General features: G+C 46.2%; 1 long non-coding RNA gene across 1 annotated transcript; it reads left to right on the forward strand.

Annotated features, from left to right (window-relative positions):
* Nucleotides 1-13,692: 13,692 nt before the first annotated feature.
* LOC125929558 (uncharacterized) lies at nt 13,693-90,626 on the forward strand. Its single transcript, XR_007459903.1, has 5 exons — nt 13,693-14,709; nt 77,382-77,447; nt 78,634-78,765; nt 85,099-85,171; nt 86,918-90,626. It is a non-coding gene; the product is annotated as an uncharacterized LOC125929558 (long non-coding RNA).
* Nucleotides 90,627-105,374: the final 14,748 nt, after the last annotated feature.

The following is a 105,374-nucleotide window of genomic DNA, read 5'->3' on the forward strand; positions in this document are numbered from 1 at the left end:
GCATGAACGGGGGAGGGGCAGAGAGAGAGGGAGACACAGAATCGGAAGCAGGCTCCAGGCTCTGAGCCATCAGCCCAGAGCCCGACACGGGGCTCGAACTCACGGACCGTGAGATCGTGACCTGAGCTGAAGTCGGACGCTTAACCGACTGAGCCACCCAGGCGCCCCAAGTCATGTTTTTAGGAGGGAATCCCAGAAAACACTGTTAAGTGTTTCAAGGTAACAAGGTAGGGAAGCCAATGTCACTTACCACCTGGGTGACTGGTCCTGCTGGGGACTCGGAGAGCAGGATGTGCCTTCAGAGTCATTGCATCTGAGAGGCAGGGAAGGTGGGGAGTTGAGCCACCAAGTTCTAGTTCAGCACTGGTCAAGGGCTGCTTCCAGAGCCACTGATGCTCTGGCACTCCTGGGTTGCCTTGCGTGGGAACCAAGCATGTTCTCCAAACAGGGAGAAAGTTACCAGGCAGAAGGTCGCAGGTGTTTGCAGCTGGTGGCACTGGCTGGAGGGGTGGGTGCTGACAGGTTGCTGGCAAGGCAGTGACAATATCTGCTGTGGGACATTGGTTGGACAGGGGTGATGGTGCTAAAATCCTACAGCATATAAAGGAGACCCTCACAAGGAAGCATCATCCCACCCTGAATAGACATCCCTCTGGGAAACATGATAAATGAAAATGGATATTTCCTTTCTCCTTTGGATTCCGGCAAGAAAGAACCGTTTCTGTTTGTTTCATTTTATAAAAACAATAACTGTTATTTTTTTCCTGGTTATTAAGGGCATAGTTGCTCCGTGTAGAAAATGCAAAGTACAAGAAGAAAATCCCTGAAACACATACAACTTACTGCATCTCATTTTTACTCCCTTTATAGGCAGTAGAAGTCATGGCTAGAAAAAAACGGAGTTGAAAGGCAGTCTTGGGTTCAAACCAAAGTCCAAAACTTACTAGCTGTGTGGCCTCGAACAAGCTAGTTAATGTCTCTAAGCCTTAGTTTCCCCAACTGAAAAATGGGGATAATGATATAAGGTTGTTTTGAGAATTAAACAAGATAGTTTAGAGAGTATTTGGTTTATAAGTAAGCACTCATCAAATAGGGTATCTCCTTTTAGAAATGAGAATAATATCAGCTCTTTATGAATTAAAATTCTTCATATTCTCTTCCCGTGTTTTGTGTTTTGTTTTGTTTAGAATTATTTCATTAGTCTGTTCTTAAGACTTAAAACTTTTCACAAACATTATTTTATTTTTAAAGTTTTTATTTTATTTTTATTTTATTTTTTATTTTTTAAAATTTACATCCAAATTAGTTAGCATATAGTGAAACAATGATTTCAGGAGTAGATTCCTTAATGCCCCTTACCCATTTAGCCCATCCCCCCTCCCACAACCCCTCCAGGAACCCTCAGTTTGTTCTCCATATTTATGAGTCTCTTCTGTTTTGTCCCCCTCCCTGTTTTTATATTATTTTTGTTTCCCTTCCCTTCTGTTCATCTGTTTTGTCTCTTTAAGCCCTCATATGAGTGAAATCATATGATTTTTGTCTTTCTCTAATTTCACTTAGCATAATACCCTCCAGTTCCACCCACATAGTTGCAAATGGCAAGATTTCATTCTTTTTGATTGCCGGGTAATACTCCATTGTATATATATATATACACCACATCTTCTTTATCCATTCATCCATCAATGGACATTTGGGCTCTTTCCATACTTTGGCTATTGTTGATGTGCTGCTATAAACATGGGGGTGCATGTGTCCCTTCTAAACAGCACACCTGTATCCCTTATATAAATGCCTAGTAGTGCAATTGCTGGGTCGTAAGGTAGTTCTATTTTTAGTTTTTTGAGGAACCTCCATACTGTTTTCCAGAGTGGCTGCACCAGCTTGCATTCCCACCAATGATGCAAAAGAGATCCTCTTTCTCCGCATCCGCACCAACATCTGTTGTTGCCTGCGTTGCTAATGTTAGCCATTCTGACAGGTATAAGGTGGTATCTCATTGTGGCTTTGATTTGTATTTCCCTGATGATGAGTGATGTTGAGCATTTTTTCATGTGTTGGTTGGCCATATGGATTTCTTTGGAGAAGTATCTATTCATGTCTTGTGTCCGTTTCTTCACTGGATTATTTGTTTTGGGGTGTTGAGTTTAATAAGTTCTTTATAGATTTTGGATACTAACCCTTTATCTGATATGTCATCTGCAAATATCTTCTCCCATTCTGTCGGTTGCCTTTTAGTTTTGCTGATTGTTTCCTTCGCTGTGCAGAAGCTTTTTATTTTGATGAGGTCCCCATAGTTCATTTTTGCTTTTGTTTCCCTTGCCTCCGGAGATGTGTTGAGTAAGAAGTTGCTGTGGCCAAGATCAAAGCAGTTTTTGCCTGCTTTCTCCTTGAGGATTTTGATGGCTTCCTGTCTTACATTGAGGTCTTTCATCCACTTTGAGTTTATTTTTGTGTATGGTATAAGAAAGTGGTCCAGGTTCATTCTTCTGCATGTCGCTGTCCAGTTTTCCCAGCACCACTTGCTGAAGAGACTGTCTTTATTCCACTGGATATTCTTTCCTGCTTTGTCAAAGGTTAGTTACCCATACTTTGTAGGTCCACTTCTGGGTTGTCTGTTCTTGTGCCAGTACCTTACTGTCTTGATGATTACAGCTTTGTAGTATAGCTTGAAGTCTGGGATTGTGATGCCTCCAGCTTTGGTTTTGTTTTTCAAGATCGCTTTGGGGATTGGGGGTCTTTTCTGGTTCCATACACATTGTAGGATTATTTGTTCTAGCTCTGTGAAGAATGCTGGTGTTACTTTGATAAGGATTGCATTGAATGTGTAGATTGCTTTGGGTAGTATCAACATTTTAACAATATTTGTTCTTCCTCTCCAGGAGCATGGAATCTTTTTCCATTTTTTTTTTTTTGGTGTCTTCTTCAATTTCTTTCATAAGATTTCTATAGTTTTCAGTGTATAGATTTTTCACCTCTTTGGTTAGATTTATTCCTAAGTATTTTATGGTTTTTTTGCAACTGTAAATGGGATCAATTCCTTGATTTCTCTCTTTCGCTTTATTGTTGGTGTATAGGAATGCAACCAATTTTTGTGTGTTGATTTTATATACTGCAACTTTGCTGAATTCATGAATCAATTTTAGCAGTTTTTTGGTGAAATATTTTGGGTTTTCCATATAGAGTATCATGTCATCTGTGAAGAATGAAAGTTTGACCTCCTCCTGGCCAATTTGGATGCCTTTTATTTCTTTGTGTTGTCTGATTGCAGAGGCTAACACTTCCAATACTATGTTGAATAACAGTGGCAAGAGTGGACATCTCTTTCTTGTTCCTGACCTTAGGGGGAAAGCTGTCAGTTTTTCCCCATTGAGGATGATATTAGTGTTGGGTCATTCATATACAGCTTTTATGATCTTGAGGTATGCTCTTTCTATCCCTGCTTTCTTGAAGGTTTTTATCAAGAAAGGATGCTGTGTTTTGTCAAATGCTTTCTCTGCATCTATTGAGAGGTACATGTGGTTCTTGTCCTTTCTTTTATTGATGTGTTGAATCACAACGATTGTTTTGCAGATATTGAACCAGTCCTGCCTCCCAGGTATAAATCCCACTTGGTCGTGGTGAATAATTTTTTCAATGTATTGTTGGATCCAGTTGGCTAATATCTTGTTGAGGATTTTTGCATCCATGTTCATCAAGGAAATTGGTCTATAGTTCTCCTTTTTAGTGGGGTCTCTGTCTGGTTTTGGAATCAAGGTAATGCTGGCTTCATAGAAAGAGTTTGGAAGTTTTCCTTCCATTTCTATTTTTTGGAACACCTTCAAGAGAATAGGTGTTAACTCTTCCTTAAGTGTTTGGTAGAATTCCCCTGGAAAGCCATTTGGCCCTGGACTCTTGTTTTTGGGGAGATTTTTGATTACTAATTCGATTTCCTTACTGGTTATGGGTCGGTTCAAATTTTCTATTTCTTCCTGTTTCAGTTTTGGTAGTGTATTTGTTTCTAGGAATTTGTCCATTTCTTCCAGATTGCCCATTTTATTGGCATATAATTGCTCATAATATTCTCCTATTATTGTTTTTATTTCTGTTGTGTTGGTTGTGATCTCTCCTCCTTCATTCTTGATTTTACTTATTTGGGTCCTTTCCTTTTTCTTCTTGATCAAACTGGCTAGTGGTTTATCAATTTTGTTAATTCTTTCAAAGAACCGGCTTCTGGTTTCATTGATCTGTTCTAGTGTTTTTTTGGTTTCGATAGCATTAATTTCTGCTCTAATCTTTATTATTTCCTGTCTTTTGCTTGTTTTGGGTTTTATTTGCTGTTCTTTTTCCAGCTCCTTAAGGCCTAAGCTTAGGTTGTGTATCTGAGATCTTTCTTCCTTCTTTAGGAAGGCCTGGATTGCTATATACTTTCTTCTTATGGCCATCTTTGCTGCATCCCAGAGATTTTGGGTTATGGTGGTATCATTTTCATTGACTTCCATATACTTTTTAATTTCCTCCTTAAGTGCTTCATTAGCCCATTCATTCTTTAGTAGGATGTTCTTCAGTCTCCAAGTATTTGTTACCTTTCCAAATTTTTTTTTGTGGTTGATTTCGAGTTTCATAGCATTGTGGTCTGAAAATATGCACAGTGTGATCTCGATCTTTTTATACTTACTTAGGGTTGATTTGTGTCCCAGTATATGATCTATTCTGGAGAACGTTCCATGTGCACTGGAAAAGAATGTATATTCTGCTGCTTTAGGATGAAATGTTCTGAATGTATCTGTTAAGTCCATCTGGTCCAGTGTGTCATTCAAAGCCATTGTTTCCTTGTTGATTTTTTGATTGGATGATCTGTCCATTGCTGTGAGTGGGGTATTGAAGTCTCCTACTATTATGGTATTACTATCGATCAGTTTCTTTATGTTTGTGATTAACTGATTTATATATTTGGGTGCTGCCACATTTGGTGCATAAATGTTTACAATTGTTAGGTCTTCTTGGTGGATAGACCCCTTGATTATGATATAATGCCCTTCTGCATCTCTTGATACAATCTTTATTTAAAAAAAATTTTTTTAACGTTTATTTATTTTTGAGATAGAGAGAGACAGAGCATGAACGGGGGAGGGTCAGAGAGAGGGAGACACAGAATCTGAAACAGGCTCTAGGCTCTGAGCTGTCAGCACAGAGCCCGATGCGGGGCTCGAACTCACGGACCGCGAGATCATGACCTGAGCTAAAGTCAGACGCTCAACCGACTGAGCCACCCAGGCGCCCCACAATCTTTATTTTAAAGTCTACATAGCCTGATATAAGTATGGCTACTCCAGCTTTCTTTTGTTGACCATTAGCATGATAGATGGTTCTCCATCCCCTTATTTTCAATCTGAAGGTGTCTTTAGGTTTAAAGTGGTTTTCTTGTAAACAGCATATAGATGGATCTTGTTTTCTTATCCATTCTGTTACCTTATGTCTTTTGATTGGAGCATTTGGTCCATTGATGTTTAGAGTGAATACTGAAAGATATGAATTTATTGCCATTATGATGCTTGTAGAGTTGGAGTTTCTGGTGGTGTTCTTTGGTCCTTTCTGATCTTTGTTGCTTTTAGTATTTATTTGTTTATATATATATTTTTTCATCTTTTCTACCCTCAGAGAGTCCCCCTTAAAATTTTTTGCAGGGCTGGTTTAGTGGTCACAAATTCCTTTAATATTTGTTTGTCTGGGAAACTTTTTATCTCTCCTTCTATTTTGAATGACAGCCTTGCTGGATAAAGAATTTGTGATGGCATATTTTTCTGATTCAGCACACTGAATATATACTGCCACTCCTTTCTGGCCTGCCAAGTTCTGTGGATAGGTCTGCTGCAAACCTGATCTGTCTTCCCTTGTATGTTAGGGACTTTTTTTCCCTTGCTGCTTTCATGATTCTCTCCTTGCCTGAGTATTTTGTGCATTTGACTATGATATGCCTTGTTGATGGTCGGTTTTTGTTGAATCTAATGGGGGTCCTCTGTGCTTCCTGGATTTTGGTGTCCATGTCTTTCCCCAGGTAAGAAAGTTTTCTGCATGATTTGCTCAATAACCCTTCTACCCCTATTTCTCTCTCTTCCTCTTCTGGGACCCCTATGATTCTCATGTCGTTCCTTTTTAATGAGTCACTGATTTCTCTGATTCTTAAATCGTGCTCTTTTGCATTAATCTCCGTCTTTTTTTCTGCTTCATTATTCTCTAAGTTTGTCCTCTGTATCGCTTATTCTCTGTTCTGACTCACCCGTCCTTGCCGCCGTGGCATCCATCTGTGATTGCAGCTCAGTTAAAGCATTTTTAATTTCATTCTGGCTATTTTTTACTTCTTTTATCTCTGCAGAAAGGGATTCTAATCTATTTTCGAGTCCAGCTAGTATTCTTATTATCATGATTGTAAATTCTGTTTCAGACATCTTGCTTGTATCTGTGTTGGTTAAATCCCTGGCTGTTGTTTCTTTGTGCTCTTTCTTTTGGGGTGAATTCCTTCATTCTGTCATTTTGAAGGGAGAAAAGGAATTAATGAGGTAGAAAAATTGAAATTAAAAACATTAAAATTTAAAAAATATTAAAATTAAAAATTAAACACACACACAAATCGAATAGATGATGTTAGATCATAGGTGTGTTTTGGTCTGGGTGTTGAAAGTGGTTTGACAGATTAGAGAAAATGAAAGGGGGAGAAAAAAAATGAAATCATTTGAGAATTTGAAAAAATGAATACACTGAAGTAGACTAAAATGATATGATGGGGTTAAAATAGAACTTGAAAAAATATACACAAAAGTAAAGAATATAGTAGAAAAAATTAAAGAAAAATATTTTTAATAAAAATTAAAAATAAGTATGAATTTCTTCTTTTTCTGTATTCAAGAAAAAAGAAAAGAAATGAAAAAGAAAAATATTAAAAAAAAGAAAAAAAGAAATCATTTAAAATTTGAAAAAGTGAATACACTGTAGTAGACTAAAATAAAATGATGGAAGTAAAATGGAATTTGAAAAAATTTACATAAAAGCAAAAAATATAGTTAAAAAATTAAGGAAAAAGTATTTTTTAATAGAAAGTGAAAGTAGAAATGAAGTTTTTCTATTTCTGCATTCAAGAAGAAGAAAAGAAACGAAAAACACAGGCAAGGGAACAGCATGTACAAAGTCCTGACGCAGGGGGAAGGACAGAGTGGCCCAGGCTCTGAAATGACAGCAGCCACGTGACCCGGGGCTGGTGTCCCTTCACATCGCTGGTTCTCAAACCCTCATTAGTAAAAGGGCAGAATCAGACTAGTTCGTGTCTGGGTCCCTTCCAAGAAAGGGGGTCGGCTTAAACGTTAAGCAGGTTCATATGAGCTGTCATATCGTTACCTTATCCTCTGGGTGTCTGGGAGTCCCCTTGGTCACCAGCTGCTGGATTGGAGCCCCATAAGGGCAGCTCTGTACTGATTCTAGAGGCACAGTCAAGTTTACCCCTGAGCCCGGCCCGGGATTGGTTCTGTTGCTGCGCTTCATCCAGTCTGCTGAGGGTCTCGTTGTGGGTATGACCTGCACGATTACATGATGGATTTTGCAAAATTCTGTTAGGATTATTTCCCATCCTTGCTCAGAGCCAGATGTTTGACCAAAGGTAGAGAGGGCTGAAAGGAAAATCTCTGAAACAGGCCTCTGAAAGCAGCACGGGCTTGCAGGCTAGATGGGCCTGCTCTCCCAATGTCCTCGGCTGCTTGTACCTTCCAGGCATACACTAGGCCTTAACTGTGGAGTGGATGGTGTTTGTTAGACACCATTTCCTTAGCGGCTTCGTTCTACACATACTTCTCTTTAAGAGGTCATAATGAAACGCAATGTAGGATTAATATTTTGCTTTTTATCCACTCAATATTAATTCGTAAATTTGTCTTCACACTGCTGAGAAACTCTTAAATGTCATTTGAGATGTTCAAGATCCCACTGGGTCATGTGTGGAACTGCTGAGTCACTATATCGTACACCTGAAACTAATGAAACACTATGTTAACTGTACTGGAATTAAAATTAAAAACTTAAAAAAAAAATGTTCAAGATCTGAAACGTTAAGACGTTCAAGTCTAAACTACCAAAGAGTTGAGGTCAGCTCCAGTGTCAGCTCGGTGTGGATGAACACGTCCCCTGTCGCCCACAGCCCGTGAGGAAGGGGTGGGTGTTTTCTCTCACCTTCCTCTCAGATGTGTGGCTAAGACTCTCAGGTTAATGTGGGGAGAGGTGCCAGGCACCTGCCAAGGCCCCGAGAAAGCCTGCCGTCCACGGGCACATCGTGCTGGGGTGTCCGAGGATCAGGAGATGGCGGTCAGAACGGAGAGTACCTGAGTCTCCACCATCCCGTGCCCCACACTTCCTCATGGGGTCTGCCCTGTCTCCGCTCTCCTTGGACCGTTTTTGCTCTCTCATGCCCTCTCCCCTTTTGGCCCCAGCCGCGCGGCCTTCTTACCAGCCAGTGCTTTTCGCTGGGCCTCCGCTGAAACCCCTGAGAGGAGCCAGCTGGTGGGCCCGGCATCTCCTTTCCCTCAGGTGACCATCTGTGGTCCCAGCGGCCAGCGGGTGGGGTTGGGTACTTCGCTGTTGTCCCCTGAACACGGTGCACATGGGGGCTTGCAGAGAGCAGATGGGCCTGACGCCCATCTGGGACCACGTGGCTTCCAGCTGGTGACCCAGCACCCCACTCACCTTGTTGCCCTCCCCACCGGGCGGGCCTTTCTGCTGGGCTGTCAGGGGCCTGATCTGGGCACGCTGTCTTGTTTACGGCAGCCCCTTCCTCTCTGGGCTGGGGGCTGGGGGCTGGCTGCTCCTGGGGCACTGTCGTGTGCTGTCCTCCGTGCTGGGGTGGGGTTTTGCAAAACCCACCACTCCTTCTCCCTCTGTGGGTTTCAGTGTGTCCAGGGAATGCAGCCTCTGGGCGGCCTCTGGCATCCTCGTGGGAAGGCCTCCCCACTGGCAGCTTTCCCCCTGTCCCACCTCTGCCTGTCCGCTTTCCAGACCCGGAGGCTTCATCTTGTCACTATCGGGGGACCCCGCGCTCCAGCTTATCTCCATTATCCTCATCAAACATGCGTGTGTGAGCTGTCAGCCAACTTTTTAGTTTACTGTGGTGACAAAGCTGCCAGGAGTCGCCGGAGCCTGTGACAGCCTCAGGGACAGACGCGCCCTGGGTAGAAGTTGCATAGGAAGACAGATTATGCTCGGGCTGCAGAAGATCTGAGAGTCAGAATCGGGGTTGATCTGCTGCCCGATTGGAAGGCCAGGTGGCATCGAGTCCCTCTTGGCCTGACCCCCGTTTCCCTGGGAGGTGTGTGGGCCCGTGGTGCCGGGACTCACCTGTCAGGGAGGCCTTTCCCTGGCCTGAGGCCTTTCCCTGGCCTGCTCTGAGTGTATGCTGTCAGCATTGCTGCCCCAGACTCTTTTGCTTCTGCTCACTTCTGACTGTTCTCCCTTCCGATTGCCACCCTTCTACTTGAGCAAGGTTAACATACTCTCATTCTGGCTGGGGAGCCATTTTGTGTCTTTAATGACAGCTTTGGACGCAGATGGTTCTACCCTTAGGAGACCTTTCCATCATCTTTGAAAGTGTTGGTGTTTGTAGTGTCACTGCCCTTGGGGGCATTCAGAGGAAGACGGAGGGAGGCACGTGGAGGAGGAGGAGGAGTGTTTTTGGTGGCTAAATCTGGAGAGGGAGAAGGTGGCAGAGAAGGGGACTCTGGACAGAGAAGTATTGTCCTTCTGATTCTTGGACGAGGAGACTCCGTGGCTTAGGGGGCTGTGCTTTGGAGCTGGGGTTAGAGGCTCAGAGAAGGAAGACACCAGGCAGGTCACATGGGACCAGGATGTGGGATTAGATGCAGTCATTGCTCTGAGCGTGTCTCTTACCTGCAACACAGTAAAGCACATTTACCATTTCTTTGAAGCTGCAAGGGAGAAGTCCCAGAGTCCTTTCAACTGAGAATACTAAACAGAGGTGAACGAAACACCCATTTCTACCCATTGCACACATGAAAATGTTACTGCTGCTTTCATTGAGGGTCCTGGGGTTAGTGTTGGGTCTTAGCAACTTCAGAGTCAGTTTCTTCCTTCCTTCCTTCCTTTCTTAAGTTTATTTATTTATGAGAGGGGGGGCACACAGGTGGGGGAGAGGCAGAGAGAGAGAGAGAGAGAGAATCCCAAGCAGGCTCTGTATTGTCAGTGCAGAGCCCGACGTGGGGCTTGAACTCATGAACTGTGAGATCATGATCTGAACCGAAATCAAGAGTCAGACGCTTAACTGACTGAGCCACCCAGGCACACCTCCCCCCCGCCCCTTGCCCAGGGTGTGTTTCTGAGGGCTTGTTTTTTCATTTGAAACCTTGGGTCCTCAAACCTTCATTTACCCGGTTCTTCAACTTCTTGTCCTGCATTGGGTCTTGGGGGTTGCTTGTTGAGGTCGAGGCTCTGTTGTAGCGCCGCTTTGATCTGAGATGGTTGATCTGGGAAATTGGCTTCCAGAGGGTAGTGTTAGTGTTGGGAATGTCAGGACCCTGTGGTGCCCCCGGACGTGCACTGTGTGTGGTCCCCATACCACTCATGATGGTCGTGTGCCGCTCAGGGGTCATGATTTTCTTTATGCAACCAGTGGGTTTCCCGCTCTGTACCAGCACTGTGCTGGGCTCTGGGGGGATCCGGAGGTGAGCCCTCCCCACCCCCAGAGTTTTGCATGCAAGGAGGGGACAAGGGACATCAACAGCTCTCCCTGCTTCTATCTGGGCCCCCACCCTGGCATTCTTCTTATAGCAACTGGAGTGATGTCTTAGAATATAAATCAGATTGCATCATTCCCCTGCTCCAAACCCTTCTAGTGCACTGAGGATAAAATCAAGAACCTTCACTGTGGCCATCGAGGCCCCACCTTGCCCCACAGCCTGATCCCCTCCTGACGCCCCAGCCACCCCAGCCAGCTTCTACTTCCTTGAACTGAGCCCACAGCCATCTCTCTCCTTCCACCTCCTGCAGCCTGTGTGCATCCTTCAGGTGGCAGCCCAAGTGTCACGTACAGAGGGCTCTTCCACCCCTTCCCAGGCAAGCTGGGCCTCCTGTTCACACTGCCATAAACCTCGTGTGTCCCCATGCCCTGATCTCAGCTTGGAACTCTGTATTTGTGTAATTACATGGTGATCCCCATCCCCCTGCTAGTCTTTGAGGTCCTTGAGGGCCGGCCGTGTCTGCCCTGGTTCCAGTGTGACACTGACCCTGACGAGAGCCAGGCCCACAGTACGGACTCAGGAAGCCTGTGCTGAGTGGGTGAGCAGTGGGTGGACCACATACGTGGGGGTGGGGCATGCCAACAGGAGTGGACACCTGTCAGTTGGAAAAATGATATCCAGGTGGGGACACGATATAGACAAAGGAATAGGGCAGGGAGTTCAAGGACGCATAGAGAGAGAGGCATGTAGCCCACATCAGCTGTGTGAGAGATCACAAAGAGGGAAAGGGCTTAGCTCTGGCTCTGGACAGAGTGAGGTTCAGACACTCACACGTCAGCTTGTGATCTTGGATAGGTCATTGAACTCCTCCAGGGCCATCTCCATATCTGTAAAATTAAGATAATAGTAGTGTGTGTCTCCAAGGGCACCTTGAGGGCGATTGAGGCAGCCTGAGTGGCTATGCTCATGCTCCTGTGCTGTGGTGGGAAATCGCTGGGCTGAGTAGGCATGGTGTCTGGAATGCTGGAGGGTGATGTGGGCCTTTACTCCAACCATGGATTTCCACTGTGTATGTTGGAGTCCCCATTTTTGGTTCGGAGGGGGCGGGGAATCTGATAGCTTTGAGTGGGTTGGACTAGCAGGGGTGAGGCAGAACCGTGGGGGTCCTGCAGGAGACCCCTGGAAGGTATTGAGCCTCAGCACTAGGATGGCAGTGGAGATGACTGTGGACAAGGAGTGGGTGATAATGAGGTGGAACTGGCAGGTCTGGGGCTCCCCAAGCTCCATGATGGAGGGAGGAGGGTGCCTCACTCTAAGGGGAGATGGCCCAGTGGAGAGGGTGACAGAAGGGAGCAGTTTTGACATCACAATCAGTTGGTAGGCCCTGCAGGGTGGCCCGGTAGAGCTTTCAGGCAGGCAGCTAGCACCGTGGGACAAGGGTGCTGGATTGAGGTCTCGGCCAGAGGTGCATGCTTGGGACTTGTCCTCTTTACACAGTTGGGGGCTGGGGTCAAAACCCTGTTGGATTTGCCAAGGGGGACGGAGGCCTCTGAGCTGCAGTCCAGAGGCACTGTCACAAAGGAAGCAGAAAAGATGAAGGTGGGGGGTGGGGGATGATGATGGCCTTGGCGATGGTGGTGGGAACCTGTGGTAGGCAGGCTGGGCTGTAGGGTGACATTTCCCCTTCAAACTTCTTTTAAAAAAGCAGGAGCGAGTGGAATAGCTTGATGGGGATGGCAGGGTAGAAGAAAAGGTGACAAAACGTTTTCTCATTAGGATTACCCAAGTGCAACCCCTGTAAGAACTGGGGAAATCTCCAGCAGGATGAAACTCTGGCCAAAATAGGAAGAAAGACAGGGAGGAGGCTGTGTAGCTTAGAGCAATGAGATGTGCTCCCTTCCGCCTCTGCCCCGTCCCCACATCCACGCCTGGTTCTACCGTGGGTGTCGACAAGCCAGAAATTTCTCCACTGGGCAAGTGTCAACCACGGTTGACTCCGACCTTAATGTCACCATCCAGCCCAAGGGGCCCTGGATTTGCACTTTTTTTCTGAAAAGAGACTTGAACAGCAGCAAATACATTTATGAAAGTCTTTAGTGCCTCTGGAGATTATTTGTGGCCTCGCTTGTTCTGAATGCCTTTCCCCCACACCACTCTGTGTAGGGAGGTGGCGTTTTAGAAGGCAACAGGGCCTGGATTTTGATGCAGACACTGTCAGTGATGGGACTGTGCTGCCCCTTTGTGTCTGTCATAAGCCACTACAGTGAGAGCAGTTTTGTCTAACAGAAAGCTGATTATTATTCCCTGATCCTGAGGCTGGCTCTGAATATGGACTTCACGCATAATTCCAGACGGCTCAAGGTCAAAAAGGTTAAGTGGGAGGTTGGGGCCTCGTATCAGTGACTGGTGCCAAATCTGAGATTCTGGCCAAAAGAACAAAAGAAGTAGCAGATTAAAATCCCGCGTGCAGGCCAGGAAACATTTGTAAGTCGACTGATGTAGAGAGGAGCCAGTGTCCGCAACATGTCCTTGCCGCATGGAGAAAATGAAATGAAAACAGACTGCTGACTTTCTTGCTGCCACTGCTCTCTGTGCACAGATGACCCCCTTGGAAGCCTGGAGAACAGGACAGGACTGGAGGACCACATTCTCCTGGAGCCTGGGCTCGGGTACAGGTTAGTATTCAGAAACCAAATTGCCTTTGGGATTGAGTTGTCCTGTTCGCAGCTGTGCCTTTTATTCTTTTTTGAAGGTAGGAGTGCACCTGCCAGGATTCAAGGTCAAGGCCTTATTTCACATTAATGTTCAGGTTTAGAATGGGAAATTGCCAAGGGCGTCAGAGTGTGAGGAACAGTGTTTTACCAAACTTCATTTGTGTACCTCCTTTACTTTTTATGATTTAGGGGCCATATCTGGGTACCTCTTCTAACATCATTTACTGGATTTTAACATTTGGTCACAATATTACACAAGTTTAACATTATGTAATACTTGAGCCACTTAGCTCTCACGTGTTTGAGAAGTGCTTCGACCAGAATAGAGTAGTAAGCACCGTGTCAGTTTTCTGATGTTCAAATAAAAGTATCTCAAAGGGAAACGGAGTTGCTCAAAGTCATTGGATGTTTGGTAGCAGAACTCGGATGGACACTAAAGTCTCCCTAATGCCACCATGATCCTTGTGGTTCTTAGAGTTGTTTCTTTTTCTCTCTTCACGGTTATAATTTAGTGCAAACTTGAGAGTAGGGGTAGATCACATCTGCATTGTCAACCTCAGCCCCAGGGTGGGAGTCACTGATCACCTCAAACCATGCTTGGTTTTACTGTCTCTCCCTAAGTCAACGGAGCTCTTCTCTGTGACAGTGACACCACCTGTCAGTTCCTGTACAGTTAGTACATTGTCAGGATGGGTGTCACCAGGTCCATATAGGTGCAGAGTCCTTTTTGCTGTTTATTAAAAAAAAAATTAATGTTTTATTTGTTTTTGAGAGAAAGAGAGAGACAGAGTATGAGCATAGGAGGGCAGAGAGAGGGTGGGAGGACACAGAATCTGAAGTAGGCTCCAGGCTCCAAGCTGTCAGCACAGAGCCCGACATGGGTCTTGAACCCACAAACTATGAGATCATGACCTGAACTGAAGTTGGACATATAACTGACTGAGCCACCCAGGCGCCCCTACTGTTTGTTTTAGAAGAATACTGACTATTGATTTTGGGGACACAAATCAGCGTCAGCAAGTAAGCAGATTTGCAAATAGGGAGTCCGTGAATGAAGAAGGCTGACTGCGGTTTTGAAGGGCTGCCTCCTGTGCCTTCTGGTGGTTGTACCTGAAAACACTGAGTACCTGCTAGTTCTTGGAAGGGTGAGGTTGTATATTTTGAGTGGCTGAGTATAACTTCCTTCTGTTTGCTTTTTCCCAGTGTGTAAGCTGGTCCTCCTGGCCAGGGAGACCTCCTGAGCAGCATGCTACCTTCCTCCTCGGTGCCAGAGTTGATGACAATTAGTAAGTTGCTGAGTCTCCTCCGCCAATGCCAGGTGACTCTCGGACCTGCACATCAGTGGGGTACCGTTGTGCTTGCTCCTGTGTGAGTGTGGACTTTGTGAGATGTGGGGTGAAGTCAGGTGTGTGTGTCCGTGGTCTGAATGTGCTGTGCAGTTCTAAGCTTCCTGAGCTGTGGTTAATGATGTGATGTTTGGGCGTGTGCACACTCTAAAGGACATGCTTCAGAGCTGGAGCGGCACTGAGTTTTGAGGGGTTTGGGGATTTGCCCCCTGTACGATTGTCAACCACAGAGGAACTGTGCTAATTGGGTAGCTCTGGAGGAGTCATATTTGTAAATAGGAAAGAGCATATCTCTTAAGTATGAAGGTTGTTAAAGATCAGGTTCAAACAGTTTCGAACCTTAGCCCTGGGAAGAACGTATTAGAGATACAACAAGATTAGGTTTGTGTGGCTTTATATAGTAAAGAGTAAGCCAACCGTACCTTAAGGAGATAGAAATTCATCTCTCTTTCCAGAAGTAGGCAGGCTGGGGCTGGTATGTGCCTCCATGTTCGTCAGAGACCAGAACTCCCTCCATCTTGTCTCATAGTCCAAAATGGCTATTTTAGCTCCAGCCATCCCCGTCTCATCCCAGGTAGCAGAAAGGAAGAGGGAGCAAAGGAGAGAATTCCTCCATTTCCATAGGTAGGATTCAACTTTTTCCTCTAGCCACTGACTGAAATTTACATTTCCTTCCATTATGAAAGTACCAGCAAACCATAGAAACCATAGTCATGTTAGCAGAATGGGTGACTTTATCGCCGATAGAAGTCATAGGCCCTGTGAGAGCTGCAACGTGAAAAAAAAAAATCTCAGAATATTGTTTCTGCTGGAAAATAGGGTGGTTTTTTTAATGTGATGATAAAGAATTCTATGTATTTATTATATCACTTTTATTTTTTACATTTTGATAATCCTATTTCAGTATAATCTGTTCCTTTGAAGTCTTGTGTGTTTTATTTTATGTATTTTAAAATCTTTTTCTGAGAAGAGGTCCATGGGCTTCACCAGACTGCAGAACGGGTCCATGGTACGAAAAAGGTGATGCCCGCTCCCAGCTGTAAGGACCCTTCCTAGAAGTGCACACAGTATCCCATTGGCATGGCCAACATCAGTCCCATGGCCTCCTCTGCTGCTATGGAGACAGTGCTCCCCACCCCTCCCATTAGGGTTTTCATTGCTTAGGGAGGCAATGCCCACCCTCCTGCCCCCATTAGGGTTTTCATTGCTAAGGAAGGAAGAGCGGGGTCTGGGAGACGTCCAGCACTGCCAAGTCAGGGATGAAGAAGGAAATGAGCAAACTCTCTAAGGTTGGTTGGTGGGAATGACCAGTCTTACTCTGTTCAGTGAAAATGTGCAGTTCATTATGGCACTTCTCAGGCTTGAGTTCAGCTGGGCAGATATTTATAGATCTATACATGTGGGGCACATGGGCTGGGAGAAGAGTAAAGTCTCTGGCTTTCAAATTTCAGTTATTTATTTACCACTATACTAGTATTTACCCTGTAATTTTTTTTTCAACGTTTTTTATTTATTTTTGGGACAGAGAGAGACAGAGCATGAACAGGGGAGGGGCAGAGAGAGAGGGAGACAGAATCGGAAACAGGCTCCAGGCTCCGAGCCATCAGCCCAGAGCCTGACGCGGGGCTCGAACTCACGGACCGCGAGATCGTGACCTGGCTGAAGTCGGACGCTTAACCGACTGCACCACCCAGGCGCCCCCCTGTAATTTTTTTTTAATTGGGTGCACTTAGGAAAAGATGAGTGCCTTTATTTAAAAAGGGAAATTTCTGGGGCGCCTGGGTGGCTCAGTCAGTTAAGTGTCTGACTTCGGCTCAGGTCATGATCTCTCAGTTCTTGCAGGTTTGAGCCCCTCATCAGGCTCTGTGCTGACAGCTCAGAGCCTGGAGCCTGCTTCGGAGTCTGTGTCTCCCTCTCTCTGCCCCTACCCCCCTTGTGCTCTGTCTCTCTCTGTCTATTAATTTTAAATAAATATAAATATTAAAAAAAATAATACCAATAATAATACCATATAATAACCATGATTATAGTAAATGGAGAGTCACTATTAGTTGACTTAAATAGCAATGAACTGAAAATAAAGACAGCAGAAAGGAACCAATGTTAAGTTGGCCTGCATGTCATTGCCTGTCCCAGCTTCTGTTTGAGACCCCCTCCCATTGTTAAAAAGAGAGGTGAGTGAGTGAGCAGCAGAAGGAGAGTGTTGGGAATATCCTAGTGCTAAACTCAGATCTTTTTCCTGGAAGTAACCAGAAGGATTGAGAAGGGACAGAAGGCGCTTTCTCTGAGTCTCCGTGACCTCATGCCTTGTCTTTCTGCATCTGCAGTGCTCTCTGTTTGTATGGCTCACACCTCAAGTAGAGGGATGAGACTTCACTCTGGCCCTGAGGCGTGTCCATTCCAAAGAGTGTACATTTGCTTTGCAAAGAACAGTGACCTCGAGATCACGGACACAAATACCAGGCTTCATAGGCCCCTTGCTGTGGGCACTTTATTGGGGTGCAGGCATCTCCATGCACCCCAGCAGCTATTCAGCACTGTGCTTCCAAGGGGGTTTCCTGTTTCCCGGGATGAAGTCCCTCCATCACGGCTGACCCCAGGCTGCGTTGCCGGCTGGCCTGTGGGTCTCCCTCAGCCACTTTGTGCTAGAGGAAGTAGCTGGCCCTGCGTGTGCACTGGGACTACGGTCGTCCATATGAACACACTGGAGTTGCACCGATGACTGAGATTTAGGCTGTTTTCTTTGTTTTTACTCATACGGTTTTCCAGAAATGTAAATTGAGTTTACTATTTGGGATCTTTGGCAAGTAGGGACTTACCCAGAGTTTATAACTCGAATCTTGGAGGAGATATGTCACCATACCCGCATCTGGACCCTTGGTACTTTGTGGGGGGTGAACGTGTGCTTCCTGGGGCAGGGGGTGGGGGCTCTGTTTGCTGAGGTGGCGGCAAATTTCAATGAGCCTTCTGGATGCAGCACTGGGTTGCCTGTGTGTGTTCCAGATGAGAGATTGGGATTCTTGGAAATATTGGATGGAAGGTGGGTTTGCCTTACGTCCACCTCATCCTGCCTCTGGCATTGTGTCATCGTAGAAAAATGAGAAGCGCAAGCCTGTCCAGGTGTTCAGGGTGTCAGCTAGGTGCCAGCCGGGGTGGTCCTAACAAAGCACCACAGGCTGGGCAGCCTGAAAACAAACTTCTCTCTTGCAGTTCAAGAGGCTGGGAGTCCAGGTGACTGTGATAGCTCCTGGCGAGCCCACTGTCCTTGCCTTGCAGATAGACTTTTCCATCTGCCTATGCATCCCTGGTGTCTCTTCCTCTGCTGATATGGACGCCAGTCCTGCTGAATTAGGGCCCCACCCTTAGGACCCCATTTAACCTTAATTACCTCCTTAAAGGCCCTACCTCCAAATATAGTCCCATTGAAAGTTAGGGCTTCACATATGAATTCTGGCTGGGGGTGGGGGTGGGGGAACACCTGCAGTCCTGGGGAGTCCCCAGAATGGTGTCCCAGGAGCTGTCCAACTCCAGATCAAAGATTGCATCCCAGCATGTGAAGCACACATGACTCCACTCAGGGGAGATGCCTGACCCCCGAAAACCCTGAAGAGCCTGGCCGAGGGGCCCCAGCTCCACTCTGTGAAGCAGGGAGCGTTTCCCTCACATCCTGCCAAGTGGCTTCCCCGCTTCTTTTCCTGGTCAGTATAGGTGGCTGTCTGGACACGGTGACGGAACTGGAGTACTTAATCCTCGGTCAGGCCCCCTGCCAAGCAGCCTTCCCCTCTTCGATGCCTCTGAAATGGCAGAGGGTTTTGTCCTGGGCTTTTTGGCCTTTTGGCTTGTTGCTATTAAGTGCCCAAGAGAGGATGCTGTGTCCAGGCCCACGTTACTGCCCTTTCTGCAGGCCCTTTGGCACTTAAGAGCACACATAGGCTTCTTAGGAGGAATTAATTATTTAGTGAAGTAGTAAACGCAGTCTGGAGCGCACCAAAACACCCGCAGTTCTGTCTAGGCATTTCCATTTCTGCAGCTACGTTTGTGTTTGTTTGCGTTTGGGGCGCGCAGGGCTGCACAGGGTGGGAACCGCTGCCTGCCTGTTGCTTCGGTGGGCGACGTGCTGTCCTCGCCAGGAGGTCACGCTCTGAAACCAGGCTGCCTCGTTCCCCAGGCTCTCCTGGGTGGTCTCAAACCTCTTGGGGTCTGTCATCCAAACCCAGGGATGCCACGAACACCCATCATTTGCTAAGAGTATCTGGGTCAGAGCTGACAGTCGGTAAATAGCAGCTGTTATCACTGAGCCTATTTGTATTCTGTTTTCTTAACATTATTCCCTGGGCCTTTGCCCCCCTCTTCATCTCCCTGATTATCCTGCTGAATGGCTGTAATATTCTGGTTTACTGGATTGTTTGGGTGGGAGGAGTGCACCAGCCAGGTATTTTTGTTTGTTGTTTTTGCACTGAGTTTCTTCACTCATTTAAACATTTTTTTTAATGTTTATTTTACTTTTGAGAGAGTTACAGAGTGCTAGCAGGGGAGGGTCGGAGAGAGAGGGAGACACAGGATCTCAAGCAGGCTCCAGATTCCAAGCTGTCAGCACAGAGCCCGACGTGGGGCTCAAACCCACGAACCGTGAGATCATGACCTGAGCCGAAGTCGGATGCCTAGGCCACTGAGCCACCTAGGCGCCCTGAGTTTCTTCACTCATTGTTAGGAAACAATGAGAAGTACCAGGCTTGTAGTAAATGATTTTTTTCTGCTTATGTGTTCCTTTGTGGTAAGTTTCTTTGTGGGATGTGTCATGAGTGGGCCACAGGTGAGTCCCCTACTTATGGGCTTGTTACCAGTAGTCATTTTGTGTCCTCAGTTACCACACTGCCAGTAGGTGACAGCTGGTAACAGCCGCCGGTTTCTTGACGCTTCACTGGCCGTACTTGGGAATAGTTTAATGCATCTGCTACTTTAAGAGCTGGAAAAATGGGACTTTGAGGTTGGGTGGCTGTGCATTCCTCGGAGGGGCAGCCCCTCTCCATGCTTTTGTATGACATTTGTAACCCCCCACCTCACTTTTTGTTTCTATCCTTTGTTTTGGGGTCTCTGGTCCTCCCATTGGCTGTTCTGCCTGATTTGGAGAAGAAATGGGGAAGGGCCACAGAGCACTGTTTGCTGTTCATGGCATTGGCCGTGTGTGTGGCTCAGGGAGGAGGCCAAAGAACATGCTGACAGCCCCCACCTCCCCGTGCTAACCTTGGCTTGTAAGTCAGTGAGCAAGGAGCCAAAAGCCTGCCCCGAGGAATTGCCAGCCAGAGGGAAGATGGACAGTGGCGACATTAACAGACACGTGAACTTGGCTTGCAAATCTCCAAGTGCTGGAAAGGGGCCTGTTTTAGGGTGTGTTATTAAGAGAAATTGGTCTCAGGTGACGGCAGAGCTGAGGCCTTCAGGGTGAGGGGACTGTGGAGCTTTGCTGGCGGGTGGTGATGTTGGAAGTTTGGCTGGGTAGCGGGGAGAGGGGAGGCCCGAGCCAAGGATGCTGGAGACAGCCCTCAGTTTGATTTTTATCTCAAGAGCAGTGGGAAGCCGGTGGAGGGTCTTAAGCAGAGTGATGTGACTGTTCCTGCTTGCTCTTGACAACGGCAGGTTGGAAAGCTTGTCTGCTACATAAGGCATCCTCAGTAGTACGCCCTCCAGTCCTCCCTGTAAGTCCCTGATGGCCCTTTCTTGCTTGGTGGCTCATGAAGGGCCTCCCCTGTGCCTCGCAGGGCGGGGACTCCTGAGTTGACGTCCATGTCCCCACTCTTTCAAGCTGCCAGAAATCCACAGTTGGTGCCCTAAGTGCTGTGCACTGACACTCATAACACAGTGGTGTGCTAAGTGCTGCCAGAGAGCTGTTGGGGGGGTGCGACCCAGAGCCACCCTCCTGGGGTCTGGCCCCCGCTCCAGTGCTTCCTTGGCTAGGCTTCCCTTTCTCTTTCTTTTTTCTCCCCCCAGACTCTCTGGGGCCCACTTTCTCACGTGTAAAATGAAGACACTTACACTGGCTTCTTAGGGCCATTCTGAGAGTTAAATGCACTGACATAGGATGGCAGGAAACCCGAGTGCTGAACCAGGCATTACATGGGATGAGCACCCTGTCGAATGCTTGTGAGCCTCCACACATGGTGAGTGTTGCCGTTCTGGGTTCCCGAGTCTGGTCATCACCTGGCAGGGCTTGGGGACCGGGTCGAGACAGAGGACAGTGAGAGAATCACCATGAGTGTCCAGCATCATCTCATGATGTTTGGGAGGCATCTCTGGAGGGATGTCAGTTCTTTCTAGAATTATTTCTGGAGACCCTCTGTGGGGGTCAGTTGGGAGCCCATTTATTAGCCCCAACGGTTCAAGCTCTGAACCTTAGTTAGAGCCCAAACCTCTAGAGTTGTGAGCCTAGTCCCTGCCAGTTCCCTCCTAGTTCTTTCCAGGTGACCTCAGCCACTCTGGCTTCAGATAGCAGATCCATTCCTGAGTTCAGACTGTTCTCTGGGACAACTTCCTTTGAGGAGTGCCTGGGAAAGGTTCATAGTATGCTGTCTCCTCCCTTGTTTTGCCTCCTGTGACCCAGACTTTATTTACATTATTGCCTAATTGTCACAGCATCCCTGCAGGCAGGCCTCTTGGCCTCTGTTCGTAGTTGAAGCAATAGGCCGAGAAATGCCGCTGGAGGCCTGAGTGCCAGGATGTGGTGGGGCCGGGATTTCCTCTCTCCCTCCTTGCTGCTCCTGGAATCCCACGGCTTCTGGAATGCTCCGCCCTCAGAGGAAAGCATTTGGTCTGCTGAGATGTTCCCCCTCAAAGAGGCTTCCCTCCCCGACCACTCGTCTGGAAGAGCTTTTCCTGCACCACCCGTGCTGTTCTTTCAGTCCGCTGATTCCAGGTTTTCGAAACCTTCCCGATCTGAAACCTGAATATACTGTTCATTGGCTTTGCATGTCTCCATGGGGATGTGAGCTCCTTGAAGGCAGACACTTTGCCTGCTCACTCACAGCCCGCATCCCAATGCCTAAAATCCTGCCTGACAGGGCGTTGTGGCTCAGGAGACCTTAGTGGAGTGGATGAAGGAATGGACTGGTGTTTATCTGGGTTCTAACAAGCCTGAAAACTTTTGAAAGAGTTCTGCAGGAATGACCAGAAAGCCAGTTCCCTGTCACTCCTGCATCTCTAGCTTGGTCTTGCAGCATGAGCCCAGGACTGTGAGTTACACATGGGGGCGAGTGATACCCCCTGCCCCCATCAGGGAGGAGACAGCCGGTGGTATAGAGGGAGCACTACCTTGAGAATCAGGAAACCTTGGTTCTGATACTGACTCTGATAGTAGTGGGTCCCTTGATCTCTCTGTGCCTCAGTTTTCCCAGCTTTGACATGGAGGAGACTGCACTCAAAGATTCCTTGTCTTTCTCACCATCTTATTCTGGGAAGGGAGTCATGATCCTGCATTCTTCTTTGCCGCCATGAAAGCCAAGTTGTGGAAGTCTGGATGTTTCTAGTATCTTGTCTGGTTGGGCTTGTTGCTCTGCGGTCAAAGGTAGGCCTTGTCATTCTCCCCGTGCCGACTGTCTCCTTTGCAAATGTGCTGACCATCGAGCTGACTTTGCATGACCTTTGGCTAGGTACGCTAGCAAGCACAAACACACTGACATTGATATTTGGCCCATAGCTTTTTCTACTCTAGGCCAGGTATTGGCCAATGATGGAGGTATGGCCATTTGGAAAGAGGCAGGGTGATATTTGTGTGAGTGCCCGGATGCCTGTGGACTGCTTTGAAAAGACACTGTCCTACAGAATTGGTAGAAGGTGAATTAACCTTTGTGAGAAGCAAATGTCACCTTCAGGTTTTAATTCTGAGTGACCAGCAGCCCCTTTTACATGGTCACTACCAAGTTTCTATCACCAGTGCTGCTGGAAGCTTAGACATATAAATCCGTTCTGTACTTTACGCATCCTTTATTTATTTATTTATTTTTTAAAATTTTTTTTAATGTTTATTTATTTTTGAGACAGAGAGAGACAGAGCATGAACAGGGGAGGGTCAGAGAGAGGGAGATACAGAATCTGAAACAGGCTCCAGGCTCTGAGCTGTCAGCACAGAGCCCGACGCAGGGCTCGAACGCACGGACCGTGAGATCATGACCTGAGCCGAAGTCGGCCACTTAACTGACTGAGCCACCCAGGCGCCCCGCATCCTTTATTTTTATAGTGTTCCAGTGTGGGTGGTTGCAGACGAATTGAGTTGAGAAGGCAGCCTTTTGGGGTGGAAAGAACACTGGGGCCAAGCTGACCACAGTGCTGCTGTTGAAGAGCTGTGTGACCTTGGGCAAATGCTTTACCCTCTCTGAACTAGTTTCCCAATCCCCCAAAAGAAGTGAAATACCACCTGCTTATAGGATTCTGAATAAGCTGTATGAAACATGTAGCATGGAGTCTGGAGTATATTATGTCTGATGTTTCACCGGAAGCCTGTGGATAGTTTCACAGACTGCAGAAGCCCTTGCCACTGTGTGCAAAATTGTATTTGTGGATTTGTGCTCATAAGTGGATTCTTCCTGGGGAGAATTCCTTTGCTTTCATTATTCTCCTTCAAAGGGTTCCGGACCTTGGAAGAAAGTAAGAAACATGTAGGTGCTCAGTGTGTGGTAATTGCACATGGTATCCACAGCAGCCCTAGTGGGTGTGGTGGTGTTACCCTTGCTGTCGTAATTCTGCTCTGATGTTACAACGGGGTAGGCTGGCTGTGTTCTTACCCACATCCCTGCACGGAGTAGCAGTGGGAGCTTGGGCAAGTTGTCTAGACTGTCTATGCCTTAGTATTCTCACTGTAAACTGGGGCTATTAGAAGTACTTGTCGAATAGGGTTGTGAGGATTAATTAATACATACATGAAAAATACTGAAGATGCTTTATGTAAATTATATCTTGGTAGGAAAAATTGGGAAAACATATTTGGAAGAGTGCCTGTTATATTAACTGTTCAATAACTGGTAGATCTATTATTAACATCCTCAAAGGGTACATTCCTGGCTAATCATCCTGAGGGTAGGTAGGATCTGGGCCTTCTTGTTGAGCTGCAAATGGAGAGGCCTGATTTCCTGTTTTACTGAAATCATCCCTGCAGCGCAGGCCCCTAAAGTTCCCTTTATGCGGCTTTTACTCCTGAATCTTCCTTCTTAGTTAAGAGGAGATTAACATATGTGCTCTGAGAGGCTGGGGGCCGTGAGAAAGGAAGTGATTGTCAGGACGGTGGTTCTCAAGTGGGGTACTTTCGTCCCCAGAGGACATTGGGCAATATCTGGAAACATTTTGGGGCATCACACTGGGGTGGGGCTGCTATTGGCATCGAGTGCATAGAGGCCAGGATGCTGCTAGTTTCCTCCTGTGCCCAGGATGGCCCCACAGCAGAGAGTTGTCCAGCCCGGGACAGCAGCAGTCTGGACAGCCTGAAACCCCAAGGCAGGAAAGGAAGGCAGTGGGGCCGTTTTCCAGGATCCGGGTTTTGTTGTAGACCTTTTTCTTTTTTTAACCACTTGCCTCCTGCATGGCCCAGGGAATGAAACTTAGGAGAAAGATAGATTCCAAATGAACCCAAATGAAATGATGGTTCCCAGAAAGTGTTTGTTCTTGGGCGTGACCTTGGGAGCCATTGAGTTCCATCATTGCAGTGAAGGTGATTTAGGGAGGGCTGTAGATGCATAAGAATAAACACGTGTGGAATGTGCTGGAATAGATAGCTGGATCTGATAGCTGTGGAGACATATACATTCAGAACGTGGTGCTCCCTGACTTACTGAAAATTCCTTCAGTTGGCACTTATTGGTATTCATGTCCTCCTTACATTCCTTCACTTCGCCTGTAAAAATGAGTTTCTACTCCTGAATTAATTTCTTTGAATATACGATGATTTGGGAGCTGGAAGTTGAAAGAAAGTGGCTCAGCCTTGATTCCCACTGATTGCAGGAAGGGCAGCCCTGTGGCCACCAGGGGGCACTCTGGCCCTTTCTCTGCCTTGCTTAGCAAAGCTTCCCTTCTGCACCTGTGGGTTGTTGCTGTCTCAATTTTGGATGCCAGGTGCTTGTGCCCTTTTTTAACTGTGAGGTGGGGGTGGTGATGGCGGTGGGAGCAGCGGTCTTTTCTAGTGGAAAAACATCAGGCATGTGCAGAACGTTGCGTTTGCCGTTAACGTGACTATGGTTGTATGTTGCCGGTGGCTTTCTGAGGAGATGTAGGTGTCTGGTCCTGTTTTGAAAAGGAATTAATACAGCTAGTTAGAAAATAGTTCTCCTTTGGCATTGCTTTTCACGAGGTATAATTAATTTTCCGTGGAGCGTTACTCGGCATTGGAATCCTAACTGTTGCCTTTTTTCTTTTTTGGGAGGGTGGGGACTGATAGGTTGTAGAGAGAAGTAAGCCTAGATAATCCACTCCATTGTTTCCTTTTGATGTCTCCTCACTTTTGATAGTGAGCCAAGGGCAGAGGGCGAAAAACACATCCTTGGTAGTCAGTAGGCCTTGTTGAGCTGGTCCTTTTCTGTCCCAGCTATTACTGGACCGGGTTCTCAGTGCTAGTGAGTGAAAGGGCGGGCCTACGCCGGCCGACTCCATCTTGTTCTGTGTTCTCCACCTTGAGTGACTATGTCCCCGACATGACCCCTTTTCCGGGAAAATCACAGAAACCTCAGACTGCGCCTCCTCCCCTTGAGTAACCTCCCGCTCACCCGTTCAAACTTTCTGATCAAAACACGCCCAGCGACCTGCGTAACAGGACTCCGACCCTTCCCCAACCAATCGGCTGAGGCCACGACCCTTCCCCAGCCAATCGGCTGAGGCCACAGCCATTACCTCACCAACTGCCCCTAGACCCCTATAAAACCTTTGTGCTTTTGAAACTCGCTCTATCTCCCTGGTATCTCACCTCTGCGTCGGTGCAGGTAGGGGATTGAGCTCGAGCTAGCTCGAATAAAGGTTCTTTTGCTTTTGCATCGGACTCGGCTCCCTAGTGGTCTTTGGGGATCACGAATTCTGGGCATAACAGTGAGGAGGTCTAGGCTTGTCGCCTGGCAACTCATTTCCAAACATTCTGCAGCTCCAAGAGTGCTGTAGTAATGATTCAGAGGAGGCGGCAAGGCCTGACAAGCTGATTGCTTGGCTGAGCGTTTGATGATTCAGTTTCAGCCAGGGAGGGCGGGCCCACCGGCCACTGGGCTGGTTGCACTCTGAGCCCCTTGCCCCCTCCCTTAAGCACAAGGAGTGAATCTGGTTGGTACAGCCTACACAAGTTGGGGGAGTTTCTTTAAAGAGGAAACTTCCCACTGAATGTTATCTACTAGACCTTCAGTCATTGTCTTGGTACTTAGAATGTTCCAGATGGAATTTAGACATGCTCCACTTCTTTATTGATGTGTATATGTACTGAGCATCTCTCACATGCTGGGCACTGCTCTAGGTGCTGGGGAGTCAAAGGTGAAGGAGGTTCAGCTCTGCCACTCAGAAGCTCTGTGCCTCAGTTTCCCCATCATTAAAATGCAGCATCCTCTGTCTGTCATGGTGAGGACTAAATAAGTTAGTCTAAAGCGCTTATGCCAGTGTGGTCAGCATCTGTGAGTTCTTGTTATATGGACCCTGCCCACAAGAAGTTGAGAATTTCTTGGAAGAATTCATGGTGAGAAACCCCAGAAATAAATGAAGAAGGGTTGCATGGGGCAAGGAAAGCAATGGGGTCATGCGGGGTGATGGATTCTTTGTTGCCTGTGGGCACCAAGTGACCGGCACAGTGACCTTCCCTCACCCCCACCTTGAGTGGGCTTCCCCTCCCCCCACTGGAGGGGGAAATCCTAATCAGAGTTTCAGGTCAAATAGTCTAGATCCCCTCCTCACCTAGAAACAGAGAGGCCTCCGGCCCCATGTGGGGGGCCACCTGGAACTGACCTGCATGACTGTTTCCCTGCTGCTACCTCAGGATGGGGGCTGCTGTCCAGGCGGACAGTAGGGAAGGGCTCAGGGGTGGGTGCAGGGGGTTGAGGGCACTCCAGGGGGAGGGCAGCCGTGTGTAAAGTCTCCTGAATTGTCCACCATGCCCCGTACCCCCCCCCTCCCCCCGGGTCTGGAGGGCTCTTCCTGCCGTCAGGACCTCGGTCCTCCTGCCATGTGCACTCACCCTTCGAAGCACTCCCATAAGGGTGGGGCCGCTGTTACTACATTTTACAGAGAGGGGCAGTGACTTGGCTGTAGCTGGCCTGTCCCCCCGGGCATTTCCAGGAGTCTCTCTTTCAGGGTGACCTCTTGCTTTAGGCTGGGGTCACTTCCCCATGAAGCTCTCCCTTGACCGTCGTAACCGCGGCTGCCGTGAACTACCATCACCTCCCCAGGTCTCAGTAGCATGTCTGTGCTCGTGGTTCTTTTGAGCCAAACGTGATTTACCCCCTTTTGGGATTTCATCCTGCTAGTCTCAGATCCGTTGTGTTCCTGCCAGCTCCCTTAGCAACCCACACTCCTAATTTGCTCATGGGTGGGGGTTCATTGGCCCCTCAGCCAGGAATAATTTTTGGTCAGGAGCTTTCCAGTCGGCTCCGGGTGGGGCCTGGCAGCAGTTTATGTAATGTAACTGTTTGTTGCAATGCAGAGCTGACCCAAAGCAGGCTTCCTGCTCAGCAGGCTTCCTGCTCAGGGGATAAGGCACTGGTCATGCTTATTCCAAAGGTCCGCTCTGCTGGAAATGTGCCACCAGAAGAGCGGGGGCAGCTCATATCCCAGGGGCAGTTACCAGGTTTGACTTAGGGGTGGAGGTAGGCTGCTGGGCCGGGCATCCCATGGAAGTGGTGAGTCCCCAGAGCAGTGAGGCTGGAGAATGCCCCAAGTGTACCTGGGGACTGCCATCCTACAAAGGGGCGAGTGGCACCCCCCCGCTGTGAGAGGGCCTGATCGGTAATGGCTGGGGTGCCGGGGGTTCTGGCACAGTTATTCCTTTTCCTCCACCTCTTCCCCCCTCCTCTGAGGGATCTTAAATATTAACTTTAAAGACAACTATTTTTTAAGTTTTATTTATTTGTTTTGAGAGGGAGAGAGAGAGAGAGAGAGCAAGAGAGGGAGCATGTGCAAGCACGGGAGGGGAAGAGAGAGGGGGGAGAGAGAATTCCAAGCAGTCTTTACATGGTCAGGGTGGAGCCCAATGTGGGGCTTGAACCCAGGAACCCCGAGATCATGACCTGAGCCGAAATCAAGAGTCAGCTGCTTAGCCCAGTGAGCCACCCGGGTGCCCCAAAAGACAACTATTGTGATTTGTATGTGAATACATTTGCATGGAAGAAACTCCAAAGATACTAACAGGACACAGTAAAGGGTTTGCCTTCCCCCTTGTCCCAGCCTCCCCGCCCCCCATGCCAAGAATCTAACCTTTGTGGCATTCAGCATCTGGAAGAGCACAGCTGCTGGACTGGACAGACAGGGCTGGCACTAGCCTTTGACCCTCGCCCTCTATCAGGGTGTCAGGTTGTTCTGAGCAGCACCAAGCTGCCTCAGACATCCGCACCCCATTAGCTTCCCGGTGCTCATGAGACTTTCCCTGCTGGTCCTTCTGCTGGGAGCACTCCCCACCGCCTCTGCCTCCTGCCTTGTGGCCTGGAGAGCGCTTGTTCATTTGTAAGACTCAGGTTAGGTGTCACCTCTTCTAGACACAGAAACACACATCACAATGGTAGCCTTGTTATCGGTAAAGCTGCCTGGAAAAGAGCTGTAAGCTGGGAGCACGCAGACTTGCAAAAATGTCAACCCTGTGTTCACTAGTCAGGTGGAGACCCCGCTGGGGTCGGTCCTGAGTGTCCGCCACGGGTGGGTGAGCAGCCACTGTGTGGTAGGGTCCCTCCCTAGGGAAAGAAAACAAAAAAGAAAAAAACCTCAAGGCAACCTGGTGATACACGTATGTGACAACATCCCTCATGACCTTGTAACATGAGACTACTTAATCAGACTGCATGTTTGTGTGCTAACATAAACGGGAGACAAAGAAGTAAAAACCATATCAAAAACTATGCCACGTGGCATTCGTGGCTCAGTTCTTTGGGTAAGAACCCAAGTGAGCGGTGCCAGCAGGAATAAAGTTGCTTCCTGGAAAGAAATGCCTCGGGGTCACGACTCTCTTAGCGAGAATCCTGCCAAGATTCATTCAGAATGCCCTTCTGATGAGCCTTTTTTTTTTTTTTAATATTTATTCATTTTTGAGAGACAGGGCATGAGCAGAGAGGGGTAGAGAGAAGAGACACAGAATCCGAAGCAGGCTCCAGGTTCTGAGCTGTCAGCACAGAGCCTGACATGGGGCTCGAACTCACAAACTGTGAGATCATGACCTGAGCCGAAGTCGGACGCTTTACTGACTGAGCCACCCAGGTGCCTCTGATGAGGGGACTTTTGCATAGAGGTCTGTTACAGTGAGGAAGGGAGCTATGAGTATATCGGAGGAAGATTGTTCCTAGCAGAGGGATAGCCAGTGCAAAGGACCTGGGCTGAGAGGGTGCCGAGTGGGGTGTAGGAAGAAGGAGCCAGGGGCAGTGGGAGAGGAGAGCAGAGAGGGTGGGCATGCCTTGAGGTGTCTGTATGGGATGGGAAACCAATGGGGACTCTGGAGCAGGGGAGAGACACAGACCTATGTTTAGGAAGACCACTCTGGTCACCTGTGGAGAGTTGACAATGGGTGGACTGGGGGTGCAAAGGAGAGCAGCTGGTAGAGATGAGGGTCAGGGTTGAGGCACCAGAGCCAGCTACTGGAGGTGGCTCTCGGGCTCTCTGCTTAAGAGGATGATTTTGGGGGCACCTGGGTGGCTCAGTCAGTTAAGGGTCCAACTCCTGCTCAGGTCATGATCTCACAGCTGGTGAGTTCAAGCCTGTGTCAGGCTCTGTGCTGACAGCTCGGAGTCTGGAGCCTGCTTCAGATTCCGTGTCTCCCTCTCCCTCTACCCTTCCCCCACTCACGCTCTGTCCCTCTGTGTCTCTCAAAAATAAATGTTAGGAAAAAAAAAAAGAGGATGACCCGTGGGCTCTTTTGAAATTCGGATGATCAGTGCCATTTCTGCCTTAGGTTGAAAGCCTGGGCCAGCCCCAGCCCACCTCTGCACCGGTGTAGTCTTGTCCCTTCCAGAGCTGAGAGTGTGCCTCTTAATCTTTGAGCTGTTCCTTCTGCAGCTCAGTCCTCTTCTTTGACGCCATTTCTTGAACCAGCACTTTTTAGAAAAGATCAATTAGCTTCCTGCTGGAAAGAGCAGGCATTGTTTCCTGATCTGAGCTCCCTACTGGGCTGAAGGAAGCAGCCAATTCTGTTCTTTTTTCTCAAGGCTACTGTTATTGTTGTTGTTTTGCCTCATTCAAATCCAGTTGCCCTGAGATAGCTTTTTTTTTTTTTAAGTTTATTTATTTTGAGAGAGAGTGTGGGTATGAAAGTGGGGGAGGGGCAGAGAGAAAGGGAGAATCCCAAGCAGGCTTCATGGCACCAGCTCAGAGGCTGACACGGGCTTGAACTCACAAACCAGTGAGATCATGCCCTGAGCCAAAATGAGGAGTCGGATGCTTAACCACAGAGCCACCAAGGTAGTTCCCCACTTCCCGCCGAGATAGCTTTCTGCCTCAAGTTGCCTTCCTGAGCCTTCATTTTCCCTTCAGTTGCCTTCCTCCTTCCAACAACTGCCGTTTATCGACCCCCTAATTAATTTTAATCATTTTATATTGGCAACCTTAGTCACAGCTGCCCTTGATAGTAATGAAAAAGGAAAGTGTCTTCTGAACGTGTCTTTGTTTCCATTTATCATCCCTCCATGGCGTTCTTGTAAATTGTTTGTTTATCCCTAGAGGCCTGTGTGATTAGGGCTCTTCTGAAATTCATTGATAAAAAGATGAACTATACTTGAAAAAAAACAATAACCTCTACTCACTTCAGTTTGCTGGAATTGGAAACCTACGCCTAAGGCTTTCTCAGTTATGACGCAGCAAAAAAATCAGAATTCGTCTCCTCGAACTGTGGCCATGACTTGGTCTCAGGCCATCTGACGGTTATGTGCCTTGTTTGAAAAATCAAGGTACAGTTCGATGCTTGTGGGCACTTGGATGCCAGAAGAATCTCTTCAAGGGAAACCAGATGCAGAGATTCCCCCTTGCTAGAGGTCTCTGGGGCCAGTTCTTTCTAAAAAGTTCTTGCCATCTACGTTTACCTGGTGGTGTGGCTCCATCCACGATTGCTCCAGGGTTAGCTTTGGGTTGAGGCCATCATGTGGTGAGCTATAATCGAAGTGTTCTTTATAGCACACGAATTAGTTGAGGCACTGATCCCACGAATACTGGAAATCTGCATTTTTTGTGCCCGTCTTTGTTAAAATTAGTTGCTGACCCTTGTCTTTATTGCTGTGTATTGTATTTAGAGAATTCTCTGCCTTCCATAGATAGGTCCAAAAGACAAAGCATGCTGAGGGAAAGGAACTGGAAAGAGACCTGGCTTCTTTTGCACCTGGATGTCTGCCAGGAATGTCTGTGTGGTTCCACCCCGCACATGGGAGGAGTTGGCTCTGAACTCAGGCTCACTTGCATCTGATCAATGCTTCTTTTTGCCAGTTCCCTGGCTTATCGCTGCAGGAGGGCGGTTGAGGTTTGCTTTGGGAGTTTCTAGGAAGTCAGCCTCGCTCCCCAGAGTGTTGGGACAACACAATGGGCAGGTGTTCACAGGTAAGGCCACAGCTAACTCACATACAAAGCTGGACTGCTGTAAGAATTTGATTTCAAAAGAGCATTTTGGGGGAAAAATCCACCCATATCTTTAATGCAATTCGAACCTTTAGTCTATATTAGAATTTTTTTCTTTTCTGAGTAGGACCCATAACTTAGAGCAGATTTATTTTTCTGCAGGTAACATGTGAGCCATGGAAAACTCAAACTGGTGCCAACGGCTATCTGTGGGGATTCCTGTCCTTCTCCCCTCTCCTCCCACAAGCCCTCAGATTCACCAGTATGGTCCTGTGACACAGAAGAGTCACAGTCCCTGACTGAAGTGGGGAGAGCACTCTGGAGAGGAGAGTTTTGTAGAGTTATCTTTTCTGTGGATATGAAGTTCAGGTAATTGAGCTGAGAAGTTGGGGTCAAGGGACCCCAACCATATTTAATAGAGAGCTCCACAGTGGGCATGCCGCCTGGTCTAGCGTAGGAGGAGACACAGAGTGATTGCTTTCCGGAGGTGGCCCTCCTCCACCATCCATCTTCACTAAAACGGCTCCTCTAGAAAGACTGGCACCTTGTGAGTAATGAGTAATTGTTGGTCGAATGAGCACAGCGGAATCAAGACCATCAGCAGGTGTCCATGTGCTGACTGCTCACTGTGTGCCAGGCCTCTGCTTGGCCTTGACCATCACCCTCGCGCATCCTCACCCTGACTCGGAAGAAATGTGTTCTTTCGTCTATTTTACCAGTGAACAATCCGCGGCCTGGAGAGATGAAAGAGCTTGTTCGCGGTGATAGCGTTTGGTACTGAGAACCTATGGAAACTTCTGCTATGGGCATTTTTTTAAGGACAAGAATTGATTGACAGCCCTGGGATGAGGTGTAGAATTGTGTTAGAAATTGCTAGAAAAAGACAGGAAAAAGGGAAATGTTGGGGTGCACCATAGAGATTATCCTACTGATATGTCAATTGCTATTTGATTTCCCAAAGAGGATAATTACAACATTCTAGCCGAGGTAGTAGGTGGGCTTGGCATCGGGAGGCCAGGATCTTCTTGGACCATCCGTAGGATGCGAGAAGCCCTCTTGGTGGCAGGAAGACTTGACTTTTCCTAACCTTGCCTAACACTCTTTGAGAAGCACTGATGGAAATGAGGAAGGGGTCCAGGTGAGGCTCGGAGAGAATGCCACCTGGCTCTTGGGGCTGGGATGCCAGTGCTGATGCCCTCTTCGAGGGAGATGCCATGACAAGCCACAGGGAGACTTGGTTAGTGGCTTCCATAAGAAGAGAGGACTGGGCTGGACCTGACCACGTGGCCAAAGCTGCCCACCGGTTGCCTCACAGGCCCTGGCGTCTAGAGCCCACGCTCTGCTGTCAGGATGTCCCGTCAGCCTCCTCTCTAAGATCTGTGGCTCAAGCCCCTTAATGACAGGCTGGCGGCCTAGGAAGCAGACGATTAATACGAGGTGGTGTTTTCTCTAGGGGCCCAGGTACTCCTAGAAAGACCACTGCACACTCATCCTCTTTATGAGATGGTGACTTCTCTGGCAGATGGGCACCTCTGCCCCTCCTGCCCTAGCTCACTGCCCCCTCAGAACCCTGCAGTGGTGTTTTCCTGCACTTGGGCAACATCCAAATTCTGCCATGCTCTATATACAACCCTGACTTTTCTCTCATATGCTGTGCCTGTCACTCTCGGCCACACTGACCTTCAGGCAGCTCCTCAACACACAGAGTTCATTCTTGCCTAGGGGCCTTGAACCTGGCCCTTCCTTCTGCCTGGATGCCCCTCCTCCTTCCACCCAGCTATCACCTTTCAGTTTATTACCTTGTTTCTCTCAGGCTGGCCTGCCTGATCCCTCACAGAATTCTCTCCTTGATTTTTCCCTTCCCAGCCTCTCTGTTTGTGGTGATTTTCTTCTGTGCCTGCAGGTCTGAGGCTCCAAGAGCCTGCCCCCACCGCCCTCCCACCCCCCCACCCCCCCACTGGTGCCACGGGTGGCACATAGCAGGGGCTTGGGAACGACTGATGAATGAATAAATCAATGGTCCCAGGATGGGCTGGTGCTGGACCAGGCGGGTGGTGTCTTGGGTTGCCCAGGGCGGACAGCAGTGAGAGTTTGGAGCTGCCTGGCCCTCAAGGAGCTGCCCTTTTTGGAGCAGGTGCTTATGATATTATCCTTGGAGGAGGGGCAGGGCCAGGGGGTGGAGGCCACCGTACCCTTTGGGAGGCTGTGAACACAGTGGCTTCTTCTGCCCGGCTCCCTTCTCCTCCATGGTTTTAGGAACCATTGGCCAGTGCTTGGGAGAAGCCTGGATTTGGGCTCAGGGTGCAGCTCACTTCTGTGTGGCGCTCACCCTGCGACCTTGGGCCGGCCCCAGGGTCCAGGTGGGTGCGTAGGGGCCGCCTCCCCCGCCCCAGGGTGCGGCACAGCTGGGGTCAGTGGGCGGGCTATCTCGTGCCCTTGTGCCTGTGGGCTGTTCACAGCACCTGGTCCCTTCCTTGCATGTTCTTAAGCCGGGAGGACCCCGGGCTTCTGGCTTACAGTGTGGGTGCTCCGTCGGCTTCTCTGGTGCGTGTCCCCCCACTCCTATGTGGGGTGGCTTGGTGACTCCTGCAGGACACTCCCTGCTGGAGTCCCCGTGAGTGATCAGTGGGGCTCAGCATTTGTAACTCACACAGAGAACGCCCAAACCACGGGTTCCCACAAAGGGGGTCATTCCAACCCCGGAGGAAATAGGTAAAGGCGGTGGTGTTCTTCACGCTGTCTCCTTGCTGGCCTCTGCACCATCTGAGAGTAGGGTGGCCTTCTTTCAGGTGTTGGAAATGGGGATTTAGCATGAATGAAGGCAGAGCGTTCTCTGGGGCTGCTTTTTGTCTTGGGTACATGATCCCCTATTGAGTCTGGGGGGCTGTTTCTGCCAGGATGGGGTTCTCTGCCTGTTGATGCAGTGCTTTCCCCTTTCTCGTCTCTACTCCCGGGAAAGGGAGCCAACAGATTTGGCTGCACCAAGGGGAGGTGCTGGTCTCTTCTTGCTTCCTTTGAGGGATTTGATGTGGTGCTGAATCGCCCCAACAGGGTGGGGGTTGGGGGCGGTGGGTGGAGGCAGGAGTAGGAGGTGGGAGGGTAATGTCCTTTTAGCTCCTACTGCCACCTGGTGTTTTCCAGTAATCTCCTTTATTCCCCATAACTGCTGCAGGAGGGGGAATGTTGTTCTTGCTATCTTACGGATGAGGAAATGGGTTCAGCGAGGTTAACTCACTTGCCCAAGGTAGAACAGCTGGTAACTGACCTAAGCTCCTCGGACCATCCAGCAGGAGTGTTTGTTTTTGGCTGTGTTGCGCTGCCTCCCAGGGAAATCGGTAACTACTGAGAACCTACTGTGTGTGAGAGATGGTCACATTCTATCAAGGATTTCCTCTCCCTTAGTCCCCAAGGCCAGCCTGCGGTGGCCCAAGTGGTGCGGTCCCCGTTGGCAACTGAAAGGCTCAGAGAGAACAATTAACTCGGTTCTGATCTGGATTTGGTCTCAGGGTGGGGCTGATCCCAGAGACGGCTTCAGAGGCTAAGAGGGCCTGTGTCCTTGCTGAGTTCTAGGTGGGCCAGCTGGGGGTGCTGGGTGGAGCTGGGAAGTCAGGGAGGGGTGCTGTCAGCTGCAGGCACTTGAGAGCCCCCTCATGGTGGTGTAAGTAAGCTTATTTTCTTCCTGTACCAGATGGTTGGGAGGTGAGTGGTTGATGGCATAGTTCAGCCTCTCAGTGCTACTCAGGGCTCACATTTCTTCTGCCCCATCTTCTTTATTTTTTATTTAAAACATGTTCATTTTTGAGAGAGGGAGCGTGAATGGGAGTGAGCCTGAGTGGGGAAGGGGCACAGAGAGGGAGACAGAGGATCCCAAGCAGGCTGCTCACTGACAGCACAGAGTCCGATGCGGGGCTTGAATTCACGAACCATGAGATGATCATGACCTGAGCCGAAGTGGGATGCTTAACTGACTGAGCCACTCAGATTCCCTTCTTCATTATTTTTACTGAAGTGTAATTAACAGAGTGTAATATTAGTTTCAGGTATATAATATCCAACAACTCCATTTCTCAGTGCTCATTAAGATAATTGTACTTTTACGCCCCTTTATCTGTTTACCCACTTAACCTTTGGCAACCACCAGCTCTTTGTATTTGAGAGTCTGTTTCTGTCTCTTTGTCTTTTATTTCTTAAGTTCCACGTGCAAATTGGTGCAGCCACTGTGGAGAACCACATGGGGGATCCTCTAAAAATGAAAAATAGAAATACCGTGTGCTCTGGTAATTCCACTACTGGGTGTTTACCTAGGGAAGATAAAAACACTCACTGGAAAAGATCTACGCACCCGCCCCGAATGTTGATTGCAGTGTTTCTTAAAACAGCCAAGCTACCAAAGTTGCCCCAAACTTCTTAAGTTGTTACTTTTCATCCTCCTGTTCACTGCCTCCTGTTTGCAAGCTGGCTGCTGCTGTTGAGACTACCAGACCCCTTTTCAAGCTGGAAGCCAGGGAGAAAGCGTAGCCCCTGCTGTTTCTTCCTGGGAAAATAAAAGCCCTCACACCAGTCCCTCTAGTAGACGTCCTTTTGTAACTTGGTGACCAGAACTGAGCCACATGGTCCCCTCCAGATACACGGAAAACTGTCAGGCACTGTGCTAGGCTGGACATTCAGAGAGGGTAGGCTTCTCTCTGTTCCTACAGATCTCCCCCTCAAGCAGGGGAGGTTGTTAAAGTTGAGGTCCTCCAGCTGCCCCAAGGTGGAGAATTGGCTTCATCTTGTCGAGTCCAGAAGGCTTCCTCCGGGACAGGGTGTATAAGCCAAGTTTTAAAGGTGAAATAGAAGTGAAAGGCATTCAATTCAAGTCACTAATTATTTTCAGCATCCAGTTGCTTTCTTCCTCCAATCTGGCTGGTTCTGCCCATCCTACTCTGAGCTCTGGAGTCTCCATTCCCTGCCCCGGGGGCAGCTTGACCTGTAACTCCCATCTCTTTCCTGTGTTCTGCCTGATGTTCGAGACGAGCCCTTCAGCCGAGTCATCGGTGCACTGAGAGAGCAGCTGCCTGGCACGCAGCCACGGAAAACCCTGCAACTCAGGGACACTGTGGTGCACTAGGTGTCAGGAGTGTCCGAAGATTGCCACTGTTTGTTGGCCTCTTGTGTTCTGAATGTCTCTTGTCCCTCTGCCTTTTGGGGCCTTCCTCGCCTTAACTGTAAGGCTTGGGAGCGTTATTCTGCTTCCCTTCCCCGCTGTCCGTGACTGAGGAGGCGGCTTGTGGGGTGACACTTAGCCAGACATTAGCATCCCATCTTTAATCCACAGAGTGCCTCCTGTCCTCTCTCCTGTCAGATCACCTCTAACTTTGGAGGTGGATTGTAGGTGCCATCATGCCCACTTCAGAGTCGGGAAACTGAGACTCCAGCTAGGTGACACGCCCGTGGTGGCACAGGAAATCTGTAGTAGAGCCGGGACCGGAGCTGGGCCCATCCTGGCGACATGGAGCTCGTGTGCTGGGTAGCAGACCTTGAAGTGTCCAAACATAGAGCAGGACAGCAGAGGGCTGCAGACTCAGTCTGGTGTGACGTTGGCCTGTGTCCTCTCAGGAGTTGTGCGCTTCTAATTAATTGCAGATTATGTGTGTGGATCTGTTCGAGAATTGGCCATACACAGCCTGAGGGCGGAAGGAAGCTGTGCGGCTGCTGTCTTAATTATTTATGGGTATTTCACATGCAGTTGTTCTTCCCTGCCATCAGTTAACCCCACCACTGCGCTGAGTGTGAGGCCAGTTGCAGCCGATGTTGGTGTTGGAGCCCTTGGGGCGGTGGCTGACTGGGCACTCCCGACAGGTCCAGGTCATGTTTACGCTGCTCACATTTCGTGGTCCCGCTGAATGTAGCCGGTGGGTAGGAGCAGCTGACGGGGCTGCGGATGGTCTGTGTTTGCCTGCAGGAGGCTGAAACTTGGCCAGGCCCCTCTGCTGTTCCCGAAGAGCCCCAGCATTGCAGAGCTAGGAGGGTTCTAGAAGACCAGTGTGTCTAACCAACTCACTTTCAGATGGGATGTCTCAGACCCCCAAGGGACTGTGAAGTGCCTAAAGCACCTTGCTGTTTAGCTACAGAGCCAGCCGAGGGCCCGGAATCCGTATTTGTTACTTGTCCTGCTGACAGCTTTTAATGGTCCCATGTGTCTCCCAGCTCACTGGACCCTTTGGCTCCAGTGCCTACTCCTTGGAGGTTCCAAGGAGCAGCTTGTGGGGCAAGACCCGTTTGTTTGCAGGGGATGAGAACCTGCTTCAGTCAAGTAAGGGAATGCTCTTCTCCTGCCTCCTGCAGCATCGCAACCCCAGGATCAGATGGTCTCAGGGTCTCCCTGCTGAGGGCTCTGTGAGTAGAGGAGTAACGAGGAGGAGCTGGGGAAGGCGTGTCGTGACCTCTGGCCCAGGACTCTGCCTAGACCCCGCTGAGGCTTTGTCGTCCGTGAAAATCAGGAATGTTGACCTTTTTTTGGAGTGTATGTGTGGGGGGATGTAAAATACAGCCAGTATGGAGCCCTGGCCTCTTTGTGAGATCCCACCGTGGGGTTGTGGGGTCGGGAAGATGTTAGGTATCACATGGTAGTTGTGGCTGTGTCTCGTTGTCAAGTGGCCTGGGTTCTGATCTATGCCTGTTTCCTTATTGATGAAGTGGGTTTGCTTCTAGAACCTGCTTCATAAGGCTGTTTTGAGGACTTAACGAGACCATTTTTGCTGCGTCTGATCGAATGTCTGGTGTGAGGGGGCATGTATCCCTGGAAGGGCTCTTGAACTTTGTGTTTTTTTCCACCTGTAAAATGGGGGATGGCCCCATCAGCCCCATGAAACCAGGAACTCCTTGGTTCCTTTAATACGGCAGAGCCCTGACTTTTGCTCCAAGGTCAGCAGTAGAGACAAAATTGTCACGTGCAGGAGAAGGGCTAGACCCTGGGGCCCTGGACCATCTCTGTAGGCTCTTCCCTTCTGACTTGCTGGCCAGTCACACTGAAACGCCAAGCTGCCTCTAGGGGCGATGTGTCCCCTTTAAGTTGTAGCCCTGCCAGGGACTGCCTGCTCTCCATGAACACCTGAGAGTGGGCTGGAGTGGTTAATAGGGCTTGTCTGAGTGTTGGGGTACATGTGCCCTTCACCTTTCCCTGAAGGGGAATCCTTCAGGACAAAGGACCGAGCCCTCCCCATCTGCCTATGGCACCTGGTGATTGGGAACACAGGCTCTCGGCCTTGCCGGCTTCTCCAGTTTCCTAGCTGTGTGACCCTGAGCAGGTTCTTTAACCTCTCTGAGCCTTTGTTGGCTGATCTGAAAAATAGGAACAGTGGCAGCGTATAGTTCTGTGGGTTGTTGGGGGGCTCGATTGAAGTAATGTCTGCAAAGTTCTCTGGACAGTGGCTGGCCCCCACTGGGAGCTTTTGAATAATGGCACGTGCCATTGCTGGTCTGCTCAGTCCTCTGCCACTTGAGGTCTCCTGTCCACTGACTGCGTGTTGAGATCGGCTGAGCTTTACATGGACACTAATGCTCGGGTTGCACTTCTGGAGATTCTGGCTTAGGTGCTCTGTGATGTAGTCTGAGCATGGGTGGTGGGGTGTGTATGCACGTTTTTTTTTTTTAATACTTTTTTTTAAAGTTTATTTTTGAGAGAGAGAGAGAGAGACAGCATGAGCAGGGGAGGGGCAGAGAGAGAGAGAGAGAGAGAGAGAGAGAGAGAGGAGGCGACCAAGGCAGGCACCGCACTGCCAGCCCAGAGCCTGATGTGGGGCTCAAACTGACGAAACTGAGATCATGACCTGAGCTGAAACCAAGGGTCAGACACTTAACTGACGGAGCCACCCAGGTGCCCCATGTTTTTAATAGCTTTCTAGGTGGTTCCAACGTGTAGCACAGCCAGGCTGGAGAGTCATTACCCTCCTAACATCTGCTGTCCCCTGCTCTTTCCCAGGGTGGTGCTGACACCACCTTCCCTCGGCACATGGGTGCTCCCTCACCCTGCTTAGGCCTTGCCGTGTCCAGGCCCTGGAGAGTGAGATCTGGGGAGGGAGGCTTTGCTTTTCCCAGGGGTCGAAGCCAGGGAAGCCACCTCTGTCAGCAGAGACTTGATTCTCTGTCCACACCCATGATTGAGCACTGGGGCACAATTCTTGCACCTGTAGAAAAACTGCGCCAGACAGAATGGGGTGGGGGTGTCCTTTTGTCTTTGTACATGAACGTTGTGGGTGCTGACCAGATCTGGGTCAGTCCCAAGAGACTGTTTTCCAGGGAGGGTCTCCTTCGGATTTCTACATGTTTGTGACATTGTGGGAGCAGAGAATTCTGGCAGTGGTGTCTCTGGAGTGGCAGGGAGGGCACGGTGCTGACAGTGTTGTGTTCCTTATGGTGAGAATCCTCTCCTCTGTTAGAGATCATGTTCTCCATGACTGCAGAGGAAGAAAGGGGTTTCTCCATTTACCCAGGGCTCAGAGACCCACGTGGCTTCAGGGGTCAGGCCAGTAAAACCTCAGGCTGGGGTGGGGCCCAGGGGGAAAGGACATGCTTTAAGATGTGTTTTTGCTGGGCCTCCCGCACAACCCAGTGCAGGTGGGTAACCAGGTGGAATCCCACTTACACAGCAGTAGGATGAAGTTAGTGGTGACAGGTGAGTACCTCTATCGCATCTCCTCTGGGCACTTGCTGATCCAGCTGTCAAGCACCGAAGAGCAGGTAGGCCTTGCTTTCCATAGCTTCACATTTCTGTGACACCATCCAATTAACACCTGTATTCTACTTGTCACTTTAAAACCAGACACTGGACTGGTTTCTACTTGGTGTTTCTCACCGGGCCCTTTCTTTATAAAACACTTCAGCCCATAGCACCGAAGGGAAGAGCCCAAGCTCCAGGTAGGATGGCGAAGTAAACGGCGTGACTCTCCCTGCGGTAATCCCTTTAGGTGAGCAGCTGCCTTCTCCCCCTTCCGTCTCCACTGCCTGTCTTTGTCTCCAGAATCCATTTTTGAACTGGGTCTGTAGTGGTTTCTTGTTGGAAAACTACTCGGCAGTGAATGATGACGAAAATAAGGACGGTAAGAATTGACCAGGCTGGATGGTGAGGGCCCGGGTATCTGCCACATGCATCTGAGCTCTTCTGTGAGGTGCGGCGGTTCTAAACAACTCCTGCCTTGCTGTGGAAGCCGGTTTGGCAGTTCTTCAAAAAGTGCAGTAGAATTCCCCTGTGACCCCACAATTCCACTCCTAGGTGTCTACCCGAAAGAGTTGAAAGTAGAGAATCAAGTTCATGTATGCAAATGTTCACGGTAGCTGTATGGACCATCCCCCAAAGGTAGAAACAACCCACTCGTCCATCGAAAGGTGAATGGGCAAACCGCATGTGGTTTATCCCTACAGTGCACTGGTGTTCGGCCATACAAAGGAAGGGGTCCTGGACACCAGGATGAGCCTCGGAAACCTCCCAGGTGGCACAAACCGGTCTCAAAAGGTTATGTGTTGTAGGCTTACGCTTGTGGACTGACTAGGAGAGGAAATTCCGTTGGGCCAGAAAGGAGATGAGTGGTTGCTGGGTGGGGGGACTTAGGGGAGAAAGTGGACATTGAGAGTTTGGGTCCAGAACACTGCAATAAAACAAATGCCAGCACAAGGCGGCTCAAAGGAATCTTTTGGTTTCTTAGTGGGTATGAAAGTTATCACTAGACTGGAGTCTGTCATGTGCAATAGCATTACATTGAAAAAATAATGCACATACTGTAATTAAAAAGCACTCTATGGTTTTTAACATTTTTAATATATTCATTTTACTTTTGAAAGAGACAGAGCACGAGCAGGGAAGGGGCAGAGAGAGGGGGAGACACAGAATCTGAGGCAGGCTCCAGGCTCCAAGCTGTCAGCACAGAGCCCAACAAGGGGCTTGAACCCATGAACTGCAAGACCATGACTTAAGCCAAAGTCGGATGCTTAACCAACTGAGCCACCCGGGTGCCCCCGGCTTACAGAGTTCTTAAACTCTCATGTGCAGAGGGCAGCTCCTGGGGAACTTGGTAGATAAGCTGCTTCTCAGGAGAGAAGAGGGCTCCTTTCTTCAGGAGCTGTTGCCCTGGATCTAGGATGGTCCTCACATTTGCTCGTCTAGATACGTGACTCTAATGCACTTAATGTGTAGACTGCAACCCACTGCTTCTTGAGAAGTCCGTACTCTGTTCAGAACTTTGACTTGATGCAGTAAGAAAATTAAACCTAGGAAAAAAAGAAGCCCTGTGCTGGGCTTGTGTCCGATTTAAGAACCTCAACGCTATAAAATACATTTTGGAGTGTGGGCACTTTTGGATTTCTTCTCCGGCAAATGGGTACACGGAACCCTCAATGTACAGCATAGTTTCTTTGCAGCAGCTGAAGTTCCCTGTCCTAAGACAGAGGCTGAGAGTTCTGAGCCAAAGCAGAGTATGTGCCTCCAGGATGCCAAGACAGCCCTGGAATGGATTAGAGCTGAGACCGTGTAGCCTATTTTGTACACCGTGTAGTAGCAATTGTTACTGCTGTTATTACCGGGAGTGTAGTTCAAGACCATCTGCTTTATCTGTGGGTCCTCTGTCAGCAGAAGGTTTTTATGAAAGCCTTGGGTATCGGCCTGCCCTGATCTAGGCTCTGTTGCTTATTCAAGCACCGTAGTTTACACTTTTCACTCAGAAATGCTAGTGAGCACCTGCTCTGTGCCAGGCACTGTGAAGCAGCCCCATTAAAAGCTGCTTTTTTGGGGGTACGTGGGTGGCTCAGTCGGTTAAGTGTCCGACTTCAGCTCAGGTCATGATCTCATAGTTCACGAGTTCAGGCTCACTGCTGTCAGCCCAGAGCCCGCTTGGGATCCTCTGTCCCTCTCTCTCTCTGCCCCTCCCCTGCCCATTCTGTCTTTCTTTCTCTCAAACTAATAAACTTAAAAAAATAAAGTTGCTCTTTCAAAGAGCTTTTACCTGATTTTCACGTGATACCCTCTATTAGTCCAGCAAAGTGGGACTCACTGTTCAACCCCAGCTAGTTGCTGACTCATGCTGAAATACTGAGTGTGTGCCCTTGTCAGGCTGTGGTAGTTTGGGGTTTCTTAACCAGTGTTGGATGACATGTGGTGCGTGGTGAGCTGGGGCAGGGGCAGGGACGGGTAAGAGAGGGAGAAAGTCCGTTCTGATCTATGATTGCCTTGGCTTCTGGTGTTATAGGGCTCGAGCTACAGATGTGTACCAGCTTCCCAGATTTGAGGTGGGAATTCAGAATGCAATATAAGCCTTTTTAGTTTGAGGATATTGAGGGTTTTTTTTAATCTTTTGGCAACAACTTATTTATGAAAGTGTGAGTACTCATCGGTTGGGAAAAGAGTAAAAAACTGTTTTAAGCCCTAAATGCCTTCAAGGCTGAATAGATGGCTAAGGACTGTGTTGGGATCCCCACCTTCATTGTTGGGGAAATGTTACTCCCGGAGTAAGAAAAAAAAAAAAAAGGGACCTTCAGAATGGATTGTTGACACCCTTTAATTTTCTGGATCTTAGATTTCAGATTCTGACTTTCTTCCTTTTTTTTAAAAGAATGGTGTAATTCCTCCAAGAAAACTATGGTTTAATCAGCAAAATCGGGATTAGGATTTTGGTGGCCTCATGAAATAACTGAAGGAAGGTTTTTGTTTTGTTTAGTTTTGTTTTGTTTTTTGTTTTTTGTTTTTTCCTAATGTGGTCCAGAAGTGAGGTTGGGTTATTCCCCCCGCCAAGTGCCAGTTTTCCTTGGTGAGGTCATATTTCCTGACAGCTTACACCTGCCCCTGAGTTTTTGGATCTCTGTCCTCCCAGGGTGTGTGGTCTGCTCTCCCTCCAGCCTTAGAGCTGTGGTATAAGGGCTTCCATGTCTACAGAGAACTGGCTGGACAGTGAAGCTCACAGCGTGACTCTTCGCGGGTGTGAGAGCAGTTCTGTTAAGGAGTCGAGGCAAAGACTCTCTTCTCCAGCGCAGGGCACTTACACTTACAGAGGGGAGGGTGAGCAGGAGATCACTCTCTGGACACGTGTTTTCCTCTCAGGCTTCGCTGAATTTTGAAGCAAAGTATGATAAGTCGGTCTCTTGCCTGGAGGGGGCTGAGGAGCAGGTGATCCCACTCAGATACCTGATAGGTTGTGTCAGCAAGACTGGTTCATTCTCTCAAGAGTGGACTCACATTAGCCAGACATGCAGAGAATGATGTACAATCAGAAGACCAGCTTATCCATCAGCGGTGAGAAACCAGAAGGCCCAGATCTGATGCTCAGGCACATCATTCCTGTGGCCTTAACAACTTGGGGAGCTGGAGTCTGCCCTGATGGTGGCTTGTTGAGTCAGAGAAGGGGGGCTGGTTGGGTGCTTCAGCTGTCGAGTGGCTTAATGTGTCCCAGACCTGGTGAGGGAAAGGTCTCGACCCGGGCAGGCCTTTACTTGGAGAGACACTGTCACCTTCTGGCCTTTACATGGTCCTGTATCTTCTTTTCAGCTTGTGGCTTAACAGGGTTCTGTGCTAATTGTATCAGGTGGTTGTTGATGGTGAGAGAGAAAGAGAACGTGATCTTCTGAGATACTTACTTGGTACTTGCCTCCTAACCAGTAGCCAGCAGATGACTTTGTTTGAGCTTAGTTAATAGTTAATGATAGCTCTTCTCCATGTCCTTCCACTTCCCTGTAAGACATAGACACAGGACTCTCCAGGAAACTACAGCTTAACCTGCAGCCATAGTCACCCTCCCTAACACACTGCCCCCCACGTGTAGACCCAGAGACTCCCCTTGTGAGGGGTTGTCAGATCTGCAGAATTCTTTCTCTCCCAGTGGGGGCTGGGAGGGAAGAGAGTCTATGAGGGGAGGTAGTGGTCTCTTCAAATGAACTCCATCCGATCGAGAATCTCCCCAACCAGCTACAAGGTGGGGGGTGAGGCTGAGAGGATTTCGCTGGTGGAAGTCTCTGCGGGGAAACACAGGCCCTGAATGGAGTCCATCTGTGAAGAGCTGTGAGGGCCACAGCCAGGGAGAGGCCTCTGGAGGGAGATGTTGGCAGGGTTGGGTCGGGAGCATGGCGTAGTGAGAGGGCTTCTCCTCCTCCGTTGCATCGGCTATCTGGAGAAAGAAGGAAGGCTTGTTCTGTCATGGGCTGGTGTCTTTGTCCAAGGTGCTGCTTCATCCTGCCCATGACCTGTGAGCGAGATGGTCATGGCTACAGCCTTGGGGGGACCTGGGTTTCTACCTGATCATCTCAAGATGGATGTGGGTGGATGAATGACTTCTGTGTAAGAACGCTGAGGACTCCCCTGTACGACTGACTTAGGGGCCATCTGACCTTTTTGTGACTCTGTATCATCTTCTGTAAAAGGGGAATTGCAGTAGTAACATCCTCACAGGGTTTGGGGGGAAGAGGACGTGGATCAGTACGAAGCACTTAGAATCCTGTCTGACTTGTAACCATTCAGTACATGTTAGTAATTGATATTATTGTTGCTCCCTGTACATCTCACAGCCCTATAGGGACTGCTTTTTACGGTCCTAAAGTTAGGATTAAAACAGTATGTACTACGTAAGCCATTGTGAGGATTATACATTAAATGAGGTAGTTGAGATAACTTGCTTGTATCACAGTCTGGGATCTAGAATATACTGCGATGGGCAGAATGTTGGTCCCCCGGGGACATCCATGTCCTGACCCCCAGAACCTGTGAATATGCTACCTGCTCTGGCAAAAGAGACGTTTCAGCTGTGGGTAAATGAAAGATTTTGATGATGGGAGATTATCGTGGTTATCCAGATGGCTCCAGTGTAGTCACAAGGGTCCTCACAAAAGGAAGGAGGAGGGTCCGAGAGGTAGAAGATGTGACAACAGAAACCGCAGAGGTCAGAGCGACATGGGCCCCCAGCTAAGGAGTGTGGGCGTCCTCCAGAAACTGGGAAAGACTGGGGAATGGGCTCCGCCCTAGAGCCTCCAGGCGGAGCATGGCCCTGCCGATGGGCTGACTGTAGCCTGTAAGACCTTCGAGACTTCAGACCTCCAGAGCCGTGAGGTAATAAATTTGTGTTGTTCTAAGCGACCGAGTTTGTGGTTGTTACAGTAGCCATAGGAAATGAACACAGCTAGTGAGCTGAGCTGAGGTACTGACTTGACCGTGGATGGGCCCCGGGACCATCGTCATCACTGTCTTAGTGGAGTCTGAGCCGGGGCGCTGATGCTTTGAGGGTCTGGGTTTTTTTGTCAGAGGTCCCCCAGTGGATGAAATGGGACCTCAGAGGAGAGCTGTGGCCTTTGGTGGGCAGCACACATGGGACAGGAAAGCCCACTGCCTCTGGCCCAGGCCTGTGCATGGTGTGCGTGTCTGGACCCGGGCACACCCTCGCCCCACCCTGGGGTCTCTGGTGCCAACCCCTGTGTTCCTGTCACCGCCTGCCCTGGACACTGGAGGCGAAGCCCCCACCCTGTGTGGTTGGGGCCTCGCTGTCTGGTGAACCCTTGGGGTTACTCTTTGGGTGTGGTCAGTGGTTGTGTGTGCAGTTGACGAGGCTGCTTTCTCAGTGTCCCATGGGATTTCTTACGGAGTCTTTGCTGCTCAGCAGAACCTTGCTTGGTATTGACCTTCTCTCAGGCTCCCCTGAGGAGCATTTACCTGTGAATCAGAGCTGGCTCTCTGGGCTAAGGAGGAGCGATGATCCTGCTGGGGCACCCTTCTTTCCTGTTTGGGCTTAGGAGGCTCAGGCCACTGTAGTTCTCTTCTCTCCGTGTGAGGCCGTCACATACAGGGAGGAGCTGAGTTCCTTTGAGCCTGCGTATCCAGCCATGCTTGACACGATCGTGCAGCCCTGAGCTCCCATCCTCCCTCCCCTGCTCGCTTTCAATCTTGAGTTGGGTCCCCGTAGCTCATATGCTTGTGCAACTGATTAGCTCTTTACTGGATCCAGAGTCCATCCTGTCCTTGTGAAGGGCTCTTATTTCTCGGAGTCTGTTTTTCCAAACACACTTGACTGTGGTGTGTTGGGGGCTCTTGCTCCTGCCCTTCCCCTCATTGGGTCCCCTCTGCTGTCCTCCTCTGCCTTGGCCACCGTCGTCTTACCCTGTAGTGATGGATTTAAGGCTGCACACTCTCGTCGGTGGCTCCATGTAATTAATGTGTCGTGGGCTCAGGAACAGAGCTTGCTACTTGTTCTCTTGCTACTGGCCATCAGAGTAATCAGCGGCAAGGCAGGAGGTACAGTGGGAGGAACTTGACAGATGAGGGAGGCTTGGGAGCAGTTTAAAAAATTTCAGAAACACAAGAAGGGGAAAAAAAGGAAGTCCTCAGCCTCTCTGATGGGTTGCATGTCTGCCTGTTTGTAGCCTGCTCACTGATGCCCCGTTGAACATGGTGTGTGCTTCACGCTCTCAGGGGCCTCCGTTTCCCTGGGCTCCCAGGACAATTGATGCCCCGTTTCTGTGGAGATGGATGGCCATGGGCGGGGTATTCCTAAAGCCTGCCTGTGCCACCGGGCGTGGGGGGCTTAACTTTGTATCGTGTAGTGTAAACCATGGCAGGCGTGGGCCGTTTCCACTGGGGCGGCCTCACATCCTGCCCCCGATGTGCACAGAGGCAAAGATGTCTTGATCTGCGTTGGGCTGCTCTGGTCGCTCCTGACTCTGCTCATGTTTGTGTGCAGTGGGACAAACGTGGAACCTCATGGAAACACTCACCAGATCCCATCTCTCTGCTCTTTAGAACCCACTCCAGGCCTTTTGATGCTGGCCTCCAGTGCTGACTGTGGCTGGGTCCTTCCAGTGTTCCAGCCCCACCTCTTCCTGGCCTGCCCCAGCCCCCCACCACACTGTCCCCCAGCCACCTTGGCCATCGGGCTCTTCCCCAGCTGCACCAGGCTGGTTCCTACCTCAGTGCCTCGGTGGTTGTTCCTTTGCTGGAATGCTCTTTACCCGTGTCTACACAGCTAACTCCACCCTGTCAAGCAGGGCTCTGCTCAGGGGTCACTTCCTCTGACTGCCCTGTCTCGTATTGTGTCTTCCTCCTTAGTTTTTATCATGGTACTTCATCGCAGAGTGTATCAGGACCTTGGAGTATCTTGAGTTCACCCTCTCCTGTGCTTGCTGTCTGTGCTCCACTGTGCATTCCACAAGAACAGGAACCTTGTCTGTTCTTTCCTGCCCTGTGTTCAAAGTGCCTTGAGCAATACTTGACTCAGGTGCATGCTCCATGAATGTTCACATCAATGAGTGGAAATTTTAGGGGGGCTGTTGTAGGACCTGGCCTCGTGGCAGGTCAGGTGACAGAAGACCCATGGCTGCTCTGGAGAGCGCAGCCGTGGTCGAGGTGATGGGTAATTGCCACGTCACTGATGTGCTGGACCCCACCTAACCACGTCTGATACTCGCACCTCCAATCAGATTCTTACCACATCTAGTTTGGTTTTCATGAGCACAGTTAGCACACAATTTCAACTCTCTTCTGGTGTCATCCTTCAGAGCTCTTAACTCCAAGAGTCCTACAATCCAGTCTTCTCTGGCCTAAAAAAATGTCTAGAAGTGCCTGTCTTTAGGGATGTCTTGATCCAGGGGTACAAATAACAGGACCCCCCCCTCCGCCATCCCCCATTTTTCAGGTCTGGTTTTCCCCCACTTTTCTCCCCCTACTGGTACATGTTTGACCTCCAGGCCTCTGAGGGAGAAATCATCCCATTGTGGGTGCTTGCTGACATTTCCGGTGCTAATGCTCCCCCTGCCCCCCCCCCCCCCCCCCCCCGTGCCCGGGTCGGGGCTGTCACCACTGCGTCACTGAGTGCTGTTGAGGGAAGACTGCACAGCCTGGGCTCCTGTGAGCCCTTGGGCCCAGCCCCCACACCCCAGTGGGTGCTGGCCTGTTCTCGGCAGGCCTTCTCACGCCAGCAAGAGGCTGCCAGCAGCTCTAGGTTTCATCTGGTCGGCAAACCAGCAGAAGAGAGCACTTCTCTTCCCCACCAGTTTCCATACGAACTACCCTGCCATCTTCCACGTGGAGCAGAGCCGAGTGGTGGTTTTCAGTCTTGGCTCCACACTGAATCACCTGGGGATTAAAACTTCCCATCCTTGCCCACCCAGAACCACTGCGTTGGTGGATTATCATGTGCAAACAAATGAAGTTCACGGTCAGCCAGTATGCTACAAATGTGACAGCAGTCTGGCTCTTGACCAGCAGCAGTCGTTTCAGATCAATGAAAGCTGTGACTTTCATCTCCAATCCAGGTGTGGCCTCAGAACTTGTCTCCAAATAGGTTCCACCAATTACGAAGAGGGTGGGGGTTAGGGGAGGTGGGTGTGCAAGGGAAGGTGTTCACCACTGCTGACTTAACAGGGTACTTGTACTGTGCCCACCCCTGCCCCAGATCCACAGTGGGTGTCAAGCACCTCTTCCTGGTTTCTCTAATCTTTCCCTTTCTCCGGGAGCATGGCCCTTCTCCTCTTTGCCCAGCATCCTCCCCCTCTGGGTGCCGCTCATGAAGCTTCAGTGTAGTCTGGCCTTGTGCCCCTGTCCTGATGGCTTTCGGATCCCTCCTCTTTGCTCATCCAGTTTCCTCTTCTGGAAGTGCCATTTCCCTTCTCCCTGGTCAGCCAGATGTTGCATTTATTTTAAGAGTCAGCTCTTCTCCTGTCCCTGTAAATCAATCTAATCACACTGATCTCCCAGTTTCCTAATCTATTGCACTGACAAGCAGTAACCGAGCTCTGGCATTTGATTGCCCACTCTCATGAGTTTGTAGTCCTGTCTCGGTTATGTAGTATGTCTGACCGCACAGAGGATCGTGACTTTAGTTTGTGTGTTGACCAAGGGCACAATAGGTATTTGACAAAAATTGTTGCCACACTCCATCCAAATACTCTTAGTGATTTTGGAGTAGTAGGCAAGTTGGCATAGAGGGGAGCAGTGTTACCTGAGAGAAGTTTGGGGAAGCAATGTTACTTAATAAAAGGAAGAGAATAATTGTCCCCCCTTCTTCTAGGAGTGACCCACACCGCTCTGCCCACAGCCCATGGGTGGGGCCTAGGTCTGGGGTTCCACCTAGATGCAGAGATGTCTGGGGAGTGTCCTGTCTGGCTGGGTGGCTGCCTCCCAGCAGGAGTTGAGTACAAGGGAGGATGAACAGAGGTTCATGCCAGTCATACTGGGCACTCGCTTGGATGCATGCGGCATCTGTCTCCGAAGCTAGTTGGGTGGCTCCTAAGAAAGGGACCTCATACCCAATATGCTCATTTTGGGACTTGTGCCCTGAAAGTCTGAGAAGGAGTGGTTAGCAACTTGTAAGGGTCTGCAGTAGAAAGAATGTCCGGGAATGTGGCAAAGATATGTCTGTGAGGATAACTGATTACCTTGCCCGTCATGAATTGGGATGAAGAGGTCATGTACCTACCCTTTGTTGAAAGATGTTTCTGGTGTCCCCTGCAAATCTTGCCTTATTGATGGGAAGACAGGATACCCTGTGATTCACTCAACAGATGGACATGTGCCAGGCACAGTTCTGGGAGTACTTCAGTGAATGACCGGTACAAGCTCTCCACCTGAGGTGACTGCCTAGTGGGGGACATGGACAGTGAAAAGGTAGACAGATAATTACAAATGCATGCTATGATACCGCTCAGGCTTTTCTGATCAGGCCTTGGAATCACCTAGAAAAATAGTTGGTTGATAGTGAAAAGCTTCCATTCAGTGGGTACCTGTAACGTGCTGGACCTTTGCTAGGTTCTTCACCCTGTAGCATCTCTGTTGGCACCCCCACTTTACAGATGTGAGGAAACCGAGGCTCTGAGAGATGGGTGTGCTCAAGGCCCCTGTACTAGGAGTCTCCAGAGAAACAGCTACATATATACACACACACATTTAAGCACACATATATGCATACATACATACATGTATACACATATACTTATTTCCATACATATATACACACACAAAGATAGGTATATAGAGCTGTTGAAATTAACCTTTACAGTCCTCTGCCCAGAGGCCAAGCCAGGGTTCTTAGCTAGGTTTAGGCTGAGTGCATGCATTTCCTGCTTCTCCAGATATGTTCTGCTAGCCAGAGAATAGTGTCCTAGGTGGTAAAATCTGTTGCATCACCCTGGGTCTCAGAAGTTGTGTGTAGCCACTGACCAGGAGCTGCCTGCCTGCGGGGCAGCCTGGGGTGGAGTATCCCGGCTAGGTAGCATCTACCCTACCCCTTAACTTTATCCTAAAAAAGATCCATTCCCTTCCCCTCTTCCCCCCCAGATGACCGAAACCTAATTGTGTGCTGCCACATAGGGCCCCGGGTCAGAGCATGAGTGCCTCGGGACTGGCCATCAGACTTGGGGAGAAACCACTTCTCAGTAGCGGTGGAGACGAGGTATGCTATTGGCATAGTTTTCTTCCTCAATGAAGACTCGTCCTTCCGTAGTAAAAGGAGAGGAGGTGAGTGCAGAGGCCACAGTAGAACATGGAGGCATAGGCAGGCTTGGGTTTTCCAGCCAGTGGGGTCTGGGATGAATCTCCACATTCTCCTTGACTAGTTCCAAATTCTTGAAATAAGTTTTTAACTCAGAGCTTTCAGTGTGTTCATTTCGGGGGCAGAGATGATAATGGAGTGTTGACTTGTACAACTATTTGAAGTCTCAAATGGATGATGTATGGAAAGTACCAGGCAGTTGTTGACGTTATTTTGGATTGGAGATGGGTTTTGAAGGGCATCTAGTATGTGGAAGGTCAAGGCACATTAGCAGAACACCTGTACGTTAATTTCTGAAAGTGGGTGAATAACTGTGGTGGTAATGGTAAAGTAAATCTCGTTGAAAGCTTTGCAGTACTGGTAAATCATTTGTGTGATTAACTAGTTTACTGACCTTCAAATAAATATCTGTACCAGTAGCTCAGTACCTGACCCCTTACGCAGTGATCAGTACTGGAAGCACCTGGAGAACCATTTATGGGACAGTGGCCCAAACTCTGATTTTTTTTTTTTAAGTTAAATTTAATGAAAAAGTCTGGGGAATAAGGTATCCAATACCCAGTGTACTCACCACCCAGATTTAATGCACAGTTTTCTGTATTTATTTCTGATCAATAAAAAAAATTAAGTTTCAAATGCCATTTAGGACATCCTTACTGATTACATCCATATGTTCCCAGATGAACACTGTGGCCCAGCTTGGATGACATGCCTCCTTTAAGGTAATCTTCTGGGTTTCAGAGGAGGGTTAGGACTCTGATGGGCCACACCAGCTCCTCACATGCCCACTCCTAGGGGTGGGGAGAGGTGAGGTGGGAGCAGCTCTACACAGCACACTCGATTGAGAATGGGATGGGGGCAACCCTCTGAAATGAGGAGGGAGACCGATGAAGAGATCATGTTGGGTTGCAGAAGCGCAGGTGGCCATGCAGCTGGGGTGATGTGGGAAATGTAAAATCTCCAGAATTTTTATTCAGCAGAGGTTTGGTGGTTTTGTGGGGTAGGGGTTTGGAGGCATTGTCTTGGCACTGCGTCTGCATAAAATGCGCTCTGCTGTGTCGAATTTGTATGTTCATTTGGGTTAGTGGGTCAAGTAGTGAGGTTTGGCTGCATTAAAAAAACCAAAATAAAAACAAACCAAAAAAACCCAAACAGTGACTTCTACAAGATTTTTCTCTTACCTATCACAAGTCTGGAAATACATAGTCTTCTCTGGGGCTAGTGTGATGGTTTTATGATCATCAGGAACTCAAGCTGCTTTTTCTTTTTGCTCTACCATCTTCAGTACATGGCTTTTTATCGTCTTGATTGCCTCATGGTACCTAGATGGTGGCTGATGTTTGAGCCATTACAGCTGTATGTTAGGCAGCTGGAAGTGGGAAGTGGCGAGGGGCCGAGCGTGCATTTCATAGCTGAATTCTATAAGGATTTAAAACTTGAGGGGTAATCTGTAAGAAGCTTTTCAGGATACCACCCCCTCCCACACGACTTCTGCTTCTAGCTCTTCAGCTCCCCTAATTGCAAGGAAAGCTGGGAAATGTGGTTGCGTCATTGGCACATGAAGGAGGGATAATGGATATTGGGTAGATAGCCAGCTGTCCTGGCCCCAGGAGGCTGATGGAAACTATGTGGGAGGGGTGGGGGTGGTGTTGCCAAAGCTCCTCCCCGCCTTCCCTGTTCCCACCACCCCCAACCATCCCTTAGTGCTGTCAGCATCGAGAAAAGCTTCATCAAAGGCACAGGGGTCATCATTGCAAGAGGATCTGGTCCCTGGGTCTAGAAGTGCCCATGTCTCTCTGGGGACTCCCATAAAGGATTACATTTTATTTGCTCACCCTGATTTTATCCCCTGTAGGATGCTTTCCCCTGCTAATCATTGAAAGAGAAATTGCTTGGAAATACCAAATATCGATTCATGATTTCTGTTCATTTCTTCTTTATTGTTCGCTGAGAAATGAAGTCCCAGAAATGGAACAGGAGCCCTCGGACGGCTTCAGCTCCCTCCTGGAGGTGGGCCAAAGCCAGATGTACATTGATCATTGCGCTGTTACTTTCTAGGGCCGCCTTGGCCTTGGATTGTTGTGCAGTTTGTCAGTCAACGTCTTGTTTGGTGTCCGGCTTCTCTCCTTCCAGCAAGCTGACAGGTGGCTTGTTTTGTTCAATGCCACTCTAGTTCTGAAACCAGTAGTATTGCTGCCTATTTTGTACTTAAAATTTTTTATTCCTTCCTTTCTTGAGTGATGTATTCACTAAGCATTTATACCAGGATGCAGGATCCTTGTGAGGAACATTGACTTGGTTTTGATACTGTTGTGCAGACACCTTCCAAAAACAGATGCCTGACCCCAGATGTCCCCCTGGTAGGTGACAAAGAGCTTTTTGATGAATGAGTGAAAGAATGAATGTGTTGAGCACCGTATGATAATAGCTCATGTGGATTAAGCTTCATATGCCAGGCCCTGCTCTGCTTGATAGGCACCCTTCTTGTGGGGTGAGTACTGTCATCGTCCCCGTTGTATGGGTGAGGGGCCTGAAACTTAAGAGGTCAGAGCATAGAGAGGGGCCGAACTGGGTTACAGCCCCTGCCTTCCCCCGCATAAGGATTAGATTGTTTTTACTGTCATCAGCGCGGTCAAGTGCTTTGCCCAAGGTGCACAGTGGGTGAATGGTGTCCTGACACAGAAGGGAATGGCAGTGTGTGCCCCTCTGCAGCCCATAGGCTGGGGTGACTGGGTGGGTACACTGGGTGGGCTCTAGGAGAGGGAGCACCCAGATGTCTCCCAGGCAGCCAAGCCAGTGGGCAGAACAGGGCAGGTTGTGGACATTGAGCCATGCTATGTGCTTTCTAGGTGCACTTGACCACAGGAACCAGGAGGCATTCTAGGTATGTGCTGTACCTGAAACTTGCCACCTTGCCAGTCTCCCCATTGCCCTTTTTATTTCTGTCGGGCTCCTCTTCTTACCGTTCACGGGACCCAATCCCTCCAAAAACGCACCCTCCTTCCCATAGGTGGAGCCAGTTAAACCCAGCTCAGCTCTACCTTTAATTGCTTGTGCCTTTGTTTGCACCTGGTTTGTCTCATTATAATGCCATTAGCAGAGTGCAGGGGTCCGGCTGCTGGGCAACCAGGAATTGTGCCCGCACGTTTTGAGGCCTTGCTTCTATGCTCTTGGCTTCTTCCCGATGAGTAAAATGAAGGATTTGGAATAGACAGGAAGCAAACGTATACCCAGGGGCCAAAAGCATCTGCTGAACTCATAGCTTGCTTAAAAATACTTTTCCAGCAACTTTATTGTTGAACACCAATTTGTGTTTTCTTGTTAAAAAAGAAGCCATATTCACTGTAGAGAATGTAAGATGATATAGATAAGTAGAAAGGGAAAAAATAAAAGTCACTTACCAACCCTCAGGTGTTGTTAACAATCTGGAACCTACCTTTCCAGGTAGGTATATTGCTTTGCCATGTGACCACTCCTGGGGTAAACACCCCCACCTGGAGAGAGCTTTGTGATCTATGACCACCCCTCCCTTTGACACATGGACTTTATGGGCCAAGAGAAAAGTTGATGGCATGGACAAAACCCACAGTAAATAATTTAACAGTAAAGTCAGGCAGTGGTTCAACCTGACTGTAAATTATATCAAGTGTCCGTGACTAGTCACATGTGTTCCAAGTGACAGGAAATGGGGTTTGATGGGATGCAAACTGGCTGCTGCTTGCTGTCTTGCCTCTTTTCTCACCTCTTTTCCAAAGTAGAGTGGAACATTGTTCACGGAGGCAGCCTTTACCAGAAAGTGTTAGAACATGAACGTGAGACCATGGGTTTGGCCCCGAAAGTCCCAGGTCTGCCCTTTGCCAGAAATGTGACCTTAGGCAGGTTACCTGGCCTTTGGTTTTCTGTGTATGTCATTTTGGGTAGTTTCTCTTCCTAAGTCTTCCAGTTCATGAACCTTTTCTTCTGCAGTTTGCCCATGACATGTTCGTGTGGCCTCCCCTAGCTGTAGTGGATGCTGGGAAATTGTCTTTGTCTTCCATCCAGATGGTCAGGTGCTCAGCAAGAAATTTTTCTTGCTACAGAAGAAAGAATGGCTAGGGGACACAAGCCCTTTCTGCCACACATCTGAATTAGCAGCTACTTGGCTTTTACCTGAAGAAGCTGGCAGTGTTGGCTTGGCTAGCAGGGGCAGCAATGGTGTCTGTTTCCGTGGAGAAATGGGGAAAAGTAAAATGTGAAAGATGATTTCTGCTTACCACTTTTGAAGCTCTCCCCATTTGTGTGAAACAGGAGAAACAGGACTCCTCCTTCTCTTTATGTTTAAGCAGTAAGGTAGCCATTTTCTTTGTGTCCTGTGCTTATTTCTCCTGTGAATCAAGGGTGCCCTTGTAGCATGCAGGATTGGATTTACCATGGACGTTTGTCCTCTTGATCAGCTATTGGTAAATACAGTGAGAATTGGAATTAGAATTGAGGCCCAGGTGCAAACCCTGACTTAAGGCTCACCTGGTATCATTTTGGGATGGCATAACTGAGCCACTCATCTGTAAGTACCTACCTGGTAAGATTCATTCGTTCATTTGTTCATTCGTTCATTTGAAAGAAAATGCTGGAGGGGGAGAGAGAAATTCACAAGCAGGCCACGTACTTAATGTGGGATTTGATTCCATGACCCTGGGATCATGACTGAGCTGAAATCAAGAGTTGGATGCTCAACTGACTGAGTCACCCAGGTGCCCCTGAGCTTAAGTTTTAAACAACTCTTTCTGTATCATTTGGTCTCCCAGGGGGAGAGGAGAATAAAATTAATCTTGGTTTCCCATGACTTTCTATTACTCTTTTCATCTGTTTTGGCTACTTGTAGCCAGAGATTTCTTTGTATGACACTTCATACAACTTAGCCAGAGAGTTCTTTGTATGACACTTCATCTGTTTTGGCAACTTGTAGCCAGAGAGTTCTTTGTATGACACTTTGTATGAGGTTTGTATGAAAACCTCATTTTATAGAAGGGGGCAATATCCATAATTGGATATGATTCATATCCAATTAAATATGAATCATAGGAGGTCTCTTCTGTCCCTTCTATTATTTGTAATAATAAAAAATGGTCAAATGTATTAGAGAATTGATTTTAGTGAAATCAGTCACTAGATTTTTTTTAAGTTGATTTATTCTGAGAGAGCGAGAGAGAGCATGAACAGGGGATGGGCAGAGAGAGAGGGAGAGAAAGAATCTCAAGCATGCTCCCTGCTGTCAGTGCAGAGCCTAACGTGGGGTTCGATCTCATGAACTGTGAGATCATGACCTGAGCTGAAATAAAGAGTCAGATGCTAACTGAGCCACCCATGCCCTTCTAATACCTTGTTTTTTAATAGTTGAATATTTTATTGGAATTTTAAAGTTGAGTTATATATACTTTTTGTAATAAATGCAACAATACAGAGATGTACGAACAAGTTACTCTGACCCAGTGCTACCTATTTCAGACAACCAGAATTAATTCACATATGTAAACTTAAACAGATCTTGACAAACATGTATACCCATTCGGTTTCTTTTTATTCTCCCCAAGAATGGAATTACCATTGTCTGAGTCTCTATCCGAGGTTGCCAAACTGTGGTCCATAGGCATGTCATCTGTTTGTGTAAATAAAGTGTTAGTGAAACACAGCCACACCAATTTTTTACATATTGTCTGTGTGTGCTTTCTCTATATAATGGAATGTTGACTAGTGCAAAGAACATGTTGCCTGAAGAACTGAAAATATGTACTATCTGGCCCTTTAAAAAAAAAAAAAAAGTTTGTAGACCTTGATCTACTTGGCGTTTCTCAGGTAATGGTATATCACTTAAGTCATGAATCTTTGTCCAGATCAATAGGTAAAGATCTAAATAAGTCTTTTTTTTTTAAGTTTATTTATTTTCAGAGAGAGAGAGAGAGGCAGAGACAGCGTCTGAAGCAGGCTCTGTGCTGTCAGTGCAGACCCCGACACAGGGCTCAAACCCATGAACCGTGAGATCATGACCTGAGCCAAGATCAAGAGTTGGACGCTTAACCAACTGAGCCACCCACGTGCCCCTAAATCAGTCGTCTTAATATCTTTTGATACTAATATCAATGATATGATATATCCATGATATAACGATATAATTTTAAAGCTCATTTTCCTATAGATGGCATTTAGGTTGTTTCCAGGCTTTTGCCACTCAAAACGGTGTTGAAATAACCCCACATACGTGTGTCCTTCTCTACAGGGGGCTTCATTTTGATGGGAACGATGTACAGAAGCATAGTCACTTGGTGTAAGCATGAGTTCTATGCCCATCAGTTGCTTTTCGTTTAAAACCCAACAGCAAACCTGGTTTTCAGTCCTTTTTGACTATGGCTCACAATAAGAAGGATGCTTTTAAGTGCATATGTTCATGTATTAAGAAATTGAAACACTGCCTTCCTAGAACATTACTTATTTAACCTTTACTGTGTGCAAAACATTCTTATGTTTTATATTCTCCATCATAACAGACACTTGAGACTCACTGAATTACTTTCACCACCCCACTAAAGGGATGCAATCTGTAGTTTGAAAACCTCATTTTATAGAACGGGCTAATATTCCGGAATCTAGTAATCTAGTTAATGCATTCAGTATCTTCTCTGTTGGTTAAGGCCTTTCCTCCCTCCTTCCCTTATCAAAGGCATAAACATTATTTCTCTTAGTGAAAACTCAGATTTTAGTACATGATGTCTTCATAGTTGCAAGGTGGGAACAGACCAGTTTCTTCTGGAAATGTCACTTGTTGTTTGGTCTTTTCACACTTCCCTGAGGAGAGTAGATGTGGGGCTTTGCTGCCATGTATTGTGGGCACCTGTGAGCCAAGCCATCTCACAGGTGATTGTCTTTTTCTGGGGTCTAGCCCTCTCCCTCGTACATAGATCCTGATGACACTCTGACCCCAGCAAGCATACATATAGATCACCACCCGCTGTCCCAGCCTCAACTCCCATGGTGACCCCTGATGAACAGTCTGAGTTTTGGCCTCCACCAGCCATGAGAGCCATGGTTCTGCTCTTGCCTTCAGGTCTTTTGAGGCCACCAGCCCTATTTCAGCAATAGAAAATTTCCCCCCTCTGGCAAACAACAGCAACCAGCTGAAGCCCACAAGAAAGTGTATTATCCCGTGGAAGTAGGCCTTTGGTTGCAGGTGTGGCTGAATCCAGGTATGCATAACAGTTTACCAGGAACACGTATCTCTCTGCCCCTTGGTTCTGCCTCCAGTATATGTTTGTTTCATTGTCAGATTCTCTTTCCTGGAGGGAAGGAGAGGTAAGAGAGCTAGGCAGGGGTCAGAGCAAGTAGCACCCCATATGACTTGCCAGCGGTGTGGATTTTATCCTCTGACTCAGGGCACCTGGTGAAAAATTAAAAGCAGGAAGTGACATGGGGCGCCTGGGTGGCTCAGTTGTTTGAGTGTCCAACTTCAGCTCAGGTCATAATCTCAGGGTCTGTGAGTTCGAGCCCCGTGTCAGGCTCTGTGCTGACAGCTCAGAGCCTGGAGCCTGCTACAGATTCTGTGTCTCCCTCTTTCTCTCTCCTCCCCCGCTCATGCTCTCTCTCTTCTCAAAATAAATAAACATTAAAAAAAAAACAAAAAACAGGAATTGTTTTGACATGAGCCAATTGGTATGTTTCTTCCCCTCAGGCAAAGATCTGCCCCATGTGTTGTGTTGTTTCTGTGCAGGACAGAAATGATTCTGCCTTTAGAGGGCTGGTTACTTTTAGACACTGAAAATATTTTTCTCCCCCCTCCCCTTTTTTTTCTTTCTTTCTTTCTCTTTCTTTCTTTCTTTCTTTCTCTCTTTCTTTCTTTCTTTCTTTCTTTGGAATTTCATACATTGTTTGAATTTAACAATTCATATTATGAATTCATGAAAACGATCTTTTAAGCTTCTTATAATAGCAGAAATTATCCTTCATTAGATACTGACAGGTCCTGTGATGTGTGTAATTATAAAAACATATTCCTAGGCTAGCATGTTCTGCAGTGTTAATATTATGCAAATGAGCAGGGGATAAGGATAGAAGCTTTTATGGGATTTTATGGGAGCAGATTTTATGGGAGCAGGGAGGGTGGCAGCTTTGCAGATTTTCTAAAAATGAATAAATATTTGCTGTACACATTAAGTACATTTTTATTAGTCTACCTCAATGCTTACCCTTTCCTCATCAGCAAGGGAGCAAATTAATTTTAGCACCCCGAATTGTTTGTAACTGTTGCCCGTATATGGAATATGAATCGCATGAAGGACAATTTTTTTTTTCCTTTCTCCTTCCTTGCACTCAGCTTTTTCTGCAAGGCACGCTGTAGTAATCTGCCTGTTCTGAGGTAAGGCAAACTTGTTGCAGAGACAGCTGAATGGGGAGGGGAGAGATGGGGGGTGGGGGCACTGAGTCTTCATCTCAGCACCCAGGATGGTCCTCTGGCTGAGCCTGAGAAATGAGGACCTCCTCTCATTCAGGTACTGAGGATGGCCAAGTGGGATGGTCATGGCTTTTCTAGAGAGTGTGTTTATGATCTTGTTTTATAGTGGCTGAGGCTCAGAGGCCATCAGTGGCAGACCCTGGACTCGAGCCAGCTCTTTGGTGTCCAGGGTAATCCTGTTCTTCTATACCTCATGGCTGTATTAATTCTAGAAATAGGTGGTGGGCAAAGGGACCACAAATGGGCCCTCTCCACGTTGCTTGTACCTGACAGAGAGGAAGGAAGTGGTAGTTAGGAGCAGACCCTAGAGTCAGACAGCCTGGGTTGGAATCTTGGCTCCTTGAATTCGTAGCTGTGTGGACCATGCCAAGCTGTTTAGTTTGCCTGTGTCTCTATTTCCTCACCTATAAAATTGAGGATCATAATAGTACCCCTCTCATCGGCTCATCATGAGCATTAAATGAGCTAATGGAAATGAAGAGTTTGGAACAGTGCCTGGTGCCCAGGAAGCACTATTTGAGTCTTTTTTTTTTTTTCTTTTTTTTAACACCTAAAATCAGGTCTTCAGTTTCTTCCCTGCGAGCTTTTGAAACGAAGGCTCTTTGACTCTAACTGAAATTGTGGTTGAGTAGAAGGGGGAAGAAAAGCCACTAGAGGAATAGAAGCCATTTGTGGCTGTGGCCCTTAATAGTGTTGGTGGATAAAAAGTGACATGCACAACATTACCCTGTCTCATACCAGAAGGCCCGAAATACCAAAGTCCCTTGTTTTGGGAACAGTCCTTGAATGGTTTCTGAATTACAATGGAAATGGTGTTAGCAAACCTGTGTCCTGCCAAACTGCTCTGGGGCTGGCATTTGGCAGGTGATTCTGTTTGCTAATTCCCTGGGTTTTATCTCTGTTCTGACTTTGTGGGCTTGAATGCCTAATTCTGGTTTCTTGAATTCCTAATTCTGAATTCCTAATGTCTGGTTTCATAGTCCAGAATCTCGAGAGCCTTGGTAACTGGCTTGGGAAGGACAAAGCTATGGCTGATGGTAAAGCAAAGTGGCTTGAATTTTAGGTGGGGTCGTCTGATCCACAGTCATGGGGAAAATGAGGATCGTTGTGACACATTAGACATAATGTGGCTTTGTTCTGGACAGGAGTCCGTAAACTTCTGTGAAAGGCTGGGTAGTAAATTTTTCAGGCTTCGTGTATCTGACGCTCCGTGTAGCAGTTCCTCATCCGGAGACCATATATAAACAAACGAGTGTGCCTGTGTTCTATGATGGACTCAATTACGTACCCCCCCAACTCCTGTTGATCCCGTTGTAACCCCCAGTGTGACGGTCAGTGGAGACAGGGCCTTTAAGGAGGTAAAGTTACATGAGTGGGGCCCTATTGTGGTAGGATCCCCTTCCTAAGGAAAGAAAAAAAAAACCTCAAGGCAACCTTGCTCTTTGCTTACTTGACAATATCCCTCATGACCTTGTAACATGAGACCACTTAATCAGACTGCATGTTTGTGTGTTAACCATATATGGGACACAAAGAGTAAAAAATAGATTTAAAAACAAAAAAATAAACTATGCCACGTGGCGTTTGAGGCTCAGTCAGTTGGGTACAAACCCAACTGAGCGGTGCCAACAAGAATAAAGTTGCTTCCGTGAAAGAAAAGCCTCGGTGTCACGACTCCCTTAGCGAGAATCCTGCTATGTTACTTGGGGACTCTCGTCTGGGATTCAGAGACAGGGCGTTTCCACCTCCTTTGCCACTGGGGATCAAACCTTGGGGCGCTGGGAGAGGCAGCCTCGCCTGGTGCCAGCGGACTGCTTGATCCGCTGGAGACTTGCCCTTTTGGTGTGCTGGGGTGAGAACCTTGTGTGCACTCATGGAACCTGTGAGGCCCAGGAACCAGCACAGGGAGCGCCCATCAGACGAGAAAAAACCAGGGTTCTTTTGGCAGACGTGCCTGTAAGAGGCAGAAAGGAGCCTGATCACCTCCCAGAGTTGCCCTAGTAGTTCCACAAGGGATGAGGAACGAAGTTGCAACTCTAAGGCGTTTGGTGCCAGGCGACAGGTTGGCCATGTGACTGTGTATGGGGACTTGTCTCTCCTTCATTTCCTGGGTCAGTGACTATAATTAGAGCCAACTGTCTCTGGTTCTTCTACCTCAGAACAGGGACTTCAAGGAATATTCCCAGGCAGCTGCTGAAACTCTTTTTGTTGCGGGTAATTCTCTGTCTTCTCCAGACAGACATGGGCTGCCTAATGCCACTGGTGGAAAACAAAACAAAAGAAACCTGGGGTCTGTCCCTCTGAGCTGACAACATTTAAAACTGGGAATTCTCTTTCTCTGCCTTATGCTGGCACCTCCTCGCTTCTGCCTTTTCTTCCCTCCCTCCTGTTTCTGCACCACCTGGGGGGTGGCCTGCACAACTGGCTCCTCAATGCCTCAGACACCATCAGTTCCCCCTCCCCCCTAGATGTCCAAGAGCAAAGACCGCTGATGTCCATTTCCCCACCAACATTCCAGGTAAAAATTAACCATGGGGAACAAATTGTCTTACATGGATTCAAGTAAAACCTAATCAGTGTTTAAGCTAATTTATGTTTATTGGTTTGAGATAGACCATGTTTATCAACATTAAAAAAAATCATTCTACCTATATTTACTGAAGGTCATATCAGCTCATGTTATCTCTGCTCCAGTTTGTTAACAAAAGGATGGCTTAAAGTGACGGTTAATTTTGTCTCTCTCAATGTTTTTATGGGTAATTGTTAAGATAGCTTTCAAAGTCTTTGGTACCTAAAACATTAAAGTTTTGCTTGCATGAATAACTGAGGTTGAATTCACTGGATATCTAACTAGATAAGAGGCTAAAGCACTAATTACTAGACGTAGGTTTGTGCTTCTGACTTGTTACAGGAAAAATAACTAAGGATATTTGGAACTGTTGAAAAATATGCTTTGTTTTCTGGTGTAACCTAGAGTTCATAATTGGTTACTACTTAGTTTTCACTGGAGACTAAAGTTTCTAAGAGTTAAAATTCTGCTACATGTAGTTAAAACTGATAAAAATAAGAAAGGCAACTGTATTTGTAAAAAAGTAGATAAAAACAAAAGATATAAGATAGGAAAATACATTTTTGTTGAAGGTAAAAGAAAGTAATTTTGTCCTAAATGAGACTGGTTATTTGGAGAAAAATGGCTTGGGACAAAATCTAACTGCAAAGAAGATTTGTAGAAGATTTGTGAAGGAAAATCTTTAAAAAGAAATTTTATGTGTGGTCAGGATGGACTAAAGTGAAAATAGATGGATTTTAAAAGTACACAGGGTTAAGATTAAAATTCCTCCTCCTTTGATCCAAAGGCAGGCGAATAGACCTTAACTTTGGCTCTTTAACTCCCTCCCTCAACAGCCAATGATCAATATGTAACTTACTGTTAGACCAAAATAAAATTAATGCATCCTATGACAACCAAGAAAATTTTGCTTGGTCACAGACCATACCCCCAAGGTCCTACAGGCAGGAAATGGAGGGATTTAAAAAAAGAAAAAAACAAAAAACAAACAAACAAAAACTTTACAAGGTTTAAGACAGTCAAAAGGAGATCTAGGTAAACTTTCTGATCCAATAAGTGTATAAAGGCTTTTCAGAATATTACATACGTTTTTGAGTTGACCTGGAAAAATATAATGCTTTTGTTAAATCAGACTCTTAATGAGACAGATGTTTTTTGGGGGAAAAAAATAAAGGAAATCTAAGATTTAGCCCTTAAATTATGCTAAACTAGCCACTATTTTACAAACACAAAATGGGAGCCCAATGACCTTCCTGGAGAGGTTGAGGGAGGCTCTCATTAAATATATGGCTATCCCCCCTGACACCTCTTAGGGTGAAATGATTTTTAAGGACAAATTTGTCAGTCATTCAGCCCTAGATATTCAGAGAAAAGGCAAAAATTGGCTGTTGGCCTTCAAGGGACCCTGGAGGAGTTCTTACAAGCTGCCAATTGGGTATATTACAAACAAAACAGAAAAGGAAGCTTAAAAAAAAATCTGAGGCCTTAGTTGTGGCCTTATGTGCTATGTCAGACCGGACTTCTCAAGGTCCTGGTTCCAAGTGCCATTTATATGGCCATTCAGAGCACTAAAATGAGAACATTCTCAGAGGGGACAACCAAAATAAAAACGCCATAAGCCATGCCCCTTGTATGGAAACAGCCACTGAAGATTTGACCTCTATCTCTTTGGATCTCTATCTGTGAGGGCTCAGATAACCACCGTCCCTAGAAGGGACTAACTGGTGCCTGGGGCTCTTCACGGTGGCTCCCCTAAACCAATGATCTATCAGAAAGCCAGAACCTCAGGAACTCTGAATATAGAAGGAAAACTGGTTGATTTCCTTCTTAACACTAGAGCTACCTTTTCTGTCCTCCCTTCTGCTCCAGGCCAACTATCAAAACACAGCATGATGATTAGAGGCATCTTTGAAAAACTTCTAACTAAAGTTTTCTCTTAGCCCCTGGGATGTGTATGGGGAAACCTAATTTTTTCTCATTCTTTGCTGATAATGCCAGAGAGCCTTAACTAGCCTTGTAGGAAAGGGACATTATAACTAAATCAAAGACTATGGTGCTACTAACTCCAGGACAGATAAACAGTTATGTGAGTTTTTGAAAACTACTAGATACTGTAGGCTGTAGATGCCAGGGTTCAGGAGAATAGTTTGCTGCTATATCAATTATTAAAGGAGACTCAACTTCTAGACACTGTCTCAAGCCGCTGGAATGGTTACAAACAGAGCAGGGCAATTACTATTCCCAAGCTCACACAGCTAAAAGATTATTAAAACATACCATCAGGCCTTTCATTTAGGGAGGGACAAAACTTATCAAATGGCCCAAAGGATATTTATTAGAAAAAATTCTGCAAGTAGTATCAGTCTATAAAGTATGCCTTAAAAGCAATCCTTTCGGGGCGCCTGGGTGGCTCAGTCGGTTAAGCGGCCGACTTCTGCTCAGGTCATGATCTCACGGTCCATGAGTTCGAGCCCCGCGTCAGGCTCTGTGCTGACAGCTCAGAGCCTGGAGCCTGTTTCAGATTCTGTGTCTCCCTCTCTTGGATCCTCCCCTGTTCATGCTCTGTCTCTCCCTGTCTCAAAAATAAATAAATTAAAAAAACATTAAAAAAAAAAAGCAAACCTTTCAACCACAAACTTGCTCTCCCAGACAATCAAGGAACTGGAGACTATCCAGGAAAGGCGAACAATTTAGGTCTCACTCAGATGACAAGGTCAAAAAAAAAAAAAAAATTCCAACATCTGTTTGTATGGGTTAATACTTTTACTAATTGGGTAAAGGCCTTCACCTACAAGATAAAAAAGGCACAAAAAGTAATAAAAATGCTGCTTTATAAAATAATACCCAGGTTTGGCTTAACTAAAAATTTATAAGTTAATAATGGTAAATGGCTGCCTTGACTCTTTCTCTAGTAGAACTCCGGGCTTTTAAGAAGTTTTACACATCAAAATAAAACAGACTGTCTGCGTGTACTCAGGAAAACTCTAAATAAACCTCACAAGCATTAGATGCTTTAGAAAAGATATTTTTAAGTTAGGGCCAAACTCTTGAAAATAGAGCCACCATTGATTGCTTCTCCTGCTTCTCCATCATCTGGGTTATGAGAGATTCCCCGACATACGTTGTTTACAAAATCAAGGTCTCTCCTAGATTATTTGACAGGTTTAGAAACTGTAGACATTATCTTAAGTTGCCATGTTGTTGTACTGGAGAAACGAATAAAATACTGTGCCAAAGACGGCCAACAGGACTAAAACAAGCTCTGGTCTCTAGCTTAGAGACTCCTCTTCCAGGTTCTCCCCCCACCTCATTGGAGGAAACCCTTCTGGAGGGCCAGCATCCATCACCAGCTCACGATTTATCCAGTTCTGACAGTGTGTCAGTCACACATTGGGTCTTTGTGTTCATTTTCACTTAATTTTGGGAAGAAGCCTGTGAATTAAGGGGGGGGGGTGTCACCCTCTTTTATAAATATGGCAGCAGAGGTACAGAAGGGTTTAGGCCCCACCTGCTACCTCGTTATGGCGCACCACTGTGGTGGGCCTCGAGCCTATCGGTCATCTTCAGCTCCATGTCCCTTGCTTCCTCATTCTATGTGGCCTTTGTTCCTGCTGTTTCTTCTGCCTGGAATAATACTCTGTGCTCAGGCAACAAACTGTCAATATCAACTCCTTGTTTCCTCAGGACCTTGCTGATGCTCCCAACAAAGTCAGATTTTCCCTGTAGAGTATGACGCTTACATGCATCTCTCCCTTAATGTAATTTTACATGGATCTGTCGCGGATTGGTATGTGTCTTCTCTGCTCCAGGAGAGCAAATTCTATGTCTCCTGCTCCCTTGGAGCCCAGTGATTCATGCAGTAGGTGCTGAGTTCATGTGGGTTGGCTCATTGAGTGAATAATTGGATGAATGAATGACAGTCCCACTTAGAAAGTAGTGGAGTCCAGACTTTGCCTGACACCTTTGCCATGCAAGCCCACCTTCTCTCCACTATGCCATGTCTTTGTCTCCCATCTGAATGCCCGTCAGGGCAATGACATCCATTCACACAAAGGTATCTTTGACTATCAGGGGATCCTTTCCTGGGGGCAGGTTGTGCTGGACACAGGGAGGAAAGAGAAAAGTGGTCATTTCAGGGCCTGAAGACTGTGGGAAGAGCTGGCCATTTGGGCAGCAGTCCCCAGGGCACATCTGACCTTGTCATTGCCTCAGGCCTGCTCTGCTTATCTTCCCAGAGTCAGACAGCTGGAGCAAAATGAAGGAGGAAGTCTGAAGCTCATCTTCAGTTCTGGAAACTTCTCTTCCTCTGTGAGATGCATCTATTATGGGGAAGCTCAGGCTCTCCTGAGTTCATATCCACTTGGCCTGGCTCTCTGCTGACCTTAGGTTAGACTTGCTCCTACACCACCATAGCCTCAAGGGCAGCACTGGTTTTGCTGTATTTGGAAGCCCCAGTTTGTATTTCTATCAAGTGGGGAGTAACTTGGCCCCCCTGGGCAGCCCGGTGAGAGGTTGCCAGTAAAATCTCTCGGTGGTGGGCACGTGGCTGGGGCCTGACCCATTTTCATGTCTGAATCCCCTAGCCCTGGGGTGCATGTAGTAGGTGCTTGCTGAGTGTTTGCTGAGCGAGAAGTTCATTTCCATGGAGCTCAGCAGGAGTGTGTGGCCCGGATCTTTGTTTTCAAAAACAGGAGCAGGGACAGAGTTTGCTCCCACTGCTACCTTTTTGTGATGTTACAGACTTTGAAGCCAAGTGGCATATTTTAAGAATGAGTTTGGGATTAGGGGTTAAAGCTTTTTAGTTTTCTTTTTTTGAATGTAAGTATTTTCAGGACTCTATTCATGATTCTTCCCCCCCCCCCGCCCCCCCCCCCCCACCTCTGGTATAAGATGTGAATGAATGCCAGAGTTTTTTCTTTTCCTTTTTTCTTCTCTTCTCTTTTTTTTCTTTTTCCACTCTTATTGGGATTTGATTACAGTCCTGAGAATTCTCTGGGAGAACAGCTTCTGCTTTGAATAATAAACGGAGACAGGGAAATAGTGCACTGTCAGATTGTGAGGCGTGGGGGTCCGTTAGAGTCACTGGTGGGGAGAGCCGAGGGCTCAGCTCCTCCTTACGTGAGGGTTTCTTCCCCCTGGGGGAGCAGACTTGGTCTCACTTGGTCGCTTGGTCAGACTTGGTCACTGAAGTTGGATTCCTCTTCTTTCTTCTGCCCCCGCGGCGGTTCTCTGTTTCTCTACCCCGAGCACCCTTTAATCAGATCCACTCCCCTGAGGCGGCAGAGAGGGTCCAGTGCGGTGTGACTGGAGGCTGCGTTCACATCCTCTCCCCGCGACAGCAGCCCTGTGTAATGTACGTCTTAGGTCCAGAGGTCAGCCGAGCAGACCGAGGTTCAGAGAGCTCTTGTGACCCAGCCTGAGGCATGTGGCTTCATGGTAGCGTCTGATGCACATCCGGGCCTTTCTCCTTATTTAAGACTGTGCCTCTTCCTCTTTCATTTTTGCTTTTTCTTTTCAAGCAAAATTGAGTGTCTGATGTGCTCTAGGCACAGCACACTGGGTGGTTTTAAAGATTCAAATTCCTTTGTGGTTCCCACTCCCTACCTGCAGATGAATCTGTCCCTTTCTTGTCTCCATCTCATTCTGGATATCAAAGCGGGGTTTTTTGGGTTTTGTTTTTTGCTTTTTGCAGCATACTAATCACTTCATCTTAATCTCAGAAAGGGCTCTTTGGGAAACTTAGAATGTAGGTAGAGAAGGCAGTTTCCCAAAAGCAGAACACTTATTCAGGGGGTGTGCAAAGCTGGTGCCTTTAGAAGAGGGGAGTGCAGTGTTGGAAGTATCTCAGAAAATGTTAGATCAGAGCTTGTTCGGCGGGCTTCCCTGCTATAGCTTTTCCCACAACGGTGCCTCCTAGCTCTCCAAAGGGAGTAGATATAGCATGTGTTACATGCATTGTTTCCCAAGATCATTTCCCCAAGGAGCATCTTTTCTGAACTTTTTTTAAATGTTTGTTTATTTTTGAGAGAGAGGGGAGGAGCAGGCGAGACAGAGAATTCAAAGCAGGCTCCAGGCCCGGAACTGTCAGCACAGAGTCAGACGCGGGGCTCAAACTCATGAAATGTCAGATCATGACCTGAGACGAAGTCAGGCGGTTAACCGACTGAGCCACCCAGGCATCCGGAGGAGGTCTTTTCTAACATGTTTTTGGAAGAAGGCATTTGGGAACGTTAGGGCCCAGTTACACACCATTTTCATTACCCATGCACTAGCTGGCAAGGGGATCAGGGAAGCCTGGTTCGTCTCATGGGCCTGTCTGGACATGCAGTCTGCAGGGGCTGGAGGGGAGGAGGTGATGCTGTGTAGCTGTGGGGTGCGGCGAGCCTCTCCACGGCCCGCCAGCCTTTCATTCCTGGCTCTAACTGGCTTTCCACTCACCCCAGCTGGCCGGGGTCTTGGGGTGAGCAGCACTGTACCCCGGCACTTGGGGCCTCTTGCACAGGCAGTCTCAAGGAGCTGGCGGTTCTCATTCTCTCTCAGATTACCTTCTCTCTCATGTTCTGTCTGGCTGATTGTTATTTCTCTGTTTCTTCTTCCGTCCCATTGCACTTCTCTCTCTCTGTTCTGTGTCTTCCTTTCTTCCTGCCTCTCTTTCTCTCTGCTCCTTTCTTTCTCCCTCTGCCTGTCTTTATCTCTGACTCTCTCTGACAACCCCCCTCTCTCTCTGCCACTTCCTGTGTGGGCCTTGGTCTCTGTCTGCCTGTCTGTCTCTTGCTCATGCCTGAACCCTTCTCTGCAGCCGGCTCACTCTGTCTCTCCCCTCCCCACTCCTTCCCATTTTCTCTACCTCAGTGAGCGTTCACATTGCCGGGTGACACGAAAATGCCCACTGTGCATTGCAGCTTCCTTGACAAACTGACATCCTTTCCATTTCTTCCTTGTTGTCCGACTTGTGTGTTTTGCACATGGCCCCTATGCAGTGGTGTACCTTAGGACCAAGTTCCCCAGAAGCCTTTGCAGACTCTCCCCTCCTGCCTGCTCCAACATTGTTCCCCTCTCTTGTGCTGAACTTCATTTCCCATGCAGACTGGTAGCTTCCCTGAGACGGGTCTTTGTTCATTGCCCTCTCCTTGGGATGGCACATGGAGTCACTCCCAGAACATAGGATGTATAAATCTGACTGCATACCTGTAGTATCTATGGTAACACTCTGTTGACCACCATACTTGGTTATCCATTGAGGTACCTTCCTGGATCCTGCTGGATAACACTCTTGCTGTTGATCCTTGCTCTAAGTTGCTTGGCGTTTCCACAGGACACCCTCCCTCTAGTGTGGAAATGACTGAGCCTGGTGGGAGAGAAAGACAAGTAATTTAAAATTCAAGGTTGGCATCGATGCGGGGGGAAAAAACTCATCCTGAGTTTTTTAATATGGCTCACTTTGAAATGAAATGCTTCCTGGGACTTGGTTGGTATCATTAAAACTTTCAGAGGGATTGATTTCATTTGTGGGCTGATACTATTTAAGTACAGAAGCTTAATAAGAAATCTATTTTTGGGGCACCTGGGTGGCTCAGTTGGTAAACCATCCGACTTTGGCTCAAGTCATGATCCCACGGCTTGTGAGTTTGAGCCCCACGTCGGGCCCTGTGCTGAAAGCTCGGAGCCTGGAGCCTGCTTCTGATTCTGTGTCCCTCTCTCGCTCTGCGCCTCCCCCACTTGTGCTTTAAGAATAAATGAAACATTAAAAAAAATTTTTTAAAGAAATATATTTTTCAGCTGGGTGGCACTTGCAGAATATCTAATGATCAGGTACCAAATTGTCTGCTGCCCCACAGTTATTTTTCAAAGTGCCATTTAAGAGACACTACTAAAACTATGTTGCACATAGAGGCTTAGCTTAGAAATGTTAATTTTTGACCCAAAATCCTCCAGAAAGATTCCCATAGAACCCACTTTAGACCTCTCTGTGTTCCAGAATAAAAACCCGTCTTTCAGCCCAACATCTTTTTCTGTCCATGGGCAAATACCCCAAGTGATCACAGGCTCCTTGCCGTCCAAGCAAAGAGTTCTTCAAATCGCCAGTCTCTTCCCACATATGCCTGGGTTAAACTCTTGCCCCTGGTTTATGCCTGGCTTGTTCACCATCATGGGTAGTTGGGTTCCATGGGAGAGCCTGAGGGGCTACAGTTTGGGGTTCAGGTGGGCAGTGCCTGGCTACCCAGGGTTTATGGGTGTGGAACTTTGAAAATACATTTTCTTGAAGATCAGGGTTTTGTGTCTATTAGCAAATGCAGCATCTGCAAGCTTTGCCCCAAAGCGGGTCTCCTTTGGATGCAACCAGGAAACACTGGCAAGGTACAGAAGGGTCCAGATTTATAAACCTCGTGCTCCTTAATGATTTCAGCTGTGCATTGAGAGAGGCATTTGCTGCCCTGGCTTAGGCTATGTGTTGGTCGCTCATGTTATTTGTGGCTGTCTTACATAGAGCATGGGCCCACTGCAGGGATGTGGCAGACATGGGAGATACAGGCTCTGCCTTTGAGGACGTCAGTCTTTTCTGTGACTTGCATGTTTCTGGTTAGACAGCATTGTGACTTGGCTTGGAAACAGAGGTCTACACGGACAGAGGTCTAAATCTGGCACCTTTCCTGCCACGGATGCCGAAGAAACAGAAGCCATGATTACAAGGCGGCTTTTGGCCCCCCATGTTACCTATTCTCCCTTCCCCAGCACAGCTTTGCCAGTGGCTCATTCGAATTTGCTGCCCGCAGCCCCACCAGCAGAATTGGCAGTCAAGATGTGCCTGTGCTCACAGGCACGATGCCCCCATTTTATTTACTACCAAGTCCTTCCTGAAATAAGCCTATTCTTCCTTGTTTGTTTCCATCTGACCCGGAAGTTCCCATTTGGATGAAGCAGAGTCCTGCCCTCAAGACACACACACGTGATTGGCACCAGCAAGGCCCACTCTTACTTAGCTAATGAGGTAGCTGTGACCTCACTCTGCCTTCTGCACAAGCTGCTCCCCGACTCCACTCCTGCCTCCCACAAAAAGACCCTGTGTTGCTTTGCTCCCCACCATTGTGTATTTTATTGGCATGTAAATTTCTCGGTAGGATGTCATTAGCATGGAAAAGGAGTGCCCTTGATTGGCCACCCAGTGGGACTCCCCTGTGGGTTTGTCTGGGCAAGGACCTCTGTCCCACATGGTTGGAATGAAACACTGTCCTTGGCTCATTTTTGTAGCCCTCCCCATTCTGTTCTAGTCTGTCCCCACCATGCCTTATAAATGTTTTTGACCAAGACATTAAACCCTAATGTAATTTATTTCATTTCTTCTAAATTAACACCATATTTCTGAGGATACATAAACACATGATTTTACTTGTACAAAACCTCTAACTGGATATATTAATGCATTTATTCCTTAATTTAATAAACTTTTCTATGTGATAAGAGTTCCCTTCCCTACCAATTGCATGTGACATTCTCCATTTTTATTTTTTAGGTTCCTTCCTAATTTTTATAATTTTTTTTTTTAAATAAAGGCCCATTGGTACTTCCTCTTCTCCTGGCCTGTCATAAATTTAGGGCTGCTGTGTTGGGCAGTGAACAGTCTGAACTGAGTGGCATCTGGGCACCAAAACGATCTTCCAGTTTCCTGTGAAAGCTTTCCCCATATTCTTGAAGTAGATTTATGTAATCTCTCAGTAAAAACAAATGCTGTTTTTGCTCTGTGCTTCTTACAAGTTGAGTCTCTGACTAGTTGAGTCTTGGTTTGTGGGATCCTGAGTAGATTATGCCTCGGTATGTTGCTGTCCCTCTTTGAGGAGATTATGTGATTGGATTGGAACACATGCTTCTTGGTAAAGGAATCCCTGATGAATTTGCAAAAAGCCAAGCCATTGGCTCCCTTGATCTGTTCTTTTGGAAATGACCTCTTCTTGATGTACAGGCGCCATCTTGGAATTGCCTATGGGGTTCTTGAGTGCCCCCCCTCCTTGCTTGTGGGGACTGCAGAGATGCTACGTTTATTTTTGAGGAGAATGATTTTATTGACCAGGATTCAAGTGGTTTTCTCCCAGATACTCAAGGGGCTGGCCTACACCAAAATGGGGGGTTGTGGTTTGAGTGGTGTTTCCAGTGGGGCATTTGTAATATGACTGAACCAACGTTTCTGATAAAGTTGGAAAAACCTCAGGTCCCCTTAGGTTTTTATTTCTTTGCTGGGAACGTGGCTTTCTGCTTGCTGTCCTGGAGTCTCCCTGCCTGTGGCAGCATGCAGGTGTGTACACCTCAAATGGGAATCACCTTCCTCCTGTTACCAGAAGGTCCACGGCCATCTGTTGCTCCCAACACCTTGATACAGCTCTGATATCTTTTTAGCTTTGTTGTAAAAAGAATCTGGCAGCTGCTGAAGCAGCACCTCTCATCTTCTCCCTCACCTCTTACTATTGGCCCTTGGGTCACGGAGCTCTGCCCCTTCCATTTGCTCTTCATTCTGTGTGCAGGGCCTTGCTTCTCTGCCTTCTGAATTTCGGAAGACCTACTTACGTTTTTTTTCTAAGTGACATAAACAAGAGTATGTTTTTGAAAGAAATTAAATACATATATATATTGGATAGAATACAAAATACAAGTGTCCCTCCCCCAGAGATCTTTCCTGTGAAGAGATTTGGTATCTATCCTTCCAGATATACTTACGCATTTACATAAAGACAGATGTATGTACCTATACTTGACTATTTTTAACAGCTGATTGCAACTGGCTTTCTCCATTCATGAGCATGAGTTGGCATCTCCTTCCTTCCCGGTCTTCCAAATCTTTTCAATCCTTCAGAGACCAGCTCGTTCTCAAGCCCTTTGTGGCCTGTAGGTACTAAGTGGTTTATATTTTTAACTTTCTCTGAATTCTTGTAATCCTTTTTTCTCCCCTCGGCCACCCCTTTTGTCTAGTTTTCTTATGCCCTCCTTTGTTCATTGGTTTGTTCTGTTGACCCACACCCAGTTCAGTTCTTCTGCCGCTGGACAGAGGTTAGTTGTACAGTGGAGGGAACCCAGAGATATGTTCACATGTAATTGTAGTAGAGTGTGGTTGTGTGTGACAGTTGGTTGGCTCTTGAGACATGATTGTTGAATGAATGAATACATGAGAAAGAGTTCTGTAGAAGTAGGTGTAATGGTGGCACAGGGGTGGGTCAGTTAACTGGGACTGACTGGGAAGGCTTCCAAGAGGACATGTTTGTCTTGGGTTTTGAAGGATGAGTAGAAATTGGTCAGGAGGATGGGCCTGTTAGAAGGAACAGTGGTGTAAGTCAACACAGTTTGTTTATATTATCCGCTGCTTTGGAGGGAGTATCTTTGTGCTTCTGCATCAGACAATGAAGACCTTAAAAATGGGAGAGGCATTTATGCTCTTACCTATGGCCGCAGATTACATTTATTGAGCACTTACTATATACCAAATTCTTTACCAAGTATTTTATGTGCAGCAGCAAGCCCTCCTGTCCGTTTTAGGGATGAGAAAATGAAGGCACACATAAAATAGATACTGTGCCCAGGTCCTTGTGATGAGTAAGGGATTGAGCTGGTAAGTATCCCCTTTTTTCAGTCTTCATGTGCTCATCTTTAAACAGGACTGTTGGGGGGCAAGGGAGTGCCTGGGTGGCTCAGTTGGTTAAGCGTCCAACTTCGGCTCAGGTTGTGATCTCACAGTTTGTGGGTTTGAGCCCCGTGTCGGGCTCTGTGCTGACAGCTCCAAGCCTGGAGCCTATTTCAGATTCTGTGTCTCCCTCTCTCTCTGTCCCTCCCCCACTCATGCTCTGTCTCTCTCTCTCAAAATAAATGAACTAAAAAACCAAAACTTAAACATGTCTGGGGGTGCCTACCAGAGAGTTGTATGAGGTTTGAGTTAAATGAGATAATGCTTCTAAATCATGCACAGCAAGGGGTCAGATACCACCTTCTCATAATCCTGAATAAAATACCACCCCTGTGCTTTATGTTTCTACCTAACACTTACCCCTCCTTGGTGTAGTTATTTGCTGTCTCCCCCTTCATCATTTTATACTGGACTGTGTCCCTCGTGCCAGGTAGAGACTTTTAACTATTTGCTGAATGAATGAATACTAGTTTCTAGTTTCGTCACTGTAGCATCTGAAGTACGGATGCCCAGAAAATACTCGGTGAATCTGATTGAAGGTAAACATTTTATGCCAGTTCAATACACCAGCAAGGGACCATGGATTTATGTGTCACCAGATGATCAACATTGCTGTTTTGTTTGTTTGTTTGTTTGCGGTCATGTGTGAGGAGCTATCCTATGTCTCCGGCCCCTGATTTTCCTGATGTCTCGATTTAAACGGTTTCCAATTTGAGTATGCAATTATGCATCAGTCACAGCGATAACTCGTGCTTTCCTTGGTGGTTTGTCAGAACAAGTTAGAGCTTAACTGGAGAAACAACTCTTGGGAGAGCAAGGGCTGGCTGGAGAAGACGTGCCCCCTCTGCCCCCCGGCCCGCATCTGGAACATCACTTCTCCACCCAGATGCCGGTCCCAGTCTTGCCCCTCCCCCAGATTCAGTGTGGATGGTGCCTTGTTAGTGCCCTCTGTGAGTCGGTGGCTGACCGGGGCACTGGCGATGCAAAGAACAGGTCCCAGACTGTCCCCTGGACCCTCTGCCTGCATTGTGGAGGAGAGCCCCATGTGAGCTGATCTCTGCCCCTAGCCTGGGCGGTGTCTATTGCTCCGCATCTTGGTGTTCTGAGAGGACACACCAGGGAGGAATGCCTTGTCCTCAGATCCGCACTCCCCAAGGTGTGAGGCATGTGGTCCTGCTGTTAGGTGGGATCATTTCAGGTGGCTCACTAGCCCAGTGTTAACCAACATGGGCCCTGCAGGGGAGGAGAGTGGTTTTCTTTGCAGGGGGCTTTCAGCAGTGCTGGCATCTTAATCGCTTCTGTGACTCCCTGACACAGTGAACAAGAGCCTCAGGGTCAGGGTGCTGGCCGGCCATGGTGTCTGGAAGTCTAGATGCTGCGGCTCAACCCAGGTCATCTGGCCGTGTGTCTCTGGAGCACGGCCAGGACATCCCTTGTTGACTTGGGTGATCCTAAGGCACATAGGGTTCAGAATCACTGACACTTCAAATTTCAGAAAGTTGCGGGCGCCTGGGTGGCTCAGTCGGTTAAGCGGCCGACTTCGGCTCAGGTCATGATCTCACGGTCCGTGAGTTCGAGCCCCGCATCGGGCTCTGTGCTGACAGCTCCGAGCCTGGAGCCTGTTTCAGATTCTGTGTCTCCCTCTCTCTGACCCTCCCCTGTTCATGCTCTGTCTCTCTCTGTCTCAAAAATAACTAAACGTTAAAAAAAAAAAATTTAAAAAAAAACCAAATTTCAGAAAGTTGCATTCATTGGCTTTGGCTCTCTCTATATAGCAAGTAACATTGGTCTGCTCTTTGCTAGAGTGATTCCATTTTTCAGTAGACTTTGTAAGAAAAAGGTAGGCAGGACTCTGCTTCTTGTGGCCTGCAAGACCCAGAGCCTTAATACTTCTTGGGCTATGGGCTGAAGACTGCCCTCCTTTCTCCCTACCCAGGTTCATTGTGGCCATTTGCCTCGTCAAAGTGAGCAAGCCAAGAAAGTATAAGATGCTAGCAAGACGGAGGTCAGCTGTAACCAAACCTCGGAAGTGGCACCCCATCACTTCTGCCCTCCCTCTTCGTTAGAAGCCAGTCACCGGGGCCCCCATACTCAGGGAAAGGGGACCACACGGGGCAGGAAGGTTACGAGATGGGACCCACCAGGATGCATGTGGGGAGGCTGCTTTGCACAGGAAGCTTGCTGAACACACCTGCTCCTTAATGTCCCCATCACCTTCAGGGGCGCCCCTGGGGGAAGAGTTCTCGCAGGTCCTGAAGCCAGGAGATGGGCTGGCTTGGAAGCCATCACAGGTGTATTTTGTGGGCAAAGAGGATCTTGGAACTGGTTTTACTTCACTCTTTGGTCAAGAGGCATCTGGGCCAAAATGACTGCTTCTCTTTAGTTGATTGTGTAGAAATAAGTTATTATGTAGAAATGGACAACCTAGAGCTCCCATGGCAGGACTTTGTGTGCAGAGCCTCCCCACTCCAGTCCGGAAGTTCTGTTTCTGTCTTTATCTCATCCCTATCTCTTTCTTGCTTGCTTTATTCTTTTTTTTTTTTTTAATTTTTTTAACGTTTATTTATTTTTGAGACAGAGAGAGACAGAACATGAATGGGGGGAGGGTCAGAGAGAGAGGGAGACACAGAATCGGAAGCAGGCTCCAGGCTCCGAGCTGTCAGCACAGAGCCCAACGCGGGGCTCAAACTCGTGAACCACAAGATCATGACCTGAGCTGAAGTCGGACACTTAACTGACTGAGCCACCCAGGCGCCCCTTGCTTGCTTTATTCTACCCCACCGCAGATACTATCGTGTGCCTGAAACTTCACATGTCTTGGGGTTTGGAGAACGTGGTATCTGGAGTTGTGTTCTGTTTAGGGTGGTCTGTGGATTTTTGAAGCACAGAGGTGACCACAGCACCTCCATCCAGGTGCCTGGGGATTCCAACCAGGAACAAGCAGGCAAGGCTGGCATTGAAAGCCCCCAGCTGGCTGGCATGCAGCAGAATCACAACTCACAGCCTGAGGAACAGTGGCCACAGCTTCCTGTGTTCCACAAGCCTCTCTGCCTCAGTAACAGCATGGTTTTGGACAAGGTGTGTTACCTCTTTGAGCCCCACTTTTCCCATCTATAAAATGGGGTGTAGGGCTTTAGTCAGAGGAGGCTGGGTTATTTTGTAGTACCAAACAGCTCTAAAAAGTCAGTACAGAAAACACAAAGGTTTCCCTCTCAGTCACATTCCCCATCCTCACGGTTGGCTGGGCTTCTGCATCATCACCATCTTCACACCCAGACCCAGACCACAGAGAGGAAAGAGCCTGGCCAAGCACTCACACTCTGTCTCAGAGCTTACACCCAGGTAGGGCACACATCACTTCTCTCTTCACTGGCAAAGCACGTCCTACTGAAGCATCTCAATGCAAGTGAGAGGGGAAGTGCAATCTTGCCAGCATCTGGAAAGAGCGTCGTGGGTAGCCTTGGTGACTTTCACAGGGGGCACTTCTCGGAGTGGTGGTGAGGATTCCAGCAGAGGACATGTGCAGAGCTGTAGAGCCTGACATTTAGTTACCACTTGTGAGCAGTGATGCTGTGGTTATGGCCGTGGTAATGACGCTGAGCAGACAGGTCAAGCTTATCTAGGGGCCCCTGGTTGATAATCCTTTGTCTTTGTGATCTTTTCCTCCAGTGCCTGTGTCATGAGGTTCTTGGGTTCCTGAGTTCCGAGTACTGTGCTTTGAACTGGGGATCAGAGGTAAGCCCAACATGGTCTGTATCTTCAGATCGCTCATAGTCTCTCCTTGGCAGCAGGAAATGGAGGGATTTCCTTTGGGTTTTCATTGTCAGGGTTTGACCTTCGTAGGGAACCGTATAGAGTAAGATAAATGCTGGAGCTGGGAGGGGCCATTGTTTCTGTACTGGTTAGGATGCTTTCAGGGACAGAAGCACAGAACCGAAGCCAAAGCAGGTTCAGCAAAGCAAGGAATTTGTTTTGCTGGATAACTGAAAAGTTTAGCACTTGGTGAGCAGTGGCGCCAGGCTACTCCCCCACTCCAGTCATCATCAAGAGGAAAAATACAACTCTCTGTCCAACAGATAGTTGGGCTGTCCCCCAAATTCCCAACATTCTCTCCAATCAAACCAACTTAGTCATGGGCCAGTTTTGAACCACTCCCTAGGACCATATGGACAGGATGTGCTGTTTGACCTAAGGGATTTAGTGCCTATCCTGGGGTCAAGGCATAGGGTTTTTTCCACATAGATCTCTTGTCAGGTGATTTCCCTTGCCCCTCCCTTTCCTTGGGGGAAAAACAAGCTCAGAGAAGCTAAGTGACTTGCCTGCTGCCACTCAGCACGTGAGAAACAGAGCAGGAGCCGGCTGTGGGTCTGGGACTGTGCACTCCTGCTGCTTTGCCTTGGTTCCAGAAACATCTTCTCAAAAAGGTGCCCATTTCAAAGGGTTGGAGAAACCTCCCACGCTGGGAGACGTGAATATACAAGGGACGTTAAATGACACTGTGCTTGGCATCTTTAATTAGCAAAACTTCATTATTTGTTGCTTATTGATAACAGATTGAAAATCAGGCAGATTTCTCCCTGGCAGGACTGTGTCTTAAGTCTGATCTCTCTGGGTGACAGTTTGGGGCTCTAACTGAAGGTTTTGGTGATTGGCTTCCTGTCATCAGTGCGAGTGGGCACTGCCCAGTGGTGATGAGACCACTGTCCAGCTGGTTATGGGAGGCACTGATTTGGGAGAAGTGGAGCAGTTAACCTTCATGGGTGAGTATTTCCAGAAGGTGCTGTTTTGGCATTATTGCCAGTCTCCAGTGTTGAGCATCACAGTGCAAGTTGTCTAAGAGGCACATTTTGCAATGTGCCATTTTAGTGTTTGAGGACAGAGAGCTCAGCTCCAAGAATTCTTTTTTGATTTCTTCTCTCAGTGCCATAATCTTGGAGTCCTGCAGACTGGATCTCCTAAGGCTAATCACCTGCATGAACTGCTCTGTGGAATTTATTTGCCCTCCCACCTATCTGGCCTTTCCAAGAGCTGATAGCACCGTGGGACAGGTCAGGTGAGTGAACTTAGGAAACGATTTGCCCCTATAGTCACCATGTTCCTCAGGGAAGAACACGTCTTCCAGCGGGCCCCTACCCCCAGTCTTTGGAAATGACCATCCCTACCAGTAAGTGATGCTGTGACCCTTCCTTACTCATTCATTGAGATACTTGCCAAGTGCCTCCTGTGTGTCAGGCACTGGGATATGACACACCAGTATGTAATTTCTTTCACTTAGTGTATGGTAAGCCCAGTGGGGAAGTAGTATCTGCCTGCTTTACAGCTGGGAAGGGCAGGGCTGGGGTCACCGGGGGCTTTGGGCATGCTCTTTGGAGACCATGTCCTATCCTGGTGTGGGTTCTGGACGCTGTGCTTCCTGCTTCCTCTCCCAAGAACCCTGCACCCTTAAGCAAGTCGGGTCACCTCTCAGAGTCCACATCCCCATCTGTGCATAAAATGATGCCTAACAGGGCCTGGCATGGAACAAGAGGGGAGTAAGTGTAACAAATGATTGCAGGTCTGGTGGTTTTACAACAGCACAATACAAATTTATTGTCTCACAGTCATGGAGGCCAGAAGCCTGAAATCAAAGTGTGAGCACCAACAGGGTCTGGCTCCATTTAGAAGCTCCAGGGGAGGATCCTTCCTTGATGTCTCTGGTGGCTGCCAGCCACTCAGCTGGCTGTCCCGTCCGTGACCTCCTCTCCTCCTGCCCTGCGCCCTTCAACCCACAGCCGCCAGATGGCTGTCCGGTCGAGCAGCTGTGGTGAGGACACTAAGGTTGGGGTTCCTGGTAAAACGCCACTCAGGAGGAGGGGGTCTGCCTTAAAACAAATGGAAGCCTTTAAACTACAAGGAACAGAAAATCCGCTGGTATGTTTGTAGCCTGGGATAAATCATTCTCAAAAGTGTGGCAAATGCAGATGCCAGCTCAGCGTAAATAAGGAAAGAGATGAAGGATGAGAAAGAAAATAAAAAGGCTTTATTCCAGAAGAGAGGACAGGGCAAAGAAGAGGGAGCAGCTAAGTTTCTGTTCTAACAGAGAGCTACTGAGTTCAGTCCTCGTGTCTCTGGCACCTTAGGGAAAGTGGGCCATGCCAATTCTCTGCTCCTCATGGCGGGGCTGACAGGCTCAAGAAAATGCAGGGGCCTGGGAGAAAGCCGACAGTTTGCTGTACCGTCCCAACCTCCGTAGTGGGGCTGGCCCCTCTGTTTGGAGTGGCTGGTGAGCGGGCCCCGAGGTGCCCTGGAGAGATAAGGAGATGAGGTGCGTTCTACAAAGTGGAAAATGGGTTCTGATCAAACATGAGCCCGTGGGAAAGACTGTGAAGTTCTGAGCCACCTGCATCTGCCTTCCTGTTGTTGTCCTAGTGTGGGGAGGTGGGAGGGCGGCATGGGACAGGAGGTTGAGGGGTGGCACTTACTGAGTGCTTACTACTAAGGCAGAGTGGGTAACGCGCTAGGCGGCTTGCAGACATGATGAGGTGGTGAGTGCTGGTTCCATTTTGCAGACCAGGAAACCAAGGCACAAGGATTCTTAGGAAGTGGCGAGACCCAGGTCTGCCTAACCTTAAGACGTCGGATGTTGTGTCTTTCCTCAAGGACCTCCGCAGCCAAAACTAATCAGTACAGAGCTTCCAGAGAAGCAGACCCCTCTACCCCTGCCCCAGGTGCCTGAAGTGGTGTCCAGGGTACGGCTTTCTTATTTGTAAGCAGAAATGAAACCCCTGGGAGGAGACATTCTAGAGCCATTTCACTTTTACTTGAACATGAGCAGTGCCTGCTCGTGTGCAGATGCGATCACTGCGCTTGTGACAGTAAAAATACCAACCGTGTGTGTCATTGGCGGCAACCCTCCTGGGCATGCCCATGCTCTAATGACCTGAGCATCTTCCCTGCTCTTTACAAGAAGCCGCCTTTCTGAGGCGCTCAGTCTTACGGGTTCTTTCCTTCAGAGATGAGCCTGGATTCTTGTTTTGGACCTGCATTTCTTGGTGCAGAAGCAGCAGGTGTAGTGCAAAGAACGAGGCCTGGGATTCAGCCAAACCTGGCTTTGAATTCTTGCTGTATCCGTGAGCACAACACTCAGCCTCTCGAGCCTCTGGCAGGATGGGGGACACCTCCTACTGAGAGCTTGCTCTGGGCATTTTGTGGATAAAAGCCAACAAGTGACTGCATCTTTAAATGCCATTTATCATCATCAGTCCTTTCCAGAATGACCTGGGGCCTCCTTTCCTTCACTGGCCTCCAAAAGTCATTTCACTGGGCTGTGGAAATCAAACATTGGTTCCTCCCCACCAAGAAGAGTTGAATGTTGCCCTGAAATTACCAATAATTTTTCTCTGGCTGTTCCATCATTGAGCGGAGCAGGAGTTGGCCAAGTTTCTCTGTCAACGCCCAGATAGTATGGGTTTTAGGAAGGTGGTCCACACTGTTTCTGTCACCATTACTCGACTTTGTGGATGTAATGTGAAGGCCGCCGTAGATGGTAAGTGTTATACAAGCATCCCTGTGTTCAGAGAGAATTTATTTACCAAAGCAGGCTGGGATTGGCACATGGGCCATGGTCTGCAGATTCCTGCTCTGTCGAATGGGGAGGTTCTGGGTCTCAGGCTGGAATTGGCAGCATGAATGCTCCACGGTCTCTGCCCTGGAGGGTCGCCCCAGTGACACACCTACCCTTGCACAGTCAGGGGGAGTGGGGAGTGTGCTGTTTGCAAGGAGGGGCTTGCATGGGAGGGGCTGTGGGCTAAATGGATAAGAGGCACATATGTTCTCCATATTTATGAGTCTCTTCTGTTTTGTCCCCCTCCCTGTTTTTATTTTTGTTTCCCTTCCCTTATGTTCATCCGTTTTGTCTCTTTAAGTCCTCATATGAGTGAAATCATAGGATATTTGTCTTTCTCTAATTTCACTTAGCATAATACCCTCCAGTTCCATCTACATAGTTGCAAATGGGAAGATTTCATTCTTTTTGATTGCTGAGTAATACTCTGTTGTATATATATACCACATCTTCTTTATCCATTCATGGCTCGATGGACATTTGAGCTCTTTCCATACTTTGGCTATTGTTGATAGAGCTGCTATAAACATGGTGGTGCATGGTGTCCTTTCAAAACAGCACACCTGTATCCCGTGGATAAATGGCTAGTAGTGCAATAGCTGGGTTGTAGGGTAGTTCTATTTTTAGTTTTTTGAGGAACCTCCATACTGTTTTCCAGAGTGGCTGCACCAGTTTGCATTCCCATTGTCTGTATATTATCTGATTTTGACTATGATATGCCTTGGTGGTGGTCATTTTCTGTTGAATCTAACGGGAGTTCTCTGTGCTTCCTGGATTTTGAGGTCTGTGTCATTCTCCAGATTTTGAAAGTTTTCCACTACAATTTATTCACATAAACCTTCTGCCCCTTTTTCTCTCTTTTCAACTTCTGGGGTTCCTATTTTTCAGATATTATTACTTTTTTTTTTTGTAAGTCACTGAGTTCTCTACTTCTTGTATTATGCTCTTTTGCCTGTTTCCCTCCTTTTTTCTGCTTCATTATTCTCCACAATTTTATGGTCTGTTTTGCTGATTCACTACTCTGCTTTGTCCATCCATGCCATTGTGGCATCCATTCGATATTGCATGTCAGTTTTAGCATTTTTAATTTCATCCTGACTAGATTTTGTTTCTTCTATCTCTCCAGAAATGGATTTTATGCTTTTTCCACCCCCGCTAGTACTCCTATTATTGTGGTTCTAAATTCTAGTTCAGACATCTTGCTTATAGCTGTGTTGATTAAGCCCCTATCATTTCTTCCTGCTCTTTCTTTTGGGATGAATCCCTCATCTTATTTTGGAGGAAGAAAAAAAAATTGGTCAAATAAAAAAAATTCAAATAAAGGAAGCTAAATCCTAGGTGTGTTTGGTTGCCTTGTGAAAGAAGCTTGCTATGTGGGGAATAAGCTTAGAAATTTGTTAGCAAAGGGATGACTTGAAATAATGGTTAATTTCGTGTGTCTCAAAGTTTTCATAATTGTAAAGATAGCTATGAAGAGCTTTGGTAACCTAAAACTTTGAAGTTTTGCTAAGTTAAATGATAAACTGGGTTGAATTCACTGGTATCTAAGTATTTTCCAAACGAGATAAAATACTAAAGCAATGATTACTGAACATAGTTTTGTGCTTTCAGCTTCTTTTTGCACAGAACCTGATACTTGGGTTTGTTGGTCAATGTGCTGTGTGCTTAATTGAAAGACTGTACTATGGAAGAACCTCTGTTTTAAAATTTCAGATCTAGAAAAATTCTGATGTAACAGTTCACAATTGGTCACTACTTAGTTTTCACTGGAGACTAAAGTTTCTAAGAGGTAAAATTCTTCTGCTAAATGTAATTAAGATTGATGGAAATAAGGAAAGCAACTCTGAATTAAAAAAAAAAACAACATTGTAAAAGGTTCATGAAGGAAAATCTTTGGAAAGGAATTTTATGTGCTGTTGGGACAAGGTTGAAATAAATGGATTTTAAAAAGTACACTGGTATAAGATTGCAATTCTGCTTTTCTCTCTGTTAAAAAAGACAAAGGTTTCTTGGATTGTTGGTTGGCTCTTGATGAAAAAAAAATGTAAACAAAGTTGTTTTTTTCTTCTCTTTTGTCTCCCTAGAAAACCAAAGTTTCTATGTTTTGCCTTTATCGGGTCTTTGGTTACTTAAAAAAGGTTAAAACTTCTCAATATTAAAGGAGCTATATATATATAACCTATATATATAACAGCTATATAACCCTACATATTTGCTTTTAAAATCTTCATGGCACCTTGGTTAAATAAATAAGTTTCAAGTTTTATAATGATCAATAATCCTATTTAGACATGTACTTTAAAACTTTCTGAGGGTTGGGGCACCTGGTTGGCTCATTTGGTTAAGCGTCTGCCTTCAGCTCAGGTCATGATCTCACAGTTTGTTAGTTCAAGCCCTGTGTCAGGCTCTGTGCTGACAGCTCAGAGCCTGGAGCCTGCTTTGGATTCTCGGTTTCCTTCTCTCTCTGGCCCTCCCCCACTTGTGCTCTCTTTCTCTCAAAATAAATAAATGTAAAACTTTCTGAGGGTTTTAACAAACTTCCTCAAGATGTGAATTGTAAATGAAGTCTTTTTGACTAATTAGACTTTTTGTTTGGTATGTTAAATTACTTGGAAAGAACTCTCAAATAATGATAAACCTTAGGTTGTATTGCTTGGGTAAATGCTGTAACTGTTCAAATATATATGTGAAATTCCTGCAGTTTTAATATGCTTTGATAATAAGGTTATGACTTGATATTCTGATTATTGAAGTGTTCTGTGTTACAGAAATAGCTGAATTTTCTTGTCAAGTGCATTACAGTCTTTTGTCACTTGCAAAATGAGTTTCATCTTCAAGGAGGTTCATAAAAAGAACTTTTTTAAAAAAACAAATACAGCTTTTTGATATCTTTAAAATCATAAAAGTGAAATGGGCAACAATTTCTAGAACTAAAAAGCTGCATTCAAACTGAACAAAAGATTACTAACATGACACTAAGTGAACTGAAAAAAATTATTTTTATGACTTTTGTTTGGAACATTACTGGTTCTCTAATGTTTGCTCTTCCAGATTAGGAAGAGCTCAGGCTCCAGGCTGAGCATGGAGTCTCCTTGGGTCTCTCTCTCTCCCCCTCTCTCTGCCTCTGCCCCCTTTCCACAACTTGTGCTCACTCTCTTTAAAATAAAATTAAAAAAAAAAAAATCCCAGTGCAGCTCTTTCTGCCCACGGGTCCTGTCCCTGTCCTATAATAAAATCCCCTTTTTGCACCAAAGACATCTCAAGAATTCTTTCTTAGCCGTTCGCTCTCTCAAACCCAAACCTTCAAAAATTTTTTCACATTTCATCAAAAGCATGTATGAACTTGTGAAAATTAGTAATGGGAAACCTTATCAAATGGACACGTGATGTTTTGGTAGGGGCAGCTCTCCCACCCTACCATGGCAAATTAATTGTAGCCACAACAGGAAAAGAAGGTCTTGACCTTACAAAGACTTGACCTTGCATGTGGATACTAATCGACTACTGCAGCCAGAGGGAAGAAACTCTTTCCTCACCACCGCCATCTCTGCAACAGCTCAGACAATGAGAAGCCACCACATTTCAAACCACCATTTTACTCCAATGGACTTTTAATCAGCCTTTCCTACTTACCCTTTTTCTCCTTAAAAAAAGCATCCCCCCTGACTTTGTTTCCTGTACTTGCTTATGGTTTTGCCACGGCTTGTATGTCCCAGATTACAATTTTTCATTCCTGAATAAAACCATCTTCTGGTAAAATAACTGGCGGTTTCTGTTTTTAAGGTTAACAATTCTTGGTGATCAGAAGTGGGCTCCAGAGAAGACCCCAACTGCTCCAGATCTGGCTAGCAAACAGGTGCAGTACCCATGGACATTTCTGAGCTGCTTTCATGCCTACCCTGGGGCTTTAAGGACAAGTTTTCTCCTGGGTTTCAAGCTCCACACCTCATGTCTCAGTTCTCCAAGATTTATTTGAGATCTATTTAAGATGTTTTTTTTTTTTTTTAATCATCTCAGAGGACTCATTTGGCCTTAAGTCTAAAGGAACTGTGCTAGCTTTGGTCTACTTCCTGTTTTGAATGAGACTGCTCCTAATGGAACTGGACTAGCCCTCAGTCTGAGTCCTTTTCAAAATCAGACCTTTCCAGTTGGAACTGTGCCAGTAGGAATTGTGAAGGCTTTTGTTCCTATTTCCCTTTTGCAACTGGACTGTTCCCATTGGAACTCTGCCTGTTGGAACTGTGTTAACTTTCAGTCTATGATCTTTTTGGGGCTCAAATGTTCTCTCTGGAACGGTGCTGGCCTTTGGTCTGATTCCTTCTGGAAACAGGCTGTCCCTGAAAACCTTCTAAGAAATGGGATCCCAGACATCAAAATGCTTTGAGGGCATCCTGCCTACTGGGACTCTGGATGGTTTTATGTTTAAAAACTATGGTCCCTCTCTGTACCAAATAAATAAAACTAAATAAATAGACTGACTTAACCAGAAATAATTTAGAACTTCAATGGCCATGATGGGGAACTTTCAGTCATTTCAAACTTAATTTTCTCAAAGCTAAACTGGACAACCAGGGTTCTAAAATTGACAAAACTGAATGAGATACCTATTTCAGTAGGTATTTTGAAGCTTCCAAATGCTATCAAGAATCAAAAATTACATCTCTCCTTGGGGTGCCTGGATGACTCAGTCGGTTGAGCGTCCAACTTCAGCTCAGGTCATGATCTCACGGTTCATGAGTTTGACCCCAAGTTGGGCTCTGTGCTGACAGCTCACAGCCTGGAGCCTGCTTCGGATTCTGTGTCTCCCTCTCTCTCTGCTCCTCCCCTGCTCATACTCTGTCTCTCTCTCTCAAAAATAAATCAAGATTAAAAAAATTTTTTTTTAAATTATATCTCTCCAAATACAATTTACAATCTAAATGATGCAAGCATAGATTAAAAAGACAAAAAGGGGCTTCTGAGTCCTCTTCTTCCCTTCCCCCACCTTCTCTGTCTACAGAGAGGAGGCAATCACCTTGTGCTCAGGCCATACCTCAGGCCCTGCCTCTGGTGCCCATCTTCCTCTGACATAGTGTGTAAGGCCATGACTAAGACCTCACATTTTTCTTAAGGCTCCTTTCCTGTTGTTTTGTTTTGTTTTGATCTCAGTTGTAATGTCCCCAATTGGTAGCTCATACCAGCTCCTCCAGGGTCCCTTCCAGGCCAATAGCCAATTTTTGCATCTTCCTCTGAATATCTTGGGGCAAATGAGTGACAAATTTGTCATTTAAAATCATCTCAGCCTCAGGGGTGTCAGGGGAGATAGCCATATATTTAATGAGAGCCTCCCTAAACCTCTCTAGGAAGGCCATCGGGCTCCCATTTTGTGTTTGTAAAATAGTGGCTAATTTAACATAATTTAAGGTGCCCACCTTAGACCTCCTTAATGTCTCTAAAGCACAAGCTTGGAAGTGGTGGCAATACCATTTCTTAATGGGATGGTCATAGTCTCAATTAGGATCTTGGGATGTAATTACCTGGACCCCAGTAGGAAACCAAAAGTTCCCTATAGGACCTCCAACCCCATGATAATTAGCAAGTTGTCTTTATCTTTTTCTTTCAGAATTTATGGATCAAAATCATCCCAGCTTTTCAGAATGCATCCCACAGGAGTATTGGCCTTGGTTGGAGAATTGCCCATCTATAGGAAAAGGAGGAAGAGGCATCCCTTATCTTAATTTTCCCATAGCTGCCCAGGAGAAGCTTCATGTCCTGATCCTGATAGTTGGACAGGATAAGAAACCTCATCTCCTGGCCCTGCATTTTGCCTGGCTACTCCACTGGGAGCCAAAATCTTTGTCAGTCTCGTGAGGTGCTGGGAGCAGTCACTCTTGTCCAGGTTGACCCTACCTCCAAGAACTGACCTTGTCTTCCCTGATTTCTCCTATCACTCTGTTTTCTGCCTGCAGGACTTTGGGGGTGTTGACTACGACCAAGCAAGACTTCCCTGGTTTAGGAGGATGCACTAATTTTATTTTGGCCCAAGAATAATCATCTTTACAAATATATTTTAAAAGGCTTGTGAAAACGATTTTTTGTAAGGATAAAATTGGCTGCCCAGAGGGCTGAAAGGGACAAAGTAGAGGTCTATTTCCTTGCCTTTTTCAGCAGTGCCCACAGAAATGTGTTCTAGCCATTTAGAGTATCTAGGATGTTACAAATTGGAGGACACTGGGCTAAGTGTAGCAAAATGGCTCCTATGTATTCTAGTAAAAGCCCTTTATATATTATAGTGATCTATCCCTTAAATGACACAGGCATCCATTCCTGTTCGAAACAGAAACAACCCAAATATGGAGCATTTGGAGTCTGGCAACGAGGACATTGTCACCATCTCCCCAGCCTTTGGATCAAAGGAGGGGAAATTTCAAGGCTTGAGTAAAACAAATCAAAAGGGCATGCTGTCCTGCTTTTTTGGTTAAAATCACATTCTCCCCCATCTTTTTGGGCAGACAGAAGTGGGGGGAAAACCTTTGTTTACCTTTTTTTTTTTTAATCAAAAGCATACTGACAATCCAAGAAACCTTTGCTTTTTTAACAGATACTAGGGCAGAATTTTAATCTTATACCAGTGTACTTTTAAAATCCATTTATTTTAACCTTAGTCCATCCTGAGCACATATAAAATTTATTTCCAAAGATTTCCCTTCACAAACCTTCTACAACTTTCCTTTCCTTTCAGATTGTGACCTAAGCCCCTTTTTTCCAAACAACCAGTCTCATTTGGGACAAAATTACCTTCTTTTACCTTCAACAAAAATGTATTCCCCTTCCTTACATCTTCCTTACATATATCCTACTTTTCTACGTAGTAACTTTCTTATCAGTCTTAATTACATTAAGCAGAATTTTAACTCTTAAGAAACCTTAGTCTCCAATGAAAACTAAGTAGTAACCAATTGTGAACTGTTACAGAATTCGGCAGATGGCAAAATTATCAATTAAGCAAAAGCATGTTTTCCAAAAGACCCAAATATCCTTTGTTTCTGTGCAATAAGAAGTAAAAAGCACAAACCTATGTTTAGCAATCAATGCTTTAGCACTTTATCTCGTTTGGAAAAGACCTAGATGTCCAATGAATTCAATTTCAATTTATCATGCTAGCAAAACTTCTAAGTTTCAGGTTGCCAAAGACTTTGAAAGCTATCTTAACAATTACCCATGAAAACTTTAAGAATTAACCATCATTTTAAGTCACCCTTTTGCGAACAAATTGCAACAGAGATAACATAAGCTAATTTGACCTTCAGTAAACCTAGATAGAATAAAAAGTTTTCCATTTAATGCTGACTCTATTTTTAATTAAACCAACAAACTTGAATTCATTTAAATACCAAAGTTTCTCTTGCATCCGCTTAAAAGACAATCAGTTTGTTCCCTATTGTCAGTTTCTACCTGGGACACTGGTGGGGAGATCTGAAGTGGTGGCCCAAGGGAATGCTCTTTGCTCCCTGACATCAGAGGGTGGGAGGAGAAACCAATGATGCCTGAGGCACTGAGGATGGTATAGCAGCCAGTTATGCAGGCCTCACCCAAGGTGGTGCAGAAACAGGAGAAGGGGGAGGGGAAGGCAGAAGAGGCAAGATTCTGCCTAAAAGCCTAAGGCAGATAAAAGCCCAGAGAGCAGACAGAGAGGTCTCCTGGTCCTAAAGTCTGTCAACTTGAACAGATGAGCAGACGCCAGGCTTTTCACCAAGTGGAATTAGGCAGTACATGTTGGGCTAGAGAAGACAGAGAACTTTCCCCGATTAAAAGGAGTTTCAGCAGTGGCTTGGGAATATTCTTTAAAGTCTCCATTCTGAGGTAGACTAACTAGAGATAGTTGGCTCTAATCACCATAGTCAATGACCCAGGAAGTGAATGAGGAAGAAGCCCCCACATACAGTTAGAGTAACTAGGGATGTGCTCAGGATGGACTAAGAATGTATTAGGAAAAACAGAGAGTGTTAGAGTCCCATTTGTTAGGGATGGCCTGTCTTTTTTCTTTCCTCAGTACCCTGGGTTAGGTTTTGGAACACTTCTATATATTGATCAGGATTGTCTGCAACTTTGCTTAGGTTCTTTTTATTTGCTTAGAATCTTGCAAGGAAAATGGAACTTTCATGAGACCAAATTCACCATGAAGCATTTTAGTCAATAGATACATTGAAAGTGCCTTCCTTTCAAGGGGAAGATTTTTCATCTCTGACAATCCTGGATAAGGAGGGCATGAGTGTCTAACAGGTAGCTTTTCCTGAGAAGAGCCCTCAGAGGACAAGTCTGCAAGAACTTGTTTTTCTCAGCCCCTTTAAAGGCCAGAAGGTTGGCACCTAACTTACAAGTCTTATATCAGGAAATTTTGACCATTCACCCTCTCTTTTACAATATAGATCTAACACGGCAGCCCCAAACCTCTGGGATGCAGCAAAGGCAGTCATAAGAGGGAAGTGTATAGCAAGCCAGGCCTTCCTAAAGAAGGAAGAAAGGTCTCAAATACACAACCTAACCTTACACCTTAAAGAGCTGGAGAAAGAACAGAAAATAAAGCCCAAAACAGGCAGCAGAAAGGAAAAAATAAAGATTTGAGCAGAAACCAATGATACCAAAGTCAAGAAAACGGTAGGACAGATCAATGAAACCAGAAGCTTGTTCCTTGAAAGAAGTAACAAAATTGCTAAACCCCTAGCCAGATTGATCACAATGAAAAAGGAAAGGACCCAAATAAATAAAATTAAGAATTAAAGAGGAGAGATCACAACCAACACTGCAGAAATAAAAAACAATCTTAAGAGAATATTATGAGCAATTATATTCCGTTTTATTGAGAAATGTGGAAGAAATGGATACATTCCTAGAAACATATAAGCTACCAAAAGTGGAACAGGAAGAAATAGAAACTTTGAACCCATCACCAGTAAAGAAAGTGGATTATTAATCAAAAATCTCCCAAAAAACAAGAGTCCAGGGCCGGATGGCTTTCCAGTGGACCTCTACCAAATATTTAAAGAAGAGTTAACATCTATTCATGTGAAGCTTTCCCAAAAAATAGAAATGGAAGGCAAGCTACCAAACTCATTCCACGAGGCCAGCATTACCTTGATTCCAAAACCAGACAAAGACCCCACTTAAAAGGAGGACTACAGACCAATTTTCCTGATGTAAATGGATGCAAAAATTCTCAACGAGATACTAGCCAAGCAGATCCAACAATACATTAAAAGAATTATTCACCACGATCAAGTGGGATTTATACCTGGGACACAGGGCTGGTTCAATATCTGCAAACCAATCAATGTGATTAATGTGAATTAATGTGAATCAATTAATGTGATTAATGTGAATTCACATTAATAAAGAGTAAGAACCACATAATCCTCTCAATAGATGCAGAGAATGCATCTGACAAAATACATCATCCTCTCTTGATAAGAACCCTCAAGAAAGGAGGAATAGAAGAATCATACCTCAAGATCATAAAAGCTAGATACAAAAGACCCACTTCTAATATCATCCTCAATGGGGAAAAATTGAGACTTTTCCTCTTAAGGTCAGGAACATGACAAGGATGTCCATGCTTACCATTGTTATTCAGCATAGTGTTGGAAGTCCTAGCTTCAGCAATCACACAACACAAGGAAATAAAAGGCATCCAAATTGGCAAGGAGGAAGTCAAAATTTCAGTCTTTGCAGTCGATACGATACTCTATGTGGAAAATCCAAAAGATTGCACAAAAAAAAAAAAAAAAAAAAACCTGCTAGAACTGATCCATGAATTCAGCAAAGTCGCAGGATATAAAATCAATGCACAGAAATCGGTTGGATTTTTATACACCAATAAGGAAGCAGCAGAAAATCAAGGAATCAACTCCATTTACAATTGCACCAAAACCCATAAAATATCTAGGGATAAACCTAACTGAAAGGGTAAAAATTCGATACAGTGAAAACTATAGAAAGCTTATGAAAGAAATTGGAGAAGACACCAAAAGATGGAAAAATATTCCAAGCTCATGGATTGGAAGAACAAATATTGTTAAGGTGTTAGTACTACCCAAAGAAATCTACGTACTCAGTGTAATCCCTATCAAAATAACTCCAGCATTCTTCACAGAGCTACAACAAAAAAACTCTAAAATTTGTATGGAACCAGAAAAGACCCCAAATAGCCAAAGCAATCCTGAAAAAGAAAACCAAGAGTGGAGGTACCACAAGTCCGGACTTCAAGATGCATCACAAAGCTGTAATCATCAAGACAGTATGGTACTGGCACAAAAGCAGACACATAGATCAACTGAACAGAATAGAGAACCCAGAAATGGACCCACAAACGTATGGCCAACTAATCTTTGGCAAAGCAGGAAAGAATATCCAATGGAAAAAAGACAGTCTCTTCACCAAATGGTGTTGGGAAAACTAGACAGTGACATGCAAATATGAAAGTGGACCACTTTCTTACACCATACACAAAAGCAAACTCAGAATGGATGAAAGACCTAAACGCAATGCGGGAAGCCATCAAAATCCTAGAGGAGAAAGCAGGCAAAAACCTCTTTGATCTTGGCCATAGCAACTTCTAACTTGACGTCTCTGGAGGCAAGGAAAGTAAAAGCAAAAATGAACTACTGGGACTTCAACAAGATAAAAAGCTTAACTGACTGAGCCACCCAGATGCCCCTCCATTGAGCAATTTTAATGGCTTTTCTTAAACCAGAAGGTTGAAACAAAGTTCAGTCTTATACCAAAATAAAGCCTCATGAATCTGTTCATGATTATTACTTTTTACTCCAAATTGTCTTTAATGAAAACTCTGCTCCTCCTTTAGATCTATGTTTGTTAATGTGCTAGTCTGGGATCTTTCCCTTTTAGTTAAAAGAACCAAGAATGGAATGGGAAACTATGCCCACTCCAGGTTTAATTAACCTGGAAAACCACTTTGCTCAGACCCTAGATGAGTCATCTAGTGGAAAGACTGTTAAATTTTCAATTCTCAACTCCAGCAAATAAAGCCCCCCCCCCCCCAAAACTAGAAGCCTAGTTCCTGCTGTGACTGAAAGAAACTAGGACATTGGAAAAAAAGATGGTTATAAGTTTAAGAGCTTCAAGGCCCTCCAGCCCTCTTGCCAACCTTTTCAATGTCCTCCCAATTCCCAATGATGGGATTCCAAGGAACAATGGAGCCCTTCCCAACCCTCACTCTTAATCTCTTTGGAGAAACTACTCTCCAGATTGGGAATGAATATATCTCTGTCTTTACTGAAGCTGGAACTAACCCCAGTGCTATAAAGCAGCCCTAGCCTTGGAGTACAAAAACAGTTCATTTGGTGGGGATCTATTAGATCTCAACAGGTTCCTATCTCTGAACCTACTCCCTTTGATCCAGGCCCTTTGAGAGATATACACCCTATTCTCCTTAGTTCTTTGACCCCTATTCATTAACTGGACTGAGATTTCTTAGAAAAATATCATACTGGAATTTCTCTTGTACAAAAGGGAAAAATAATTCTAGAATTTGACAATAGTAACCAAAATAGCAAAAAGGGGAAACAAATGATCCTTTGGCAACTTTTCTGTGCCGTGTCTATGCTGGTACTATAGCTGAGTCTGGCAGTACTGATCATTTATTCCTACTGGATCAGCTACCATCCTCTTTATGGGAAAAATCTTCAACTGATCTTGGCAGAATCCACAGTGCACCTCCCGTCAAGATTCAAATTGATCCTACAAAACTTCTCCCTAGAATTAATCAAAATCCTATAAATTAAGAAGGCCTTCAAGGCATCAACACCCTAATAGAATGTTACAAGGTTCGTGGCCTCATTATCCCCTGCAGTAGTCCATGTAACACCTCTATTATACCTGTGAGAAAACCCAACTGCTGAGGATAGTACTTTGTCCAAGACCTCCGAGAAATAAATAGCACTGTTATCCCTCGATATACCCTTCTTCCCAAACCTCACACTCTACCAACATCCACTCCCACTGAAAGCAAAGTTTTCACTATCCTTGACCTATGTGCTGTAGTTTTTAGCATTCCAGTTGATATGGACAGCCAGTATGTTTTTGCCTTCACTTGCAGGGAATGACAGTACATCTGGACTGTAACCTCCCTGGGTTTCACAGAGTGTTTCCCACACACCTGAAAGGCTGATTTGGATGATGGAAAGTGTTCTGTAGGCTCTACTTTGTTACAGTGTGTCTATGATTTGCTTCTCTGTTCCCCTCCTCATGCCTCTTCACACGAAGACAGCATCCATCTGTGAAAACTTTTAGTTTTAAAAGGCCTATGAAGACTCCAAAGAAAAACTACAGTTTGCTCAAACTCCGGTTAGGCATTTAGCTCACGTATTGTCAGAACAAGGCCAATATCTAGATCCAGGCAGACTCAAAGCATCCTCAATCTCCCACAACCTAAAATTACAAGGCTTTTACAAGGCTTTCTTGGACTGGCTGTCTACTGTCAAAACTGGATTCCAATCTTCTCTCTTGAGGCTCAGCTTCCATATGCTTTACTAAAAAATGAGAATCCTAACCCTACTATTCGGAAAGAGTAGGGGGATGACACAGCCTCCGAAACTTTATACCTTTAATTTGTGTTATATGGGCCATTATGTATACAAGAGAGCCTGGTCCTTACTCACGATCACCTTGCATGTCCTACCCCCTGGACCGTCCATCATCAGTCATGGGCTATGAGCCACCCCCCACTCTCCACTGACTCCATTTGGTAAGATGACCTGAACTGGATGAGGGACTTGTAAAGAATATTCATCTTCTTCATGAAAGACTTGGTGGGAATGATGTAGGGATGCTTGTGAGGGCTTGGCCATTCAACTGCAAACCTGCCTGAGGACAGTGTCACATATCTCAAGTTTCTCAGGACATAATGTGCAATGGGCTGTGTCATTTCCCTGTAATGAGGTCAGCTGTAGGTTTCTCTTGTCAAAAAGAAAGAGGATTTTTACACAAAGGCAGACGTACCGGGAGCACTGGTGCCTGTCTTAGACACAATGTTTTGAGCTCTGTGAAGGATGAGAGATGCACCCCTAAGTGTAGGTGCATCAGGTGTCCTGTCTGAAGGGGGGCACATGCATTATATGACACAGACCTTGTGGTCACCATAGTGGAAGTACCAGTGAAGGATCCAGTGCAAAACTGGGGGAACTTGAATCACGCAGGAATAGAAGGGAAGTTGAGCACAGTAAGCAGAGTTTGAGGAGGTGCAGAGGGGAGGGTGCTGGGATCAGTGAGATGCAGTTGGAGGCCATTCCTGGCCACAGCCTGAGCAGGGAGCATGAGGTCCACACAGAGCTGCTATGTGGGATCACTCTCCGTGCACAATGCAGTGTTTATCTCCAAAATGTCAGTGCTGCCAAAGTGTACCTAGGCAATCATCTAAATGGATTGTTTTCTCCTTGGGCTTTCTAAAGGTTCTGGATATTTGTGGGGAAAATGCCCGGCAGATATGGGAAGTTTAATTTGGTCTTACGGAAATGCTTGTCTAAGTTCATATCCCTCAGTGAAACTAAAAGTGAAGAAAGGATCTAGGTCAGCTGAGTGCCTGAACTGGCTTTCAGCCGGAGTCAGACTCCAGTGGGTCAACCTACAATTCAGGGTTGACCAGATGCCACCCCTGCTGGACCCCTGTCATCACCCTGACTACAGCGTTCCATCTCCTCAGACTTCTCTCACAATATCCCAAGGTTTTTCCTGTGTTCCTGCTGTCTCAGCCCTAATACCAGTTCTCAGTGGGACCTACACAGAGCCTCAGCTTTGTTTTCTGTGAAACAGGGGTAATATTTGTTTCTAAGGACATTATGAAAATAAGACATTGAATACAGAATGCATCTGCAAAATGGGAAGTGTCCACTCACCCTTCTCACAGTTTCAATTAAGATATCTCCAAACAATGATCATCAAAAAAAGACGGTCACGGAAGTTCATTAAACTAAGACTGTTAACACCTCAGCCCAGGGATTGGGAATCACTGTTTTAAACAATAAGACAAAGACAGGCTTTTTCTATTAAAACTCAGGACCTACCAGACAAAGAAAGAAAAGATAATTACGAGAATGTGTATATTCATAGATCTACATCTGAGGTGTGAAGACAGTCATATTCCATTACATATAGACTCACAGATGCAGGCACACAATAATGTGTTCATCTGAGGCCACAGATAAACTACAGAAGACAGAATGCATGTAGGAAAACATAAAACCCTAGGGAAATAACCCCAAATCTCGTAAATCTCACTGCCTTATATGACAAGTATTTTGAAATTTGAAGAGGACTGTGTGAGGTGACAGACTATGGTGATTATATATTTTAAAAAGGTGTGAGATCTGCTTGAATGCTTTCCCTGCCCACCCTGCGCCCTCTACCTTGTCCTACTTAGTATCTCCTAATACACCTTTCACCGTTCTCTGTTTCAGTGTCTGCCTCTAGCAGGACTTACTCTCACTCCCCATCGAGTACACACAGTGCGGTTCCTATACACACAGATAACAAACTAGCAGAAATTGCAGTGACAGAGGATAGTAACAAGCTCACCTTTTGTGCAGGGGAGCCTGAGAGAGTTTTCTGGGGTGGTGGTAACTTCCTGTATCTAGACTTATGGGGTGCTTGTGCTCATGTATTTTAGAAATATTCACTGACTCCCTGGTCAGATAGACAGGTATCTGTCCCTAGCATATGGCTGATTTCTAATGGTAAGGTATGGTAGGGTAAGGATGAGGGACGAGCAGTGACTGTGGGAGAGGAGTGAGGAGGCCACACATGGAGTCAGACCCTCGCCCAGGATGCCAGGTCTCCACAGACAGCAACCTTGTGTAGGAGGACTCTGAGGAGCACAGATTTCTTGATCAGTCCTGTGAACTCCATAATCCTCCTCCATATTTCTCACTGAGGGATGGACAGGGCAGAGGCCAGCAGCTGGAGGACACCCTGATCATGGCTGGAGTGAAGCAGTGGACCTGGGGGATTTGGTCAGAGAAAGGGACAGGCAGAAGGTAGGGACAGGGAGTTTGAGAGACAAAGGGAAGAGAAGGAAATGTTTTCTACTGACTTCACCCACATTTCTGTGTGAAGAAAAGGAGATTCTTGTCTCCAAGGGTAGGGAAGAGGGCTGGCAAAAAGACAGAGTGACATTCTCAGTTCAAGTGTCCAGAGTATCTGCCTTGCTCTTGAATACCTAACACAGGAAGCCCATGCTTTCTGTCATAAGTGGAACTGCAGCTCATACCATTTGGTGAAAATTGAAGCAATTATGAAGCCCTCATCATTAAAGCACTGCAACAAGATTATGTGAACATACAGAGAGATAAAATAGAAGATAAAGTCCAAAGGCCGACAGACTGCAATACTTATGGGAATATAGACTATCAGAAAAGAAGGTACCCCAAGGTAGACATTCAGACACCTGGGCAATATCTGAAAATGTAAAAACAAAATTTAGTCCTTCAAAAGCAATGCTAGCGTTAGACACAAAGAGATCGTGATGTAAGGTTTAGGGAGAAACCATATGATTTCATGTTGCTGTACCCATGAGATCAAGTCTCATCAAATTATACCCTTTAACTTGAGGCTATTTGTTATATGTAACTTATACCTCATTAAAGAGAGTTTCAAAACATAAAATACTAGGAGAAAATGTGGGAAAGTTCCTTTCTAATCCTGAAGTGCATGGGTGATAGGAGTCTGTCCGCCCATGTCTCAAAAATCCAAAATAATAAGACATTTAAAAATTTAATAATTGCAGAGTAAGAGGACCCTGAGTTCACCCTGTCCCATGTTTTCAACTACATAACATCCACGTCCAAGTCCATAAACCACACAGCGATCCAAAGAGTGGCAGAACAAACTCTACACCTAAATAGAAAGAAGCTGCATCTGAAAGGTTAGGAAGGTCAGAAAGGTGGAGGGCGGCTGCCTGCAGGGAGGGCAGAGAAAGTGAGCCCTCACACCAGGGAGCTCACACAGGGAAGACTAATCCTCATAACATTTTAAAACCCAGAGGGGCTGAATTCCCTTGAGTTTGGATCCTGGAGCTTTGGAGGTCAGCTGACCCAGCACTGGGTGATCCAGGAGGGTGAGTGATAGCCAGGTCCCTGCCTGTGTGGAGAAGAGGCAATGTAAACGTGGCAGTTTACACAGTGCGGGGCAACAGGAGACAGAACTGTTCGTGCTGATTTCTGAGTGCGTTGGGGGACTTCTCCAAAAATGAGGGAGGTCACACGCATCATTTTTATCCCGCACCCCCGCAAAACAAGCACAGAGGCACCTACCATGCGGTAAGGCTGCACAGACACTTGCTGCCCAACCTGTTAGCGGTGCGCCAGTCCCAAGGGTTCACTGGGGGACTCACCCACACCAAGCCTGCTGGTTTCAGTGCTGGTCTCAGAGCAAACTTTGTTAAAACCACACAGGTACCCTGTGTGGCCAGCTGCATGCACAGCTGCCAAAGCATGCTGTGCACATCTGCACTGCACCCAGGTGTGCACCCCCCACCACCCTCATCTGTTTCACCCAGCCACATGCCCCCAGCCACTGATGCACTCCGTGCAGAGCCTCAAGCCCCTGGCTGCCCTGGTCCATGGCCCCCAGCCAACAAAGGACATCAGGAAACCTGGCATAGGATGAGTAGCCCTGTGCAATTTTGCTAACACTCCTGCCCTGCTCCCAAGTTACCCAGCGGGCATATCACCCCACAGCTGGCCTGCCTGGGTCCCACTAATACCACTGAGAGCAAGCACAGCCCACGACAGGCACACAATCAGTGCAGACACCTACAATGAAAGGAAAAGTAACCCAGACACTACAGCAGGGAGTGAGCGATATCCCTAAGATATTCTCCTGAAGGTCCAGGTCCTGTAAATAGAGATGTGCACTGCTGAGGATTCCAGGACCTCTTATTCATAAATTCATTAGTTTCAAGAGCAGAAAGCACAGCTGACTTTCTTAACACAGAGAAACAGAGCCAGAGAGACAGACAAAATAGGGACACAGAGCTGTTTATCCACAATGAAAGACCTAGTCAAAGCCACAGCCAGAGATCTAAGCCAAAGTGATATAAGTAACATACTTGATACAGAATTTAAAGCAATGATCATAAGGATACTCACTGGAGTTGCAAAACGAGTAGAAGAGTGAGACCCCTGACATAGAGATAAGGAATAACACAGTAGACAGCGAGGATACAATATATGAGAAACATGCTCGCTGGAATGAACAGAGGGATGGAAGAATCAGAGGAACAAACTAGTGACCTCAAAGACTGAGTAATGGAAATTAATCACACTGAACCAAACAGAGAGAACAGAATTCTGCAACATGAGACGAGACTAAGGGAACTCAGTGATTACAGAAAACATAATAATATTCATATTATAGGAGTCCCAGAAGAAATAGAAAAGGGGGCAGAAAATTAATTGGAGGAAATAATAGCTGAAAACTTCCCTAATTGGGGGAGGGAAACAAACATCCAGATCCAAGAGACTAGAGAACTCCCATTAAAATCAACAAAAGCAGTCCAACACCCAGACATATAGTAAGCAAACTTGCAAATTACAGTGATAATAAAGAAAAACTCTTAAAACCATCAAGACAAAAGAAGTCCTTAACTTACAAGACAAAAGAAGCCCTTACAAGACCCATAAGGCTAGCAACAGATTTCTGAACAGAAACCTGGCAAGTCAGAAGGGAGTGACAGGACATATTCAAAGTGCTGATTGGAAAAATCAGCAGCCAAGAATACTCTATCCAGCAAGGCTATCACTCAGAATGGAAGGAGACACAGTTTCCCAAACAAAAACTAAAGGAGCTCGTACCACTATACCAGTCCTTCAAGAAATATTAAGAGGGACTCTGAGTGCAAAGGAGAGACCAAAAGTGACAGTATAGAGGTACAAGACACAAATCAAGTAAAAAATGAATATTTCTGTAAAAAAAATCAGTTAAGGAACTCAGAAAAATGGATTTGAAATATAGTAACATTTACCAAAAACCTAGGGAAGAGAAAATAATGGGTCCAAAGGTAAAAGACCATCAACTTAATACAATCTGTTAAATGCAGAAGAGGTTACATAAAAACCTAACAGTAACCATATATCAAGAAACAGTCGTAAATATGCAAAGAATAAAGAGAAAGAAATGAAAATGTATCACTAAAGAAAATCAGCAAAACATGAAAGAAAGACAAGAAAGGATCAGAGAAACTCATGAGAAACCACAACAAAACAGGTAATAAAATGGCAATACATACATACATATCAATCATTACTTTGAAGGTAAATGGAATGAATGCTCCAATCTAGAGATGTACGGTGTAAGAATGGATGAAAAAACAAAACAGGTTTATATGGCTACCAGTGACCCATTTTACACCTCAATAATGATAGTGAGAAGATAGAGAAACAGCACATAAATGAATGTCAAAAGAAAGCTGGAGTAGCAATACTTGCATCAGAAAAAAATACACTTAAAACAAAGTACATAATAAGAGACAGAGGAGGACACTATGTAACAGCAAAGGGTACAATCCAAAAAGAAGATATAACAACTGTAAATATATCCCACAATTAATTGGGATTTATTCCCAAGCTGCAAGGGTGGTTCAATATTCGCAAATGAATCAATGTGATACAATATCTCAACAGGAGAAAGGATAAGAACCATATGATTGGGGCACCTGGGTGGCTCAGTCATTTAACAGTCCGACACCAGCCTCAGGTCTTGACCTCATGATTCGTGAGTTCAAGCCCCGAGTTGGACTCTGTGCTGAAAGCTCAGATCCAAGAGCCTGCTTCGAATTCTGTGTCTCCCTCTCTCTGCCCCTCCCCTGCTCACACTCTCTCAAAATTAATAAACGTTAAAGAAAAGAACCATACGGCCATTTCAATACATGCAGAAGAAAGCATTTGACAAAGTACAACATCCATTCATGATTATAACCCCCTCAAGTAGGTTTACAGGGAACATACATCGATGTAATTAAGGTTATCCATGAAAACCCCTTGGTTAACATCATCCTTAATGGGCAAAATCTGAGAGCTTTTCCTCTAAGGTCAGGAACAAGACAAGGATGTTTATTCTCCCCACTTTTAATAAACATAATACTGGAAGTCCAAGCAACAGCAACCAGACAAAAAAAAAAATAGAATAAAACCAAACCAAATAAAATAAAATAAAAATAAAATAAAATAAAATCCAAATCTTGAAGAAGTAAAACTTTCACACTTTGTAGATTACATGACACTATATATAGAAACCCTAAAAAGTCCACCCAATAACTGCTAGAACTGATAAATGAATTCAGCAATGTCACAGGATACAAAATCATTGTAAAGAAATCTGTTGCATTTCTAGAACATAATGAAACAGTAGAAAGAGAAATTAAGAAAACAGTCCCAGTTACAGTTGCACACCAAATAAGATATCTATGAATAAATCTAACCAAAGTGGTGAGCAACCTATACTCTGAAAACTATAAAACACTGATGAAAGAAATTCAAGATGACACAAAGAAATGGAAGGGTCCATGGACCCATTCCATGCTCATGGGTCAGAAGTACAAATATTGTGAAAATGTCTATACTTTCCAAATCAATTGACACAATTAATGCAATCTCCATCAAAACACCAACAGCATTTTTCTCCGAACCACAACAGTCCTAAAATTTGTATGGAACCACAAAAGACCCCAAACTTCGGAGTAAACATTCTTTATGTGAAGTGATAATTATGGATGGTATTATGCCTCTGGATCTTCTGCTCCAAAACACTTTAACTCTGGCCTAAGCATTTGAACAAACGTTAGACATATCCCAACCAAGGATCATTCTACAAAATACATTCTACAAAAGTACCCTCAAAACTTTGCAGATAATGAAAAATATGGAAAATCTAAAAATTGTCATGGCCAAGTGGAGCCAAAGGAGACAGGATGACAAAATGTAATGCACCAGCTGGGATGAGTCTGGAACAGATGAGGTTAAAACCGAAGAAATCTGAGTAAAAATATAAACTTTAGTTAATAATTCCATATCTCTTTGGTATATTGATTGTGATAATGTACCAACTCATATGACATCAATAGAAAACAGTCTGATGTATGTGGACACTCAGTACTATCTTCCTAATTTTTTTGGTAATTAGAAACCCATTATGAATGAAAAGATTATTAGTAATCATGGTTTTATTTTTTCAACACATAATATTATACAACTAGTTCTAGTATTACTTACTAGTGATTGACATTTACCTATTCTTACTGTTCTTACTATGTTTAATTTAAATAATAGCATTCATGTTACAGAAAACTGAATGCACAATGATATACAATTCATAGAAACATCTCCTTTACATATTTTAAGAACATATATATATATATATATATATATATATGTGTGTGTGTATGTGGATATATATATATATATACACACACATACATACATACACCACTGTATTATGTGGTATGTAAATTAACTGTTTTTCTTATCTTGAATGAGCATGTCATTGAATGGCTTTCCATAAAGGTGGTAATCCTAGATAATGAATGATACTCAGATTTTACAGGATGTACTTCACATCATGCCTGAACATTTTCAAAAAAAAAAATGTAAAAATGGCCAGATGATTCATTGTGACTGGCTCACTTATTCTAAAGAATCCTTGTTTTAATATTTTCATGCATATTTTTAGCAGGAATAAAACAGAATCAAATATTTCCAAATCAAAGAGATATTCAAAGACTGGAAGAATGATAGTTCAAGGGGTTTCAGAAGGAAAAGATGTGACCATGAAGTGGCAGTCACAGGCAAGCAGCTTTCTCTGAGCCACTTAAACAGGTTTGCATGAGTGGATGTCCATCACAGCATGTGACTTGCCAAAGGGTAAGACCCAGAAGTACAAGAGGGAAAAACAACGCTTTAGGAAGAGGTGACTTGGAAAGGGTGCTTCTGTGCCTAAGTGATGGCTCAGCAGCCTGGCTGGGCATCCCTGGGTCAAAGATTTCAACAGGCCAGCAGTAACGTAGACTCACAAAGTTCTTAGTAACTTAGATCAAAGTAAGTTAGACCCACAATGATCTTAGAGTCACAGAGTTGATCTTCATCTATGATTAGGAGATGGTCATAGTTCCACAGGATATGAAATTGGGCCGGCAGTAGATGGCTAAAATATTATTTAAGAGCATATTTTTAATAAAAAATGGATGTGTAAAAATTTGGGTTCGGAATGTTAAGAAAAATCACAGGCCCATCATGGAGTTACTTACATTAAGGCCCCATGTCACCAAACCTAGTTTCATTCCTGCAGGAATGTAACCTTTAACCAGTCAACAAAGAATTTCCTAGTCAGTGCTGGAAATTTAACTGATAGATCACTGCCATTCCCCTCAGGGAGGCCATCTTGCCTAAATAAGGTATTCTGTGCCACTATTTTTTTTTTCAGTTTATTTATTCTGAGAGAGACAGAAAGAGAGCACATGCAAGGGAGGGGCAGGGAGAGAGGGAGAAAGAGAATCCCACGACCACGAGGTCATGATCTGAGCCAGGATCAAGAGTCAGACACTTAACCAAGCCATCCAGGCACCCCAAGAATGTGAAGTTTCAAAGGTTAGCAGGCTTGGCTGGGACACAGCTCTGGGGGCACTGGCCTACTCCTGGAGAGAAGGCAGCAAACTACTTGCAGGCATATGGCATGGAAACAGTGGTCTGTACAATGCCTGGCACACACAGTGGGGAGATTATACACTCATCTTGGAGAGCATCCCTGTGAGGCAGTGTTCACAAAGAGGGGACAAAGGAACTGGGACAGAGGAGCTGGGTGACACCATTTCCGTCCTCTGCCCCCCAGCATAAACACAGAGCCACCTGCTGTAACGAGGCAATTCCCACACGGACTGCCTAACCTGCTTAGACCAAAGACCACACCCTGTGCTCTGGCAAGACTGGCCTTCCAGGTCAAGCTTGCCTCCATCCCAATGGAGCTGGCCCCTTCCCCAGAAGACTAGCAGAAGCCCCTGACCACACCACCTCTCTTGTCCAGACAGTTGTGCAGGGCTTCACTTCTAGTGGCAGTGGTTCCAAGTCTCATTTAACAAGCAGATCAGAGCAGACCTAGATAAAACTCACCACGTTCTGGCCAAGGACCATACATTGCCCATACAACTGGCCTGAAGGATAGTGCAGCCAGAACACAAAACAGTACACGCAACACACACCACAGACACTCCCTGATGTGCCAGGCCCTGGACACTAGACAACCTCCTCTTCATAAAGCCATTCATCTCACAGGCAGGTAACATAATGAGCTTTTGTAACACAGAGAGGCAAATACTCAGCCACAATGCCAAGACAAGAGGAATGCATCCCAAATGAAAGAACAAGATAAGGTCATGGCCAGAGAAATGGAAGGAACACTTCCAAATTCATTCTATGAGGCCGGCATGGCCTTGACTCCAAACTGGACAAAGACCCCACTAAAAAGGAAAACTACAGACCAATTTCCCTGATGAACCTGGATGCAAAAATTCTCAACAAAAATTAGCAAACCAGATCCAACAATACATAAAAAGAATTAATCCCCACAATGAGGTGAGATTTATTCCTGGGATGCACAACTGATTCAATGTCTGCAAATTAACAGATGTGATACATCACATTGATAAAAGAAAGGATAAAAACCACATGATCCTCTCAATAGATGCAGAAAAAGCATTTGACAGCATCCTTTCTTGATGAAAAAAAAAAACCCTCATGAAAGGAGGGATAGAAGGATCGTGCCTCAACATCATAAAGTCCAGATACGAAAGTCCCACAGCCAATATCATCTTCAATGGGGAAAAGCTGACAGCTTTACCCCTAATGTTAGGAACACTACAGGGATGTCCACTCTGGCCACTGTTATTCAACATACTGTTGGAAGTCCTAGCCTCAGCAATCAGAAAACAAAAAGAATACAAGGTGTCCAAATTGGCAAGGAGGGGTCAAACTTTCCCGCCTCGCAGACGTAATACTCTCCGTGGAAAATCCAAAAGACTCCACCAAGAAACTGCAAGGACTCATATAGGAATTCAGGAAAGCCTCAGGATATAAACTCAATATACAGAATTTGATTGCATTTCTATATGCCAATAATGAAGCAGCAGAAAGAGAAATCAAGGAATTGATCTCATTTACAATTGCACTGAAAACCGTAAAATACCTAGGGATCAACCTAACCAAAGAGGTAAAAGACCAGTACACTGAAAACAATAGAGGGGCACCTGGGGCCTCAGTCAGTTAAGCGCCGACTTCAGCTCAGGTCATGATTCCCCAGTTTGTGGGTTCAAGCCCTGCGTCAGGCTCTGTGCTGACAGCTCAGAGCCTGGAGCCTGTTTCAGATTCTGTGTCTCCCTCTCTCTATGCCCCTCCCCTGATCATGCTCTCTCTCTCTCTCTCTCTCTCTCCCTCTCTCAAAAATAAACATTTAAAAAAATAAAAGAAAAACAACAGAACGAAACAAAGAAATTGAAGAAGACACAAAGAAATGGAAACACATTGCATGCTCATGGATTATAAGAACAAATATTGATAGAATGTCAATACTACCCAAAGCAATCAACACATTCAATGTAATTCCTATCAAAATAACACCGGCATTCTTCACAGAGCTAAAACGAACAATCCTAAAGTTTGTATGGAAATAGAAAAGACCCGGAATAGCCAAAGTAATGTTGAAAAAGAAAAACAATTCTGGAGACATGCCAATTTTGGACTTCATGGTGTTATACAAACCTGTAATCATCAAGACAGTATGGTACGGACACAAAAACAGACACAGAGATCAATGGAACAGAATAGGGAACCCAGAAGTGGACCCTCAAACATATGGCCGACTCATCTTTGACAAAGCAGGGAAGAATATCCAATGGACAAAAAGAGTCTCTTCAGCAAATGGTACTGGGAAAACTGGACAGTGAGAAGAATGAACCTGGACGATGTTCTGAAACCACACACACACACACAACCTCAAAATGGATGAAAGATCTAAATGTAAGACAG

This window comes from Panthera uncia, chromosome A2 (assembly GCF_023721935.1).
Source record: "Panthera uncia isolate 11264 chromosome A2, Puncia_PCG_1.0, whole genome shotgun sequence".
NCBI lineage: Eukaryota > Metazoa > Chordata > Mammalia > Carnivora > Felidae > Panthera > Panthera uncia.